Genomic DNA, 141,073 nt, shown 5'->3' with positions numbered 1-141,073 from the left:
AACCATCTCATCTTCTGGCACCCACTTCTCCTCCTGCCTTCAATCTTTCCCAGTATCAGGGTCTTTTTCAATGAGTCAGATCTTAGCATCAGGCGGCCAAAGTATTAGAGCTTCAGCTTCAGCATCAGTCCTTCCAATGAATATTCAGGATTGATTTCCTTTAGGATTGACTGGTTTGATCTCCTCGCTGTCCAAGGGACTCTCAAGAGTCTTCTCCAAAATCACAGTTCAAAAAGGATCAATTCTTCAGTACTCAGCCTTCTTTATGGTCCAACTCTCATATCAGTACATGACCACTGGAAAAACCATAGCTTTGACTATACAAAGCTTTGTTCCCAAACTGATGTCTCTGCTTTTGAATATGCTATCTAGGTTTGTCATAGCTTTTCTTCCAAGGAGCAAGCATTTTTTAATTTCATGGCTGCAGTCACCATCCGCAGTGATTTTGGAGCACAGGAAAATAAAATCTGTCACTGTTTCTACTTTTCCCCCATCTATTTCTCAAGAAGTGATGGGGCCAGATGCCATGATCTTAGTTTTTTGATGTTGAGTTTTAAGCCTGCTTTTTCACTCTCCTCTTTCACCCTTAGCAAGAGGCTCTTTAGTTCCTTTTCGATTTGTGCTGTTAGAGTGCACACGTCATATGCATATGTGAGGTTGTTGATATTTCTCAAGACAATCTTGATGCCAGCTTGTAACTCATCCAGCCCGGCATTTCACATGATGTACTCTGCATATAAGTTAAATCAGCAGGGTGACAATATACAGCCTTGATGTTTTCCTTTCTCAGTTTTGAACCAGTCTGTTGTTTCATGTCTAACTGTTGCTTCTTATCCTGCATACAGGTTTCTCAGGAGACAGGTAAGGTGGTCTGGTATTTCCATCTCTTTAAGAATTTTCCTCAGTTTGTTGTGATCCACACAGTTAAAGGCTTTAACGTAATCAATGAAACACATGTTTTTTTGGAATTCCCTTGCTTTTTCTATGATCCAGAGAATGTTGGCAAGTTGATTTCTGGTTCCTCTGCCTTTTCTAAATCCACCTTGTACACCTGGAAATTCTTGGTTCACGTACTATTGAAACTTTGCTTGAAGGATTTTGAGCATAACCTTACTAACAGGTGGAATGAGAGCAACTGTATGATAGTTTGAACATTCTTTGGCATTGCCTTTCTTTGGAACTGGAATGAAAACCGACCTTTTTCAGACCTGTGGCCACTACTGAGTTTTCCAAATTTGCTGGCATATTGAGTGCAGCATTTTAACAGCATCATCTTTTAGGATTTTAAATAGCTCAGCTGGAATTCCATCACCTCCACTAGCTTTGTTTAAACTAATGCTTCTTAAGCTCCAGTTGACTTCACATTTCCAGGATGTCTGGCTCTAGGTGAGTGACCACACCAACATGGTCCTTTGGGTCATTAAGACCTTTTTTGTCCAGTTCTTCTGTGTATTCTTGCCACCTCTTCTTAACCTCTTCTGTTTCTGTTAGGTCCTTGCTGTTTCTGTCCTTTAGTGGGCCATCTTTGCATAAAATGCTTCCTTGATATCTCTTAATTTTCTTGAAGAGATCTCTGGTTTTCCCCATTCTATCGTTTTCCTCTGTTTCTTTTCATTGTTCACTTAAGAAGGCTTGCTTATCTCTCCTTGCTATCCTCTGTGGCCCAGCATTTCCACTGACTATGTATGTGCAGTAAGTCCTCTTACACGTTCACAAGTCCAATTTGTTCTAAGTCCAACAAAGTTAGCCCAGGTACACAACTAACACAATCAGCTGTATAATACTATACTGTAATAGGTTTATAATATTTTTTACACAAATAATACGTAAAAAACAACCCCCCAAAATAATGCATTTTTAACCTTATAGTACACTACTTTGAAGCGTACAGTAGTACCAGCTATATTACCACTGCTTTTGTGTTTGCTTCCAGACATCCTAGGCTTGAAATAAAAATACTGTAGTCTACACAGCACTGTATAGCGAAATACACAAAAGCACAACCACTTATAGAGGATGTAAGCATGTGACAATGTATGCCAGATACAAGAACTAACATATGATTGGACATGCGAACAAAGGTTCACACCTTTGAAAGTTCCCAACTTAAAGGTTCAAATGTAGGGAACTTAACTGCACGTGCATATATAGATACGCCAAGCTTTTAGAAAGTTTGCTTTATACTCCTTCAGTTTAATGAAAGGCTTACATTAGCACCTGTGTTTGCTAACTGAAAAAAATCTAAAAAGGAGTTTTGCTTTTGAAAAACAGAAGAAAAGCAAAAACAATGTTCAGTGTTGGTTTTACAGGGATCCATTCTAGAGGCAGGGCTCACCTGAGCAGCCAGACAGGCACCACCAAGCTCCTTCCCTGGCAACTACACTCTGCATCTCAGCATTAAGCTGCCAGAGCTCTGAACTATGTGTGTGGGCATCTGTGCTTTATTTCATCAAGAGCCTCTTGATGAAAGTGAAAAAGGAGACTGAAAAAGCTGGCTTAAAATTCAACATTCAAAAAACTAAGATCATGGCATGCCGTCCCATCACTTCATGGAAAATAGATGGGGAAACAGTGGAAACACTGACAGACTGCTTTCTTAGGCTCCAAAATCACTGCAGAGGGTGACTGCAGCCATGAAATTAAAAGATGCCTGCTCCTTGGAAGAAAAGCTATGACAAACCTAGACAGTGTATTAAAAAGCAGAGACATTATTTTGCCAACAAAGGTTCATATACTCAAAGCTATGGTTTTTCCAATAGTCATGTAAGGATGTGAGAGTTGGAAAGCTGAGCACCCAAGAATTGATGCTTTTGAACTGTGGCGTTAAAGAAGACTCTTGAGAGTCCCGTGGATTGTAAGATCAAACCAGTCAACCCTAAAGGAAATCAGTCCTAAATATTCATTGGAAGGACTGATGCTGATGCTGAAGCTCCAATACTTTGGCTACCTGATGTGAAGAACATCAGAAAAGATCTGATGGCTTTGGCTACCTGATGTGAAGAACATTAGAAAAGATCCTGATGCTGGGAAAGACTGAAGGCAGGAGGAGAAGGGGGTGACAGAGGATGAGATGTTGGATGGCATCACCGACTCAATGGACATGAGTTTGAGCAAGGTCCAGAAGTTGGTGAACAGGGAAGCCTGGTGTGGTGCAGTCCTTGGGGGTCACAAAGAGTGGACACAACTGAGAGATTGAACTAACTGACTGTGCTTTATTTCCATTTGTCCTGTGCACCCATTAGCAAGATGTGTCCTAAGGTAATTGGTCCTTCATTTTAGCTTATGAAATATTTCATAAGAATGCTCTGCTTTCAGATAGCAAGGGAAAACTGTATATAGGTTCATATCACATATTCACATTATATACCATATATATTATATATATATTATTGTTGTTCAGTCACTAAGTTGTGTCCAACTCTTTGTGACCCTATGGTCTGCAGCCTTCCAGGCTTCCCTGTCCTTCACTATCTCCCAGAGCTTACTCAGATTCATGTCCATTGAGTTGGTGATGCTATCTGTCGTATCCTCTGCCACCCACTTCTCTTTTTGCCTTCAGTCTTTCCCTGCATCAGGTCTTTTCCAGTGAGTCAGATCTTCTCATCAGGTGGCCAAAGTATTGGAGTTTCCACTTCAGCATCAGTCCTTCCAATGAATATTCAGGATTGATTTCCTTTAGGACAGACTGGTTTGATCTCCTTGCAGTCCAAGAGACTTTCAAGAATCTTCTCCAGTGCCACAATTTGAAAGCATTAATTATTCAGCACTCAGCCTTCTTTATGGTCCAACTCTCACATCCGTGCATGACTACTGGAAAAACCACAGCTTTGACTATACCAACCTTTGTCAGCAAAGTGATGTCTCTGCTTTTTTAATACACTGAGTTTGTTACAGCTTTCTTTCCAAGGAGCAAGCATCTTTTAATTTCATGGCTGCAGTCACCATTCATAGTGATTTTGGAGCCCAAGAAAATAAAATCTGTCGCTGCTTTCAGTTTTTTTCCCTCCTATTTGCCATGAAGTGATGGGATCAGATACCATGATCTTAGTTTTTTGAATCATGCAATGAAAGCAATGAAATTCCCAGTCTTTGGCTAGCTCTCAGGTACAGGCTAGATCAGAACAGCACATAGATTTCAACCCAATGTGATCAGATTGTTTAATGTTAGCTGCTTCCAGAGTTTGTTGAATTGTTGAAGATGATTCCGAGGCCCCATCTGGACTCAGCAGAGACAGAAATGTCATTAAAAAAAAAAAAATACTGGTGTGGGATTTCCCTGGTGGTCCAGTGGTTAAAAATCCACCTTCCAATGCAGGGTATATGAGTTAGATCCCTGGTCTAGGAACTAAGATCCCACATGCCTTGGGGCAGTTAAGCCTGTACTCTTAACAGGTTGGCCACTTCTGGATGGAGCAGTATGTGAGATGACCATGGATCTCATGGTCTTGGCCCCTGCCATCCCTACCTGATTGGATGCTATATTATGTAGGACTCCAAGACTATGGATTAGGTGCTCCCTAGCCATACCCTCCAAATATGACTCATTATTGGGCTCACAGACTCTTAGGATGAAGAAGACTCAGAAGTCATCTGTTAGTTCAGGTTCAGAGTACTCCTAGGCAGTACTCTGCAAGGACCGGGTACCATCCTCCAGGATGCAGTGCACACACTGAATCAGACACCCATTGGTTCCGTGTTCTCAGTAGGAAGAATCCATGGATCCAGGAACCAAGCAGGGGTGACCCGACTTAGCATCACTAGCAAGATCCATCAGGAGACTTTGTGTTTTCTGTCTAACAACTCTGGGCTCTGCAGGATTCTAGATCCTGATTCCAAAAGGGAACATATCCTTGCAATGGGACACAGCAAGGTTTCCGCTGATCTCACAACTGCCATGTGGGCATTCTGGTCTCTTTATACTTAGGACCAGGAGGCAAGAACAGGAGTTCCTGCCTTTACAGGGGTCGTTGAGCATGAGCATGAGGAGGTGAGGCTGCTGTGACACAATTAGGACAGGGAGGAATATTCGTGGAACTCAGGTGACCCACCTGGGTACTTCCAGTTATTTCCTTGTCCAATCATAATAGTAAATGGACAAGTACTGCTGGATGAGAAGAGTATGGTTCCCAAGGATTCAGTATTCTCAGAATTAGCACATGGGTTGAACCAACAGATGAAGCCACTAAGAACAGACAGTGGTTAAAGGAGGGAGAGGGGAATTCAGAACGGATATTGGAAGGGAATAGACACTGAAAAATAGTGTCTGTTATTCAGACACTTTTTATTTGCTGTTCGTTGTTCAGTTGCTAAGGGGTGTCTGACTCTTTGCGACGCCATGAACTGCAGCATGCCAGGCTTCTCTGTCCATCACTATCTCCCTGAGTTTGCTCAAACTCATATCCAGTGAGTCAGTGATGCCATCCAACCATCTCATCCTCTGTCACCCCCTTCTCCTCCTGCCCTCAGTCTTTCCCAGCACCAAGGTCTTTTCCAGTGAATCAGTTCTTCGCATCAGGTGGCCAAAGTATTAGAGCTTCAGCTTCAGCATCAGTCCTTCCAATGAATATTCAGGGTTGACTTCCTTTCAGGATTGACTGGTTTGAATAATAGTAGGAGCCCATAACTTCAGCAGTAGGAAGAGAGGTTCACTGAAACCCTGGAGAAGCTGCTGCTCTGCAGCACAAGGGGTGGATGTGGAAGTCACAGAGGCTGACCACTCAGAACTCCCTTCAAAAAGAACTTCTGGTAGCCTGTCTATTCATGCTTGGGAATCTGCCTTAACTTTCAAGCTAAAGCCACTCTTTCCAAGGATCCCCCAGCCAATGACAGCACAGCAGGGACACCAGGGCCTGGTCATTTCTGCTCTAAGAACAATCTTTGCTCTGGAGCTCCACATCAGGTTGGTTGAGGTCTTGTCACCTCTGCCCCTCAGTCTGAGGCTCTCCATTCCCCATCCTACTTCCTTCTTGTCTCCCTTCCCAGGCATCATCACAGTCTGAAGACTCTCCGTGCCAAACACCACTTTTTTTCCCTTTTGTTTTTCACAGATATTACCTCCCAATAAACCTCTTGCATTCCCAACTTTGTCTCAGGGTCTGCTTACTCCAGAACCCCAACTAATACAAATGATTTGAAGCATAAGCTCCAAGTTTTAACACCACAAAGCCCAACATTGCAAACTACAAGGGCTCATTCGAAAAAAATTTATTTATTACTTCAGCAACTTTACACAGTGGGCTCCAGGATGAATGGCAGCATGGATTTATTTAATGAGCATTATGATTCTTTCGAGAAATGAAAGGAAGGCCAGCTAGAAACAAAATTGTAGTTAAAATCTATGGCATCGTTACCATGTACCAAATCTTCAAATGCAATTCTCCACTTGTTGCTCGAAATGCCTTATGAAGGGTGTAGTATTTTTAAGCATTCCCTCTGGTAGAGGGCAAATGGAGATTAGTTTGATTACCAAGTGACATAATTAGTAAGTTAAAGTATCAGAATTTGTGCCCAGGAAAGCCTAAGCTATTAACCAGTACACCATTCCAGTTATATAGCGTTGATTTATGTTGTTTACAACTGAAGAATCCTAACAGATAGTGAAAATTGGTTCCAGGGAGCAAGATGTAGGGTACAGACCATTTAGGGAATTGTCACCCAGAGAAACAGATTAGCGCCATCTGAAAGTATCAGCTGTTTCTGAGCCAAGTAGCCTCAACATCTATTAGTAAAAAGGGGTTTGTTTGTTTGTTTGTTTGTTTTTGCTGATAAAAAATTAACCAATTCCTGCAATGTTTTCAGAACATAAACTTTCTTTTAAAATGTCTGGTTTTGCATAAGACCCCAGGGAAAAATGGGCTTCCCTAGTGGCTCAGATGGTAAAGAATGTGCCAGCAATGCAGGAGACCTGGGTTCAATCCCTGGATTGGGAAGATGCCCTGGAGAAGGAAATGGCTACCCACTCCAGTATTCTTGCCTGGAGAATCCCATGGGCTATAGTCCATGGGGTCGCAAACAGACATGACTGAGCATCACACACCACCACCAGGGAAAAAAGGGACCTGGTCCCAGTCCCTGGCCTGCTGACAGTAGCTGTAGCCGAGGGGGGAATATTGGCTTCCTCCTGGAAGAGGGCTCTCTGGATGGCAAAAAAAAAAAAAAAAAGTTGCTACAGACAACGAAGGTGGAACTGCTTCCTTATGCAGTGAAATTTCAATGGTGGGGCTTCCCAAGCGGCACTAGTGGTAAAGAACTCACCTGCTAATGCAGGAGACATAAAAGACTTGGGTTTGATCCCTTGGTCAGGAAGATCCCCTGGAAAAGGAAATGGCAATCCACTCCAGTATTCTTGCCCAGAGAATCCCATGGACAGAGGAGTCTGGTAGGCTGCAGTCCATGGGGTCACAAAGAGTAGGACACGACTGAAGCGACTTCACACACATGGGTTTTTAAGAGAAACTGAAAAGTTGGAAATCTATGATTCCTGTTCAATTCTTATCACAATCTCAGCCTTGAAGCTATACAAGTTAAGGATTCTTGTCACATACCGGTCATATAAAACTGAGGAATTTCAGTTTATGACTTCCTGAAAATCAAACTCTGAGGCTGATTTTCTAAACTGTAGGTTGAATTTGAGGGTTTCCCTTCCCTGAGGGAAGCTGACTCAGCTGGTAAAGAATCCGCCTGCAATTCAGGAGACTTGGGTTCGATCCTTGGGTTGGGAAGATCCCCTGGAGAAGGGAACAGCTAACCACTCCAGTATTCTAACCTGGAAAATTCCATGGACCGTATAATCCATGGGGTCGCAAAGAGTCGGACACAACTGAGGGAGTTTCACTTTCAGGTTGAATTTGAAGTCTTTTCAAGTATCTTATACAAAACTCTGGATATTCTCAGTAGAGAATTCACTTACCAGAAACTCTTTATTTGATAAACCATCTGGAGAAACGTCATTCTAAGAGTTCCTGGTATACTGGGAATTCATGTAAAGTGCCCCTGGACTTCAAATACCTCCAAAAGCAGATGTTGAAAAGTATAAATAAATAAAATGTGGGGAACTCCCTGGCGGTCCAGTGGTTAGGACTCTGTGCTTTCACTACAGAGGGCACCAGTTTGATCCCTGATCAGGGAACTAAGACCCCACATGTGACATAATGCGTCCAAAAAACAGTAGAATGTATCTTGTTTAGGACCAACCCCATGAGGTCTAATGGGCTTAGATATTTCTCATACGGGTATGGATATTGTCAGGGAAGCCATCTCAGCTGTGCCTCATTCGTGAGGCGAGTACGTAGAGTAGCTGAAGAAGTTGGTAGGCATCCTCAGATCTACAGATTCTTTATGCCAGTGATACCAGAATCCATCACCCAGGATGTCTGTGGGGTCAGGGAAGCCACACTACACTAACGTTAAGCGTGGTTACTTCCTAATAAGCCTTTCTAGACTCTCTCACTGTCATCTACCAGGTAAATGCTTTTTGAGCGAATTATGGCTGTGAGCTTGATCACCAGCATGCAATCCAAGAGATTATCACCTCACGTCCATTATAATAGTAGCAGTGGAGGGATCATAATTATGTACTCTGGAAGTGGGGCAAGGTACACAGGAAGAAGTAACTCGTTACACCCAAGATTCACGGTGGTATTTCATCAGTTAACCTGAAGACTACAAAGATCACAGAGGTATACTTGAGCTGCAGTTTCTGTTTACCTTCAGCTAATGTATCATTCATGGGTCAGTTTTAGAAAAACAGAAACCACTTTAGCTATTTTAAGCAGGAAGGGATTTAAGAAATGCAAAGGATTGGAGAAGGCAATGGCACCCCACTCCAGTACTCTTGCCTGGAAAATCCCATGGACGGAGGAGCCTGGTAGGCTGCAGTCCATGGGGTCGCTAAGAGTCAGACTCGACTGAGTGACTTCACTTTCACTTTTCACTTTCATGCATTGGAGAAGGAAATGGCAACCCACTCCAGTGTTCTTGCCTGGAGAATCCCAGGGATGGGGAAGCCTGGTGGGCTGTGGTCTACGGGGTTGCAGAGTCAGACACGACTGAAGCGACTTAGCAGCAGCAGCAGGGTAAATAGAAAACACTGGAAAACTCGAATTCTAAAAGATATATGGAACCCAATGTTCACAACAGCATTTATGGACAATAGCCAAGACATTAAACAACCTAAATCAACAGATGAATGGATAAATATGGTGTGGCACACATTATACCTGTGTGTGTGCGTATGCATATATATATATATATATATATCTATCTCCATACACTGTTTATGTAGACCTATCTTTAGACTTGCAGTTTCTACTCATTGCCAAAGTTACTTAGGTCAGCTTTTGTTCCCCCTGTACTCTTCAGTGAGCTTTATCATTCATTCTATTTCTTTAAAATTGAAGTATAGTTGGTTTACAATGTTGTGCTAGTTTCTGGTGAACGGCAAAGTGATTCAGCCATATGTATTATATATGTGTGTGTGTGTATAATATATATAACATTATATATGTGTATATATATGTAATATTACTCCATCATTTAAAAAATGAATGAAATAATGCCATTTGCAGCAACATGGATGACCTAGAGATCATCACACTAAGTGCAAACAGAGAAAGACAAACACCATCTGATTTCACTTATATGTGGAACCTAAAAAATGATATGAATGAACTTATTCAGAAAACAGAAACAGACTCACAGACAGCAAAACTAAACTTATGGTTACCACAGGGGAAAGGCTGAGAGGAATAAATTGGGAGTTTGGGATTAACAGATACATACTACTATATAGAAATTAGATAAACAGCAAGGACCTACTGTATAACACAAGAAACTATATTCAATAACCTGTAATGGAAAAGAATCTGAAAAAGAATACACACACACACACACATATATATACACACACATATATATAACACATATGGCTGAATCACTATACCGTACACCAGAAACTCACACAACATCGTAAACCAACTATACTTCAATTTCAAATAAATAAAATGAATGATAAAGCTCACTGAAGAGCACAGGGCAAAAGAAAGCTGACCTAAGTAACTCTGGCAGTGAGTAGAAACTGCAAGTCTAAAGCCAGGTGTACATAAACAGTGCATGCATAGACAATTCTGAGACTACTACATGTATACAGGTGTTAAACAAAAAATGGATGAAAGAAAAAATGCTGGAAGATCTGGAGAAGCATATTTGAGGCAGGGCCTCCAGAAATGGCTCCCAGATGACAGAATGGTCCTGCCAAGGAACCACATAAAATCAAGAAGCTACAATTAGAAACCACCCTGGAACTGTTAGCTGTAGAAACTTAGAGCCTAATCAGCAGTCTGGGTATCACAACGGCCCGCCGCTGCTGCTGTCACCTTCGGTCACACTGCTAGACTGGCATCAGCAACACGCTGCATGTTCAGACCTCACAAGGCAACCCCCATGAAGCTAGTAACTAGACATGGTGATGCTACCCCAGGAAGCCCAGCCTCTCCGCACCATGATCACCTGCAGCTAACAGGCAACAGCAGTGCCTCTCTACATACACACCTGTCTCCCAAATGCCCCACAGGAGCGTCTGATTGGACAAACTTAAATGACATTTGGAATCTTAACTCTAAGCGAATTGGAAGATAGGGGTTTTGGCATTCCAGGCTGTGTGGTACAGACCAACATCCCCAAAGGAGGGGGAAGGGGATACTGAGCACTAATCCACTATAAACCCCGGCCAGCTAGCTGTGTTCCTTGAGGAAGAGGGCGGTGGGCAGTGAAAGCCACAGGGAAAGGCATTTCCTGGCTTGAAAACAGAAGTGGAACCAGAAAAGAAGGGAGAAAAACCTAGCCCAACGGAGCATTGAGGCGGGTTTGACGTGGAGCTTTGGATCTTTCTGAAATCCCTATCAAATGCTGCCCTCTAGTGTTTGTGAAATAAACTACGTTTAAGAAACGCTGAAACAGAACTTGAAACAATGCACCTAGCCAGCGTGAACAGCTGTGGCGATCCGAAGTTTATGGAACCTGGGGAAAATTCACTGAACTGGACGCTAAGACTACTTACAAATGATTAGGCCAATTGACATGCAGATCAAGTTTTGCCAAGATACTACTCAGACCTCTGGATATGGGTTATTGTTCCCTCCGTAACAGAGTGAGGGTAAGTATTCTTGGAGGTTCATGTAATGATCAGGAAAGCAGATGATCAATTAAATTATAAATCATTTACACTGGGACTTCCCTGGCAGTTTAGTGGTTGGGACTCCAGACTTCTAATGCAGAGACATGGGTTCTATCACTGGTCAGGGAACTAAGATCCCACACCAGCATAGCCAAAAAAATAATAATAAAGAAAACTACTATAAATCTCACACATTCACAAAAAAGAAAGCAAAAAACTAAATCATTTACATAAATTATAGATCCAAGAGACGACTTCCAATAAAGCATTAATTTATTGCCATTATTGTTCATTTTATTTTCTTGGTTATCTTTCTTTGCAAGGTCTGCCCCAAACATACCACCACCACAGTTGGTTAGGAGAAAAATGACATCACTGATGTTCAGAATTTCGTATGTCAGGAGAAATAAGTGTATCAGCAAAACAAAATTCTTATATAAAACTCTTGGTCAGTACAACCAAAAAGTGAAAGCTACTATGTTTAAAATTATTAAATCCACAGCTCTCAACCCAAAACACCTGCCAGAATCATGGATTAAATAATCAAATCCAAGAATTAGAGGCTGTCCCTTGGTCACATCAAGGATATTGTGCCTCGGTACCCTTAGCTTCTCCCTGCTTGGAACAGGCTTTTCCCCAGCAGTGCATCCCTATATAGAAGTATGGCTCTTTAAAAAAAAAAAAAAAGTGGGCTCTTAGTTACCCAGTTGGGATGGAAGCCATGCCCCCTGCACTGGGAGTGCAGAGTCTTAACCACTGGACCACCAGGGAAGTCTCTTTTGTCTTCCTTCCAAGCTGCTAAAGTGGTAAGGTGCAGGGTCCATGCTCACCAGAAAGTAACCTGTAGTCATTTCCTTTCTTTCCCTCTTCTTTCCTATGGTCATTTCGAGGTACACCAAAACTATGGCTTGGGATCTTTGGATGGGTTCATTGGTGGGAGCAAGCCTCCTCTCTATAGTCAACTTCATGTGAGTTGTCTGCATTGGGATTAGGGATCAAAAGCAAATTCATCAACCAAGTGTTACTGTTTTCCTTTGCTAACCTTGCTTGACTATATGACTTTCTTGGTTATTCTTTAGCTGTTGTTATTCAGTCGCTAAGTGGTGTCTGACTCTGCAACCACACGGACTGCAGCATACCAGGCTTCCCTGTCCTTCATTATCTCCCTGAGTTTGCGCAAAATCATGTCCATTAAGTCGGACATCCAACCATCTCATACTCGTCGTTCCTTTTTCTGCCTGCCCTCAATCATTCCCAGCATCAGGGTCATTTCCAATAAGTTGGCTCTTTGTATCAGGTGGCCAAAGTATTTGAGCTTCAGCTTCAGCGTCAGTTCTTCCAATTAATCTTCAGGACCGATTTCCTTTAGGGTTGATTGGTTTGATATCCTTAATGTCTAAGGGACTCTCAAGAGTTTTCTCCAACACCACAGTTCAAAAGCATCATTTCTTCAGTGTTCAGCCTTCTTTATGGTCCAGCTCTCAAATCTGTACATGACTACTGGATAAACCATAGCTTTGACTAGATAGACCTTTGTCAGCAAAGTGATGTCTCTGCTTTTTAATATGCTGTCTAGGTTTGTCATAGCTTTCCTTCCAAGGATCAAGCTTCTTTTAATTTCATGGCTGCAGTCATCCACAGTGATTTTGGAGCCCAGGAAAATAAAATTTGTCACTGTTTCCACATTTCCCCCATCTATTTGCTATGAAGTGATGGAACTGGATGCCATTAAGTTTTTTTTAATGCTGTTTTTAAGCCAGCTTTTTCACTCTTCTCTTTCACCCTCATCAAGAAGCTCTTTAGTTCTTTGCTTTCTGCCGTTAGAGTGGTATCATCTGCTAATTCGTGTGTGTCTGGCCAAAATAATTCCTAATAGCATTTTGATTTCACTCTGATTTCTAAGCAAATATAAGATAGAGAAAACAAGGAGATTAATGAGAAAAGGCCATCATGGTTGGAACTGTAGCACTCTTTTCTAAGAACTGTCTCCACCCCAAGACCACCATCTCTGAGAACCGCTAAATATTTGGGAACTCTTTCACAAACAGTATGAAACCATCCAAGTGTGAGGCTAGAGCAGTACCAAAACACTACAGCTGGAGATGCTCAGCAGAAACCACTTCATGTATTGCTTCATGCAATCAAATCATCAGTTTTCAGGTGCCAGGGCTGTCCCCGTTCTCACTTCTCTCTTGGATCCTCTGGGATGAAGAGAAAGGTATTTGCAAACAAGTCACTGCAGAGATCAGAGTGTTCCCCTAGGCATAGCCCAGGGGACATGCATCATCGCTCTATCCACCCCACTATTTTTGCTCTCCCACTGGGCAGGAGATGGACTCATCTTCAGGTTGCAGGGATGAAAGGCTGTAGAAAACAACAAGATCAAGGCTGTGTGGGGTCAGAGCTGTGTGTAATCAGTCATTAGGGGGCCCTGCTCTGCTGATTTGCTTCAAAGCTTTGGAATTTGACTTACAGGATCTCATCCTGCTGGGTTCACAGAAGAAAATTCCCAGAGGCTAGAGGTGAGGTCTAGCCACAGAAGTGAGCTCATAGATGGAGACACACTTAGAAAAAGAGAATGTGTAGGCCTGTTGTTATGATAATCAAAACAATAATAAGTCAACCACAAGGATCCTCCCAAGATGGCCAAATCCCTCATGCTGGGTAGTTAAGTCATAGGACAGTCAAACAGTGTGGCTTTGAGAGCAAAAGAAATGTGGGGCAGAGAAACAATTTCAGTGTTCACAAACAGCAGACAGATTAAACAAATGATGGTAATTCCTCCAACAGAATAACATGCAGCCATTAAAAAATAACGTAGGACACTCGCTGTTCACCTGAAACTGTCACAACTTTGTTAATCGGCTATACCCCAATTCAAAATAAAATGTTAAAAAAAAACAAAGTAGGAAAACACATATCACTCATGGGTATGTAATGGGTACTGCCCTCAAGAGGGCAACTTGGGCCCACAGATGGAAAACGCAAATGCATAAACCTCTATCTAATCCAGCATGTTCCACTTGGATGAGTTCATCCTCTAGACATATTCAGAGGTGCAAAACGATGTATGTACATACGTGCCTGTACAAGATTACTTATGGCAGCACTTTTTGTAATGGCAAATGTTTAGGAACCAGGAACGCATTTTAAAAGTTATGGTACAGCCATATAGTGAAATACAGTATGCTCTTTTAATTTTTACATTTGGCTGCGCTGGGTCTTTGTTGCCAGGTGAGGGCTTTCTGTAGTTTTGGCAAGCAGGAGCTCCTCTTTGTTGCAGTGCCCGGGCTGCTCATGGCACATTGCAGTGGCTTCTCTTGTGGAGCACAAGCTTTACAGTGTGGGCTCAGTAGTTGTGCAGACAGGCTTAGCTGCCCTACAGCATGTGGGTTCTTCCTGGACCAGGGATCAGATCTGTGTCCCCTGCAACAGCAGGTGGATTCTTAACCACTGGACCACCAGGGAAGTCTTAAAAAAAAAAAGTTGTCTATGTCTGGCTATATTGCTAAATGCAAAACAACAACAAAAAAATCAAGCTGCAGAACAACATGTGTATTACACCACCATTCAAGGCTAATGTAAGGGAGACAGGAAGAGCATTTGCTAGAAGGAAGGATTTGTTGTCCACGTCCGATGCCTTTGGCCTCTTGGCCAGCTGGGGACTGAGCTTTCCTGAACTGGACAGCCTCAGTGGAGGAAGCTGCACATCAGTGTTCTCTAGTGAAGCAGATTACATATTAAGTGGGAATACGAGTCATCGGTTACTTGGTGAAAATGAAAATTTAAGGGATCTTCCCTTAAAAATTGTGACTCAATAGATATGGAGTTGAACCCGGAATTAGTAGAAATTTTTGTTTTTTAAATAGACTTTCTATTTTAGAACAGTTTTAGGTTCATTGCAAATTCGAGAGGCAGGTATGGGAATTTCCTATATACTTCCTGCTCTGGGCTTCCCTGGTAACTCAGTGGTAAAGAATCTTCCTGCAATGCAGAAGTAGCATCTGGGATGAACTAAAGGCTTCAGAGTTGAATCCATGAGGATCTATGAGAGGGCAATCCAGACACATCAACTGGTCTCAAGCTCAAGCTCAAAAGAGCCCTAAAATGTGGCTACCATTCACTGAAAAACTTGCTCATGGAAGCAAGCCCTTCCACAACTGTTCATATTTTTGTTCTTTTGAGCTTGAGGTTATCTATATCATTTTATAGTAATTGTAATGGAAATGCAACAGAGGTAACTGCTGGTCATCCAGAGTTATTCACAGATAGCAAGTTGGATCTGTGAGTACAAAAGAATTGGTTTACCAGTTTATGGCCAAAGGATGTTTTGCCTACTTCTATTTAGATGGTGGGGCTTCCCTGGTGGCTCAGTGGTAGAGTCTGCCTGCAATGCAGGAGACCATCTGCTATGCAGGAAAATGATGATTTGATCCCTGGATTCGGAAGATCCCGTGGAGAAGTACATAGCAACTCAATCCAGTATTCTTGCCTGGAAAATCCCATGGAGAGGAGCCTGGCGGGCTACAGTCCATGGGGTCGCAAGAGTCAAACACAACTTAATGACTAAACAACAATAATTTAGATGGTGACAGTTTTTTTCTCAGTGAACCCATGAGATAGATACTCCCTTAAATGATCATTTATACACTTCTATGTATTATATATACTGTAGTTCATGTATATAACATGAGTATTGTAGCTTCATTATTGTCAATTATCTTCTTTTCTTGAAGGCTATTTCATCATTAGTTGTCTTTCGCCATTTGTTTTTGACTTAAAAAAAGCCTTTTGTTATCTTTAGATACAATTTCTTTCACTATCCTTAGATGTGATTCAGATAAAATAGAAGTGTAAATACATATGTAACATGTATACATTTTTCTCATACTACTATTCATCATTCTCTTCATCAGCTCTATAATATTTTTCAATTTATTTATTTCTGTTTGGCCATGCCTTGTGGCTTTCAAGATCTTAGTTCCTTGACCAGGGATCAAACCTTTGCCCTCAGCAGTAAGGAAAGTGTGCAGTCCTAACCACTGGACTGCCAGGAAATTTCTTGTAATATTTTTCAAAACCATCAATATTCCTGGACTCAACCACAATTAAAAAGTTAGTGCTCAGTTGTGTCCAACTCTTTTCGACCCCATGGACTGTAGCCCGCCAGGCTCCTCTGTTCATGGAATTCTTCAGGCAAGAATACTGGAGTGGGTAGCCATTCCCTTCTCCAGGGGATCTACCTGACCTAGGAATCAAACCTGTGTCTCCTGAATTGCAGGCAGATTATTCACCATCTGAACTTGCTAAATTTATATTTTATTCAGGAAAATATAATATTAAATACTAAATGAGAACATAGGCATTGCATTTTCAAAAATTCTATTATAAGACACTATGTCTGATAAGTTAGCACTCACGATGTAAAGTACTGTTCTAAATGCTTTATAACTAATTTAATCTTCAAATAAGACTATAAGGTAAGTGCTAGTCTCACAATGCCATGATGACTCTCAATATTGTTGTAAAAGTTAGACTTCTGACCCTAAATGAAATCCATCTTGAATTCAAATCTCCCCATACTATCTAATTTTAAGAGTAAATGATCTGAAAATATGAACACTCAGTGGCCACCCCAGTGCTCTCAGAATTTTCCCTACATATTGGAGGGCTCCAAGACAGCCCCTGCAACTACAGTGTCTTTTTTTGGGGGGGAGGGGAGGACATGGAGGGGCAACTGCTTTACAGTATTGTGTTAAGTTTCTGCTATACAATGAAGTAAATCAGCTGTATCTGTACACATATCCCCTCCTTCTTGGACCTCTCTCCCACCTCTCCCTACTGCCCACCCCACTCCTCTAGGTCATGAAAGAACACCAAGCTGAGCTCCCTGTGCTACACATCAGGTTCCCACTAGCGCTCCGTTCTACACATGGTAGTGTAGTTATGTCAACCCTACTCTTCCAGTTTGTCCCACTCTCCCCTTCCCGCCTCCCCTGATGGTGTACACAACTCTGTTCTCTACATCTTGGTCTCATTCCTGCCCTTGAAATGGGCTTCTCTGTACCATTTTTCTAGAGTCCATATTTATGTGTTAATATGCAATATCTGTTTCTCTTTCTGACTTACCTCACTCTGTATGACAGATTCGAGGTCCACCCACATCTCCACAATGACCCAATTTCATTCCTTTTTATGGCTGAGTAATATTCCATCAGAGTGTCTTGATAGCTGCTGCTGGAACTGGGAGTCCTTGCTATCACTCCACCCTTCTTGACACACTGCCCAGTCTTTGCCCTCAATATCTAGGAAATGGCTTCCCGTGGCATTACTGTTGCGTCTACCTGTCTCTGAGTATTGCCTGCTATCTCCATTGCCTCAGAATACTGTATATTTCACCTGCACCCCACCCTTAATTGGGCTATTGGGTTTGACTTCCTAGAGACTATTGTCTACTTGATCTATTCCAGAGTTCACTAGGCCCTTTAAATGCTGACAATAACCCCATAGCTGGGACAGTTTCTCCCGACCCATTATTGACATCATGTCCATTTATAGGGCTTCAGTGCTTAGCATATGTAGTCTATAAATCTACCTAAGCTATGACACTTTTGTGTCAAAGGTGGAGGTTTCTTTGGTTTGGGAAATTAATAAAGGCTCTGAGAAAGTAGGTTTCAGTATCTTGACTGAAAGCACAAAGCTCTCGTGTTATACAAGGAAGGAGCTGGAATGTGACAGAAGCCCCACAGGAAGTTCAATATCCTTGGCCCCACCCCTTCTACTGCAGAGATGTCCCCTATTCTGCTTCACACCTGGTCTGCTCTTTCAGTTGGTTGTTGTTTTGTTTTGTTTCATTTTTTTGGCACAGCATGTAGGATCTTAGTTCTCTGATCAGGGATCAGACCCATGCCCCTTGCATTAGAAGCCTGGACTCTTCATCACTGGACCCCCAGGGAAGTCCCTGCTCTTTCGGTTTATATGAAGAACCATCTATTTAGAGCTTCTGGGAATTTTGTTCCCCCAGATAATGGTATTTAACTTCAGGTTGGGCAACTCAACATATGTATTCAACCATCCTAAACTTATTTTCCCTCAAATTTACTTTTCCTCCTAAGTCTGGTACTCTCATTGTGAGGAAGAAGAGTCAGTGCTGAGTTTTAGGGAATTCCACTTCATATCCAAGACCCTGTATTGGTTCATCAGATGTTTATACTGAGTACTCCTAAAAAACAAAACAAAACAAAAATATATAAAAAAAATACACCTAGTACTCCTGAATTCCACGGTATTTATAACCTGCTTGTTTTATCTCAAAAGCACCGAGTTGACCTCTTTGAACTGAAGGTTGTTTGGGTTTTTTGTTTGTTTGTTTCAGACAGGGTACCCTCATAGAAACCCCAATAAGGGTTTAAAATGTTTATAAGCAGGGATTCTATTGACCCAAATATATACTAATTTGAAAGCCTTCAGTTTTATAATTTCTTTTCTAGTTCTTAATCTTTTTTCTTTTTGTGTTATAATTTACATAGCATACAATTCACTTACTATTCTTGTGCAATTCAATGATTTTTGGTATACTGGCAGAGTTGCCTATCACCACAAGCACAGAGGTGCTTTTTTTACAGAGGTGCTTTTTTTGGCCTCATGGCATATAGGATCTTAGTTTCCCAACCAGAGATCGAACCAGTGCCCCCTGCATTGCAAGCACGGAGTCTTAACCACTGGACTACCAGGCAAGTCCCCAGTCTTCAGTTTTAAGTCTACTTTAATTCATTCTTTTATTCAACACTTTTGGGGGACTGAGCAAGAGCCAGGCACAACTCTAGGGACAACAGAGAACAAAAGAAAGACTGCTGCCTTCCTGGAGTTTATATGGCAATAAATACTAAACATAATGAGTAAATTATATAGTTTTTCAAAGGAGTTAATGTCTACAGAATAAAGAAAAATAAAAAGCGATAAAAGAGATGGGAGTGTGGGGATGGAAACTGCCAGTTTAGAAGGTGTTCAGGATGGGTATCATTGAAGAGATGACATTTGAGAAAAGACTCAGAGAAGAGAAGCATGCTCCAGAAGTAGACATATTGCCTGGTGGGTGCAACATGAGTAAAATGAGAAGAGTTGAGTACAATAGGAAATGAGATCAGAAAATGAAATGGGGGAGGAGAAGAGGTGAATCTACCTATTAAAAGTAGCCTATTAACTTTGGTTCAAAAAATAAGAGACTTTTACTACTTTGAGAAGGGATTTATTCCTCTGGGAACGATATACCCATTTGAACGCAGAGTTCCAAAGAACAGCAAGGAGAGATATAAAAGCCTTCAGTGATCGATGCAAAGAAATAGAGGAAAATAACAGAATGGAAAAGACTAGAGATCTCTTTAAGAAAATCAAAGATAGCAAGGGAAGATTTCATGCAAAGATGGGCTCAATAAAAGACAGAAATGGTATGGACCTAACAGAAGCAGAAGATATTAAAAGGAGGCAAGAAAACACAGAGGAACTATACAAAAAAGATCTTCAGGACCCAGATAACCACGATGGTGTGATCACTGACCTAGAGCCAGACATTCTGGAATGTGAAGTCAGGTGGGACTTAGGAAGCATCACTACAAACAAAGCTAGTGGAGGTGATGGAATTCCAGTTGAGCTATTTCAAATCCTAAAAGATAATGCTGTGAAAGTGCTGCACTCAATATGCCAGCAAATTTGGAAAACTCAGCAGTGGCCACAGGACTGGGAAAGGTCAGTTTTCATTCCAATCCCAAAGAAGGGCAATGCCAAAGAATGTTCAAACTACCTCACAATTGCACTCATCTCACATACTAGCAAAGTAATGCTCAAAATTCTCCAAGCAAGGCTTCAACAGTACGTGAACCATGAACTTCCATATGTTCAAGCTGGATTTAGAAAAGGCAGAGGAACCAGAGATCAAATTGCCAACATATGTTGGATTATATAAAAAGCAAGAGAATTCCACAAAAATATCTACTTCTGCTTTATTGACTATGCCAAAATCTTTGACTGCATAGACTACAACAAACTGTGGAAAATTCTTCAAGAGATGGGAATACCAGACCACCGGACCTGCCTCCTGAGAAATCTGTATGCAGGTCAAGAAGCAACAGTAGAACTGGACATGGAACAACAAACTGGTTCCAAATTGGGAAAGGAGTATGTCAAGGTTGTATATTGTCACCCTGCTTATTTAACATATATTCAGAGTACATCGTGTAAAATGCTAGCTTAGATGAAGTGCAAGCTGAAATCAAGAATTCCCAGAGAAATATCAATAACCTCATATATGCAGATAACACCACCCTAATGGCAAAAAGTGAAGAGAATCTAAAGAGCCTCTTGATGAAAATGAAAGAGGAGAGTGAAAAAGCTGGCTTAAAACTCAACATTCAAAAAACAAAGATCATGGCATCCAGTCCCATCACTTCATGGCAAATAGATGGGGAAACAGTGGAAACAGTGACAGACTTTATTTTTGGGGGCTCCAAAATCACTGCAGATGGTGACTGCAGCCATGAAATTAAAAGATACTTGCTCTTTGTAAGAAAAGCTATGACCAACCTAGTGAGTGAGTGAAGTCGCTCAGTCGTGTCTGACTCTGCGACCCCATGGACTGTAGCCCACCAGGCTCCTCCATCCATGGGATTCTCCAGGCAAGAACACTGGAGTGGGTTGCCATTTTCTTTTCCAGGGGATCTTCCCAACCCAGGGATTGAACCTGGGTCTCCCAAGTTGTAGGCAGATGCTTTACCATCTAAGCCACCAGGGAAGTCCAACCTAGACAGTATATTAAAAAGCAGAGAGACATTACTTTGCCAACAAAAGTCCATCTAGTCAAAGCCACGGTTTTTCCAGTAGTCATGTATGGATGTGAGAGTTGGACTATAAAGAAAGCTGAACACTGAAGAATTGATGCTTTAGAACTGTAATACTGGAGAAGACTCTTGAGAGTACCATGGATTGCAAGGAGATCCAACCGATCAATCCTAAAGGAAATCAGTCCTGAATATTCATTGGAAGGACTGATGCTGAAGCTGAAACTGCAATACTTTGGCCATCTGATATGAAGAACTGACTCATTGGCAAAGACCCTGATGCTGGGAAAGATTGAAGGCAGGAGGAGAAGGGGACGACAGAGGATGAGACAATTGGATGGCATCACCAACTCGATAGACAGGAGTTTGAGCAAGCTCCAGGAGTTGGTGATGGACAGGGAAGCCTGGCTGCTGCAGACCATGGGGTTGCAAAGAGTCAGACACAACTGAGCAACTGAACTTATTCTTCTGCATATTCCCAATAAAGCTGTACATTTCACTACTTATAAAAACTTGGAATATATTCTTGTCGACCTTATTGATGTATAATTTAAACTGTACAATTCAATGAATTTTGATAAATGATGACACCTGTGACCTCACTACTACACTCAAGTTCCAGAACATTTCCATCATCCTGTAAGCACCCACCCTTTTTTGGCCACACTGTACAGCATGTGGGATCTTAATTCTCCAACCAGGAATCGAACCCATACCCCCTGCATTGGAAGCTTGGAGTCTTAACCACTGGAACACCAGGGAAGTCTATGTCCCATTCCTTTGCAGTCCATGCCTCCCTCCACTGCTAGTCCCAAGCAACTATCAGCCTGCTTTTTGTCACCAGAGAGTTGGTTTGCATTTTCTAGGATTTTAAAATAAACAGAATCATAGAGTATATACTATTTTATGTCTGGCTTCTTTCAATCAGGATGATGCTTTTGAAGTTCATAAGTACTTCTTTTTTATTGATGTGCATTCCATTGTATAAACATACCATATTTAGTTTATCATCTCACCTATTGATGGAAATTTAGGTTTTGTGGGCTTAAAGCTTTAATATATGTACACTGCTTGTATTAACTGTGTTTTAACAAGTACTATAAAGATCCCACAATCCAGAAATTTTAAGTACTTAAAGCCTATGGACAGAGGAAATCTTAAAAGTTTAATCCAAATTTATATACATATTTTTGCTCCAGAGAATTATAAAGTACAAAGTACAAAATGAAGTTGCTCAGTCATGTCCAATTCTGCAATCCCATGGACTCTAGCCTACTAGGCTCCTCCATCCATGGAATTTCCCAAGCAAAACTACTGGAGTGGGCTGCCATTTCCTTCTCAAAGGGTGATAAAGACATTAAAGCATGTATATTAGTGGGATAAAATTATATGGAGAGTAGAACAGAAAAGAATGATGAGAAACGTCCCAATGATAAGAAGTTTATCACATATTACACTAAGGTTATTACAACTTATTATTTGCATTTAAAGAAGTGAGGTGACTTTTATCTTTTAAGTCAATATTTACAAATACCAGAAATTAGATATTTCAAAATTCTTTAAATTTATAAAATTTTAGATATTAATTTTAAAATATGAATGTGAAAATTAAAAAATAGAAGTAAGAAACCTGGAGTACCCCTTCTTTCGGTCCTGTTTGTAAAGGTTGCTCTTTAATTGGTTTGGGATGAGCAGAAACATCATCATTTTTAAAGTTCCCCAGGTAGGGACTTCCTTGGTGGCCCAGTGGCTAAGCCTGCTGCTGCTGCTAAGTTGCTTCAGTCGTGTCCAACTCTGTGCGACCCCACAGACAGCAGCCCACCAGGCACCCCCGTCCCTGGGATTCTCCAGGCAAGAACAGTGGAGTGGGGTGCCATTTCCTTCTCCAATGCATGAAAGTGAAAAGTGAAAGTGAAGTCGCTCAGTCGTGTCGGACTCTTAGAGACCCCATGGACTGAAGCCTATCAGGCTCCTGCGTCCATGGGATTTTCCAGGCAAGAGTACTGGAGTGGGGTGCCATTGCCTTCTCTGAGTGGCTAAGCCAGTGCACTCCTAATGCAGGGGGCCTGGGTTCAATTCCTAGTCAAGGAACTAGATCCCACATACTAAAGATACAGCACACCGAAAGCTACAACTAAGATCTGGTGTGACCAAACAAACTAATTAATAAAAAAAAAAAAAAAGTTTCCTAGGTGATTCTAAAGTATACCCAAAGTTTCTCTGAAAACAGCGTTCTCTCTCAGTAGACAAGGAATATAAAAAATGAAAGCTACAGAGTTTACTGTTGAACTGAGAGTATTAGTCATCTGATAAGTAACTATCTGCAAGGTTTATAAAAATATCACATCAGCAGTCCTCATAGAACTAAAGCACAAATACATTAACTGATAACCATGGCCAGTACCTATGATGCCTTCCAATGGAGAAGTGCTATTATTTGCAAGGCACTGAGCCAACTGTTTTAAGTAAATGGTATTATCTCCACCGTAGATAGTTCCAGGCCTAGAATACTAACCCACAAGTGTGGTAACAAAAAAGAAAAAAACAGGGGAATAGTTATTTATTAACAACAATTGCCCCTGGGCTCATCTGCCTTTTTTCACAGTAGTATTTCTTTTAGCTTACTGTCCCAAATCTCAAGTCTGCTAAAAACTTAATTTTGTTTTCTACTTCTCTATTACCCTTCTATTCTCTTTTTGTGCCTTAGCTATTATTTCTCTCACTCTTGTCTCTTGTTATGATTTATAGTATAGTGATAAAAAATGGGATTAGGATTTGGGCTCAAAGCCAAATTCCACAATTAATTAAACATGTGACTTAGTAATTTAAAATGGAGGTCGCTGGTGCCCTGTGTAGTGCACTGAATATAGCACTAATGTTTAGCACTAATATACATAGCTTGTGTATAATGCTTATGAAGCACTTGCATATTCCTTAGCCGTGGAAGGTGTGTGCATGCACGCTAAGCCACTTCAGCTGTGCCTGATTCTTTGAGACCCTATGAACTGTAGCCCGCCAGGTTCCTCTGTCCATAGAATTCTCCAGGGAAGAATACTAGCATGTGTTGCCGTATCTTCCTCGAGGGGATCTTCCTGACCCAGAGATTGAACCCACATCTCTTGTGCCTCCTGCATTGGCAGGTGGACCCTTTACCACTAGCACCACCTTAATCCTTCTCTTGACACAACAGCTTAGTATTTGTTTTGGTATTGGTGTGGGTATTGCTAATGGTAGTTACTCCCTCTGCAAAATGATTTAGAATGCAGAGTTCCAAAGAATAGCAAGAAGAGATAAGAAAGCCTTCCTCAGCAATCAATGCAAAGAAATAGAGGAAAACAACAGAATGGGAAAGACTAGAGATCTCTTCAAGAAAATCAGAGATACCAAAGGAACATTTCATGCAAAGATGGGCTCAATAAAGGACAGAAATGGTATGGACCTAACAGAAGCAAAGATATTAAGAAGAGATGGCAAGAATACACAGAAGAACTGTACAAAAAAGATCTTCACGACCCAGATAATCACGATGGTGTGATCACTGACCTAGAGCCAGACATCCTGGAATGTGAAGTCAAGTGGGCCTTAGAAAGCATCACTACGAACAAAGCTAGTGGAGGTGATGGAATTCCAGTGGAGCTATTCCAAATCCTGAAAGATGACGCTGTGAAAGTGCTGCACTCAATATGCCAACAAATTTGGAAAACTCAGCAGTGGCCACAGGACTGGGAAAGGTCAGTTTTCATTCCAATCCCAAAGAAGGGCAATGCCAAAGAATGTTCAAACTACCACACAATTGCACTCATCTCACATGCTAGTAAAGTAATGCTCAAAATTCTCCAAGCCAGGCTTCAGCAATATGTGAACCATGAACTTCCTGATGTTCAAGCTGGTTTTAGAAAAGGCAGAGGAACCAGAGATCAAATTGCCAACATCCGCTGGATCATGAAAAAAGCAAGAGAGTTCCAGAAAAACATCTAGTTCTGCTTTATTGACTATGCCAAAGCCTTGGACTGTGTGGATCACAATAAACTGTGGAAAATTCTTCAAGAGATGGGAATACCAGATGACCTGATCTGCCTCTTGAGAAATTTGTATGCAGGTCAGGAAGCAACAGTTAGAACTGGACATGGAACAACAAACTGGTTCCAAATAGGAAAAGGAGTTTGTCAAGGCCGTATATTGTCACCCTGCTTATTTAACTTATATGCAGATTACATCATGAGAAATGCTGGACTGGAAGAAACACAAGCTGGAGTCAAGATTGCTGGGAGAAATATCAATAACCTCAGATACGCAGATGACACCACCCTTATGGCAGAAAGTGAAGAGGAACTAAAAAGCCTCTTGATGAAAGTGAAAGTGAAGAGTGAAAAAGTTGGCTTAAAGCTCAACATTCAGAAAACTAAGATCATGGCATCTGGTCCCATCACTTTATGGGAAATAGATGGGCAAACAGTGGAAACAGTGTCAGACTTTATTTTTCTGGGCTCCAAAATCACTACAGATGCTGACTGCAGCCATGAAATTAAAAGACGCTTACTCCTTGGAAGGAAAATTAAGACCAACATAGATAGCATATTCAAAAGCAGAGACATTACTTTGCCAACAAAGGTTCGTCTAGTCAAGGCTATGGTTTTTCCAGTGGTCATGTATGGATGTGAGAGTTGGACTGTGAAGAAGGCTGAGCGCCGAAGAATTGATGGTTTTGAACTGTGGTGTTGGAGAAGACTCTTGAGAGCCCCTTGGACTGCAAGGAGATCCAACCAGTCCATTCTGAAGGAGATCAGCCCTGGGATTTCTTTGGAGGGAATGATGCTAAAGCTGAAACTCCAGTACTTTGGCCACCTCATGTGAAGAGTTGACTCATTGGAAAAGACTCTGATGCTGGGAGGGATTGGGGGCAGGAGGAGAAGGGGACAACAGAGGATGAGATGGCTGGATGGCATCACTGACTCGTTGGACGTGAGTCTGAGTGAACTCCGGGAGTTGGTGATGGACAGGGAGGCCTGACGTGCTGCGATTCGTGGGGTCGCAAAGAGTCGGACACAACTGAGTGACTGACCTGATCTGATCTGATCTAGGGAGTGAAAGTCACTCAGTCATGTCCCACTATTTGCGACCCCCACAGACTATACAGTCCATGGAATTCTCCAGGCCAGAATACTAGAGTGGGTAGCCATTCCCTTCTCCAGGGGATCTTCCCAACCCAGGGACTGAACCCAGGACTCCCGCATGGCAGGCGGATTCTTTACCGACTGAGCCACCAGGGAAGCCCAGAACTACTTTGACTCTCTCTTAAGTCTTGCCAGCAATTACTCTTCTCTTTATTTCAAGATCTTTTTTTAGTCCAGTTGTAAGCAAATTGGGTAGGGAGTCTCAGGAGAAAGAGAACTAGGCAGGACTTTATTAACATAAGACAAGCAGTTTTTTGGCCGAAGCCATTTTGGAATCTAAGCCTGGTCACAATGCTTGCCCTTCATCAGGTCTCAGTAATAATAATCCTAAGGGAACAAAAGAACAAACTGTTATCAGGCCAGAGAGATAACAATAGCAAAGACAGTAAATCAGTTGTAAAGTGAAATTCTTAGTCACTCAGTCCGACTCTTTGTGACCCCATAGACTAGCCTGCCAGACTCCTCCGTCCATGGGGATTCTTCAGGCAAGAATATTGGAGTGGGTTGCCATTTCCTTCTCCAAGGGACCTTCCTGACACAGAGATCAAACCCAGGTCTCCTGCATTGCAGGGAGACTACATACTGTTTGAGCCACCCAGGGAAGTCAGTTGTAAAGACTCCCAGTTCTCTTTCAATGATAAAGATTAGCCTGAGGCACTTTCTTTAACTGTTTTGCATAATTTAACCCCTCCTCAAGGTCTCAACCTCTAAATCAACTGGAACCAAAGGAATGATGATATTGACCTTTTCTAACCCTCACAACTTCAAAGTTTGGACTCTATCAACCTCTGCCCCTATTCTATGCTGAATTCACTTGTTCAAATCACTTCATGAATATTCATGTATCCTTAGCTTAAAACTTCCCCAATTTTGCTGTTCAGGGAGACACTGCTTTGAGAAAGGTTCCCTGTGTTCTCCACACCTGCTGCAAGTAATAAATCCCTCCTTCTCCTGATCTTTGGCTTGGATGTGTCTTTTGGCTCGACACCCCTCAAGAGGCAAACCCCGTTTTCAGGTAACACAGGATTTAAGCTTCTCAACAGCAGCATAATTGACATTTGGGACCAGATAATTTTTTTGGTTTGGTAACTATCCTACAAAATGTACATTTAGCAGGATTCTTGTCCTCCGTCCACTGAATACCAGTAGTACTGCCCCTAGTCATGACAATCAAAATGTCTACAAAGGCCAAATGGTCTAAGGGATAAATCTGTCAAAAACCACTTACTTAGTCATGTCTGGCTACAGATCTACCTAGTATTGGCTCTACTCCTGGTAGATAATCCCAATCTCCATTCATGTATTAAGAAGTGTCTTAAACCTAAAAAGAGAATATGTCTTCTACGAGCCTACTGATGCTTCATTAAGTTGCTTTTTTTTTAACTTACTCATTTATTTGTTTTTTGGCTGTGGTGGGTCTTCGTTGCTGCATATGGGCTTTCTGTAGTTGCAGCAAGTGGGGGCTATTCTCTAGTTGCAGTGCGCGGTGGCTTCTCTTGTTGCAGAGCACAGGCTCTAGGCACATGGGCTTCAGCAGTTGGCAGCAAGTGGGCTCAGTAGCTGTGAAACAGAAGGGAAGGGGGCAGGGCACAACCTTTGAAAGAATGACATAGCCTAGAGGATACAACATAAACTGATTAGAATCAAATGAGTTCAAGATGGCAGACAAGTCAACTTTGATGACTAGACCATGATCCTCAATCAGCAAGCTAAAGACACACCCAGAGGTACCATGACAATTCCAAGGTCAGCTGTCAAAAGACCAAAAACTGGGCGGCGGCCCAATTCCTGGAAATCTTCACCCCGTCCCAAAAATAGTTGGAACAATCCTCCCACTCACTAGCTTATGAAATTACCCAGGCCATAAAAGCTAACCACACATTTCAAGGCCACTGCACTCACCCTCTGCAATGACCCACACTCTGTGGAGTGTGTTTCTCTGAATAAATCCACTTCTTACCTATCACTATGTCTCTCACTGAATTTTTTCTGTGATGAGACATCAAGAACCGTAGCTTCATTATGACCTGAAACCAAGTCTGTGATCTCAGTTGGAAGACTATGGGTTCTGCATGGGTTCGAGTCCCAAGCAGGGTTTTGGCCGGGTTTTTGAGTTTGAGTCCATATGCTGAACTCAAGCATGCAGATCCCAGACTGGTTGGAACCAGAAGATTGATGTTGCTGACTTCTACTTACCTCACCAATAAACAGTCAGAAGAATGTCCACATGCTGATCATTAGTATAAAAACTCCTCACTACCTCCTCTAGGTTGGGACATAGTTTCAAGGGCATTTGCCTACTGTGGCCCCCTTTGCCTGGCAAAACAACATAGTTATTCATGGCTGCATGTATGTGTGCTCAGTCATGTCTAACTTTTTGTGATCCACTGGACTACAGCCTGCCAGGCTCCTCTGTACATGGGATTTTTCAAACAAGAATACTGGAGTGGGTTGCCATGCCCTCCTCCAGGGGATCTTCTTAACCCAGGGACTGAAACTGCATCTCCTGTGGCTCCTGCATTGGCAGGTGGATTCTTTACCACTAGGGCCACCTGGGAACCCTATAGCTATTCATACTTCACCCAAAACTCCACCTCCAAGATGCAATTTTGTACCAGTGTACAGGGGCTGAATTTTGGTTACACTAGCTCACCATCAACCTATCAAAAGGAAGTCATACACCCGAAGCCTTCATCTCAAATTTAGCTTATAAAAACTTCTCAGGCTTCCCTGGTGCTCTAATGGTTAAGAATCCACCTGCCAATGAGGGGACATGGGTTCGACCCCCGGTCTGGGAAGCAGCATGCCATGGAGCAACTAAGCCTGTGTACTGCAACTACTGAACCAGAGCACTAGAGCCCTCAAGCCACAACTACTGAGCCCACACACCACAACTACTGAAGCACACGCAACTACAGCCTGTGCTCCACAAGAGAGGCCACTACAGTAAGAAGCCCACACAACGAAGAGCAGCCACCGCTCACCACAACTAGAGAAAGCCTGAGCAGCAACAGACACCCAGAGCAGCAAAAAATTTTAATAAATAAAAATAAACAAATTTAAGCAAAACTTCTCCACCAAAACAATGGAGGAAGGGGATTTTGAGCATGAGCGACAAGTTCTCTTTGCTTTGCCCTGCAATAAACCTTCTCTACTCCAAACACCACCATTTTGGTTTGTTTGGCCTCACTGTCCATAAGACACACAAACTTTGCTCAGTAACAAAATGATGGCCTAAAACTTTCCACACTTAAAAAAACACTATAAGGTTCCAAGAAACTCAATGAATCCTAAACTAAAGAAACATAAAGGAAATGACACCAAATAACATCAGAATCAAATTGCTCAAAATAAGGGATTTTTTAAAAAATCTTAATCATTTCTCGGCCTTTTGGCTCAGATCAAGTGTATTTAGTCTTAAATCAGCCAGAAAGACATGTTAAGTAAAGAACATATAAAGGATAACATCAGATTTCTCACAGGAGACAATACATAAGAGAACACTGTGGAATGACATCTTTAAAGTCCTAAAAGAAAAAATTGTCAAATAATTTCAAAGAGAGCAAAAATACCTTTCAAAAATAAAGGCAAAACTTCCAGTTCAGGATAAGATAAAGAAGATATCTTCATATTCCTCCCATTAAATATGGCTAAACATACTGAAATTATAGAGATAAACTTAACAAAACTGAAAGGTGAAGAGAAACTAGACCAGGAAATTATCTTGGGACTCAAGAAATGACATGACATAGGGTTCCTGAGTTTTCTTTTTGCCTCATATATTCTACATTGGGTGTCTGAGAAGCCAGCCATCTGAAAATGTCAGTGGGTACTAAGAGAAGCTTGCTCTTCTGAGCCAAAGGATAAAGAAAGGGGTAGCCTTGCAAGACAAAACTTGCAGGCAATAACCACCCTACTTCAGCCAAGCTCCACAGAAAATAAGTGTGCCACCCCCGCCACCCATATCAGTCAAGGCCTAACAGGAAGCTCAGACTTCCCCTCACCAGGCTGCAACACATACATCTCATTCTTGCAGCCAAGCCACTGTCACTGAAGGTCCGGTAGGGAACCGGACAGCTACCCCAGTCCACTAGAATGAGGTACCTCTCCCATTCCCCAGCCCCAGTTAGTCAACAGAAGCCTAGTGGGCAACCTAGACTTCCACCCTACCTGGCAGTAATAAGGTAGCATCTCCCTTTCCTTAGCCAGTATGGTGTCAGAGAAAAACTGCTAAAAAGAGATTTGGGTAAGAGCCACAGTCTCAAGAAAATGATAAAAATATCCAGGATTAAAAAAAAATAATCATCATACCAATACCAGGAAAATTCCCACTTAAATAAGAAAAGAAGACCAGAAGAAATTCCCTGGTGGTCCAATGCTTAGGACTCCACATTTTCACTGCCAAGGGCTCTGGTCTGATTCCTGCTCAGGGAACTAAGATCCCAAAAGCCCCATGGTGTGGCAAAAAAAAAAAAAACCCAAAAACTAAAAGACAGAAACACCAATATTTGGAATATCTGACAAGGAATTTAGAGCAGCCATCACAAAAATGCTTCAGTGAGCAATTATGAACATGTTTTAAGTAAGTGGAAAAGTACAACTTAGCAAAGAAACAGAAGATTTAAAGAACCAGGGAGAAATTCTAGAACTGAAAAATATAACTACCAAAATTAAAAACTCACTAGATGGGCTCAAAAGCAGAATGGACCCAGTAGATGGGGGAAAGTCAGAAAACTTGAATAAAGAATACTATAAGTTATCCAATCTGAAGGAATGAAAACAGAGCATCAAAAAATTAAAAATGCCTCCAGAACCTGTGGGAATATAACAAAAGATCTAATGATCACATCATGGGAGTCTCAGAAGGGAAAGAGAAAGAATGTGAGACTGGAAAGTATTCGAAGAAATAATGACTGAAAATATTTCAATTTTGGCAAAATAACCTCAAAGGTTGTTTTATGAGAACACTATAAAGAACTCTACTCACGTAAATTTGTCAACTTAGATCAAATTCCTCAAAAAGTTACTATCACAGCTCCTCTAGTATGAAATAATTTGAACAGTTCTATAACTATCAAAAAATTGAATTCATAATTTTAAAACTTTCCCCCAAATCTCCAGACCAGATGGTTTCACTGGAAAAGCTATATCAGATATTTAGAGAAGAATTAAAACCAAGTTTAAACAATCTCTCTCAGAAAATGGAAGAGGAGGAAACATTGCCCCAGACCAGAAAATAGGTACTAATTCAAAGCATCACTGTTTATAATACAGAAAACTGAAAACAATCTATAACTCCTTTAACAGAATAGTGGGGAAATAAGTTGTTGCCCACTTACTAAATGGAACGCTATAAAACAGCAAAAAATACTATAGCTTTATGCTTGGTCTTCATAATACTGTGAAGACAACAGACAAGGCCGATTAACCGAAGAAAGGCATAGAAGAAAATGGAGTATGGAAACAACAGATATAGAATCCAAAGACATGCAAAACTATTAAATACATTTTTCTATGGGATACAATTTTAGTCAAATTATAAAGAAAAGCAAGCAATTGACAAACATAAAATTCAAGATAGTGATGGGGGAGCTGGGAAGACTGGGATCACACGAAGTGTCTTAAGATAAATGTGGCGTTCTCGTTCTTTCTTTTTTACATCCAGGCATCTTCTACTGGTTACTGATATGCTAGGTACCAACATTAGCAAACAAAACAAAAGAATCTACTATCTCTTAGTTCTCCTCTTCCTATAGAAGATCCTCTGTATGTCCACAATAACGGACAAATACATTTTTACTGGTAACATATTTTAGACTAAAGGATCACTCTCAATCAAGAGGCAAGAGAACTTATGAGAAATCTCTCCCAAATACAGAAATATTAATCAGCAATCACTGTATCAACAAGCTGGAATCTAGATTGCGGGGAGAAATAGCAATAATTATGCAGATGACACCACCCTTATGGCAGAAAGCTAAGAGGAACGAGTCTCTTGATGAAAGTGAAAGAGAGTGAAAAAGCTGGCTTAAAACTCAACAGTCAGAAAACTAAGATAATGGCATCTGGTCCCATCACTTCATGGCAAATAGATGGGGAAACAATGGAAACAGGGAGAGACTTTATTTTCTTGGGCTAAAAAAATCACTGCAGATGGTAACTGCAGCCACAAAATTAAGACGCTTGCTCCTTGGAATAAAAGCTACGGCAAATCTAGAGAGCATATTAAAAAGCAGAGACATTACTTTGCCAACAAAGCTCTATGTAATCAAAGCTACGGTTTTTCCAGTAGACACGTCTGGATGTGAGAGTTGGACTATAAAGAAGGCTAAGCGCCAAAGAATTGGTGCTTTTGAACTGTGGTGTTGGAGAAGACTCTTTCGAGTCCCTTGGACTGCAAGGAGATCCAACCAGTCAATCCTAAAGGAAATCAATCCTAAATGTTCATTAAAAGGACTGATGCTGAAACTGAAGCTCCAGTACTTTGGCCACCTAATGGGAAGAGCTGACTTGTTAGAAAACATTCTGATACTGTGAAAGATAGAAGGCAGGAGGAGAAGGGGACAGCAGTAGATGAGATGGTTGGATGGCATCACCAACTCAATGGAAATGAGATGGGAGATGGCAATGGACAGAGAAGGCTGGAATGCTGCAGTCCATGGGATCACAAAGAGAACAACACGACTGAGCAACTGAACAACAAAGCTTCACCTACTGTTGGGCTTCCCTGGTGGCCCAGACAGTAAAGCATCTGCCTGACTGCAACAAAGGAGAGCCAGGTTCCATCCCTGGGTTAGGAAGATCCCCTGGAGAAGAAAATGGCAACCCACTCCAGTACCCTTGCCTGGAAAATCCCTTGGACGGAGGGACCTGGTAAGCTACACCCCTTGGGATAGCAAAGAGTAGGGCATAACTGGGCAATTTCACTTTTAAGCCTGAGATTATGCCATTGTACGGGGGAGGAGGAAACAAGTTCTAAAAGAATTTAACCTTGTTTGAAAGAAGCCCACAGGCCATACAGCAGACTCCAAGCACTATGAGGAGAGTCTCATTACTACTACTTTATGACCTTTATGACCGCCAAGACCAGTGCTCAGATCTGATGAGAAAGAGAACCACGCTGAGTTCTATTTCTTAAAATTTGGATTGAGTAGTATTCTTTATACCGTTGAGGTATGTTTTACAAAAGATCTCTTACATGTCATATTTTTAAAGTGGGGAAAAAAATAAACTACACGCAAATCTTGATAATAAAGAAAAGTATGAGAGCCTTGGACCCACTCCCACAATCTGCTGAATTCAAACTCACTCCAAGATGAGCCGTCAAAAATGGAACCAGTGCAAAATATAGTCAAGGATACGTCTAGAAAAAGAAAGAAAAGCAAACAGCTGCCTATACACATGCTGCAGAAAAGTGTGACCAGGAGGCAAAGGAGATCAATCAGGAAATATTTCAGACTTAAGTATTCAAATTTAGCGAAGCTGATGAACGAAATACACAAAGAGATGCAGATACAAAAGGAATAAAACTAATGGGGAAGAAAATTCAAAAGTTTGAAATTATTTCCTCAGGGAACAGGAAATGGGTAGGAGAAAAGTTGAGTAGCAAAGCCTGCAGTCCATGGGGTCGCTAGGAGTCGGACACGACTGAATGACTTCACTTTCACTTTTCACTCTCATGCATTGGAGAAGGAAATGGCAACCCACTCCAGTGTTCTTGCCTGGAGAATCCCAGGGACGGGGGAGCCTGGTGGGCTTCCGACTATGGGGTCGCACAGAGTCGGACATGACTGAAGCGACTTAGCAGCAGCAGCAAGATATAAAATAAAGTAACAAGAGCTTTTTCCCAACCACGTCTACACACCTGATCCCTACAGGCTAGCGCAGACCTCTCGTACCCTTGGGTCCTAGGATTTGGACCACTCAACGACTCCCCTAAATCTCTACCCTAAAAAAGGTATTCTCCCCAAACACGACCCATTTCTGGCCCCCTTGACTCCGTCTCCCTAGATGGGCTGGCGACTCCTCCATTGGAACCAAGGATACTCCACAGTCTCTAACCCCAGGGGTTCCAGGTCCCAGTCTGTTCCGAGTGTGCAGGTCTCGAACAGGCCGCCCGCCCCACCCTTCGCTTAAGGCTCCGAGTCTCCCTGTTCCCGCTCTTCTTCACATCCCACACCTCGGCCGTCCTTGTTCCCTGAACACCCTGCTGCTGCTGCTGCTAAGTCGCTTCAGTCGTGTCCGACTCTGTGCGACCCCATAGATGGAAGCCCACCAGGCTCCCCCGTCCCTGGGATTCTCCAGGCAAGAATACTGGAGTGGGTTGCCATTTCCTTCTCCAATGCATGAAAATGAAAAGTGAAAGTGAAGTCAGTCATGTCCCACTCTTCGAGACCCCATTGACTGCAGCCTACCAGGCTCCTCCGCCCATGGGATTTGCCAGGCAAGAGTAATGGAGTGGGTTGCCAGAACGAAACGCCGGGGACTGTGAAGTTCTAGTTAACTCAAGGGAGGCTTGTTTACCATCGCCAAGAAAATCCCTGGGGCGGACTACGGAGGGGCGTGGTCAGAAGCGCTGTGGGCGGGAGTCAAACAACTCCCGCCGCCCTTGGCACACGCGGTACCTTCACGAGCCCTTCGGTTCTCGGTGTGCCCTGCCCCCTGTCGGTCATGTGCCCGAGCAGCCGGGAACAACAGCCCACAAGCCCGCGCCCCCGCCCCGCTTCCGGATTATTGTCAAACCCCACCTTCTTCCCCCGGAAGACGGCGCAATCCTACGTCTAAAAGCGAGCCGGAAGGACAACACGGGGGCGGGGTCTCCGAGACGGGCGTCCGGGGGCGGGGCCACCAGGACGCCATTGTGACGCACACGGATTGGCCGTCCAGGCGCAGGGCAGGGCCGGGGCATGCTTAGCGACCCGCTGCAGGGAGGGGTGCTGCGGGACGTGGGCGAGCCCTTGGGAGAGAAGAGGCCTTTTGTGGCAAGTTTGAGGCTTTAGTGGTACTGACTGGGAGGGTCTCCCAGTGAGCTCAAAGAATGTCGAGACAGAAGACTAGCGTGGTAGAAGGAAATGAGAGTCATTTCCTGGCGAGAAAGAAGGAGGGAACCAGGAACATCGGAGACCGATGAAGGCGGATCGAGCGACCGCAGCCGCAAGGTGTGCTCTCTAGGGTCTACTCTGCACTGTCACGTGACATCGGCTAGCTCTGTTAACTGGTTCCTTCAGAGGGCAGGGCAGGCCTGGGGCAGAGGAAGTCACCGCGGAACCCTTCACTTCTGGAGGAAACGCGGTCCAGGCCAGTGTCGTTTGGTTTCCTGCTACATCCAGGCCAGCTGTTTCTGCTCTAAACAAGACACATTGACCTTTCCAGCCCTTGGTAACGAGTTATTTGGGTTAGGTAGTGTCAGGGACCAAGAGTTGTCATATTCTGTTACAAAAGCAGCTGAGTGATCTCCTTTTGTTTTTCATCTTAATTATGCTCAGATTTAGCGTTAAAAAGTAAAGGAGCCCCGACAACCATCGTGGGTAGCTGGCCTGAATCCCCGGATGAACATAAGCGACATCATGGAATTTTGATGTCAAATGAGGTATCTAACGAGACGGAAGGTGAAGAAATTTAAGACTAACTGTGCATGAACAGTAAACAGACATGCAAACACAAAAAGACCAAACATCCCTTCTCTAGCTAACATGAGTGACTATTGCTTTTCCAGTGACAACTCTAGTCCTGCTCCATTCCTCCTGCTTTTCAGATAACAATTAAATCACCATTTCCTTGGGCCCTCCCCCAAATCACCTACATACACCCAAACACTACAATAAGCCCTTTTAATTTTTTTTAAGATTTTTTTTTATGTGGACCATTTTAAAACTCTCTACTGTTACTGTTGTATGCTTTCGGTTTTTGGCTAAGAAGCGTGTAGGATTCTTAGCTCCCCGAGGGGAGGATCCAACTGGCACCCCCATGCTTTGGAAGGTGAAGTCCTAACCACGGGCCTTTGAGTAAGTCCCAGTAAGCCCCTTTTAACATTAACTTCCTAAGATACCCAAGGGTTCCCCATAGTGTCAGATCTCCCTGGCTACAACAGTTAGTCCTATATTGTTGACCATAACTGTGTTTTGGTAGTTGTGGGCATCACATTTATGAATTATACATAACCATACATTTATGGGTATAGATAATTACATTTATGAATTATATATACGGGCTTCTCTGGTGGCTCAGAGGGGTAAAGCATCTGCCTGCAATGCCGGAGACCTGGGCTCAATCCCTGGGTGGGGAAGATCCCCTGGAGAAGGAAACGGCACCCCACTCCAGTATTCTTGCCTGGAAAACCCCATGGACCGAGAAGCTTGGAAGGCTACAGTCCATGGAGTCGCAAAGAGTCAGACACATATGGTTATGTATGCATAACCATACATTTATGGATATAGATAATTACATTTATGAATTATATATAACCATACAAAACCTTAGAGCCTTTATTCTGAAGAGAAATGGAAAAAAAAACATTGTGAATAGTAAAATGAGGCAAGATCTTGGTATATACTGATGTTGAAGCTGAAACTCCAATACTCTGGCCACCTGATGGGAAGAGCTGACTCATTTGAAAAGACCCTGATGCTGGGAAAGATTGAGGGCGGCAGGAGAAGGGGATGACAGAGGATGAGATGGTTGGATGGCATCACCGACTCAATGGACATGGGATTGGGTGGACTCCGGGAGTTGGTGATGGACAGGGAGGCCTGGCATGCTGCAATTCATGGGGTCGCAAAGAGTCCGACAGGACTGAGCAGCTGAACTGAACTGAACTTGGTATATAAAAAACTTGTATGCTAAATGCAATATGGGATTGTAGTTTCGATTCTGAAACAGTGGAAGGACATAAATGGTAAAATCAGATTAAAGTCTGTAGTTTAATTAAGAGTATCATATCAGTGTGAATTTCTTAGTTTTGACAAATATGCCATGGTTATATAGACATTAAATACAGGAGACATAATGCAGTGTATACAGGAACTCCCTATACTAACTTTGCAACTTTTTTTTTTCTTTTTTTAGTATTTATTTGGCTATGATTCGTCTTAGTTCCAGCAAGAGGTCTCTCTGGTTGTGGTACATAAGCTCAGCTATTCTGTGGTATGTGGGAATCTTAGTTCTCCATGTGCTCAGTCCCTCAGTCATGTCTGACTTTTTGTAACCCCATGAACTGTAGCCTGCCAGGCTCCTCTGTCCATAGGGTTATCCCAGCAGGTATACTGGAGTGGGTTACCATTTCCTCCTGCAGAAAATCTTCCTGAGCCAGGAATTGAACCCATGTCTCCTATGTCTGGCATTGACAGGCAGATTCTTTACCTCGGAGCCACCTGGGAAGTCTTTAGTTATCCAGTTCAGTTCAGCTCAGTTGCTCAGTTGTGTCCGACTCTTTGCCACCCCATGGACTGCAGCATGCCAGGCCTCCCTGTTCATCACCAACTCCCAGTGTTTACCCAAACTCATGTCCATTGTCAGTGAGTCAGTGATGCCATCCAACCACCTCATCCTCTGTCATCCCTTTCTCCTCCTGCCCTCAATCTTTCCCAGCATCAGGGTCTTTTCAAATGAGTCAGCTCTTCACATCAGGTGGCTAAAGTATTGCAGTTTCAGCTTCAACATCAGTCCTTCCAATGAACACCCAGGACTGATTTCCTTTAGGTGGACTGGTTGGATCTCCTTCCTGTCCAAGGGACTCTCAAGAGTCTTCTCCAACACCACAGTTCAAAAGCATCAATTCTTTGGCACTCAGCTCTCTTTATAGTCCAACTCTCACATCCATATATGACTACTGGAAAAACCATAGCCTTGACTAGATGGACTTTGTTGGTAAAGTAATGTCTCTGATTTTTAATATGCTATCTGCTGCTGCTGCTAAGTCGCTTCAGTCGTGTCTGACTCTGTGCTACCCCATAGACGGCAGCCCACCAGGCTCCCCCGTCCCTGGGATTCTCCAGGCAAGAACACTGGAGTGGGTTGCCATTTCCTTCTCCAATGCATGAAAGTGAAAAGTGAAAGTGAAGTCATTCAGTCGTGTCCAACCCTCAGCGACCCCATGGACTGCAGCCTTCCAGGCTCCTCTGTCCATGGGATTTTTCCAGGCAAGAGTACTGGAGTGGGGTGCCATTGACATTAAGCAGTGTGAAATAAGCCAGTCACAAAAAGACAAATATTGTATGATTCCACTTACATTAAGTATCAAAAGTAGGTTCACAGAGCCAGAAATTAGAATGGTGATGTTTCCAGAGATTGGGAGGAGGCAGAAAATGGGGAGTTGTTAATACATAGTTTCAAGTTTTCAAGATAAAAATGAGCTGTGAAGATTGGTTGCACAAAACTGAATGTACTTAACACTACCTAACTTAGAAATGGTTAGGTACACAACTTTATGTACTTTATGTTGTGTACCTGACAAAGTTAAGCTTCTCAGTCATATTCACCACATTTCAAGTGCTTAACAAGCCTGTGTGGCTAAATGGCCCCCTTATCACACAGAGCAGCTTGAGACAAAGGATAAAGAGGACTAGAAATCCCTATCTTCAGGTGCCACTCTGAAAGCGCTGCTAAGATATAAAATAAAGTAACAAGAGCTTTTTCCCAACCATGTCTACACACCTGATCCGTACAGGCTAGCGCAGACCTCTCGTACTCTTGGGTCCTAGGATTTGGACCAGTCAACGACTCCCCTAAATCTCTGCCCTATTTTTAGGTATTCTCCCCAAACACGACCCTTTCTGGCCCCCTGCTTAGCAGCTCAGTCTCTGCTCTATGTCATTGCCTTTCTTCACTCAGCCTGGAGGATTCAGTTCAGTCGCTCAGTCGTGTCCAACTCTTTGCGACCCCATGAACCACAGCACACCAGGCCTCCCTGTCCATCACAAACTCCCAGAGTCCACCCAAACGCATGTCCATTGAGTCGGTGATGCCATCCAACCACCTCATCCTCTGTCATCCCTTTCTCCTCCTGCCCTCAATCTTTCCCAGCATCAGGGTCTTTTCAAAGGAGTCAGTTCTTTGCATCAGGTGGCGAAAGTATTGCAGTTTCAGCTTCAACATCAGTCCTTCCAATGAACACCCAGGACTGATCTCCTTTAGGATGGACTGGAGGATTATAAACTGTTACGTAAGTCTTAGGTGTGGTGTGTGTGCTGTGCAAGGGTGCTAAGTTGTTTCAGTTGTGTCCTGCTCTTTGTGAAGCTATGGACCATAGCCCTCCAGGCTTCTCTGTCCATGGGATTTCCCAGGCAAGAATACTGGGGTGGGTGGCCATCCCTGCCTCCAGGAGATCTTCCTAACCCAGGGATTAAACCCAGGTCTCCTGCAAGGCAGGCAGATTCTTTGCCATCTGAGCCACCAGGGAAACCTTACGTGTGGTGAAAGTGAAAGTTGCACAGTTGCATCCGACTCTCTGCGACCCTACGGACTGTACGTCCGTGGAATTCTCCAGGCCAGAATCCTGGAGTGGGTAGCCTTTCCCTTCTCCAGGGGATCTTCCCAACCCAGGGACTGAACCTGGGTCTCCCTCATTGCAGGCAGATTCTTTACCAATTGAGATATCAGGGAAGCCCCTAGGTATGGTACTCAGACTAATTAAAGTGATTAGTGTTAAATGCTTAGTCGTGTCTGACTCTGCAACCCCATGGACTGTAGCCCTCCAGGTTCCTTTGTCCATGGGATTCTCCAGGCAAGAATACTGGAGTGGGTTGCCATTTCCTTCTCCAGGATATCTTCCCAACCCAGGGATCGAACCCGAGTCTCCCACATTTCAGGCAGATTCTTTACCATTTGAGCCACCAGGGAAGTACTACTTACCTCAGAAGAAAAGCTTGTTTCCTTGAGGAAGTTTCCCTTGTATGCAGAAGGAAATGCAGTTTTCTGGGGTGCTAGTCATTCACTGTAACTCTGTGGATGTGATATCTCTCAGAAGGAAGTCACCAGAGACTTCTTCTAACTCCGTTGGTCACCCTGTGAACTTCTATCCCACAGTGGATTCTTTCACACTGGACTTAGTCTAAGCCAGCGTCTAAAATTTAAAAGCAGCTTTTATGAAGTTGTCTCATTTGTGAAAAGCACAAATATTCAAAATCTCAGGGTGAAAGAGGGATGGGCAGCATCAAGGTTTGCTCTTAACTCTCCTTCTTGGGATTAAATGTGATTGGCTTTTATTTACAATTTTTGGTACAATTTAGGATTGCTCACAGGTGCTTGATAATATATTTTAGACAAGTGATGGGAGTTGTATTGTTTTTGTAGTTAATCTTTGTATTTTATTATGATGTTATTTATTCAAAGTTTCAGTTCTCATAGTCTTTTTAGTTACATGTGATTCCTGAGAATTTTTATTCTTTGTATCTTGGTCTTGCCATGAGGCTTGTGGGATCTTAGTTCCTCAATGAGGGACTGAACACAGGCCCTCGGTAGTGAAAGTTCAGAGTCCTAACCACTGGACTGCCAAGGAATTTCCAAGAATTTTTATTTATAATTTTTTAAACTTTTATTCTTAAGAATAAAAATCCCTGAGCTTTGTGGTATGCTCTCTAAAGGCAAGCACAAACAATTTAATTCTCTTTATCATCTGTATACTTTCTCTAACTTCTTCCCTATGGGTTATGCTCTAACAGTGACCTGGAATTTATGGTCTTGAGATGGATCTATTTATTTTCTACTACTATGTGGATCCCTTCAAACCCATGAGTGGGAGTTTCAAGGACTGGGTGGTATGGGATGGGAGCCCTGATCAGTGATGTCTCCATCCTTTGGAAACTGCAGATTGACGATAATGGGACATACACCTGCCAGGTGAAGGACCCACCTGATGTTGATTTGGCAGCAGGGAACAGGGGAGCTCTGGCTCACTGTTGGGTACACTGTTCACCTCTCTGACCTCCACTTCCTGGCTCTGGCCACTGGCTTTGCCTGTGCATCAATGGTCATAATGATAATTGTGATTCTCTTCCAGCATTTCCAGAAAAAGTGATGGGGTCATAAAGGGATGTATTTAAAATCAAAAGAAAGAAAGCTCAACCAAGAAAAAAGGTCTCTATTGAGGAAAAACAGACGAACATTCTTAGATGAAAACTGAAAATTTGTTAGAACAAGAACCCTAAGATAAGTTAAAGTTAATGAGACCTTCTCTTTGGCTTTTCCAGCTGTGATCTGTCTTCTAATCATCTCTGCAGTGTACAACCAGGCCTCCCTGTCCATCACCAACTCCCGGAGTTCACTCAGACTCACGTCCAATGAGTCAGTGATGCCATCCAGCCATCTCATCCTTGGTTGTCCCCTTCTCCTCCTGCCCCCAATCCCTCCCAGCATCAGAGTCTTTTCCAATGAGTCAAGTCTTCACATGAGGTGGCCAAAGTACTGGAGTTTCAGCTTTAGCATCATTCCTTCCAAAGAAATCCCAGGGCTGATCTCCTTCAAAATGGACTGGTTGGATCTCCTTGCAGTCCAAGGGACTCTCAAGAGTCTTCTCCAACACCACAGTTCAAAAGCATCAATTCTTCGGTGCTCAGCCTTCTTCACAGTCCAACTCTCACATCCATACATGACCACTGGAAAAACCATAGCCTTGACTAGACGGACCTTTGTTGGCAAAGTAATGTCTCTGCTTTTGAATATGCTATCTAGGTTGGTCTTAACTTTCCTTCCAAGGAGTAAGCGTCTTTTAATTTCATGGCTGCAGTCAGCATCTGCAGTGATTTTGGAGCCCAAAAAAATAAAGTCTGACACTTTCCACTGTTTTCCCATCTATTTCCCATGAAGTGATGGGACCGGATGCCATGATCTTCGTTTTCTGAATGTTGAGCTTTAAGCCAACTTTTTCACTCTCCACTTTCACTTTCATCAAGAGGCTTTTGAGTTCCTCTTCACTTTCTGCCATAAGGGTGGTGTCATCTGCATATCTGAGGTTATTTATATTTCCCTGGCAATCTTGACTCCAGGTTGTGTTTCTTCCAGTCCAGCGTTTCTCATGATGTACTCTGCATATAAGTTAAATAAGCAGGGTGACAATATACAGCCTTGATGAACTCCTTTTCCTATTTGGAACCAGTCTTTTGTTCCATGTCCAGTTCTAACTTGCTTCTTGACCTGCATACAGATTTCTCAAGAGGCAGGTCAGGTGGTCTGGTATTCCCATCTCAGAATTTTCCGCAGTTTATTGTGATCCACACAGTCCAAGGCTTTGGCATAGTCAATAAAGCAGAAATAGATGTTTTTCTGGAACTCTCTTGCTTTTTCCATGATCCAGCGGATGTTGGCAATTTGATCTCTTGTTCCTCTGCCTTTTCTAAAACCAGCTTGAACATCAGGAAGTTCACGGTTCACATATTGCTGAAGCCTGGCTTGGAGAATTTTGAGCATTACTTTACTAGCGTGTGAGATGAGTGTAATTGTGCAGTAGTTTGAGCATTCTTTAGCATTGCCTTTCTTTGAGATTGGAATGAAAACTGACCTTTTCCAGTCCTGTGGCCACTGCTGAGTTTTCCAAATTTGTTGGCATATTGAGTGCAGCACTTTCACAGCATCAGAAACTGATAAAAATAATTTTTAGAATATTGTACAAATTATTAAATGTTACTATCTCAATAAAAGACCACTAAAAGTTGAAAGTTTAAGCCGAAAGCAGATCAAAGGACTATGGCTCGTCAGTGAAATTTGTTGTAGCCAATATGCTTGTTCCCTAATTTTATGTATAGGCATACCTCATTTTATTGCACTTCACTTTATTATGCTTTGTAGATATTGAGGTTTGGGGGGTACTTTTTGTTTTCACTTTTATAAAATGAAGGTTTATGGCAACTCTGAATTGAGCAAGTCTGCTGGCACTATTTTTCTAACAACATTTGCTCCCTTTGTGTCTCTATGTCACATTCTGGTAATTCTCACAATATTTCAAACTCTCCACCAGCAAAAGGATTATGACTTGCCAAAGGCTCAGATGATGGTTGGCATTCTTTTACAATAAAATGTTTTTCAATCAAGGTATGTACATTGGTTTTTCAGTCAGTGTGTAGCTAATATACTACAGCATGGTATAAACATAACTTTTACATGCACTGGGAAATCAAAATTTATGAAACTTGTTTTACCATAATATTTATTTTATTGTGGTTGTTGAGAACCAACCCAAAATATATCTGAGGTATACCAGTGGAGTCTCTACTTCTATAGAGGAATTTAATCCATGCACAGTAGGTGGCATTTGCATTCATACAAATGCTAGGTAACCAAGAGCTACTCAATTATCCAAAACTACTTTGGCCAGTGAGTCAAGTAGTTGTTCTTGGGCTGCTATTGTCATAATGGTAGGATTGGCAAGTCTGCCATGAATAAGTGCCCTTCCAATGGAAGCAAATCTAGTCATGTATGTTACCTCCTGGGAATTCCCATTTAAGGTGGCAATGTGGTTTAATGGAGAAGACAAATGACAAGACCAATGGGAGAATTCAGATTTATTGTGAACGTCCATGGGGACAGTTAGAAATCCTAGTAAGCACTGGCCTTCAATCCACCAGCTGTACAAACATTCATAAACTCATCAAGAGGCCCATTCATTACAGATATAAGAACAGGTGGTATACATAAGATTCCTGCTGGGTTTGATTATTATTAGTGCCATTAATTGGGATTATTCTATTGGCCCTTTCAAGCCAAGGGTCAGTGGTGTCTGGTGAACAATTAGGAAGAAACCATCCTGTTCTATGGACTTTGTTCTCAAAGGCCATACAGAAGGGAGTTCTTTTGCCATGACAAGCAGACCTAATCTACTGGTAAGAACTATTAATATATAGGCAGAATAGGTATGATTAGCTGGATTAAGAGTTACAACACAGGAGAGGTCAAAGCAAGGTACAGGAAAATCTGGTTGCAGAAGTTTGACTCGATAAATATCCAAAGGGGTGCAGCTACAACTAGCTGTAACAGTACTGCTGCTGCTGCTAGGTTGCTTCAGTCGTGTCCGACTCTGTGTGACCCCATAGACGGCAGCCCACCAGGCACCCCCGTCCCTGGGATTCTCCAGGCAAGAACACTGGAGTGGGTTGCCATTTCCTTCTCCAATGCATGAAAGTGAAAAGTGAGAGTGAAGTCGCTCAGTCGTGTCTGACTCCTAGTGACCCCATGGACTGCAGCCTTCCAGGCTCCTCTGTCCATGGGATTCTCCAGGCTTAGCAGAGGTCAAACCACTGGGGATCATTCTGGGTTACAGGAAGTCATGGGGATCTGGGTCACAGGGACTTCTAAGGTCTTCAGGAAAGGTGTGGAAATTGTAATGTTCTTTGATATAATGTTGAGGTGTCTTATGTGGTGCATGGATGAGGCAGGAGATCAATTATCAATTATCAGGAGGTCCTCAAAGGGAGGGGGGCTGTTGGGAATGGGCTTCAGGACAAACATTCGGCTATAAGATGCATCAGCCATCCATGGGAAATCCCCAACCCCACCCCAGCTGAGGGGCCTGGACTTTACTGAGCAAGATTGTCTGACCCTCAGCGACCTGACCCCATGGACTGCAGGCCATTAGGCTCCTCCATCCATGGGATTTTCCAGGCAAGAGTACTGGAGTGGGGTGCCACTGCCTTCTCTGAGCTGTCACAATAGAGATGGCTAAAGGGTCATGGCTGTCATAGACAGATTAGGTTTTCTAATGACCGATCCAACAATCAGAAGTATCCAAGTTCCTCTAGACCATGATCCTTTGAGGGCAGCATTTTGTTTGTGGGGGGGAGGGGGAAGGGGGGAATGGGCCTGTGTTGTGTGGCATGTGGGATTTTAGTTCTGCGAACAGGGATCAAACCTTTGCTCCCTGCATTGGGAGTGCAAAGTCTTAACCACTGGAGTGCCAGGGAAGTCCCAAAAGGGTAGCATTTTTTTGTAGAAATATCAACAAGGTAACTTCTTTTAGCTTCTAAAGAGTCGAGCTTAGCATAACCCAGAACTTTAATAGCAAAGTAGCAAGTAAGAATATGGCATTTAATAATTCTTGAACAAAAAGGCTGTTTTTAATTTGATCTCTCCTGGAAGTAAGGAAGCCATGTTGTTTCCATCACATTCCAAAATTGTGAGCCATGCCAAAGACAAAGCTACTGTCACTGTAAATGTTGTCCATTTTGCCCTTGACTAGGCTATAGGCCCACATGAGTACATATATTTGGCTTATTGGGCCAAAGTAGCCCAAGGCAAAATTGTCACTTCAGTTTCTTCTTTTTTTTTTTTTTCACTTCACTTTCTTAAAGAAGAATGGACATTGCATGTCCAGCACAATAGTTACCATGTTCATCTTTCAAAGAAAAACCATCAGTGAACCGTATAAGTTCAATTATCTAAGGGCATTTCCTATAAGCAGTCATGGCGATGTGGGCGGGTGGGTGCATGAGGGGCACATTTCAACTGCGAGAGAAGAGTAGCAGGGTTAAAGTTATTACACTGGGCAAGAGTGATTTGTGGGGCAGTTCGTTAAGGAGAATTTCATAGAAAGTGAGGTGGCTTACTGCAAGATGTTGAGTATGATAAGGGTTAAGAACCTCATCAGCATGTGGCACAAAATGGTTAAAGAAGATCCCATGACTATTCTTCAGTGATTTTTACAAGAAGGGCAGTTTCAGGTACAGCTTTGAGGTAGGGGTTAAGATATCTGTATCCCAGGCTCCAGGTTCTTGTTGACTATAAAACCCTATGGGTCAGTCGTGATCCACATACTCTTGGGTGAGTACCCCAAGGGAATTCCCTTCTTTTTCATGTACAAAAAGAAAAGGAATTGATAATTGGGGTGTTCAAGGGCAGGAGTGGTTATAAAACTTTCCTTTAAGATTGTAAAAGTCATGTCACCTGAATATTCCAAGGTGATAAGAGATTTATTAGTTTTTAACAAGAATGTAAGGGTTGGGCCATTGGGGAAGTTTAAGGGATCTGGTTGAGAAAATAGCCTGCCAATCCAAGAAAACTTGGCAGCTTGCATTTGGTTTGGGGCTTTGGGAAGTTCAAGATGCCGTGAAGTCTGTCTGATCTAGGTGCAGTCCTTGTTCTGAGAACAGATGTGCTAAAGAAACTTGAGTTTGAACAAAGTGCAATTTTTCCTTAAAGACTTTATGCTCCTTTTTGGCTAGGAGTTTGAGTAAATGGAGACTCTCTTCTTGTGAGGAGGCCTAGGAAGCAGAGCAGAGAAGTAAGTCATCCACACATTCTATTAAAGTGGAGCCTCCAGGGATTTCCCTGGTGGTCCACTGGCTAAGACTGTACTCCCCATGTAGGGGGCCTGGGTTTGATCCTTGATCGGGGAACTAAATCCCACATGCCACAACTAAGACTCAGTGCAATCAAATAAATAATTTTTTCAAGGTGGAGCTTCCAGAGAACTGGATGTCTTCTAGATCAGCCTTCAAAGTTTATAAGGGGAATTTCCTAGTTTCCCAGTAATTAGAACCCTGTGCTTCCACTGCAGTGGGTATGGGTTCAATCCCTGGTCAGGGAGCTAAAGTGCCACAAGACGAGAGGCCATAAATAAAGTTTGTGAGAAATAAGAAGGGTGGAGGTGACTGCAGTCATTCAATTAAAAGATGCTTGCTCCTTGGAAGAAAAGCTATGACAAATCTATAGTATAGTATAGTGAAGTCGCTCAGTCGTGTCCAGCTGTTACCCGTGGACTGTAGCCTACCAGGCTTCTCCATCCATGGGCTTCTCCAGGCAAGAATACTAGAGTGGGTTACCATTTCCTTCTCCAGGGGATCTTCCCAACCCAGGGATCAAACCCAGGTCTCCCGCATTGGAGGCAGACACTTTAACCTCTGAGCCACAGCGTATTAAAATACATCACTTTGCTGACAAAGGTCTGTATAGTCAAAGCTATGGTTTTTCTAGTAGTCATATACAGATGTGAGAGCTGGTCCATAAGAAAGGCTGAGCACTGAAGAATCGACACTTTGAATTGTGATGCTGGAGAAGATTCTTGAGAGTCTCTTGGACTGCAAGGAGACCAAACCAACCAATCCTAAAGAAAGTGAACCCTGAATACTCATTGGAAGGACTGATGCTGAAGCTAAAGCTCCAAAACTTTGGCCACCTGATACGAAGAGCTGACACACTGGGAAAGACCCTGATGCTGGGAAAGACTGAAAACAAAAGGAGAAGTGGGTGGCAGAGGATGAGATAGTTAGATAGCATCACCAACTTAATGGACATGAATCTGAGAGATAGTAGAGGACAGAGTAGCCTGGCATGCTGCAATCCGTGGGGTCAGACATGACTGAGCAACTGAGCAACAAAAGAAGAGCTTTCACTGGGGCATTACTATAAAGGAATATTGCTGACCTTCCCCAGTAAAGACAAAAAGATACTATATTGTCTTGCTTTATATTCTGGGAACTTCTAAAACACACATACATACATTAATTCACATCAAAAAACTTGCTTTCAGTTGGGATGGAGGCTAATGAAGTGTAGGGGCTGGGGTAACAGGGTGACAAATTGTTTATGGCTCGAAGGTCCTGGACAAGTCTCCATCCACAACCATTTGGTTTCTTCACAGGTAAAATAGGAGTGTTGCACTAACTGCTGCAGAGGATAATGAGGCCCTGGGCCTTTGTTATTGGCTTAATGCCTTGAAGGCATTATTTGTAGGGTATTGATTAATCCTGAGGGAAGTTTTGAGAGTCATACTTGGATCTTAATAAGGGGTGCACATGGGTACTTCAGAGATCAATTGAGGATTTTGCCCGTAAGGAGAAAGTGAAAGTGTCCGTCGCTCATTCAAGTCTGACTCTTTGCGACTCCCTGGACTGTAGCCTGTCAGGCTTCTCTGCCCATGGGACTCTCCAGGCAAGATTACTGGAGTGGGTTGCTATTCCCTTCTCCGGGGGATCTTCCCGACTCAGGGACTGACCCCGGGTCTCCTGCATTGCAGGCAGATTCTTTACCATCTGAGCCACAGGGAAGAGTGGTAGCTAATCCAATGGAGACAAATGATCAGTGTTCTCAGAATTAGCGCTTGTGCCATTAGAGATGGAGAAATTAGAAGATGCTGAAGGGCCATTTGATTTACCTAATGGGTGATTTTGGTTGCTACTGTCAGGTTCCAGAATTATTTCCCCCTTTTGGGAGAAAGAAATTCCAGTGGTTATTTTTCTAATGTATTTTGGCTCAATAAATAAGTAGAAGTGGAGGAAGTAAGGAGAAAAGGGTAAGTATCTCTTAGAGAGCCTAAGCAAAAGGGGACAGGTTTAGTGATAATCTGTTGAGGTTTACTAGAGATCCCACCACTTGAATCATTTTAGTAGTCTGATGCAAGAGCTTTTTAATGGTAGTGGGGCTGAGCGCCAAGAGTGTAGCTCTTACAAAAAGGACAAAAACAGATTTGTTTCCAGTCTAATGAGTAGTTTCTTCAAGTTGATGAAGAGAAAGGATTGGGGAAATTCTCTGTAATTCCTCAGAGTCCTGGACATTAGGAGGACATTAGTAAGGCTAGTTAGAGGACTAAAGGTGTTTGGAGTACTTAAGCTTATAGAAATTTTCCTTTCAATGTTCCAGCTTTTAGAAATTTTGATGGAGACTAGGAAGGTTTGTTTAAAGGCTTCCTTTTTTGGAGTTGAAAATTAGGAATTTTAGTGGTCTTCATTTTAGTTGCATCATCGAGGGTACGGTTGAGATGGACATAATTTTCCATTATATTCTTTTAACTAGAAGAGAGATCTCAGTTCAGCCTGTTAATGTACATAGATCAAAGGCAACTTGAGTGGATTCAGCATTCAAAGGAAGACCAAAATTTTCCTTAAGGACAATTTGGGGGAATTCCCTAGTGGTCCGGTGTTAAGACTCAGCACTTTCATTTCAAGGGCCCAGGTTCAATCCCTGGTCAGGGAAGAAAGATTCCGCAAGTCTCATGCCATACTAAAAAAAAGAAAACAAGTAAAGACAATTTGGAGCTGTCTACTTGCATGAGCTAATCAGTTTTCTGGATACAGGCATGAATCCTATTCCAATCAACTGACTTTAGAAACCCTTAGGTTTGCCAAATGGGTTACTTGGTGATTCCATTACTCTGAGTGTATAATAAGACAGCAAGGGTTTCTTCATCCCCAGGATGTAATTCCGAAGACTTGTATTGATTGCTTATGGTGAACCATTTTGGATTTGTGATCTCTGAAGAAGATGATTTAGGACCAGACACCTGACTTGATCAGAGCTTTTGTGTGGCAGAAATTTTATTACAGTGAAAACGGACTGAGAAAGCTTCTGACATAGACATCAGAAGTGGGAAGGAGAATGGCCCACTTGCTAGTCTTATCAAGGCCTTATATACTTTTACCAGACCCACTTCCACAACACAAATCTTAAATTAACAAGATTCAGTTCAGTCGCTCAGTCATGTCCAAATCTTTGTGACCCCATGGATTGCATCACGCCAGGCCTCTCTGCCATCACCAACTCCCGGAGTTTACCCAAACTCATGTCCATTGAGTCAGTGATGCCATCTAACCATCTCATCCTCTGTCATCCCCTCTCCTCCTGCCTTCAATCTTTCCCAGAATCAGGGTCTTTTCAAATGAGTCAGTTCTTCGCATCAGGTAGCCCAAGTATTGCAGTTTCAGCTTCAACATCAGTCCTTCCAATGAACACCCAGGACTGATCTCCTTTAGGATGGACTGGTTGGATCTCCTTGCTGTCCAGGGGACTCTCAAGAGTCTTCTCCAACACCACAGTTCAAAAGCATCAATTCTTCAGCGCTCAGCTTTCTTTATAGTCCAACTCTCACATCCATACATGACTACTGGAGAAACCATAGCCTTGACTAGAAGGACCTTTGTTGACAAAGTAATGTCTCTGCTTTTTAATATGCTGTCAGAGAAGGCAATGGCAACCCACTCCAGTATTCTTGCCTGAAAAATCCCATGGACGGAGGAGCCTGGTAGGCTGCAGTCCATGGGGTCGCTAAGAGCCGGACACGACTGAGCAACTTCACTTTCACTTTTCACTTTCATGCATTGGAGGAGGAAATGGCAACCCACTCCAGTGTTCTTGCCTGGAGAATCCCAGGGATGGGGGAGTCTGGTGGGCTGCCGTCTATGGGGTCGCACAAAGTCGGACATGACTGAAGCGACTTAGCAGCAGCAGCAGCAGCAGCAGCAGCTAGGTTGGTCATAACTTTTCTTCCAAGCAGTAAGCGTCTTTTAATTTCATGGCTGCAGTCACCATCTGCAGAGATTTTGGAGCCCCTCAAAATAAAGTCTGCCACTGTTTCTCCATCTATTTGCCATGAAGTGATGGGACCAGATGCCATGATCTTTGTTTTCTGAATGTTGAGCTTTAAGACAACTTTTTTACTCTCCACTTTCACTTTCATCAAGAGGCTCTTTAGTTCTTTGCTTTCTGCCATAAGGGTGGTGTCATCTGCATATCTGAGGTTATTGATATTTCTCCCGGCAATCTTGATTCAAGCTTGTGCTTCATCCAGCCCAGCGTTTCTCATGATGTACTCTGCATATAAGTTAAATAAGCAGGGTGACAATATACAGCCCTGATGTACTCATTTTCCTATTTAGAACCAGTCTGTTGTTCCATGTCCAGTTCTAACTGTTGCTTCCTGACCTGCATACAGATTTCTCAAAAGGCAGGTCAGGTGGTCTTGTATTCCCATCTCTTGAAGAATTTTCCACAGTTTATTGTGATCCACACTGTGATCCACAATGTCAAAGGTTTTGTCATAGTCAATAATGCAGAAATAAATGTTTTTCTGGAACTCTCTTGCTTTTTCAATGATCCAGCAGATGTTGGCAATTTGATTTCTGGTTCCTCTGCCTTTTCTAAAACCAGCTTGAACATCTGGAATTTCACAGTTCACGTATTGTTGAAGCTTGGCTTGGAGAATTTTGAGCATTACTTTACTAGCGTGTGAGATGAGTGCAATTGTGCGGTAGTTTGAGCATTCTTTGGCATTGCCTTTCTTTGGGATTGGAATGAAAACTGACCTTTCCCAGTCCTGTGGCCACTGCTGAGTTTTCCAAATTTGCTGGCATATTGAGTGCAGCACTTTCACAGCATCATCTTTCAGGATTTGAAATAGCTCCACTGGAATTCCATCACCTCCACTAGTTTTGTTCATAGTGATGTTTCCTAAGGCCCACTTGACTTCACATTTCAGGATGTCTGCCTCTAGGTGAGAGATCATACAATCATGATTATCTGGGTCATGAAGATCTTTTTTGTACAGTTCTGTGTATTTTTGCCACCTCTTCTTAATATCTTCTGCTTCTGTTAGGTCCATACCATTTCTGTCCTATACTGTGCCCATCTTTGCATGAAATGTTCCCTTGTTATCTCTAATTTTCTTGAAGAGATCTCTAATCTTTCCCATTCTATTGTTTTTCTCTATTTTCTTTGCATTGATCACTGAGGAAGGCTTTTATATCTCTCCTTGCTATTCTTTGGAACTATGCATTCAAATGGGTATATCTTTCTTTTTCTCCTTTGGTTTTTGCTTGTCTTCTTTTCTCAGCTATTTGTAAGCCCTCCTCAGACAGCCATTTTGCTTTTTTTCATTTCTTTTTCTTGGGGATGGTCTTGCTTCCTGTCTCCTGTACAATGTCACAAACCTTAGAGGGACAGGTTTTAATACATTCAGGAAAGAAGCAGAAATGGAGAGGTTCAGAGAAAAAGGAAAATTCAGTGAAAGGATGAGAATCAGGAAGTTGAGAGAATAGAGGAGATGGGGACAGTGCAGAAGAGAAAGAGGAAGCTGGCTGCAGAGACAGAGTGGGGAAGAGGGAAAAGAAGTCCCAGAAGCTTTTTATGGTCTTCTGTTTTTTTTTCTCCTTGGTTAATTTAGAAATGGTATTTTGTAAAGAGGCAATTTTAGAATCTTGGATACATTTGGAAGTCTCCAGGTACCAATTAAAATAGTTATCCCATCAATCTGTTTAATTTTAATTTAATCAATTAGTTTTTTTAGCCACAGCACTCAGCATGCAGCAAGTCCCTACCCAGGGATTGAACCCATGCTCCCTGCATTGAAAGTGCAGAGTCTTAAGCACTGGACCACCAAGGAAGTCCCACTCTTTTTAATTTTAGAGCTGCAGTCTTTTAATTTGGTTCTGAGAAAAACCTGTTTGGGGAGGTCAGAAATTTCTCTTAATGGCCACTGGAGTTCTAAATTATCTTTGATCTATTAAATTAAGATTGTGCAGAAGGAGGGACCGTAGTTTTTTTTTTTTAACATAAAACAGGCCAGGGGCCCCAGGAGTACCCTCCTGAGAGAATTTAGGGGATTACATCATACATCAAAATCAGAGGCTTGGAAACCAATGAGTGCTCACCAAAAGGAAGATATCTTTAAGAAAACAGATCCCAAGTAAAGTTAGAAAGCTCAACCAAAAGAATGGAACTTGAATCTCAGAGGAGACTTACTGAACCAAAAGGGAGATAATAACCTATTAAATTGAAGGGCACAAGGGGCTTAAGTGAGTACCACATACAGGTCTGGGGGTGTTTCATTACCTTCAGATCCCACTTCTGACACCATGGTATGTCAATTTTTTTCAAAGAAAAAGGTAAGCAGTGTAGCCAGCAAAATCAAGTTAAGTCAGAAATAGCAAAGGAATTACAATTCAGGACAATCAAACTATGGGGAACCAAAGGCAAGTCTGGAGAACAAAAGAGGAGAGTGTTTTTTATAGAAGAAAGGAGGGAACTGGGAGAAGTTGGGGTTATTTTAAATAAAAGTTCATTGGAGGAAAATGAGAGTTCAAAGTGGTGGTGGCTTCTCATTGGCTGCAGGCAATCAGTGTGGTAGCACTGGCTACAGGTGAGGGCAGCTTACTGTTGCTAGGTACCTACAGCTTGCTATTGCAAGGCTGAGAGGAAGTCTTCCTTCTTCTTGCTGTATTATACACACTGAGATGAGTAATGTGTGTGAGAGCTCTCTCTCTGTGGCTTCCCAACTACAGATGTTTCCTTAAAATATTTTCACAGTGTATATATGTCAGTATAGATATATTTGTAAGTCATACGCATTAAAGATTACAAGGTAGATGTAAACTTATAGTCTTTATTAGCATTTCCCCCCACACACCCTCTCCTATGAAATGGTTTTTCAGAAAAAAAATGTAACATTTCCTTTGATGAGATTGCTCCTCAGATTCTGTTTTTAGCCAATGAAATTAGACAGTTGAGACCTGTAAGAGCAAAGAGAGATAACTTGTTTCAGGAGTGCAGCCAGATGCCTGCAAGTGAATTTGCTATAGTGAGGCACCATAAGCTTGGAGAAACCTTAGAGAAAGGATGAAGGGGTAGAATAATAGAAATAGGCAGCTGTCCCAATATTCAGAAGAGAGGGAGAGTGGAGGAAACCATTGTTAACACTTTTAGCTACATCCTTCTGGAACATTTTTTTTTTTTTTGCTGCGCTGGTTCTTCATTGTGGCACAAGGGCTTCTCTAGCTGCTTAGGTGCACTGGGGAATGTGGGATCTTAGTTTCCCAACCAGGGAACAAGCATGCCTTGGAAAGTGGATTCTTAACCACTGGACCACCAAGGAAGTCTCATAGAACTTCTTAATGTATATAAATATATTTTAATCACAACACCAGAATATATCATTTAAGGAAAGTATATACTGGACTCCTTTAAAAAAAAAAAAAGAATCCAAGGTATCTGTCAGGAAGACAGCATAGTTAACTGCCTGTCAGATCAGGTGATTTATATTTCCCACGTATGATAAGAAGGAACATTAAGAACTCAGCCATGTCACTAAGTACCAATATATTGTATGCTGCTGCTGCTGCTGCTAAGTCGCTTCAGTTGTGTCCGACTCTGTGCGACCCCATAGACGGCAGCCCACCAGGCACCCCCGTCCCTGGGATTCTCCAGGCAAGAACACTGGAGTGGGTTGCCATTTCCTCCTCCAATGCATGAAAGTGAAAAGTGAAAGTGAAGTTGCTCAGTCGTGTCCGACTCTTAGCGACCCCATGGACTGCAGCCTTACCAGGCTCCTCTGTCCATGGGACTCTCCAGGCAAGAGTACTGGAGTGGGGTGCCATTGCCTTCTCCAAGTACAACTAAAAATTCCTTTATCTGTCAAGGTTCAAAGAGAAGAACAGAACCATCAGGAAATGTGCATATATAATTTGTTACAGGGATTTGACAGTTATGCCACTGTGGGAGCTGGTTAAGCAGTCTCTGTCAGGAAGGGAAGATGGATGTAAAGAGGGGGATAGCAGGAACAAGCTGGAAGTCACATATCCAAGCTGGAGTTGAAATTCACTTCAGTTCTCTTTATGTTTCCTGCCTTGGAATTGTGGGTGTTCAGTAGAAGACCCTTTACTGCCATGCTAAACTCATACCTGGCCCAGGAGTCAGTGAAGTTAAGGAAGATCTGGTAGGGGGATGGTCTAGTGGCTAAGACTCCTCACTTCCAATGCAGCAGGCCTGGGTTCAATCCCAGGGTTTGAATCCTATCTGCTGCAACTAAGAGCTTGCAAGCCACAACTAAAAAAAAAAAAAAATTCCCACATGCTGCAATGAAGATTGAAGGTCCTGTGTCCACAACTAAGACCTGGCACAGTCAAATAAATATTAAGAGAGAGAAAAAAAAAAGAGGATGCAGGGGAAATGGAGCAGCTGCAAGGCCAGCCACTGCCACCCACTAAGGAAGATAAGCTATGGCAGGTTCTACCCCTAGATCTCACAGAAGAATCTTATAGTCCCTTAGTCATTCAGAAAGACTCAGGGAAGGGAATTCTGAGCAATGTTTTGCTTAGAAGGTTGCTACAGCATGAAGCCACCCCCCTGGTTTCTTTATAGCACCCCACGTGGCCTGCCTCTTGGGATGCTCTGACAAGAGCAAGAGTTTAGGTAGCTTTAATGACTCCTGATATGAGGCTGTCTGTGATGCAGAAAAGTTTTGGTTTCTCCTTACACTTAAGAGGAATAAGTCCTATCCTTTCCTTCTGTGTCCACTCACCCCCCCACCCCTGTCTCTCATTACCATTTACACACTAAACCACTCCAACTGATTCTTAACTTATAAACTCTAATCCCCCTTTTTCATCTGTTGTAGTTCAGAAGCTTTCAAAGTCAACATTGTTAAGCACTCCTATTATGAGGATAAAGATCTCAAATTTATTCCAATTTTCCAGGATAAAACTGGGGACTTATTTTTTATAAATGAAGTGGTCAAAATGAAAATGTTAGGACACATTGTTGCTTAATAAATCCCAAGTGATAGATAGAGAACTTCTGACAAAATCATGGATAATGAAAATGCTTAGGGACATTCCTGGTGGTCCAGTTGCTAAGGTTTTGCACTCCCAATGTAGGGGGCCCAGATTCCATCCCTGGTCAGAGAACTAGATTCCACATGCCACAGCTAAGATCAAGGGCAGCCAAGTAAATAATTATTTTTTTTTTTAAGAGAAAGAAAATTCTTAGCATGTAGTGAGCTCTCAAAAGGAGAACTGCAACCCACATGGCCTGGGCCCACACTTCTGTCTTGTCACTTCTTTGCCATATGAATTGAGGTTCAAAAATCGCTGGCCAACCCTGGCCTCCTAGCTCACTGGCCCATGGGGAGCACAAACTGCTATGAAGAACCAGAGACAGGAGTCTGCACCCAAGATGGAGCTAGTATGGATGCACGGAACTTACTGCCAGACTCTTTTCCACCTATCCAGTCATGATAGTTTTGAACTAGAAGCTGCAGTGGGAAGGAATTGTTTTAACCATATTATCTCGGCTTGGGTATCACCAAGTCTGATGCAGATCAACAGAGAAAAACCGGAAAAAATTTTACAGTGTTTTGTACTCACACCTCTTGGGGGAGAACACAGCATGCCACCCAGGGCTTCTTAGGGGACGCACTAGGTCAGTCACACTGAAGAGCAAAGGGAAGTGTGGGCAAGCACTTTTATTGTGGTTTTGCTGGAGTGAAAGAGAGCAAACGGGTGTGGGGTTGGCTAATTTGAATAATTTCAGCAGGTTCTTCGGCACAGGGACTGTCGCTCGTTGTTTGATATCTGGCCCCAGGGCAATTAGGGTGAGCATATGTTGGTTCCAGAGTGTGAGGGCCTGATAAGAGTGGTGTTTGGTGATATGGACTTAATCATCTAAAGAAGAGAAACTGACCAGCTTCTAGTTAGGACCTCAAAACTGGATCAAGATAGCACACACCTACCCACCCAAACTGGGCTTCCCAGGTGGCTCAGTGGTAAAGAATGTGCCTGCCAATGAAGGAGACAAAAGGAGACTCGGATTTGATCCCTGGGTTGGGAAAATCCCCTGGAGAAGGAAATGGCAATTCACTCCAGTATTCTTGCCTGGAGAATCCAATGGACAGAGGAGCCTGGCTGGCTACAGTCCAGAGAGTCGCAGAGTCAAACAGGTCTGAGCATGCACACCCACATAAACTATATTATAGGAAGCAATAGTCTTAAAAAAATTTTGTTATGCAAATGGAATACATATTTTGTTACCTTTCTGCTTTCAAAGCTTTAATATTCCCCACTGACTTTATGTACATATTATCTTCAATTTTTTTCTCAAATTTTGAAATATATCATCATCCAAAAATTGTATTCTAGTGGTTCCAAATAGGAAAAGGAGTTCGTCAAGGCTGTATATTGTCACCCTGTTTATTTAACTTATATGCAGAGTACATCATGAGAAACGCTGGACTGGAAGAAACACAAGCTGGAATCAAGATTGCCGGGAGAAATATCAATAACCTCAGATATGCAGATGACACCACCCTTATGGCAGAAAGTGAAGAGGAACTCAAAAGCCTCTTGATGAAAGTGAAAGTGGAGAGTGAAAAAGTTGGCTTAAAGCTCAACATTCAGAAAACGAAGATCATGACATCTGGTCCCACCACTTTATGGGAAATAGATGGGCAAACAGTGGAAACAGTGTCAGACTTTATTTTGGGGGGCTCCAAAATCACTACAGATGGTGACTTCAGCCATAAAATTAAAAGACGCTTACTCCTTGGAAGGAAAGTTAAGACCAACCTAGATAGCATATTCAAAAGCAGAGACATTACTTTGCCAACAAAGGTCCGTCTAGTCAAGGCTATGGTTTTTCCAGTGGTTATGTATGGATGTGAGAGTTGGACTGTGAAGAAGGCTGAGCACCGAAGAATTGATGCTTTTGAACTGTGGTGTTGGAGAAGACTCTTGAGAGTCCCTTGGACTGCAAGGAGATCCAACCAGTCCATTCTGAAGGAGATCAGCCCTGGGATTTCTTTGGAGGGAATGATGCTAAGGCTGAAACTCCAGTACTTTGGCCACCTCACGCGAAGAGCTGACTCATTGGAAAAGACTCTGATGCTGGGAGGGATTGGGGGCAGGAGGAGAAGGGGACGACAGAGGATGAGATGGCTGGATGGCATCACTGACTCGATGGACATGAGTCTGAGTGAACTCCGGGGAGTTGGTGATGAACAGGGAGGCCTGGCGTGCTGTGATTCATGGGGTCGCAAAGAGTCGGACACGACTGAGCGACTGATCTGATCTGATCTGATCTGAATTGCTTTTTAGAGTAATTACTTTTTGAAAAGCATCTCAGACACTGGTTTATCTGTAATTTTTGGTGCAAAAAACAATGAAAGGAAGTAGTATGTCAAAATCTCTTACATTTTTACAATACCTATAATTTTCTGTATGTTTTAAATATTCCATAATTTCTAAAAAGTGGAGGTTACTGAGAGAGAAAGAGAAAAGCTGCAAGCTGCCCTGTATCCAGCAAATTTTTTTTCTAGTTATATTGAGATCTAATTGGCAGATAATAGCACATCTTGACGAAGATGAAGTTTTCTGACTTCTGAGGCCCCACAGAAGTGAAAGAGTCTAACTGTACATATTTTAGGGTGGGGAAAAGACCATGATGAGGCTAAAGGGGGACAACACAGAATGGTGACAGAACTAGGCCCAGCTTAAGTCAGGCTTTGTTGATGGCCAGGCCTGCTGTGGAAACAAAGGGCAGCCACACAGCACTGCCCAGGACCACACAGCCCCACTGCAGTCTCTGGTGAGACAAAAAAAATCAATTCTAGCAAGTAACCATCAAGCTCATGGGGTGCCATAACCCCAATTTTACTATTTCACACAAAGTACTGTTTGAGATAACTGTAAACTATCCCCAAAGAACTGCAAATAACCTAGGGATCCAGTCTTCTGTGGTGGTACTGCTGCTTCAAAGATGCATTTTTTTCTATGTTGGTCAAAAAAATTAACCAGACAAGGCTGTGACCGCTGAGCCTGCTGGTGTCCCACCTGGGTTATCTTATCCTTCTTCTCTGACTACTACAGCAGCTGGCCTCAATGAGAAACATCCCATTTGGACTGGACCTATACTGTAGCTGGGCAGTTCAATACTTTATTTCATTCTTTCCTTCCTTCACATGGGAAAGGGAGGCAGAGAAGGCACTTGGGAACTAATCCAGAAAGACCTATCTCTCACTGGGCTTGAGAGTGCAGTACTTAAAAGAGTGGAGACTCTGAAACCAGAGTGTCTTAGCGCTGCACTCTGAAACCAGAGTGCATTAGTGCAATGCCCAGACCTGCTATCTACAAGCCGAGTAATTTTAGGAAAGTCACCTAACAATTCTATACCTCAGTTTCCTTCTACTAAGCAGTTATAGTAACATCCTGGTGAGTTGCTATGATGCTTAAATGAGATTAAGTACTCAAAATAGTGGAAAGCACAGTAAGGGTGCAGTACATGCTTGCAAAGACTCTTCAGTCATGTCCGACTGTTTGTGATCCTATGGACTGTAGTCCACCAGCCAGGCTTCTCTGTTCATGGGATTCTCCAGGCAAGAGTAATGGAGTGGGTTGCCATGCCCTCCTCCAGGTGATCTTCCTGATCCAGGGATCAAACCCTTGTCTCAGGCATCTAACTCCATTGACAGGTGGGAAGCCCAAAGATGCAATACAGGTCCACTGTTGTTATCACCACTGCCATTTGACAGGTAATGTGATTGTGAGTAAGAACCTTCTCCGAATCTCCCTGATCCTGCCTATACAAATGCTCTCCTGGGAAAGAAGGGGCGAGAAGGTGTCAAAGCTTAATGGGTAAAGTGTTCTTTCAAGGGGTACCAACTGGAACATTCTAGACAAAACTCTATACTATTTGCTAGTGGTTTCCAGACATGAGCTTATTTTAAACACTCAAAATAAAACTTATTAAAAAGTATTAAATTTGTGATAATAATCCACTTACATAAACATCAGGAAGTAAACAGGCAGGTCAATCTGTAAGAGGATACATCTTGGGGTGATTTTCATTTGTGGTGAATTCAACTGTTTATAAATCAGATGGTAGAGGTGCACTTGTGCAGACACTCTCAAGAATCAAAAAAGATGTCTTTTGACTTCAGAGCCCGGGTGAAACACTTTCGTGGACACAAACGTGAAAAGAAAAGGTGGAGACCTCTAAGGCCCTACAGCTGAGGAGGCAGTCCATGTTAGACTAGCTATGGGCAAGCATCTTCCAGTTAGTGAGATGAGATGTACATCTGTTGAAAAGGTCTGGGATCTGTGGCACCAGTCTGAGCTTTCTGTGGAAGAAAATCCACACATGACTGTGCTGGTGCTCACCTGCAAAAGATATCGTAGTGGACACCTGCGATGACTCCCAAGGAGCAGGGGAGGCTCAGCATCAGGCCAAGGCCCCAGTCTTTCATTTACAGAAGGCCTCAAAGATTACTGCATCATGGATGAATGCTGGAGAACTGTCAAACTTGATGAGGGGATCAAAAAGCCCCCACGGCTCAGAGGCCTGCTTAGTGCTTTGTAGGAACATGTCTTATTGGACCTGATTTCAGTCTCTAAATTCTGAAGCTTTTGTGTGTGTATGTGTGTGTGTGTGTAATTTGAATATTTGCCTCAGATTAGGTATTTGCATTTTCTCTCCGGAGTCGGACTTTTCTATAGCCTGACCTGTGATGGAGTCATTGGATTTCTTACAAATAACTTATTTGATTTTTGAAGAACCTGTTTTCTGTAATTGTGCCTCATCAGTTTTCTCTTAATTTTCAAGTCCTCTTGTTTTTACTTTTCTTTTCCCCTTAGAATCAACTTCTGGTGACAAATTGTGCTCCTTCCTTTTCTATAGTAACTACTCATAATGACAACCCACTACAGTATTCTTGCCTGGAGAATTCCAGGGACAGAAGATCCTGGCGGGCTATGGTCCACAGGGTCGCAGAGTTGGACACGACTGAACAACTAACATTTCACTTTCACTCATAATCTGACCCTATTCCAAGCACCCCCTTATTAAGTGGTGGTTTTTAAAATAATCTTCTACTTAAGCAGTGATGAGTGCCTTCATATCTTCCTCTTTATGGAAGCTCCAAAAATAAAATAGTAATGATTAACCCCAGAACACATTAAAGAATCTGCTCCACTGCCTCAGGCAGGGTAGCCATTTCAGTTACCGTCTTGCCAGTCTGCTCAGGGGCTCTGACTGAAAACTAATTTTCCTCGGGGTCCTGAGGGCCACCTTTAGCAATCTTGGGGCTTCTCAGCCTAAGAGAGAATCAGTTGAGCAACCCTAGGTCAACTTGCTAATCCCTCTCTAAACCCTGCCCTCGGAGCCGCCTTTATAGGTTTCCGGTGTTCTCGGTTCCCTCTTTCTTCATTCTCAGCAAGAAATAACTCTGTTTTCTTCTGTTGCCCTGGCCTTCAATCCAGGGGTCCTTTGGGCTCAATATTTGGGGGACTCTCCCAGTCAGTATCTATTGGGGCTCAAAAGGGCCCCACTAACCATCCTAGAAAGCTCGCCCCCTGCTCGTAGCTCCCCTCCCAGCAGCGCCCCGGCTCCGTACGCCCCTGCCCCGCCCTACTACTAGCTAGCCAATCCCTGGCTCCGCTCCGGGAGCGTCACAATGGCGCCCCCGCGGCTCCGCCCCCCGGACGCCCGCCTTGGAGACCCCGCCCCTCCGCGGTCTTTGCGTCTTTCCGGCTCCGTCTGGGAAGTGAGACCGCGCCGCGTCTTGTTGGGAGAAGCAGGTGGGATTCTGAGGGGAAGCCGGCCAGCGGTTACACCGGGAGCCGGGAGCGGGGCGGGGGCGTGAGTTCCTGGGGCTCTTGTTCCTGGGAGCTTGGGCGTGGGGCCGAGGAGGGGTAGGGCACTCCGAGAGCTTTAGGGCTTCCGGAAGCGCCGAGTGCGCACAACGGGCGGGGGTTGTGGACTCGGGCCTGCCGCGTGCCTGAACCCGCCCCTCGGGGCCCCCTCCCGGGGCGCGCTGCCAGGGGTTTCCATGGTGATGGTAAACAAGCCTCAACTGCCTCAGCCACAACTGCCAAGTCCCTAGCGTTCCACCCTCCTCTAGGTACTTAGAGGGACGACCAAGGTGCCGGATGTGAAGAAAAGCGGGGGCGTGGAGACTCGGAGCCCGAGGTGAGGGGTGGAACAGGCAGCGTCCGAGGCTCGCACACCAGGGACCGGCTGGGGACTGGGCCACTTGGCATTGAGGGCCGAGGAACTGAGATTTGGGGGTCAGCGGAGGCGGGATCTGGGGTGAAGGCCCTCACACCCGGGACCGATTGGGGTCTGGGCCTACGGGGGGAGTTGTGAACCGCGGGGCTGAGGTTTGGAGTCGGAGGAAATGGGCCGTGTATTCGGGGACCGACAGGGTACTGAAAGGGGACCCGGCCCACTGAGGGTGGGGACCGCGGGACTGAGATTTGGGCTTGGGGGAGGTGGATTTGAGGTCAGGGGCCTTATATTCCCGGCACTAGACCGCGGGGCTGAGGTTTGGACTTGGGGAAGTAGAGAGCCTCGTGCGGACTCCAGAGGGAGCAGAGCCCTAGCGCCCCTGGCAGGAGTAGGATGGGAAGACCAGGCAACCGCTCGAGGAGGGTCATTTTAAAATGAAAGCGGTACTTGCACGTGGCTGAACGCGTCCGCGAGTTGAACTAGACGGGTTGGGACCTGACTCCTCCCCCCTCCCACGTTCCCGCTCGCCGAGCCTCGACTTTGGAGCGTTGCCGCCTTTTCTTCCTGTCCGTGCGGCGTGTGTGCCCTAAGCCCCGTCTGCATTCGTCTCCTGCTCTTGAGGTATCCTGCCTGTATTTTGGTTGAAACTCTGGTTCTCGTTGTCTTGGCTTGGTGACCACACTTCTGCTGAGCTATCTTAATTTGGCCGTTTCTTTTTTTTGTTCTGTACTACTTTTCTTTTGAATGTACTTTGTGCCCGTTCTTGCCTGCGCCCGAGAAACTTCTGGACGCAGCTCGCGCTGCGCCTCCACCTCCCTGTTCCCGCGTGGCTCACGGAAGGCGGCGCTGGGCGACCCGGGGCGGGGCTCTGCGAGTCGCGGGGACCCGACCGGCCTTGGACCCCGGTCTTTTACCTGAATGGTTGGAGGGGCCGTGGGCCTCTCACCTTGAATATGTACTCTAAAGGGGCTCTCAGAGGTTCCCAACAAATAACCCCAGGCCCTAGAGAGCCGCCCCACCCCCACTTCGCCGGGCACCAGCGAGTCCCGCGTCCTTTGGGATGCCCTCGGCAGTTTTCTAACCCTGGATGTCCTAAGACGAACCACCATGCTTCACAACTGTTTTCGAGGTTGAGGGGAGAGGGCCTGTCTGCCACTGCGGAGGGTGTTCGGAGGGAGAGCGGCCCGCGAGCGGCCATACTCTGAGGGGGGCGGTGCGGCCGCGGCGGCTTCCGGAAACCGCCGGCTGGGAGGCCGGGGGCGGGGGGGGGGGGGGGGCCTCGGGTGGTCCGACCCTTGTGGAACTCTTAGGGTTGAAGGCGGCAAATCTTTTAGAAACATCTTCGAAACTATTCATTTTACTATAATTGTCAGTATTTCAGTCACGTTTTTAAAAGTTGACTGTTTCTGAATTTCTAGTAAAAATGAAAATAATTTGGGGTTCTCCGGTCAGATAAAAACCTGTTAGGGCCTATCAGTGAAAAGTGATGTTTTCAGTGCTAATTTTTAGGCAATTTTTCTTTTTTCATTTTAATTCCTGCACTTAATGAATATTGAGAGAGATCGTTTTATTACAGGTGTGAAGCAGATTCATCCTTTGCCTTGAGGATCTCATCTTCCTGTGTGCATTCTCTGTAAGTTGATTCGGTTTTTTATTTCCGTTTTACGGTGTCTCTTTTTTAATCTTTTATTTTAGTAACGTTCTTTTTGTATTATTTGCTTTTTGTTGCTTTTCTCTTTAACTGGCAAGTGACTGGTTTTCACTTGAGTACTGTTGTTACAGAGCTCCCTTTAAACATAAAATATCTGAAAAATGTGAGTTGATTTGAGGAGAGTTAGTCCTTGTTGTGACCGAAACTGAGGGAGAGTGTGGAGACAAGGGGTGCGTGCCCTTTGGAGTCGGTGCCTGTAGAGACTACAGAAACGGGAGGGGGCCACCTTCCACAGAGCTGACTTTACCACCAACCTGCCCTCTCCAATCTGAGTTCTGGTTCTCAGATTCTTTGTAGAAACACATTAAGTGACCCTTAACTGGATCCACACACAGAGCTAGGTGTTTTTCCACATTTTCTAATCGCATGCTCATGACCAGTTTGCAGGAAAGTATTACTGTGTTGTCATCATAGAGATGTGTCTTAAGGGATATAGGTGGGACTGGGACGCAGGTCTGCCTGACGGCTTCAGTCTTCTACCAGGGCCCCTGCCCCTAATTAGCTGCCACAAAGGTTCTTGAGGAGGACAGAAAACGGGGCAGAGGAGAGCCAGGCTCATCTAAGACCAGCCTGGCTTATTTTACAACAAATCCCGGGCATAGTAAGATTTTTATTCATAACTTTGTATTTCTAAAGACTTTTAAAATATAACCGCAATACCATTACCACACCTAAAAAAATAATAATTCTTTGATATCATCTAATACTCAGTGTTCACATGTACCTGATTGTGTAATATTTTTATATAGCTGGTTGGTTTGATTTGGAATCCAAACAAGTTCATTATATATTTGTTAGATAACTATCCTTTAAGTTTATGGTTTTTTTTTTTAATTGTTTGGCTGTGCTGGGGTGCTGCATGCAGGATCTAGTTTTCTTACCAGTGATGGAACCTGGTCCCCCTGCATTGGTAGCACCACGTCTTAGCCACTGGACCACTAAGGAAGTTCCCTCTTAAGTTATATTTTAAGCTAGAACAGCACTGTCCAATAGAAATACAATGCAAGTCACATAATTTAACATTTTCTGATGAAAAGAAACATACAGTTCACTTTAGTAATTTAGTTTAATGTGATATATATGTACCTTAAATAGATCCAAAATATCACTTCATCGTGTAATAAATTTTCATGCTTTTTTCCTGAACTAAACTTTCAGAATCCAGTGCGTGCTTATTTTATAGCACATCTCAATTTGCACCAGCCACAGTTCAATTGTGACAAAGAGGCTCCCTTATTAGTGAGGATCTAAAGGTTTTCTATTCTTAAAGTTTCTTCTTATGTAGAAGTCAGGTTTTGTGGCTCATGTAGAATTCTTTTCCCACACTCTGGGTTTTTCTGACTACATTCCCATGGAGTTAGTTGTTTGAGTCTCTGTCCTCTGCATTTCCTTTTAAAATGTTAGTTAACCTCTATACGCTGTTCTGATTCCCTTGAAATTTTTAAAAATATTGCATTGGAGGTGTTTGGTACTCCTGCCAGGGGCACATACTGGTTGGTGTCCCTTGTGATGTTAGCAGCTATTGATTGTTCTCTAGATGCATTGTTAATTATTTCCATATCTGTGATATTTTAATTCAGTATTCCTCATTTATTAGCAGGAGTACTCCTATAAGGAAGAAATTTTCTTTATTATTTGATTACTCTAAGATGTACTTTTATAAAAGGTTAAGGTTTTGATTTCTTGTTTATATTTATCAATACTAGTGTAATGAACTGAATCTTTAGTATGTGCCAAAATCAGTAATTTTTCTGGTATCATTATGAAGTCATGGATTTTATCATAGAGGATGTGTTTTAATCCATTGTAGCTTTTATTCTCTTTGATGCTCACATTATTCAATTTTTGGCTAATGGGAGTGCCCTTAAGATTGGTTCTTGAGTTTCTTGACTCAACTTCATGGTCTTTGGCTTATTGAGTTTAAGATATAATACTTTCTTAAGTGGATCCATCAAAGTTCATTCAACTGGACCTCTGCTACTGCTAAGTCGCTTCAGTCGTGTCAGACTCTGTGCAACCCCATAGACGGCAGCCCACCAGGCTCCCCCGTCCCTGGGATCCTCCAGGCAAGAACACTGGAGTGGATTGCCATTTCCTTCTCCAATGCATGAAAGTGAAAAGTGAAAGTGAAGTCGCTCAGTCGTGTCTGACTTTTCGACACCCCATGGACTGCAGCCTACCAGGCTCCTCCGTCCATGGAATTTTCAGGCAAGAGTACTGGAGTGGGATGCCATTGCCTAGTGATGGGCAATTGGGTTGTTAGTCTTTTCCTATTAGAAATAGTGCTGCAATGCTTCATTTACGATTCTAATTTATCTTACATGGTGATGAGCATCTTTTCATGTTTAAGGGCATTTCTTTTTCTATCAATTGTCAATATATCTAGCCTTTAAAAATTTTTTTGGACTGTTAGACTTGTGTTTCTCTTTTTAGAAGCTCTCTATATGTTTAAAGATATTAACACTCTTGGGAATAAATTGCAGATGTCTTTCCTATTTTATCAGTGATATTTTTGCATAGCTTATGCTATTTTTAGCCATGCATAAGATGTTTAGGTTGGGTTTTTGTTTTTTTTTTTTTTTTTTTGATGTGTGTATATTTGTAACCCTATATGTGAGTCATGATCAGGCATGTTCTCTACTTCCAGTGTGGAGGAATTTTGTAATTTAGGATATTTCTTAGCATTTCTTAGAAATACGAAAAATTCTTAGCTAACTCCTATTTTACCTTCATTAAGATGCTAATGTGACATCATCAGTGATTAACTTGGAAATGATGAATTACAGTGGGATTCTTGGAATAAATCCAAGTTGATCATGACATATTAAGTAGCCTTGTGTATTGTTGGATTTGGTTGTCTTATGTTTATGTAGGAATTTTTCATGTGAGTTCTGGAGTGAAATTAGCCTGTGAAACTGGATAAACTAATTCTAAAACTCTTGAAAAAATCAATTCCAAGTTTATTGTAGATTAAAATGTTTAAAAATGTAGATGAAAACAACAGAGCCTTTAAGTTTAAAAACTGTCCATATGGCCTTGGGCCAAGAGAAAGATTTCTGAAATAACACAAAAATCGATATTCATTTAAGAGAAAAATGACAAGAATGAAAAAATTCTAAACTATTATGTTTCTCTTACAGTATGCCTTTTCAAAAGTCCTGACTATATAAATATTAGAAATTCTTACCACATTCTCTCCTTTTAAGTTTATCTGCATGCAGGGATGATCCACAATTCACATCTCCAGTCTTCATCTTCACCCTAATTGAGGTCTTTTCTGCTTTACTACAAATATTTGGTTAGAATAGTGCTGTCCAATAGAATTATGATATAAATGCTTTTTTTTTTCCATTTTTATATAATTCACATACCATACAGTTCACCTTTGTAAAGAGTACGATTCAGAGGGTGTTTTTTTAATTCGCAAAGTTGTAAAAAGCCATCACCACTAATTCCAGTATATTTTTGTTTGGTTCAAGTATAGTTGATTTCTAATATATTAATTTCAGGTGTAAGCACAGTGATTCAGTTATTCATGTGTATATTCTTTTTCCTTCAAGGTGATTACAAAATACTGAGTATAGTTCCCTCTGCTATGTAGTTAGGTCCTTGTTTATCTATTTCATGTTATGTGTATGTTAATTCCAACCTCCTGATTTACACCCCGTCCTTTTGCTATAAGTTTATTTTCTGTCTGTGAGCCTTCTTTCTGCTTTGTAAGTAAGTGTGTTTTGTTTTTAGCGTCTACCTATAAGCAGTATCACATTTGTCTTTGGTTTCACTTAGTATGATAGTCTCTAGGTCTATCTATGTGGCAGCAAATGGCCCGGTACATATTATGTTGAAACATTCCTAGAGTAAATTCCAGTTCATTATGGTGTATAACCCTTTTTATAGGTTGCTAGATTCATTTTATTAGTATTTTGTTGGAATTTTGCATTTATGCTCTTAGGGGTTATCTTGTGATATCTGTCTGGTTTTGCCATCTACATGTGTATTAATTTGCTAGGGCTGCCATAAGAAAGTCCTGCAGACTTGGTGGCTTAAACAGAAATTTATTGTGCCATAATACTGAAGGCTAGAAGTCCTGCATTATGATATCAGCAGGTTTGGTTCCCTCTTGAGAAGCTTGAGGAATATATGAAGGATATGTTCCAGACCTCTCTGGTTTTTAGGTGGGTGTCTTCCCTCTGCTTTCTGTGTCCAAATTGCCCCTTCTTCATTTTGGAATACAGACGACATTAATTATGTCATTTTTAATTTAGCTATCTCTATAAATATATCCAAGTCTGGTCACATTCTGAGGTACTGGGGGTATCTTTAACATAAGAATTTTGGGGGCATGATGTTCAGCCCATAACAGACATAATTAATACTGGTCTTGTAGAATGAATTGAGAAATTTTTTAATAGTTTATTTTAATATATTGTGATTAGTTCAAAACATCCAAAATATTACTTTAGTACATAATGAAAAAATTGGAAGTGAAGTTGTTCAGTCGTGTCTGACTCATTGTGACCCCATGGACTGTAGCCTGCCAGGCTCCTCTGTCCATGGGATTTTCCAGGCAAGAATACTGGAGTGGATTGCCGTTTGCTTCTCCAGGGGAATCTTCTCAACTCAGGGATCAAACCCGGGTCTCCCACATTGCAGAAATATGTAATAAGTATTTTAATTATTATTTTTTTCTTTTTTGGCTGCACTGCAAGACTTCTGAGATCTTAATTTTCCAATTAGTGATTGAACCCTCAGCAAGTGAGCAAGCAAGTGGGATCCTAACCACTGGACCACCAGGGAATTCCCTGCAATTCTTTGTATATGTACTAAATTTTATCACTTGGGGCACATCTCAATTTGTTCTTGGCACATTTCAAGCTCTACGGGCTACTCTTTTTTTTTTTTTGCTACTCTATTTTTATCCTTTGTACCTAACCTGTTCTTTTTTTCAAAGCAGTTTTCCTTTGTACTTTAAATTTAGTTTACCAACATATGCTTGATTTTTGTGTTTTTAAAGTATCTGTGGGGAACTACACAACAGTGTTTATCTTAAGCCAGGAAGGTTTCCTTCTATTCTTTATCTGTTCTCCTGCCTCCGTTTTGTCTTTTTATTCTCGAATGCCTACCATTCACTTGTTTCTCCTGTCCTGTCTCTTATTATATGAGTCCTCTGAATTTCATCTCTTCCCCCTTGTTTTTTTTTTTTTTTTTTCTCCTTTGTTTTGAGCTTATTTCTTCTACTTGGTTTTCCAAGCCACTAACCTTTCTTTCATTATTAACTACAAATCAAAACTCAGTTTTTAGCACTGGAAAATGTTTCATTCTGTAATCAGGTCTGTTAAAATATTTACTAAAGTTTAGTGCAGTATTTCTTTATCCTAGAAAACTGTTGTGTGCTGTTGTCCGGCTTGTATTACTGTTGCTAGAGCCCCTCTCAAGTACATAGTCCTGTTCCTTTGCTGCTCTTGGTTCTGTTCTCCACTCCCCTGGCATAGTGTGCTTGTGGTCCTGAGCAGTGAACATTGAGCACCAGGAGCTATAACTGCCTCCATTCTTATGGCAGCTGCAGGTGATCTGACAAGGTGTCAGCTCTCCCCCTGGTCCCACGAGGAAGTTCCAGGCCTCCTGAATGGACTGGGCATTTGTTAATACAGGTGACAGATACTTCCCTCTGTTGAGAACAGATTTTAGCACTAGAGATCTAGTGTTTCTATTTTATGAACTGCCACACCTGATATTTTTTCTGTTCTAACTTTAGACATTGATTCTTGAGTCACCAACAAAATGCAGTCAATATCATGGAACGACTTCTTGTTTTATGTTGGCTAAAAAATTGTTCCGTGTGTTCATTTCAAAACAGACATTATAGATATGATTATTTCAACACAAACTTTATAGATATGATTTACCTAACAGTACATTACAGTTTTTGCTTTTTAGTTAACACAGCTTTTGAGAAATGAACACTGGGGAAAACAGTGTATTATTCCCCCAGGCTTAGCCACAGTAAGGTAAAGAGCCTAATAGTCTAAAGATAATGGAAAACAGCCTTCCTGTTGCTTTCAGATTATGACATATCTTCTTTGACATATGAAAATATAATGGCAAACATTTAAAGTGTCAATGTATTTTAATCCTTCATCTATAGCTTTTCTCTTTTTTAATTGAAGTTAATTTACAATATTGTGTTAGTTTCTGGTGTATAGAAAAGTGATTCAGCTGTCTATATATACCTTTTCATATTCCTTCCCATTATAATTTATTACAGAATATTGAGTGTACTTCCTTGTGCTGTACAGTAGGACCTTATTATTTCATATTAGTTTGTATCTTAAACATTTTTCTTCTTATTTTTGAATTTAGTAAGAACTAAATATAGTGATTAAAAGGATTCACTACAAATTAAAAATATTTTTACAAAGCATATCCTAACAAATGACTACATTTTAAAGTCTTACCTGTATACCAGGGTAAAAACGTTTTAACATTTCCACCCCTGTTCATGCATGCTTCTGATCTGTTTAAATGTCACTTCCTCAGAATCCCTATATGAGTTAGCCCCCATTTTCTAATTTGGGGTTATTTCAGAATTTGTCATCACATGTTTATTCTTTATTGATTCCTAGTCCACTGTTCTGTGGACTTAGCACAGTACCTGCATTTTGTTAGTGCACAATATTTCTGGGTTAATGAATGACTTGAGATTGAGTAAATTTTATCCTGCTGCATATCACTGAAATCCTTTGACACGCTTGAGTTTCCACCACAATGTTTTTGTTGCAGAGTATCATCAGTTCTTCCAAAATTTGACTTATTTCTTCCCATCTAGTTTCCATGCATCTGTTCCCATCATTCATCTTCCAGAGAGCAGCTAGACTGTTCTGTTGGAAAGTAAAACTCGTTTCCATTGGTCTTAGAATAAATAAAGTCTAAAATACGGTATCAGGCCTTCAGGGCCTTGGGGGAATCTTGCTCTGCTTCCCTCATTGATCTCAGTCCTGGCTGCAGGTGTTTTTGGGTGTTTTCTGTCCCAATACTTCCCCCTGTGTATTCTGTACATGTTGTTCCTTCACTGGGCAGGAACCCTATCGTGACTGATCAATTATTAACACTAAGCTAGCCAGTGTCATCAACCAGTTAAGCCAAGAAAGCATATATAACGTTACTAAACTGAAACAAATACATTGAAAAAAGTGAGGAAACGGATGTCAGTCGTGTAGATTACCAAGAATATGTTTTGACAAGGTTTTTAGGAAGTGAGAAAAGTGAAATAAATGCTCAGGAAGCAGTCAGGGTACTCATTTCTGTAGATAACTGTTTCCCAAAACAAGCCAATTTCATGGCTTAATTTTTCTTCAGAATATTCTTTCTTGAATGTATGAGTTTTTAGTGTCTTTGTCATTTCCGTGGGATAGCTGCATTTTAAATCCTATCACCCAGCTTCAATAGCTACCAGTTGTGGACAGTTTTTCTTTACATCCCCCATTTTTTGAGGCAGATCCCATCCCATCCATCACACCATTTCACCCACAAATATTTAAAAATGTATCTCTAAAAGCTATAATGCCTTTCGTTTTAGGATAACTAATTTCGTTACTTAAGTAAATATAATACTTTAATATCAAATTTCTAGTCGATGTTCAGGTATTTCCTAAATTGTCCTATAAATGTTTACCAATTTGTTTGAATCAAGATCCATATATTTCCCATATATCGTGAATCCCTGATAATTCTTGTTATTTTTATTCATTAAGTGCTCCTTTGAAGCTATTTTGTTGAAGGACCGGCTATTGTGCTTGTCTAGTTTCCCAGGGTCTTTGCAGACTGCATTATTACATTCTCACTTAGTATGGTTCCTTTTCCCTATAAATTCTGTAATTAAGTAGATTCTTACAGACTTTTCAAGATAAAAACTTTATTACTAAAAGTATTAAACATACACAAAAGTAAAGACAACAGTATAAAACTCCATGTACCCATCCCTCAGCTTCAATAATTACTGAATCATGGCCCATGTACTGACTCCCACCACTCAAGATTATTTAGAAACAGATTCTAGATAATCATACGAATCTCTAACGACTTAAACACAGCAACAAAGCTACAACTAAAATTTTATAGTTTCTTCATCTAAATTCAAGTCACTGCTAACATTACTGCAATTGCCTTATAATTGTTTTCCAGTTCATTTGAATTAATATTCAGGTGTTCATAAAATGTAATTGCTTGCTAGGTTGTAGAGTTAAAGAATTGCGAGTTTTAAAATTAATCCTTTTAAACTGAAAAAAGTTGTATGACTGCTCAAACCTACAAAACAAGGTACTGTATATACAAAGAGGATTCTGCCTTTTGTACATTAGTTTTCATTCGGAATTCTTTCCTGCCTTAAAGAGTTTGTTTGTTGTTGGTTTTTTTTTTTTTATTTTACGGTTTCTCCTTCCTTAAGAGTGGTGACGGCTAACTCCTCCCCTCCTCTCCGCCTGTACTCTGGACTTTTCTCTACCCTGGCACCTCTCCTGAGAGCTCACTCAGAACGGTCTTCCTCGTTGCTTTCCTTCCCTCCTCCCACTTCCTGCCTTGGCCGACCGCGCGGGCCGCACCTGCAGGGCGCGTTTCCATTGGTGACATCTTGGCGGGCCCGCCAGTGGCACTTCCTCCTTTACACCCCGTGACCCACGTCCGGCTCGCCGCCCTCCCAGTCACGCGGCCTCTGCCTCCGGGACGCAGCCCCGTGCGCCGGCCTTCCGCACTCCAGGCCCCGGACCCGTCGTGGTGAGCCGCCGCGAGCGGACGACCCCCGCCCGCACTTCCCCCAGCCCCCGTGGGTCCCTGGAACTCCCCTACCTCCTCCCGCGCAGCCGCCCCCTACCCCCAGGAACTCTTTCTGCCCCCTCTCGCTGCCCCAGGAACTCCCCCTCCCCCACCTACCCTGCGTCCCCAGGAAGTCCCCCCGACCCGACCCGACCCGAGAGCTCCGCCCCCAACCCCGGGAGCCGCCCGCCCCCCTCGGGTACCGGGAACTCTTCCTCACGGCTCCACGGAGCCCCTGGGATTCGGGAGCTCCGCCTTCCCTCCCCCGCGGCTCCGGGAAGCCCGGGCCTGAGAACTCTTGCCCACTTCGCTGCGAACACTTTCGCCTCTATCCGCGGCCTGAAAACTCTGCCACCCTAGTGAGTCCCCGCTGTCCTGGGAGCTCCCCCCCCCCCCGCCCCACCTCGGGCCCCGGGAGCCTACGTCTCGTGACCTTCCCCTCCCCCCAGCTCGCGCGGCCCGGGAAGCCTCTCCCTCCCCCACCCGTAGTTCGCCCCGCCCCGGAAGCTCCCGCTGACCCCGCCCAGGCCCGTGGATGGGGCCCCCTGTCGTCGGGCCTTCCTGTAGGGCTTTGCCGACCGAAGGCTGTCGGATCGGCGGTTGGAGGCCGAGCGAACCCCTTCACGTCCCAGTGCCCCCGCCAGGAGCCTAGCGTCCGGGACTGATACCGCGCTTCCCGCCGAAATCGCTCAGACGCGCCCCTGGCGGCCCGCGGCCGCGAGCTTGAGAGCGCACTTTGAAGCCTGGTACGAAGCGTTTTCCCCCAGCCAGTTGAGTTTCAATTTCAGGTTGATAACAAAAGGAGGTGCACCTGGCCTTTCCGCGGAATCTTCTGCGTTTTTAAGCTTCGGGTGGAGTTGGGGGTCCTTTGGCTGTAAACTGCGCTTGCTGGTTGAAAATAGAAATCGGTCCTGCTCTCTTCAGCGGTAAGTTTTAGGGCAGAGTCAACTGCGTAATCCTGAGGCGGCGTCTCCCGTGGACTGTGATTTAAGAGGTAGAACTTTCTGATTAATTAAGACAACCTACCAGTCTGTGCGTGCTGCCAGCTGTAGGTTAAAATTCATTTACAAGTAAGGGCGAAAATGCTTTTCAGGCCCTATTGGGACGCGGATAAAGCAGGGTGAAGCCAGGGAGCTGCTGAGTTCCAGTCCCTGAATAGAAACGGTGGGGGCGCAGTTTGAGCCGCCCTGTGTACTTCGTAGATAAACCTAATCAGTCGGGCGCTGGAGGTGCGCCCTTTTTATCTCGAGGGGTCTACCTGGATCTCAACTAAATCTTGTCTAACCAGTATAGTAGAGTGAGGTCGAACTCGTTCTGGAATACCTCCTGGGAGCAGTTAGATATGTTGAATCTCGGCCCCGGCCCAGATCTATTGTTTTAGAATCTGCCTTTTAACAAGATCCTTGGGTGGTCCGTGTGCTCACTTACGTAATAGACCACTTGCGGGCAGGGGGGTGGAGTTGTGCAAAATGAGTCTCCAGGTGCTGGACCCAAGAGGAGTGTTTTGTAACACTTGGCCCCAGTGGTTACACTGTCGGGCTGTCGGGGAGCCGGGTGGGAGACCAGTGTATATCCTTAACGCTTGAACATGTGTGCGCCATAGTTCAGCCACGTGGGAATCGGTTTCCTCATGTCTGACCGCCCCTGGGTTTGCGTGTCCGAGCAGGGGCTTTTGGTCTGCGGACCACACTGGAATGAGCATGTAGCAGGGTGATAAACCCAGGCAAAGAATTCGGACCACTAAGATGACCGGGCTCTCTACCCTTTAGATTCTACTCTTTTCTGAGGGTAGAGGAGAGGGACAGTTGAAGCTTCTTGAAAACCCTCGTCTAGAGAATTTGAAACTGTTAACTTCTTAAATTGTAGTACTTTATGTAGATTTTCCTCCCCAGAGTAGTATCTCATGTAAGAGAGGGTGCTAATAAGGCAAGACAGGTACTGTGTCTATGGCAACAGGCTCAGAGAAACTGACTTTTCTCAATTCTGTGGTTCTAAAACTAAGAATGTTCTTTAGTTCTCAGACGAATTCGCTGGACATACCAAAGTTTTCTGCTACAGCTTTATTCTGTGGCTGTGGCTGATGGTAGATTGATGTTTTTCCTATTTTAAAACATTTCAACACTACCTCCCCTCATTCTCAGTTAAAAGAGCAATGTTATATAAATACAAGTCTCAAGAAATGAAATTATTAAAAACAGGGAAGGAAAATCTTTTTAATATCTCCACCCAGACCTCCAGGGATGTTTGCAAATTGTAAATACTGTTAGGCCAGTTTATAGCAAACTACTTTTGCCTGGAGCACGTCTCTGTGAATACGGCCTGGTCTCCAGTGCCGATCAGCGGTGCAACTCCTCTCCCCCCTGCTCGGCCTGCCTTCTGCTTCCGGGAACCGCTCCTCGACCCAGCCCCGCCCAAAAGGTGCGCCTCCCACTCTAGGTATTTAAATTTTCTTAACCACGGTTAGGGGTTTCTGTACAGAACGCGCCTTCTGAGTAAATCTTTCAGGGCAAGTGGGATGGTTCCAGGCTGTTATTCTCTGTATTACCCTATGAAAAAGGTAAACCTTTCCAAAGCTGTTGGGGTGGGACGGGCGTGTACTTTCTTTAAGGCAACCCGGTGCTTGCCACGGCTCCGGAGAGGAGCTCAGAGCCGGTCCCAGTCAGGGGATTGCTGCCTCTTCTCGCTCCGGGAGTGCTGGGACATTAAGGTAAAATTTCCTTGTCGCTTTTTTTTAGGACGATTCGTTACCTACCTGGAGTGTCTTTGACTGTGGGCATCCCCCGGTGTTCTTTAAGGTGAGCTATTTTAAGAAAATTAATTTCTCAGTTTATAATTGATTTCTTGATACAGATAACTTCCTGAGTGAAAACTTTTTTTCACTAGCTGTAAATCTAACGTTGAGCAGAAAGCCAGCTTATTTTCACAAGTTTTAGTTAACGTACTGAAAGTCTGCGAAGAATCCAAATGTAGAGGATTCTGAGGTCAACAGAAAGGATATTGCTCTGTGTTTTAGAAGTACATGTGTGTTTTGGGAAAGTGCTTTTTTCGCTTTATAATTTCTGTTTCGGGCACTTTAATTCTTACATGACATATTTGTTTTTTTATGCTTCCTGTGTGGTCCCCCCCCCCCCCCCCCCCCGCGCCCTGCCTTCTGCTTGTCTTTTTTAACCTAACCAGAAGGTGGTGTTGGCCCCACGTGACTGTCAGTTAATCTCTTGCTAATCTTGGGCCTGCTGTGCTGGGGGTGGGACTACAGTGACCTACAGAACAGATAAGTCTGTTGCCACTAGCCTTTCAATGCAGTTGCAAAGAGTTTTAAACAAATTATGGATTGTTTCCGTAGAATGCTCTGGGATCATAGAAGTATAGATTTAATTTGTGGGGGGGGAGAAAGTCTTGTGGAAAAGTTGGTAAATTTAAGCTGAGACCGTAAGGATTAGTGGGATTTAGCTAGACAGATTGGGTGGGCTATCTTCAGACAGATAATTACTACGTGTGTCAATTCCAGTGGAACAGAGAGCCTGCCACATTTCGGCACAGAGAAATACGGGAATAAAGGTTTGTTTGCTTTCTAATGCAAGTGTGTTTCAGGTCAAAGTTTCAAGGCCTGAGCACCCCCTTGGCCCTATGATTTGTGTTCCAGACAGTGGGGAGCCACTGAGGTGTTGAAACAAAGTGACATAAAATTGCTCTTAAAACAGCTACAGGTTGGGCTGGTAGCAAGGATTGGAAAAGTTGTAGATGTGAATGTCTTGGAAAGGGCTTGTTGGTATTGGAAGTAGAAAGGGATGAAGGCGATGCACAAAGATGATGATGATGATTTGATATTCAAATCATAACGTCAAGCAGGTCTAAGGACCAAAGTAAGATATGAGAAACCTCTATACTTGTTGGAATCAAGAGTTGCTGAATAGAATTTAGGCATGGATTAGGAATAGGATTAGGGTGGAGAATGGGATCACCCCCCAAAGAAATGATGAGCTCATTAGATTTAAGGGCTTATAAGTTGTTCAAAGATTGCTTCAGTTTCATTCTAGAGCCTTTGGATGACAGGTAAGGCCATTTAAGCCGCACCCAGGGTACTAAGCAGTGTAACCTGTGGAATGGAGTGTGTCTAGGCCAGTCTTGCCCTCGGGGAGTCTAAGTCTAGGAACCTGTGTGTCCTGAACCCAGAATTGGCCCTGGACATACAAGGATCAGGTAAGGTTGCCTGAAAAAAGGGGGCCAGTGATTATGTATTGTTAAACCTTGGGGAAGGACTTAAAGAGGCAGAGTACCTAAGGAATTAACAGGAAAACCAAGAGCCAAGAGGAGAAAGGATTTCCAGAGAGAATGGTTAAATCCTGAGGGCACAAAAGAGATGGAGATAAGAAAATGTTTCTTTTCTTGCCATAGAGATCCTTGGCAGAGTGAGATGTGCCCTAGTTTAATGGTGGGGTAGGGTAGGGCATGTAAGAAGTCTTTTTGAAGATGAGATTTCACTGAAAGGGAAAACAAAACCAAGTAGCTGGAGGCAAAGTTGGTATCAGAAAAGATACCTTAGGGGATACCTTATATCTTATAAAGATATCTTAGGGGATAATTAGAAATGAGAAAATCTCCTTAATTGATGGGGAAAAGTGTTCAGTGAAGTTTGTGTGAAGATGAAGATTGCTTGGGGTGGGTGGAGTTGACCAGGGCAGAGCCACAGATAAGAGCTCAGCTACAGAAGAAGCAACTCCCTTGTTTATAAAGTTCTAAAACTTGCTCTGATTTGCTTCACCAGGTCTCTGTTAAACCGATTTACTTTACTTTTCTTACCATTCATGCTTTCTAGTTTTAATCGTGGGGTTTTTAGAAATCTGTCCATGTTTTGCTCTAATCGTGTAAATATGCCATGCCATTTTAGATAGTTTTAGGATTCATCTGAGGTAAGATTCTGTTTTATCTTTTTCTATGTGATAACGTGCCTAAATTTTTTTGAAAAGGCAGCTTTTACCACTGACTTAATAGCTACATCTGTTACACTTGTTATCAAATGACAATTCCATAAAACTTGTATATACTTGTGCCTGTTCTGAATATATTTTTGGCCTTATCTGTATTTTTATTGTCCGTGTTATTCATGTATTGCTATCTGACTCAGCTCCCGCTCTTCAGAATGCTGCCCTTCGACATGGATTTAACCTTTACTCTTTTTTAGCTTGGACTCTAGGTGTCAGATGCCACTTGCACTTCATGGCACTTTGTCAGGAGGGGCACCTGTCATGCCTCTTGTACAATGAAGAGTCCATTCCATTTCTAGTCCCTCAGTGAAACACAGTGATGTGTGTGTTACGTTGAACAACGTAATGTGTTTTATTTTGTTTTTTTGGGGGGGGGGGGAGGGGGGTCATGCTGTGCTGCTTATGGGACTAGGGATTGAACCCAAGCCATGGCAGTGTGAAACTGAGAGGCATATAATTTGATTTCTATGTTTGCATCTCATATAACTGATACTCTGCTGATGTACTTATCTGTTTGTTTAGATATGTCTTAATTTGACCTTGCACTTGATTGGGGTTTTGAATAGACAGTAGGACTTGCCACCTACTCTCTTGCGTTTTAGTGATGCAGTAATACAATCTGTTTTCCTTTAGTTTCATATTCTTGTTATACATATTAAATGAAAATTTATGTAAAGTAGTTTTTGCTTTCTTTTCAGCCACAAAAGCTGCACCCAAGCTTGTTTGACGTCTGCTCTGTCGAGTGTCCATGATGTTGGGCCCTGAGGGAGGTGAAGGCTTTGTGGTCAAGCTCCGTGGCCTGCCCTGGTCCTGCTCTGTTGAGGATGTGCAGAATTTCCTCTCCGACTGCACGATCCATGACGGGGTCGCAGGTGTTCACTTTATCTACACTAGAGAAGGCAGGCAGAGTGGTGAGGCTTTTGTCGAACTTGAATCAGAAGATGACGTAAAATTGGCCCTTAAAAAAGACAGGGAAAGCATGGGACATCGGTACATTGAAGTGTTCAAGTCCCACAGAACCGAGATGGATTGGGTGTTGAAGCACAGTGGTCCAAACAGTGCTGACACTGCCAATGATGGTTTCGTGCGACTTCGAGGACTCCCGTTTGGATGCACCAAGGAAGAGATCATTCAGTTTTTCTCAGGGTTGGAAATCGTGCCAAACGGGATCACATTGCCTGTGGACCCCGAGGGCAAGATTACAGGGGAAGCCTTTGTGCAGTTTGCCTCACAGGAGTTAGCAGAGAAGGCTCTAGGGAAGCACAAGGAGAGAATAGGGCACAGGTATATTGAGGTGTTCAAGAGCAGTCAGGAAGAAGTTAGGTCATACTCGGATCCCCCACTGAAGTTCATGTCAGTGCAGCGGCCAGGGCCCTATGACCGCCCTGGCACAGCCAGGAGGTATATTGGCATCGTCAAGCAGGCAGGTCTGGAGAGGATGAGGTCTGGTGCCTACAGTGCAGGCTATGGGGGGTATGAGGAGTACAGCGGCCTCAGTGATGGCTACGGCTTCACCACCGACCTGTTTGGGAGAGACCTCAGTTACTGTCTCTCTGGAATGTACGACCACAGGTATGGAGATGGTGAGTTCACTGTCCAGAGCACCACTGGACACTGTGTCCACATGAGAGGTCTGCCCTACAAAGCCACAGAGAACGACATTTACAACTTCTTCTCCCCGCTCAACCCTGTGAGAGTCCACATTGAGATCGGCCCTGATGGAAGAGTGACCGGCGAAGCTGATGTTGAGTTTGCCACTCATGAAGAAGCCGTGGCGGCCATGTCCAAAGACAGGGCCAATATGCAACATCGATACATAGAACTTTTCTTAAATTCCACAACAGGGGCCAGCAACGGGGCATATAGCAGCCAGATGATGCAAGGCATGGGGGTGTCAACCCAGTCCACTTACAGTGGCCTTGAGAGCCAGTCTGTGAGCGGCTGTTACGGGGCTGGCTATGGTGGCCAGAACAGCATGGGTGGATATGACTAGTTTTGTTAGTAGCTTTTGAGTTATTTCAAATTTTCACAGGCAGCCAACAAGCAGTGAAAAGCAGTTATTACTCTAGAGGAAGCTATGGGACCCAATTTGCACCATGAGTTTGTGAAATCTGGATTAAAAAATTACCTCTTCAGTGTTTTCTCATGCAAACTTTCTTCTAGCATGTGATATTGAGTAAACTAAAACTTTTCAGCTTTTCTCAATTAACATTTTGGTAGTGTACTTCTGGAGTGATGTTATCTGAGTTTAAAGTAGTTTTAAGTATGTTAAATGTGGATCTTTTACACCACATCATCGTGAATACATTGGGGAGGCGTGCTTTTTTGGAAAACTCAAGGTGCTAGATCCCTAATTCAAAGAGGACATTTCTCATGTTTGTTCATTCTAGTTTATTTTCATTTAAAATCTCTTAGGTTAAGTTTAAGCTTTTTAAAAGTTAGTTTTGAAAATTGAGACACATTACTAATACTGTAGGAATTGGTGAGGCCTTGACTTAAAAACTTTCTTTGTACTGTGATTTCCTTTCGGGTGTATTTTGCTAAGTGAAACTTGTTAAATTTTTTTGTTAACTAAATTTTTTTCTTAAAATAAAAAGACTTTTTCACAATGACTGGCACAGACTATATACTCACCAACAAATAGCAAAATGACTTGGGTGGTTGAATTTAATACTGCTGTGTTAAACAGTGTGAATTTTAAATTTAGCACTATGATTTCCCTTGTGTTCTTAAAACAAGGCTAAATTAAAAACTTTAAAAACATTAAACACACGAGTGGAAATGGTGACTAGAAACTAGAATAGAAACATAGAGTTCCAGTTTTCCTGTGACTTTTTTTCTGTTCATCAGCCATTTGTAATATCCTGATGTTTCCTTTATACCAGGGTGGCACCTATTCATAGCTAGAGGTCTTTAGTTTTTGGTGCTACATACATTGAGTCATTAACCACAGTTTATGGTTTTATATAAGATGTGCTGTTTGGAACAGTCTCCCATATTTATTATTTTGATAGGACACACTCAGGTTACAGTTATTGGTTATTGCAGGATATGCATATTCTGAAGTTTGAGACCTACATCCAAATTGTTGGTAGAAAATTGTTGATCTAGCAGTGGGAACAGCATTACAATCACATTAAACACTATCAAGACTTTAACATGAGAGAATTTCACTTCGTGGGTGTTCATTTTCCCACTTTAGAGTCCAATCAGTGTAGCCCAGATCTAATAAGTCTGTAGGTCGACGAGAGGGAGTCTTGGGTCTTTCCTGTGTTGGACTTCATGGCCCCACCCTGTCATTCTTCCCACCAGTGGTCTGCTGACTCAGATGGCAAAGATACAGTGGCAGCATCACCCAGGAATGCCAGAGCTAGGATGCAATGAAAAGGCTAAGATTTAATTAGAGCAGTGAAGTTTCAGGGAGTATATTTATTCCCTGTCGATCTTGGCAAATTTAAAAGTTCAAATACGGAAGGAGTGGGCTTCCCTGGTGGCTCAGATGGTAAAGAATCCACCTGCAATGTGGAAGACCTGGGTTTGATCTCTGGGTTGGGAAGGCCCCATAGAGGAGGGCATGGCAACTCACTTGAAGAATTCCCATGGACGGAGTCTGGTGGGCTCCAGGCCATGGGGTCACAAAGAGACACAACTGACTTAATAAGCACAGCACATGGAGTGGGCTCTAAGAACCTGGGGTAGGAAATCAGGAATGTGCTGGATGACTAAATCCCACTGCAGCTGCAGTGGTTACCTGCCTCTTCCTAGACTTGGTCACCTCACCTGAGGTGTGGTTGATACAAAGGAAATTTGTGTATCAAAGTCTGCGCCAGGAATGAGGTAAAATGCTGGTAAGCCAAATCCAGCCTGCCCTGAAAATGGTTTCCATTTTGATGAATCAGTTTGATGGCAGGGGACCCAAGTTATGTCTCAAAATCTATTCCTAATAGACCTGCAGTACAAAATACTGCACTTGTTTTCTAGTTTTGTCAAAAATTGTGAAAACTTCAAATGGGCCTTGGCCTTCAAATTTTTATTACACAACCTCGTGAAGGAAACTACACAAGTATTAGGACTGAGTGTGTAAGTTGTAAGCACTTCTGGAGCCCTTTTAATACAGAATTCAATTCTGACTGACTTATAAGACTGACCTATAGGAGGGAGAGATCCTGAGTGTTGAGAAGGATGGATATGCAATTCCAGAAGAGGAGAGAAAGTGGAAGCAATTGTATGAATGGGCAGCAAAGCCTGAAAGGCAGTTAAGGAGCCTGGACCCTGCTATATCTGTGGTGAGGCTAACACCTATGTGTCAGGGTCCTGCAGGTGCAGTTCTGAGGTGTCTGTCAGCTTTTGCTCCCAGCATTTGCTTCTCTTTGATTATGTGAGCAAAAAGCAGATTGAAAAATCAGAGTCTTCTATTTTCAGAACAGAGCCAGGTCTCAGGCCCAGAGACCATCAAATGAAGTGGGGGAAGGGCCTGGCAGCATTGCGACAATGTGTGTGTAGTAAAGATTAAATCTCTTAACATGATGTTGCATTGATAGTCTGAGTTAATACTGATCCCAGGCATCCAAAATGCCAACTTCTCTTATAGTGGGAGCATAAGAAGGCCAGGTGATATGGATTCACAGGCCCAAGTTCATGTCACTGGATTAAACAGGTGAAGACACCTCAGGTTATCTCCATGAGTGAGTAGGAAGGGGTATCTTTGGCAACTAATAGGTTTTCCCCCACCTGGAAACACGCTTGGGTCCTTGTAAGTCTTGGTGGTAGGTAAGGCCAAGAGGAACCTCTCAGAAAGCACTCCCCATCCAAGACAGTGAACAGAGATTCTGTGATGTCTGCAACGTGTGGGGTTAGAGCCATACTCCAAGGCTTGAAGGGGTTAAGCCTAGCCCTTTTTATTTGCATGTCTGGTCCCCAGAAAGCAGATGGATTCTGGCAGATGAAAGCAAACACAGAACTGAACCATACATTAGCAAACAACCAGGAACTTAACCACACGGTTGCCCCAGTTGCAGCTCAGTGCTTAATGTGATGTTTGCTGGAAAGGTAAAGCCTCTGGAACTTGGGAAGCCCCTGACCCTAGTGAATACATTCTGAGTTAGCATCAAGCAAAAGATTTTTTTCTAATGACCTTGTAACCTGGACATTCTTGTCTGTCGTCTTCTGGCTGGTAACTCCTGCCCTCTGGAGACTGATCACCTTGCCACATCCACTGTATTGATGATATGCTCATTGGTCTTGGCAAGGAGGAAGCAGTGAGTACTTGGGATGCCTTAGAAAGACACCTGTGTGCTAGCGAGTGGAAGAGTTCAGGGCTCTGCTGTGTCAAGGACGTTTTTAGGGTCTAGTATAATAGTCCTGGGCAGCAACTGGCAAACTAGGGCCCATGACCCAAATCTGGACCTGTTTTGTAAATAGTTGTTTTACTGGTACACAGCCATCTGCATTCATTTATTTTGTATAGGCTGCTCTTATGTTACCTCTGCCAAGAGATGAGTAGTTTCATCAGACCATGTGGCCCACAAAGCCTAGCACATTTTACTCTGAGCCTTTATAGGAAGTATTTGCTGACTTCAGGCCTTGGGCAAAATGGACATTTCCTCCAATGGAAAAGTAAAGACACTGCCTCACCAAGAAGCATAGTTTTTGGCAGGACCTTTTGGATTTTGAAGAAATCCTACTTGACTTGAAAACAATGCTGCTACCCAACTACCAGGTGACTAGCAGGCTGCAGGGACAGCCTTTGCCCTGCTGCAAAGGACAGAGCAGGCTTCACCATCCAGGAATCACTGTTCTAGATGGTTTTGTGTGCTATCTCTGATGTCTCACTACATGGTGACTGCTCAGCCACCTGCGTGATGGGAATGAACACTTCCTCTGTAGCAGGGAGCCGTTTACCATTCAAAAAACTACTGGAGCTACTGTGCTCACCCTGCACTAAGATCCCTCTCTTGCTGAGTGTTGGCATATGCATCTAATCCTGAGGCTTTTTTAATGGTTTTTAGACTGTGTAAAAATTCTTGGACATATTTTGTTAGACATTTCTAGGTATTTTATATTTTAAATGGTGCCTTTTTCTTTTGCTGAAAGTTTTGTTCCTGGGACTAGAAATAGCAGGATTAAAAAAATACATATATATATTTTTTTTTAATGTTGACTTTTGTGATCTTGCTAAAATCACTTATGCTGATTTAAATGTAGATTCTTTGGATTTTCTTCTTTTCTTTATTTGGTTGTGAAGGGTCTTAGTTGCAGCATGTGGGATCTAGTTCTCTGACCAGGGATCCAGCCCAGGCCCTTGCATTGTTAGTGCAGAGTCTTTGCCACTGGATCATTACAGAGGTCCTGATTCTTTGAATTTTCTATGTACAAAGTCCTGCCATTTACAAATAATGGCAGTTTGAATAATTTCTTTCTAATCCTTAGGTACTTTTTTTCTTTTCTTAGCCTTGTTGCTTACTTAGGTACGTTCATTTTTTATCATTAGAAAACATGGTGATGAACAAAGTTGGGATCAGGGGGCATCTTACTCCCAATTTCAGAGAAAGCTTTCAATAATATTTCTCTATTAAAAGATTGATTTTTGTTGTTGTTGGATACTATTAGAATTTGCAGTTACTTCAGGTTTAGTATTTATTTTTTAATCACTGGTAAATTGGATTTTATTTAATACTCTTTCCTTATATGTCTTTATTCCTTTTATCTATCTTCCAGTCATTCTCTTTAGCTAAGTCTAATTGGCTGTTAAACATCAGTTACTGTGAGTTGTAAAGTTGCCATGTAACTTTTTTACATAATGTAGAAAAATTAATTTTTTCACAGTTTTGGTGGTGAGAAGTAGGAATTAAGGCGTTGGCAAAGCCCTTCTCACTCTGAGGAAGAATCCTTGCCTCTTCCAGCCTAGGCGACTGCTGGCAGTTCTTGGTGTTCCTTGGCCTCTTTGTTCTTCCCTGTCTCCGTGTCCAAATTTTCCTCAAACTCATGTCTGTCGCATCGGTGATGCCATCTAACTATCTCATCCTCTGTCATTCCCATCTCCTGCCTTCAATCTTTCCCAGCATCAGAGTCTTTTCCAGTGACTCAGTTCTTTGCATCAGGTGGCCAAAGTATTGGAGCTTCAGCTTCAGCTGAAGGGGTTTTTTGTAAGATAATACTCCTTTGATGGCTGGGTTGAGACTTGAGTGATAAACCCCTTTATAGGATCTGGCAGAGGATCTAACCATTGGCCAACCAAGATAACGGGATCATGCTCCCTCATGTTAGCTGTTAGCCCTCACTTCTTACCCTGAGCTTTATAGTATTTACATGTAGCTCAGATGGTAAAGAATCTTCCTGCAATGGAAGAGACACAGGTTCAATCCCTGGATTGGGAAGATCCCCTAGAGAACGGAATAGCAACCCGCTCCAGTATTCTTACCTGGAAAATTCCACGGGCAGAGGAGCCTTTTGGGCTACAGTCCATGGAGTCGCAGATTCAGACACAACTGAAGGACTAACACACACAGAAATTGAGGGTAAAAGACTGCTACCTTCTGTGGAGCAGAAATACCAATGTTTTCAAATGACTAGTCTTAGAATAAACCGTATTAATTCTCTTTAAGTTAGTAGGCCCTCCCTTATTTTAAGAGGACTGCCTGGGACTACTCAGCAATACAAAGTAATGACCTACTGGTTCATGCAACAACCTGGAGCTCCAGAGAATTAGAGAATACTGTCATTATATATCAAAACATACCCTTTATTATTTCTGAGTGCTGAGTAAGAAATTGGTTTCTCTTCTGAGGTATCTCTGTACTATTCACTTTTTTGGATAATCATGAAAAATGCTTGCAATCAGAAAATCAGATTGTTTAAATAAAGTGTGTGTGTATATGTATAATATATATAGTCCCCCGGCAGGTACAGAACCTGGATTCTCTTTCAGATAGTGAATACCATAAAGGCAGTGTAACCTAGTCCTTCAGAAACGGCTCAGTGAGTAAGATGACCTGTGAGAACCTTGGTGTCCTCTTAAGAACAGAGGGCGTAATATGAAATCCCCATCACATAGGTTGTTAGGAAGTGTTTATAACGGTGCCCATAACGACCCAAGTGTTCAGTTAAGTGGAAATGACCCTTCGCTTTCTCTGGTTCTTTCCTGGGCAGCCCTCATCTAGGAGATGACAAAAGGCAGGAATGGTGACATAAACCCAGCCTCCTCCCAATCCCCAACCTCCTGTTGCCTCGGTCGGTGGGGGGGGTTGGGGGGGGGGTGTGTGGAAGGGGCTTGAGGGAGAGGTCTCTAAGGCACAGCGAGTAATTCCACACAGTGAAGCCTGGGCAGAGACTCCTCCCGTCCTATGACTGACTGACCTTCGCCACTTGCTACTCCCTCCTTCCTACTGGGAGGGAAAAAGGAGAGCTAGCTTCTCTTGGGAATCAGCACCAGGCGCCAGCCACACCAGGCTAACATCAACTCTGTCCTGCATGGCCCTCTCCCCCAACCTTCTCATCGCAGTCAGTGACTTTTCCCACCCACTATCAACCCAGGCTCCCAGATGTTCTCCATGAACCCTGTGCCTTGGACAGGTAGAATCAACCTAAACCACCAGGTGGGACCCTGTAATTGGTCAAAGCCAGGTTCACTGACTAGGCCATGAGGGAGCTGCACAGCAAGGGTGTATGGGGATATAGTGCCTTTCAGTGGATTATGGGGCGTGAGAAAAACTGGAGTTTGTTTAGGTGAAATTAGGCTGTTTGGCGGGGTGAAAGCAGATTAAAACTGTGTAACTGGTCTCCACCGCGAATCGGAGCTGGGGAATCAAAACGTTAAGATGGTAGGGAACACTGCGTCCAGAAACGCCTCTTCCGGAGCTGGGCGCCCCGGTGGCAATCGAGGTTGAATCTCTTGCCAGAGTGACTCAGGTTCCCCTGGCAGCGATGGGCTTTCCTTCATAATGACTGAATTTCAGACAGAAGAACACCTCACCCTTTGCGATGGTAGAGACCTAATTTTCTCAGAGAACGGTTGCCGGTCACCCAGAAGAGGGCGTTCTGACAATACTGCGTCCGCGTCTGCCACTCTAGCCCCGTGTGAGGCCACAGACTTGCTTTTTTTTTTTTTTTTTTAGGCGGAGCTAATTTTACTCTCCAATGCAGTTATTCACATCAGCAGCCTCCCGTGTTCAGGGAGCAGCCCCCTCCCCAAGACGGAAAGGCGGGGCCGGAAACCGCCTTTGGGCAGATGATGCTTCGTGTTGCGTCAGGGCTTCGCCCTCCCCTGGGCGCGCCTGTTCCCTGCCTTCTTCCTGGTCTCAGCTCCCTGCGCAGCTGCCGGTCTCTTATAATTCCTACTCAGGATTTGGCGGGGGTTCTCGCCTATGTACCAGTCACGGTGACTTTCCTCTGGCCCTCAAAAAAGCAAAAGGCCAAAGTTCCTTCTACCAGGAAAGATGTTTGCGCGACTGGCCCCTCTCCACTTTGACCTTTGAGGATTCATCTCAGATATTATGTCACTTCATGACTTGACCATATCACCCATCGCTAACCAGGCACTCGCGCCGCTGCAGCACACTCATTTTACTTTTTTCATGATATCTATCCGACTCCTAATGGCATAGCCGTCCACGCCCATAGCACCCTGCTAGGGCTCCCCTACTCACCTTGGACAGTGAATGGCTCCAATTTCAGCCAGGTATTCCGAGTTCCACTCAGGTTCTTGGAGTAATGGCTGTAGCTCTGGGCCAGCCTTCGAACCATCCTCTCACCCTGCTTATATATCCTGATCAAGGGCCCTAAACAGATCTATGACCCTCATTTTTAGACCTCACGACCTGGGAGGACTGAAGACCAGAAGGCAGGCTCCTCAGCCTCTAGAATCTCTTGTGCTGGCCTCCTAACCCCAGCCCACAGGTCTTGGACACAGTATACTTTCCAGAGGATCTGGTACCAACACCCTGGAAATGGATGGAAGGTTTGGAGCAGGACACCAGTAGAGGTGGGGCTTCCCAGGTGGTTCAGTGCCTGCCAAAGCAAAAGCCACAAGAGACTTGGGTTGGATCACTGGGTTGGCAAGATCCCCAGGAGGAGGAAATGGTAACCCACTCCAGATATTCTTGCCCGAAAAATCCCTTGGACAGAGGAGCCTGGCGGGCTACAGTCCACTTCAGACACAATAGCATATGCTCCACGCTGCCAGTAGAGGTGGCTTGAAGCAACATTAAGGCAGGTGGCTGCCCCGTCAGCCCAGATTCAGACCCAGGTTGTGAGCCACTGCCTGGCAGGGACAGGGCAGACCACTGCTGCCCTGACCTGTCTCCACCCCAGGGTCTCTGCCAGGAGCAGGGGCTGGGCAGGGTAGGCCTCAGCTCCTTCCACCTTAGGGTATGGAGGTCGGCAAGAGGGGTGAGGCTCCAGACGAACAGGCTGCCAAGTGGAAGAGCCATTTCCACAGACCTATGCCATGCATGCTGGGGCCTCTCAATGAGGTATTCCAGGAATGGACTTAGGACATCCTGAGACCCAGAGTGGCATGTATGGTTTTGGGTTCTGAAATGCACTCTGCAGGGCTGCTTGGGATGTTGCTCATAGTAGGGTCTCACAGGACATTACCCGGAGTAAGAGGAAGGGTCCATGGATTGCTCTAAGGGTTACAATAGTTTTACTGGGCTGAGTCTGTGAAGGAAGAACTGCATTTCCTGGATTGTGTGAACACTCACTGGGTGAGCTGGGGTCTTAGCAGAGGGCAAACCACTGAGGATCATTCTGGGTTACAGGAAGTCATGGGGATCTGGGTCACAGGGACTTCAAGGTCTTCAGGAAAGGTGTGGAAATTGTAATGTTCTTTGATATAATGTTGAGGTGTCTTGTGTGGTGCATGGATGAGGCAGGAGATCAATTATCAATTATCAGGAGGCCCTCAAAGGGAGGGGGGTGCTGGGAATGGGCTTCAGGACAAACATGCGGCCACAAGGTGCATCAGCCATCCATGGGACATCCCCCGCCCCACCCCGGCTGAGGAGCCTGGACTTTCCTGAGCAAGACTTTATCGTCTCGTCCCAAACTACCCATCCCCAACCAGACCCACAGAAGGTCATAAGTCCATCAGAGGGGGAGATAAATTTAATTTAGAAATAATCTCTGGACAGCCTTTTGATCAGAAGAGAGCCTCAGGGCCCACCAACAGAGAGAAAAGCCATCCTGAGGGGTAAGGCCCCCAAGGGGAAGGGGACAGCATGGGAGCCAGTGCAGGGAGGGTCATGAAACCAATCCTGTGCTCAGCAGGTACTGGCAGAGCCTGTGGAGAGAATGTGGGGTCAGGTCCTCACAAACTCCATATACACATCCTCAGCCTCAGGCATCCCCAAGGCTGACTGGTTCAGGACAGTCCTGCCTTAACACACAGCACAACATGTATTAATCCTCAAATTATACGGCTCTACTGCCTGAGTGCCAGGAAGGCTCTCAAGTCCATCTCACCTGGAGTGAGGAGTGGTACAGCTTTCTCAGGTAAGGAGCTGCGAAAGGAACATACCAGATTAGCATCCTCGAACTTTCTGTCCTTTTCCCCCACCAAGATTCCTGGTACCAATTTAAACAGTACAAAGGGTCAGAGGTTTCTCTGACAGAGGCCCCCTCAGGGTTGATTATCTGTGAATAACAAATTCTACTGCAAACCCAGGGACAGCCAGGACTCTGTCCTCCTTTTCCAAATTGTAGGACATTATGCCCAAATTGCTCTGCTCAGCTCAAAGGACACACAATAGGAGTCTCACCCGTGCTTCTGCTTGTTCTTGCATTTGCATTTGCCACCTGTGAAGGAAGACACAGCCAGTGCAAAGAGCCCGGAAAGCCTGGGCCACCCTCCTCCCATCCGCTCCCCGCCTCCACCCGACCCTGCTAGTCCCACTGCTCACTCAGGGCAAACAAGAGTCCAGCGATGCACATGAGGCCCGCACAGATCATCCCGCCCAGCTGCAGGCCTTCCCAGTCTAAAGGAATGGAGAGTGGGCTAGCATCAGCCTGGCTCCACCCCACTCATTCAACAGATAGTTATGCGCACCTGCTTATACAGACGCACTTACATTCCAGGCAACAAGCAGGACAAACTCATAAATACATCATGTTATATCTGGTGGGAACAAGTACTAGGAAGAAAAATCAAGCAGAAATGCACAGAAAAAGAAGAGGCTTTGAAGAATGATCAAGGAAGGCTTTGCTGAAAGGTGACATTTGAGCTGAGACCCAGGGAAGATGAGGGTGTGTGGGGGACAGTGGCAGGCAGAAGGAGAGGACACCTCCTTGCAGGGGTTGTAGGGCAGCAAGGAGCTGGTCCTGGGGAAGGCAAGAGAAGAGAGAGTGAATGGAAGAAAGGAGATCAGCCAGCTGCCTCCAGCCACTTTCCCAGGAGTCTTCCTAAACATTCTGCAGGCCCCTTACCTCCTTGCTGGTGGGAAGTTCTCCCAAAGACGACGTTACATGTTGGCCTGTCGTTCTTTTGATCCACCATGCTGATTCTTTAATTCCCAGTCTCATCCTCATTCTGCCCCTCCTTGCCCACTCCCTCAAGCCCCCGTCTGTCTACACTGGGCTCCACATCACCCCTTACCAACTCTAGCAAAGGGGTCTAGCATAGGCAAGGGTAGGGGTCAGGGGCAAGGGACATCAGCTCTTACCATAGTAGAAGGGACTGTCTTTATCTGCAGGAAAGGAAAAAAAAATTAACAGCCGGAACCAGGAGGCAAGATGTGGGGTCTTAGAGAGAAAACTTGGGGGCAGGGCCAGCAGAGCAGTTTAGGGCCTCACTCACCAATCACGTCATTGGCTTCCAAGACAGGCAGTCCTGGGTGAGAGAAGCAGAGGGACTGTGTGTTAATTCATGATACTGGTCTCAAAATGAATCAGCAGGCAGGACATCAGCCCAGAGGCAAAAGATCAACCAGCCCTGCTTGGGGCACCAGAGTGGGGGGTGGAGGGGGACCCTGAGGTCACTGGTTCCCCTCCTCATACCTTTTCAACCCAAACAGACCTAGGATTTTGTCTCCTATTTTCTGGCCTTTGTGCCCCGCTCCCCCATTCCAGCCCGTCCTGCTATTTCTCAGGCTTCTTGTTATTCTTTCTTATATTCAAAATGGGATGGTGTGTTGGTATCTTTACCCTCTCCTGAAAAGCTTCCTACCCAGATCCTGGCTAATGGTCTGCCTCCTAAAGAAGCTGGGAACACTGGTCTCTTCTTGCTAACAGGTGATTACAGTTTCCCAAAATTCCATGATTCAGGATAATGTTGGGAACATCTACCTCACTGTAATCAGGTTGGCCAAAAAGTTCGTTCGGGTTATAAGATCTACGGAAAATCCAAACAAACCTTTTGGCCAACTCAACACTTCCTTTATGTTTATCTTTAAGTTAGCAGTCTAAATGAAAACCCATTTATTTAACATCAGGCGCTCTTTATGAGATGCTGTCCTGGTTTTCACAGCCTTGGTAGGTGAGTGAGTGGCAGCAGGGTCACCTCTGGGAGGACTCACCGGCCAACAGGAGGAGAAGGGCCCGGGTCACTCCCTCCATGACACAGCGGCACGCAGGACTGGTCTGCAGGAGAAGAGGGCAGGCTGGGGTCAGACAGTCCCGACCAGCTCCACACCCACAGAGGCCAGTGGCACAAATCTCAGGGCTGCTTGTGGGGTAGACATGAGAAAGTTACTAATTTCTGTGTCCTTTCTAGAGTTAATAATAGTAGTACCTCTAATACTTACAGCGATGCCTGCACATATTGGGTTGCCCAAGAAATTTGTTCAGGTTTTTCTGTATCAGCTGATGGAAAAACTCGAACAAACTTTCTGGCCAACCCAATAGTAAGCGCCATATGAGGTTCTGTTAAAATCTGGTAATCAGATGCCTGACACACCTTCAGGAGGAGGGCTACTGCTCTAAATCAGGCTTTGGTGCCTGCCTTCCTGACCCCCAGCTCAAAGGACTTGAGGTATTGTTTTCAAAGATCTGGGCCTGGGGCACTACCAGGCTGAAGTCCAAGACAGCCTCCAGCTAGGGCATGCCCAGACTTCCCAGGGAGTGCAGTGGTAAAGAACCCTCCTGCCAATGCAGAAGATGTGGATTTGATCCCTTGGTTGGGAAGATCTCCTGGAGAAGGAAATGGCAATCCACTCCAGTATTCTTGCCTGGGAAATCCCATGGACTGAGGAACCTGGGAAGCTACAGTCCATGTGGTCGCAAAGAGTCAGACACGACTGAGTGCGCACACACAGGGCAAGCCCAGAACTCCTCTGAGTGAGCAGTGGGACAGGGTAAGTGGAAGAGTTGGGGGCAGATGCTGGGTGCAGGCAAATGCCTCCCACTCCAGCCCCGGCCAAGGACCATGCTCCAGGTAGCCTCGAATTCCACTCTCAGAGTACAGACTGCTGTTAGCAGAAAAGTGCCTGGTGGCTGGGACATGGCCCATTCTTTCTCCTTAGGGTGGGAACTATTTCTGTCTTCATTTATTAGTCCCTAGGGTGGCTGTGTCCTTGAGATAAGACGCTCCCAGCTTTCTGCCTATTATTAGCCTCAGGCAGGCATAGGGATTGTCAGTGTTCCAAATTGCAACCCCAGTTATTACATGTTGGGCCCAGCTAGCCGGAGAATTCCTCTCTCAGCACTTAATAGCTGTGTGAGTCAGCTAGGTTACTTAACCTGTCTGTGCTTCAGTGCCCCATAAAAATGAGGATAATAAGAACAGCCTCCTAAGGTTGTGTTTGAATTGAATGAGTTACTATATGTTGAGCCTAAGAATAGTGCCAAGCACATAATAAGTACTGAAACATGTTACAGTAAGTAAATACACAAGTACATGGATCCTTTTGCAGTAGGAAGTCAGAACTATTAAGCTGCTCCTTCAGAACATGGGGGTCTTTTGGCTTTGAGCAATTTGTAAACCGGGCCCTCCATTGGCCTCTGTTTCTCCCTGCCCCTTCTATCACCCTGGAACTCCTGGATCATGAGGGGCGCAACTCCCCATTATTCTTTAGCCAAAGACTGCTTCCTGTTTCCTCCAGCCCCCAGTCCACCTTCCGCATGATGGTGCTCACAGGGCAGGCAGCTTCCAGTCCTCCAAACCCCCAAACACATCTGTTACTGGGAATACTTAGGCAGGTACCATACCCTTCCTCAGACTGGTACCCCAGACCACCGCTCCACCTCTACCCCTCTGCCTAGGAGTCCTGAAGTCCTAGCAGAAACCTGCTCACCTGAGAGGCTTCTCCTGAGCTCACCCGAGAGCCGGCTGGGTGCAGAGAGCTGGTTTGAGGAGGCTTCTAGGGCTGCGTCCAGCCCAGGTGGGTTCCGGTTTTTTAAGCCCGCGGCCCCGCCTGCCCAGGGCAACAATACTATCAGGCAGAAGGAACTGGTCAGATTCCTTGAGAATCTGGAAGGATTCCTGCAGCTCCCTCTCCCCAGTGTGCTCTTAAAGGAGACTGCCACACCCGGCGGACAGTGGAGTGAGAGACCTAGGCCCGCTCAGAGTCTAAGGCAATGGTGGGGAGCGGGCTGGGCCCCAGACCCTTCTCATGAGGAGAAGGTGGGCTTTCTGCTTCTTTAGTTCACCTGGACCCTAAAAGAGAGGTCCAGAAAGGTGCTGGAGGGAACCAGGATGTTTCTGGGTACTTATACCAAAAGTAGGGGTTCCAGGACTTCTGTAGGGGAGTGTCCCAGAAACATGGTGTCAACGAGAGTCAGGGTCTGGCCTTGAGGCTCCATTTGCTCAGTGGTCTCATTGCTTTTCCTTGGACTGGTTTCATCGAGGTGAAGAAATGGGGCTGATGGGCACCCCTTAAGATGGCCCACCCTCTGACCAGCCCTGAGAACCACTTAGCTGTGGGTGGAGGCAGGCAGAAGCTGGAATCAGAACCACCCCCCAGGTCCTCAGTTCCTGCCTACTGCCTGGGGGCAGGGGTGTAAGATAGGGTGGTGGGGCCAGGTAGGGGGCAGGAGGAGGACCACCAGCCCCAATATGAGGAATGGGCCACCTCCCTCTGTGGACCCTATGCCTGGCCAAATTCTCTTCCTGTCCCTCACCCCCCACGTGCCTTCTACCTGTGCTCTTGACCTTGGATGACTCCAGGCCTATCTATTATCCTGTCCCCCCTCCCTAATTCCTCTCTCTTCACCCTCTTCTCCAATGCATGGTGACCAACTGAAACAGGACTGTTGCCTCCCTATTCCCTCCCAATGCCCAGTCATGGATACTGATAGATTTTGATTGAATTGTTGAGTCATTGAGGACAGGAAGCCATCAGTGGATCACAGTGCTAAGGGTCAGAGGGCAGGAGAGAGCCCTGAAAGACAGGGATGGGAAGGATTCCGAGAGGATCTTCCTAGTGCAAACATGTGGCACCTCCTCATGAAAACCTTCCATGGTGCTTCCTATTCTTGATTCAGTTTGTACAGAGTTTAAATTAGGGCCTCTGGGGCCAGAAAGAGCTGGCCCCAGCTTGCCAGTAGCTCACTGAGTGATCTCAATCAGCTCCTTCATTCCAAGCCTCAGTTCCCTCTCCTCTAAACTGCAGAAACAACAGGACTTACCTGAGGTTTGGGGTGGAGATGTTGCAGGGGCAAGGGGCTGACCCATGGCTGGTCCTCAATTTGTGGAATGAATGCCTCCCAGGCCCCATGTAAGGAGAGTCTGTGAAACTCAAGATTCAGAAAAATCATTAATAGTGCATGCCTTGAAGTCAACCCCAGGCTCTGTTAGTTACTTGCTATATGCACTTGAACAACTTACCTCTTCCAGCCTGTTTGCTCATCCATGAAGTGGGAACTATGACCGAGCTGACTCTGAGTATGTGCTGTGATGATGACATCTGATTATGCTGCTCAGTTCACAGGAGCTATTTGTGTAGCTGGGAATGGCCCTTGTATACACACAGTGAGCCCTGCAGCATGAGAGAAACTGTGGTCCAGAGAAGATAAAAGTCTTGCTCAAGGTCACATTGCATGCCATGGTAGCAGAGTGGAAACTCAGCTCAAGTTTTCCCACTCCACATGTGAGAAATAAACAGCAAGAAAGCAAGCATTTGTAGGAAGAGGACTGTTTAAGTCCCAAGTGCTTGGAAAGATCTCCAGGAAGTATGAGAAAGGCCTCAGATCCACTTCTCCAGAAGGTTCTAGCACTTTTACTCCATCCTGAAGCTGCTGCCCACTTGAAGGATCCTCCATTCCCATCCCTATCACCTTTAACAGGTAGAAGGAAAACTTCACCTGTGTCAGGTGTTACTGCCACTGGTTGAAGGTAGAGGACAGGTTGAGCCCAGGACAGAACCAGGGAGAGGGAGCCCAGCTACCTGTGTGTAACTTCTGTGAGCACACAGTGAGTTACCACCTCATCTCCCGCTTTTGCCAGAGTTCAGTGTAGGTGCATTAAGACTGAGTGTTGCTTCTGTCCCCTCCGAGAGGCCCCAAAGGCTGGCCACACACTCAGTGGTGGGCAACAATGCTTTCCACACTGGAAGCAGCATAAATCAGTTCCCAAGCTAATGAATTTAGCTTCTTAGATATATTAAACTCAGTGCTTATAAGTGATCACGAAGGTGCATGTAGAAAACTTTACAAGCTTTGTATATTAAGAATTGTCCCTGGTGGTCCACTGGCTAAGATTCCAAGCTCCCAATGTAAGGGGCCCAGGTTCGATCCCTGGTTGGGGAACTAAGATCTCCCAGTTCAGTTCAGTTCAGTTCAGTCACTCAGTCATGTCCGATTCTTTGTAACCCCATGAATTGCAGCACGCCAGGCCTACCTGTCCGTCACCAACTCCCGGAGTTCACTCAGACTCATGTCCATCGAGTCAGTGATGCCATCCAGCCATCTCATCCTCTGTCGTCCCCTTCTCCTCCTGCCCCCAATCCCTCCCAGCATCAGAGTCTTTTCCAATGAGTCAACTGTTCGCATGAGGTGGCCAAAGTACTGGAGTTTCAGCTTTAGCATCACTCCTTCCAAAGAACACCCAGGGCTGATCTCCTTCAGAGTGGACTGGTTGGATCTCCTTGCAGTCCAATGGACTCTCAAGAGTCTTCTCCAACACCACAGTTCAAAAGCATCAATTCTTCGGTGCTCAGCCTTCTTCACAGTCCAACTCTCACATCCATACATGACCACTGGAAAAACCATAGCCTTGACTAGACGGACCTTTGTTGGCAAAGTAATGTCTCTGCTTTTGAATATGCTATCTAGGTTGGTCATAACTTTCTTTCCAAGGAGTAAACATCTTTTAATTTCATGGCTGCAATCACCATCTGCAGTGATTTTGGAGCCCCCAAAAATAAAGTCTGACACTGTTTCCCCATCTATTTCCCATGAAGTGATGGGACCAGATGCCATTATCTTCGTTTTCTGAATGTTGAGCTTTAAGCCAACTTTTTCACTCTCCTCTTTCACTTTCATCAAGAAGCTTTTTAGTTCCTCTTCACTTTCTGCCATAAGGGTGGTGTCATCTGTATATCTGAGGTTATTGCTATTTCTCCCGGAAATCTTGACTCCAGCTTGTGCTTCTTCCAGTCCAGCGTTTCTCATGATGTACTCTGCATATAAGTTAAATAAGCAGGGTGACAATATACAGGCTTGATGTACTCCTTTTCCTATTTGGAACCAGTCTGTTGTTTCATGTCCAGTTCTAACTGCTGCTTCCTGACCTGCATATAGGTTTCTCAAGAGGCAGGTCAGGTGGTCTGGTATTCCCATCTCTTGAAGAATTTTCTACAGTTTATTGTGATCCACACAGTCAAAGGCTTTGGCATAGTCAATAAAGCAGAAATAGATGTTTTTCTGGAACTCTCTTGCTTTTTCCATGATCCAGCGGATGTTGGCAATTTGATCTCTGGTTCCTCTGCCTTTTCTAAAACCAGCTTGAACATCTGGAAGTTCACGGTTCACATATTGCTGAAGCCTGGCTTGGAGAATTTTGAGCATTACTTTACTAGCGTGTGAGATGAGTGCAATTGTGCGGTAGTTTGAGCATTCTTTTGCATTGCCTTTCTTTGGGATTGGAATGAAAACTGACCTTTTCCAGTCCTGTGGCCAGGTCCAAACAAATGAGACACTTTTTTTTTTTTTTTTTTTTTATGAGGTTTGGGAGAAATTTGGAAAAGATCTACCAAACCTCATGCAAAAAAAAAAAAAAAAAAGGTGCCTCATTTGTTTGTAGTATTTAGGATGAACAGTTGCTCTCTCAAGATGTGATTCCTGAGGGGCTGGAAGTCAGCTGGAAGTCAGGAAGTCATTTTCAAGGAGATCTGGCCACTTGCCCAGCTTCTTGGGCATGCATTCCTTATCAGAATTTCTGGAATCATCCATTTGGGCCTGATTTCTTATCTACCAGATGGGGAGCTTGGTGAGAGGAACTGACACCTACAGGGAAATCAAATCTCTGATGATGAAAGGTTCAGAGGAGTGGGTGATGGAGAGCCAGCCTCAGTCAGATGGATGCAGATGAGAGCCTAGAGGTATCAGAAGTCAAAAGAGAGAATGTAGCAAGATCCAGCTCTGAACTCTCCCTTCCCCTTCAGGACTTCAGTGCTGCAAATGATACAAAGGACCTTGTGTGAAACAAGGGAAGTCTGTTGCCAAGAGTGGCCACCTGAAAATCAGCACTCACACCAGGACTCTCTCTTCTACTCATGTCAATCACTGCCAAAGCTCTTCATACTCCCAACTTATACTTTTCCCCTTCCCAAAGCATTACCAGTTAGTTACTCTGTGGAGAACATAGATGCATCCTCAAAGTCATTAATTTTTCTGAAGAAAGATACTAAAACAGGAATTAGCTAAGGTTGGCCAGAGATAAAAGGGAAGTGGCTAGTATTAATGCCTGGCGCAGAGTGGAAGTGTTTTTTTCCTGCCTTCGAAGATAGACTGAATGTCACAGGCGTCAGTAGAAAGCTGAGATTGTCTATTTTGATGAATCTGGTAGAGGAGAGAAAAAACCTCATTCATGACAGAACAAGGACAAAGGAAATCTCTGAGGCTTCTCCTGGTTGTCAGAAATACTGTACTCCCACCTGGACCCCTTCTGTGCTGTCTCCCTCAGGAGACCCCTGTTCTTATTCCCGTCTCTTTAGCATCTGGGTATGTATTTAACTTCATTGGCTGATATGTTCCGCAGGTCCCTTTCTGTGTGCTCAGGATGCTGGGCTCCTTGCCCACAGACCTGGGTCTCACTTTGAGGACCGTGTGGAGGGAGGAAGCCTGACTTCGCTCGCCTGCCTACCAGTGCGAGAGCAGGAGGCGAATGGGTGTAAGACAAGGAGGTGAATGAGTGCAGGGAAAGCCATTTGAAGGGAAGCGGCAGTTTGAGGGCTTTTCCCTGGATCTAGGTCTAGGCTGACTCCTGCGCATTTGGGAGGCGGCAGGATGGGCCCGTCACGTTGCGCGATCTAAGAGCCTTCCAGACGAGGGGATACTGAAACGATGTGGGGGAGTGTCTCAAGAATGGGGATATGGAGGTCTCTGCGACAGTCAGTGACTGCCTGGCTCTCTTCGGGCAACTTCGGCCAAAAAGACGTCATTGACTTTTAGGATGTCCTTCCAAGAAGCCATCCGTACCCACTACACCTCGTGCAGGGGGCCGAGAAAAGAGCCAAGCGGAGCGGGACTATGATGACTTCCAGCCAATCGGCACCAAGGAAAGGGAGTTGAGGCGGGGCCTTGGGCAAGCCGCTTGTGAGGCGCAGGCGCGGGCCCAGGCCGTGTGGGCGGGGCTTTTCTGGCGTGGAAGCAGTCCCGCTCATCCCGGTGCGGATTGGCCCTACGTGGGTTCTCGCGAGTGGCTGTCAAGCAGCCGTCCTATTACGCATGCGCAGTTTTCCTTTCACCGCTGCGTCAGCCTGTAACGGTCGGGGTTCTGGTTGTTTCTGGGGCCTTTGTTCACCCGTTTATCCGTTTCTGCCGCGAGATGGCCGTAGTCTTCCGGACTTGGGTCCTTAGAGGCTGTGAGGGATAGCTGAGGTGAAGAGACAGAGCATCGGATGAGCTCAGGAGGCCAAGGAGGAGGGGGAAGAGCCGTGGAGGCGGACCGCAGGGAGTGAGGCCAGAAAGCCGGCAGTGGACCTTGGGAGGGAGGACTTAAAGCAGGGGAGAGATATTGTTAGATTTGCATTTGAGAAGGCCCTTCGAAGAGTGAGGATGAAAACCTGTGCGAGAGGAGAGAAGCGCAAGGGTTCCCAAAACAGATACCGGGAGATGTCATTTCTCATCGACCCTTCATTCCGCTTCTGTTAGAGCTCCTCCAGGGGTCTCTCGTCCAACTGCTGCTCATGTCTCTCAACCGTACTCCTCAGCCCTCGACCGTATTATTGAAGTACCTCCTGGACACACTGCCCAGTCAACCACTTCTGAAATAAACCTTTCCATTGTGTCACCTGCCCCATAGCCAACCCTGTCTCATTTCAGAATTCCCTGAAAAGTCACTCCTTTATCCACCTGGTCACACAGGCCACCACTGAGCACATCATAATGGGGATTATCTATTGATATGTGTCACCCCCTCAGATGATGACCTTCGTAAGGGTAAGGGAACTAGCACCCCTCACTCTGGGTGTATCCACAGTGGCAGCCTTGGTGAGTGCTTGCTACCTGGCAGGCTGCTTTCCTCATGTTAATTCATGTCATCATCGCAACCTTTCCAGAGAAGGCTCTCACCTTGTTTCAGGATGAGGAAACTAGGTGAAGAGAGATTAAGAGAAGCATGCTGGGAAGTTGCTGTATAACACAGAGACCTCAGCGCTCTGACAACCTAGAGGGGTGGGCTGGGGTCAGGGGTGGGAGAGAAGTTCACAGGGGAGGGGACGTATGTATACGTATGGCTGATTGAAGTTGTTTATGGCAGAAGCCAACACAATATTATAAAGCAATTATTTTCCAATTAAAAATAAATTTAAAAAAAATAAAAAAGAAGCATCCAACCTCACAACTGGAAATGACAGCTCCAGAACCAGTTCTTTTAACCACCACTCTCCACGTTAAACTGCATGTGATTTTATTTTGAATGTGATTTTAAAAACAGCTTTGATTTCACATACCAAACAATTCTCCCATTTAAATTGTACAATTTCAGTGTTTTTTAGATTGTATATTGGAGATATATATATGTGTGTGTGAGTGTGTGTATTTCTCTTTGGTGTGCATGCATATGTGAATTTTAGGCTGATGCCTATCTGTTTAGATATTTTGTGTCCATAAATATGTATTTTCACTAACATGCCAATTGTGGGAAAGTTGGTATTACTATATATGTACTGGGCTTCCCAGGTGTCACTAGTGGTAAAGAATCTGCTTGCCAGTGCAGGAGATGTGGGTTAGATCCCTGGACTGGGAAAATCCCCTGGAGGAGGGCATGGCAACCGCCCCAGTATTCTTGCCTGGAGAATCCCGTGGACAGAGTAGTCTGCCGAGCTATAGTCCATAGGGTCACAAAGAGTTTCAGACATGACTGAAGCAACTTAGCATGCATGTACATACATGTACTATGTGTATTGTGCTTTTTTTTAAAAAAACTGAAGTATGTACTTATTTATGTATTTATTTTTGGCCTCGCCACACAGCATGTGGGATCTTAGTTCCCCAACCAAGGATTGATCCAGTGTCCCTTGCATTGGAAAGGTAGTCTTAACCACACTGGATAACCAGGGAAGTCCCTACGATGTTTTTTAAATTTAAGGTTATAATTTGATCTTACATCTTTCAAAGTATTTTCATTCTAATATAATTACTTGATATGTATTCACTGATTCAATGTCTGTCTTGAATTTTACTACTGTTCTGGCACTTTTTCCAGGAACTGAGGGTTCCAACTGGGTAATGCAAAGCTTCTGCCTTGAACAGCTGACATGATGAGGATGAGTAGGAAAGAGAAAAAAGCTGGTATAATATTTCAAGTATTGATTGACATTGATGAGTGTGGTGAAGACACATAAAGCAGCTGAGTTATATAGTGATGGAGGAGAGAGACTGCCTTCTTAGAAGGTTAGAGTTGGCCAGTGTTCGAAATACAGGTTTAAAAATATTTGTGTTGACATAGTCGTAAATTTCCCTTGGCCCATTTCACCCTTGTTAAACTGGGCCAATGAGGTCAAATACATACCCAGATTGCAGATTAGAGCATAATTTATGAAAAGGGTCTCTTATCTAGATCAAGTTGCTCTCATTCCAAAAAATGTCTCTCCTTCAAACTTGTTTATCCACATCTTTGTATAAGTTAGTTATAATAAGATTAAGTGTCTGATAAAGAGCATTACTTACTTATTTGGCAATAATAGAATAAAAGAATGTTTTTACTGGCATTGAATGTTACTGTTGAAAAGCTGAAAACATTAGCTCAACAGACCAAAGACACTAGGCTTGGAAGGGGTTTTAACTCTGTGTTTGTTAGCATTGAATATGACTGTGAATGTCAGTAGTTTCTAGAACCTTGCCTGGAGGATAAAGAATGCATTGAATTTGTGGCCACCTGAAATCTGGATTCAAAAGCAATCAAAGCTTGACAAAGTCTTTGTTGTCTCCACTACAGTAGCTTATCTAAAAGTCCCCTAATGTTCTGCAGTTATATGTTAGGCAGTGTTACCAATAAACAAAGAGAGCTACTGTTCTGTTCTACTCCAGTCAGACGACATAACAGGATGACAAGTTCCTCCCAGAAATGTTTACCAAATTAAAATGACTACTGAAGTTGAAGATTAGTAAACAATAGGAAATCATATTTTAAAAGTTGTGTAGCACTTTTTCTTCCTGTAGAAAGTCTTGTAGTTTCATGGATAAAGTCTTTAAGTTCTTAATATACTAGTAAAATATTCATATATTAACTTCTAATGATCAACAGTGGCATTTTCCATAGTGAGGGTCTGAAGCCATCCCTGCTCCCTGGTCCGCGCTTTCATTGCACGCAGCACTTGGAGAATCAGTTTTGCCACTAGAACTGGGTGGAGTTTGCTGTATTCTACTTTTTCATCCATGGTGACTAAGACCTTCAAAGCTCCTAGGCTTGGGCAGAGTGGGGTGCACAGGATCTCAGTTTGATTTCTAAATTGGCATACCTGCCTTGGGAAACAAGAGTCATTGCTTCTGAGAACTGGAATAGTGCAAACGTGGTGCCCAGCAGCAATGCCCCACGTAAGGCCCTCAGAGCACAAACATACCAGCCCCAGAAGAGAGGCAAGGGCAGATCTTGGAAGTGGGAGCTGAAACCAGCTCAGTGCTGAAAGTTCTAGGAAAAAGAACACAAAGTATGAACATAATATGTTTGTGTGAAAGTTCATATGTATTTAGAATAACAGAACAATTGCTTTTTTTTTTTTTTTTTACTGCATGGCTGTGGGATCTTATTTCTTGGACTAGGGATTGAACCTGGGCCCAGGGCAGTGAAAGCACTGAGTCTTAACCACTGGACTTCCAGGGTTAATATTGCAAAGTGTGTGCCCAATTTACAGATTAGAAATGGAAGTTTGGAAGGATTAAATGAATTCTCCAAGGCCAGACTGACTCCAAAGTCCCAAGTTTTAACTCTGTTCAGTGCCACACTTTGCAGTATTAACTGAATCCTCACGACAATGTTATAAAGTGGATCCTATTAGTATTCTGTCTTATATTTGGAGAAGTGGAAGCAAGGAGAGCCAGATGGTAAGTGGTAGGATCAGAATTAGAATCCAGGGGACTTCCCTGGCAGTCCTGTGGTTAAGACTCTGCACTTTCATTGCAGGGGGGTGCAAGTTCCACCCCTGACTGAGAAACTAAAATCCTGTGTGCTGTGTGGCGTGGCCAAAAAAGTTAAAAAGAAAGAATTAGAATCCAGAAGGTCATAATCTAGGCCTCTAGGCCACAGACAGTGGCCTCAGGGTGAGACTAGTTGGGGAAGGTGAGAAGAGAATGCAGGAGAACTGAAGTTGGAGTTGACATTTCCTACCTTCCCAAGTCCCTCCGCTGTTAACTCACCCCACATTCTCCAGGAGCTTGCTAAGTGCCAGCAAGGAGGTGGTCCTGGAACACAACACAAAAATAAGCAGACTGCATGGGGCAGATGAAGCCATGAGGTCTCCACGGTGGGTTAAAACAGATCCTGTTTTCCATCAGCCAGTCAGGGATCTTTAGCAAGCCAGGAGAGATCCCTGGACCCTCCAAATTCACAGCTGTTTATGCCTCAGCAAAACAGAGTCAGTTGGGAAGAAACCCATAGTCAGTTTTGTTTTCTCCAGGCAAAGTGCTACAGAATTTTTTTTTTTAACTTTTCAGCCCAACCACACAACTTGTGGAATCTTAGTTTCCTGACCGAGGATGGAACCTGTGCCCCCTGCAGTGGAAGCACAGATCCTTAACCACTGGACTGCCAGGGAAGTCCCTACTGGCATTTTAAAAATATTTATTTATTTATTTGGCTGTTCTGGGTCTTGGTTGTGGCATGCGGAACCTTCAGTTGTAGCATATGGGATTTAGTTCCCTGGTCCCCAGGCCCCCTGTGCTGGGAGCATGGAGTTTTAGCCACTGGACCATCAGGGAAGTCCCTACAGAGATTTTTATGTATAAGAAAATATACATTATGTATATGAAGGAGACCTGGGAAATACACTCACCAGGAGAAAGAGAAGGGCAAAGAGACAATGGCTGCCGGGTTTCTGAAGCTGTGAATCTGGACCTGCCACAGCAGAGGTGGCACCTCAGCCTGTCCCAGGGAAAGCCCTGAAATAAGCTAATTTGTACCAACGAGTCTCAGAAAGGACTAGGAATTAGAGTGCCAGGACCTTCTGAAAGGTGTATTTGGATGGGGCTGGAGGACTACCTGGAAGTCTGTGGGAACAACGGGGCTTTTCCTGTTTGGCAGGCCCTCCCACCTGCCGGCAGCCTTCTGTGAGTCCGCGTCTCCTAATGTTGCTTGGTGTTGCTTTCTGAATTTGTCTGAGACTTTCTTTCTGTCTCTCTCTCTCATCCCTCTGGGTCTCTTAAGTTGTTGGCATGTTTATTTCCATATCTTTGCTATATCCACGTATCTCTCAACGCCTCCCTGCCTTAGTTTCTCTGTGACATTACTGTCCCTCCAGGCCAGGCCCAGAAACTGCCCCCTCAGGCCAAAGCCCCACCAGGCATGAAGCCAGTGGTCAGGTCCTCATTTCACTTACCCAGGGCCTTTTCTGTGGCCTGGCCTCTGAGTCAGGCAAGAAAGGGTGTGGGATCCCAAGGTGGTTTTCATTTGGGGAGACAGGGAGGAGTCCACCCCCAATAGCCACTAGATGGCAGTCAAGGACTGCTTCAGCATTGGTTCTTCCTCTATGGGTCAATGCTCCCACTGGTACTCTTGATACAGGACTTGACAGGACTGTCCTTGGCTTGACCTGGCTGAAGTTTTTAGTGGGAAAAGCTTGTCTTCATAACATTCAGGTGCCTTAACAACTAAACTTAACTAACCATTAAGTATCTGATTATATGTTTATTGAATCACTCTATACACCTTGTTTATCAAGAAATGTGAAAAATATATTTTCCTATGTATATAGTGTCAACTTAGACATATTTATCTAACTACTGGATATGCAAATGGCTATCTTTACCAGTCTACAGAGATAAATCTGTATATTGACTATGCATGGGCCTCCCTGGTGGCACAGTGGTAAAGAATCCACCTGTCAATGCAGGAGACATAAGGGATGTGGGTTCAATCCCTGGGTTGGGAAAATCCCCTGGAGGAGGAAATAGCAACCCACTTCAGTATACTTGCCTAGGAAATACCATGGACAGAGGAGCCTGGCGGGCTAGTCCATGGGGTTGCAAAGAGTCGAACACGACTGAATGACTGAGCGTGCACATACTGTGCATATGTATACCATTTCTCCACTTAGAATTAATTTAAGCACTATTCTACATCTCTTCATTTTTAAAAATATTTATGTAACCACTATATTTGTCTAACCACATAATTTTTATTACAGTAGTCTTCATTTCTGTCCATAGGGAGATAGATGTAATACATTTCTTATATAGATGGCAGATTCTTTCTCTGTTTTATGAAATGTTTTATATACTGCATGCTTCATATCGCTGACATGTGTGTGCATTTCCAGTGCTGTTCATGAGAACCTATTCCGTCCAGGCTGTTGTTGTTGATCATTATGAACCTGCGTCTTTGAGGCCTTCAAAGCCCTGGCAGTCTAGTGGCTAAGACTCCGCACTCCCAATGCAGCCTAAATTATCATCCTATATCACATGTCTTTATTTAGCACTTATGTATGCATGTCCCCATTGTGTTCCATGTTCTTACCAAAGGTCCCTGTCCTCCCTGCCCTTCTTATGCAGGATAGACTCTTAGATGATGTGGCCTTTGGTGGCAGCAGCTCAGCAGGCCAGCGTATCATCCGCATGGCTCATGGCAGCTCCAAGGACACCACATGCAGTCGAATAACACCCCTTCCAAAGCTTACCTGTACTTCTCACTTTTCACTGCCCTATCCTTTTCTTTGGGAAGGTTTTCTCTCATGGTGGGAGGAGGAGCGGTGTCCCAAGGCAGGTTACAAAGGTCACACATCATCTGGGGGCTGTCGGAGAACATAATTCACCACTCCAAAACGTCTCTCTGGTATGTGGATTGTTTCCAGCTGAAAATAGTCAAGGACCGAAAGACTCCAGAAGAAACTTTGGCCCTGCCCTTCACCTCCCCAGTCCACGTTCAGCCTGTTCTAGCATGAACAGGAATTCAGGGTGAGGTAGACCAACAGAAATGAGAGTTCATGGGGAACAGGTCAATAACCATCTCAGGACTTTCCTGGCGGTCCAGTGGCTAAGACTCCACACTCCCAATGCAGGGAGCCTGGGTTAGATTCCTGCTTATGGAACTACATCCCACATGCTGCAACTAAAGATCCTGCGTGCCTGTATTCGCCTCACAGTTATGGGGGTCAGGAGTCCAGGTGTGCCAGGCAGGGTTCTCTGGCAGGGTCCCAGGGGCCAAGTCAAGGTGTGGGCCAGCTAGTTTCTTATCTGGAGGCTCTGAGCAGGAATATTTCTAAGCCCAGTTGAGTTATTGGCAGAATCCAGTTCTTTGGGTTTATAGGACTTGCAACGCAGGGGCAGGGAGAGGTCTTTGAGGGTAGTGGTCAGTGGAGCCCCAGAGCCCATCTCTCTCCCAGGGGCCTCAGTCCCTAAGCCCCACCCACACATAGCAGACCACCGTGGTCTCCATGGTAAACAAACCCCAGCTTTCATCTGGCTACCCTTTTCATCTCTCAAGTATAACCCAGGGAGATGGAATTGGAGGTGAGATGAGGTCTGGTGCCCAGGGCAGCAGGCACTGGGAGGACAGGGTGGGGCTAAGAGCCTAGACGGAAATGGAGGGATATGGGGAGGGGGCCTTGAGGGTCTGGGTCCCAGAGCAGAGTTTAGAGCTCAGATCAGTACACCCTGGTCCTTCACTGATGTCACTGCCTGCATCCACCTTGGCCTCCTTCCTTCTCTGGGTCTTTGATCGTTACGTTCTGCCCCCTAGTATTCCACGCCTGTCCATGGATTAATAGCCCAGGGAGAGGGACCTCCACAACCACCCTGATGATTTACACATGACTGAGCTTGGAACTGACCTTGGCACTGCCGTTCATGCTCCTACTCCATGTGTGTTAGTTGTTCAGTCGTGTCCAACTCTTCTGGACCCCGTGGACCGTAGCCTGCCAAGCCCTCCAGACTCCCCTGGCCATGGAACTTTTCAGGCAAGAATACTGGAGTGGGTTGCCATTTCTGCTGTTGGCCAATTCACTCTCCCAAGACATCTTCCTTGCCCTGACTCTCCGAGAAAACTTGGTTTCATTTTGACTAACTTGACAGAAGCAGTCAGGAGGGAACCTCTGGGCTGCCCTCCAGGGTGAACTCTTCTGCTCTTCCAAGTGACCTCATTGCCTTTCCTTGCTCAAGGACATGTTCCTCCACTTCTGCACTTCCTCTGTCCTCTGCTGAAACATTCCCATCAGTAGGAAAGCATGACCCCACTGGTCTTTCTTGACCTAGCAGATATTTCATGAAGGATAATTTCTTTCTCTTTGAAGTATTCATAGTTTTTTCCTTGGCCTCCAGCACCACTGTCCCATGGTTCTCTTACCCGACTGGCTGGTCCTTCTTGGACTCCTTTGCTGGTTGCTGCTCACCATCCTGACCTTTTAAAGTTGAAATGCCCAGGGATCAGTCTTTGGAATTCTTCTCTAAAACATCCAGTACCTGGGGGTCCTTATCCTTCCTCACTGAAAGATCATGATTTCAAATTTCTCTTTTTGGACCAAGGATAAAATCCATGTTCCCTGCATTGGCAGGCAGATTCTTATCCAGTGGGCCACCAGGGAAGTCCCACACACAGCTCTTTGCAGAGCTCATTGCCCCCTCTTCCCCTCCAGCCTCCACTAGCCTCTTCAGCATGGCCTCTCTCCCAGCTCCTGTAACAGAGTCTATTAGATACTGCCAGGCCCTCAAGCTGTGACTGGGATTCTTCTTCCCTTTCTGAAAAATGTCCTAGGCATGTCTGTTCCCATCACACCACTCCCTTTCTGTCCGCCCCCAGCCCCAGCGTTCCTGGGAGCCACTTTGTCAAGGCTGTTCCTGGCAGCGTGTGGGATTTAGTTCCTTGTTCAGTCGCCAAGTTGTGTTCGATTCTTTACAACCCCGTGAACTGCAGTACACCAGGCTTCCCTGTCTTTTCACTGTCACCCAGAGTTTGCTCACATTCATGTCCATTCAGTTGGTGATGCCAATCCAAACATCTCGTCCTGTGTTGTCGCCTTCTCCTCCTGCCCTCAATCTTTCCCAGCATGAGGGGCTTTTACAATGAGTCTGCTTTTCCTATCAGGTGGCCAAAGTATTGGAGCTTCAGCTTCAGCATCAGTCCTTCCAGTGAATATTCAGGTTCTTTGACTAGGGATTGAACCTGGGTTCCCTGCATTTAGAATGCAGAGTCTTAGCCACTGGACTACCAGGGAAGTCCCCAGTAGGAGCTATTTTTGTACCTTTGCTCAGACAGTAAAGAAACCGCCTGCAATGCACGAGCCGCAGGACACAGGGGTTCGATCCGTGGGTAAGGAAGATCCCCTGGTGGAGAGCATGGCAACCCATTCCATTATTCTTGCCTGGAGAATTCCAGGAACAGAGGAGCCCAGCAGGCTACAGTCCATGGGGTTGCAAAGAGTCGTGTATGACTGAAGTGATTAACATTAATACACTGATCAGTGGAGGCACTGAGAGCCCTGGGCCATGGCCAGGGCCACACAGCTTGATTTCAGATACACACAGCAGTAGGTGGCAGCTTGCGGCAAGCAGCATGAGCAGTAGCAGGGAGCAAGATCTTAGTTCCCAGCCTGGGAACTAAAAGCCTTTTACAACTACTAGACCACCGGACCAGTGACAAGGGCCTAGACCCCTAGTTCTTGCCTGCCTTGTCAAGAAAGAATTCAGGCAAGGAGGCAGAAAGTAAAGAGAAAAGTAAGTTTATTAGAAAAGAAAAGTATACATGCAACAATGCATGGGCAAACTCAGAGAGAGAGTTGCACCTTTGGGAAGTTTAAATTCTTTATAAGAGAGAAGTTTTTCAGGTCTTTGTCTTCCTTCAGGCCAATCATTTCATTTTGCTCCCCCTGACTAGTTAATCTCAGGAACCTCCCCTTAGCTGTGCATGCACCCCCTCAGCCAAGATGGATCTTGATGTGAAGGCATCCGGGAAAAGTAAGACTCATTATGGCCTGACATTGTCCCCTGACCCTTGACCTTCAAGGACCCTTTCTTCGAATTTGTAGTGTCTCCCTTGTCTTGAGAGGGTAGGGAGGGGAGATCCTTTAATCCGTTACTCAAACAGGGTTTTGTTCTTCATTCTTACCATGACTGTTTATCTTAAGGTGTTTGCAAGAGACAAAGCTTGGCTATTTACCCTGTTTCTACTGTTACTTCCATTTCAGAGGGCAAATAGAAGGTTGATTGTAAATGCCTTACCTGGAATCCACCTATCTCCTATCTCAGGAAATGCAAACAGGAGGCCAGTTGTAAATGTCTAACCTGAAGCCTGTCTCCTGCCTCAAGCTGACAGCAGTAGATCTTATATCAAAAACTGACCCCTTGATTCAAGGGCACCACTTCTCTGCTCTGCTTCTGACTCAATCCAGGTACACAGCCCTCTCTCTAGCCCTCATTTAGCATCCAGGAGCTGTGTAGACATAGCCCGGGCTCCACCCTGCCCCTGGGTCTGGGCCTTCAGGACACATTCGTCCAAAGCCCTGTGGGTGCCCTCCACCAGCCCTGCCTTGGCCTCCCCAGGTGCTGCTCCTCTCACATTCCTTTCTCCCTTGTGCATTCCAGCTTCCTCATTCTGATGCTCCTGGAGGTTGTGAAAGCAGTCCTTTGGGCACCTTGCACAGCCCCAGGAAATTTGTGCTTCTACCCACCTCTGATCCACCTCCTGCCCTTGCTCTTCTGGTCTTTCTGGCTGAACTGGGTGCAAAACTGTACTGCTGCCTCACCCCCACTCTCCATCCAGTTTCCAGGCTGGCTGCCACCAGTTGTCTCTCAGATCCCTCTGTCCCCTCATTGCCCTGGGGACTTACCCTCCTCCCACACCTTATCCTTTCCCAGACTTGCTTGGCCGCTCTCCCCTCCACATCAGATGGAGTTTTCTCAAGCGTTGCTCTAACCATGCCTGGTCTCTGCTGGAAACCTCCCGGGGCTTCCTCCTTCCTCCTCAATCACGCCCAGCTCCTCAGCTCCAGCTTCAGCATCTCCCTGCCGGCTTGATCACTCCCTGCCTATTCCACCCCTTCTCCAGCTTCTCCCCAACCCCCAGCGTTTGCTCCAGGCTGTCAGATGCCTCTTCAGACTCACCGTATGCTCAGGCCGACTGTCTGTCCCCTTCCGTCGTCCACATCTCCATTGCTGGCAATCAGCCTGGCCCTCCTGGCATTGGGAATTGGAGGTGGAGGTGGGTCCACCTCCAATTGTGCAGTCCAGGGTGGAATGTGCTGGAAGGGACATTCACAGGCATGTGGTATGCTGGACCATGGAGCACTGCAGGGCAGGATTGAGGCAGGAGATAGATGGGCTCCAGGCTGGGTATTTACAACTAGCCTCCTGGTTACATTTCCAGGGATAAGAGGCAAGTGGGCTCCAAGGTAGATATTTATGACCAGGCTTCTGCCTACACTTAGAGATAAAACTAGCTAGAACAGGGTAAATAGCTGGATTTTGTTTCCTGTGGATTCTTTAAGTAAACAGGGAGGGACGTGCGTGTGTGCTCAGTTACTCAGTCGTGTCCTACTCTGGGAACGCATGGACTGTAGCCTGTCAGTCTCCTCTGTCCATGGTATTTTCCAGGTGAGAATCCTGGAGTGGGTTGCCATTTCCTACTCTAGGGATCTTCCTGACCCAGGGATTGAACCCATGTCTGACAGAGAGGGGCTAAACCCTGTTTGACTAAAAGATCAGGAGGTTACATATTCCCTGTCACTGGGGCAAGAGATACACTACACATGTGCGGAAAAGTCTCCTGCAGGGGTGTGTCAAAAGGCAGAGGGCGACAGACCATAATGAGTCATGTCAACCTCCTCCTCCCCCAAGCCCTTGGGCTAAAATCCATCTTGGCTGAAAGGTGTGCGTTCACATAGGAGAGGGTCCTGAGGCAAATCAGCCATGGGGTCAAAGCAAGACAACTGGTCAGAAGGAAAGCAAAGATTTGGAAAATTGCCCCTTTTTATTTAAACCTCCCAACGTCTCAACTCTCACGCTGACTCATCAGTGCGTCTGTGTGTACTCTGCTTTTCTACTAAACACTTAACTTGCACACTGCAGCACGCTTTCCTCTCTATCTTCCATCTCCTTGTCAGAATTTTTTCTTTTCAAGGCAGACAAGAACCAGGACCCAAACTCTAGCAACTGGCTCTCACGGTCTAGTGGTTAGAATTTGATACTCTCACCACCACAACTAGGGTTTTGTTTTTTTTTTAACTATTTATTTTTGGCTATGCTGGATCTTCATTGCTGTGCGTGGCCTTTCTCTTGTTGCAGTGAGCAGGGGCTACTCTCTCGTTGTGGTGCGTGGGTTTCTCATTGAGGCGGCTTCCCTTGTTGTGGAGCACGGGCTCTAGCGTGCAGGCCTCAGTAGCTCTGGCTCCCGAGCTCTAGAATACACACTCAGTAGTGGTGGTACATGCACTTAGTTACTCTGGGGCATGTGGGATCTTCCCAGACTAGCCGTCAAAACTGTCCCCTGCATTGGCAGGTAGATTCCTAACCACTGCACCGCCTGGGAAGCCCTGCAACCAGGGTTTGATCCTTGGTCAGGGAACTAAGATCTCTCTTCAAGTTGCTGCTCACTGCTAGCTACCATTCAAGTAGTGGCTGCTGTTGACTCCCAACTGAGTCCTGCTCCAGGAACTGCCTTTGGCCCAAGGCCACATCCCCTCCCTGGGGGCAGTCCACCTCCAGTGACAGGCAAGGCAATGCACAGGCAAAAAAGCTCCCCTGCCTCAAGGCAGGACATCCCTGACCAGCCAGCCAGGCTCCAGAGCTTCTCTGTGGGCTTGAATGAGGCCTCTGGTGTCCTGGGTCACTCCTCCTCTGCCCATCCTGCTTTAAGCCATGTCTCATGGGTATTGTTCCCAAGAACATTTGCCAATAAACTTCCTGCATGCACATGGCCAGATCAGTCTGCTGGCCAGTTCAGTCTTCTGGCCAGGGATCGTGACCTAAGGCAGTTGGTTCCAGGGTGGGTCAAGGTAGGTGGGACCCTAAATGGGATTATGGAGTTTCATTGCTGAGTGGTTGCCTAGTGAAAACCTCCTGCCCCGATCACTGATGGTGGGTATGTGTTGATGCCATGGCATGCTGAGAATAGGTGAAATTGTTAACACTTTTGCTACTGGTAAATTGGAATGGGAAAAAAAAAAAAAATGCACTGGGGACACAGTATCTCAGGCTTCTGAGAGGTAACAGGGCAGGACTAATTATAAGGTCTGGAACTGGATGGCTGCTATTGAGACCACTGACTAGGAAAAGACAGTGAGAAACTAAGTATGACTCATCACCAACAGGTAGTGAAATGTCAGAGTCAGAGGCTTTCCACGCTGTGTTTAAACAGACACTTTTTCCCTGCTGCTAGAGCACTGAAAACGCTGAGAATTGGGCCCAGGGCTTAATTAGACCTAGAGCAAATGAGGAACTCTCAGCCTTAGCAAGTTTCCCTTCCCGCGGTGGGACAGAAGTTCCCTGAGGCTTAGCACGGGGACATCTGAGCAGACAGTTGTACTGTCAGATTTCCAGGAACCCTCTGCACCTGCAGAAGTGCCTTCCCTCCCTCTCAGGATCCCCCCTCCTCTAACCTGGTAATAACACCAAGTACTTGGGCTTCTCTGATAGCTCAGTTGGTAAAGAATCTGCCTGCAATGCAGAAGACCCTGGTTCAATTCCTGGGTCAGGAAGATCTGCTGGAGAAGGGGTAGGCAACCCACTCCAGAATTCTTGGGCTTCCCTTGTGGCTCAGCTGGTAAAGAATCCACCTGCAATATGGGAGATCTGGGTTTGATCCCTGGGTTGGGAAGATCCCCTGGAGAAAGGAAAGGCTACCCACTCAAGTTTTCTGGCCTGGAGAATTTCATGGACTGTATAGTCCATGGGGTCACAAAGAGGTGAACATGACTGAGTGACTTTCACTTTTGGGCAGTGAAAATGCTGAGTTCTAACCACTGGATTACCAGGGAATTCCAAGAAAATGTGGACACTTTTCTTGCTCCATGAGTGTGTGCACTGGGGTTACTCAGTTTTCAGCTAGTGACTGGGGTGATCTGGGGCCCATGATGGCTTCATTCATGTGCCTGGTACTTTTGTTATGACCGGAAACTAGGCTCAGCAAGTTCTCTCTCTATGCAGTTTCATGGGCTCTCAATATGGTATCTTTAGAAAGGTAGCAGAAATTCTTACCTTGCAGCTAAGAACTCCAAGGCTGAGTGTTCTGAGAGACATAAAGTGGAAGCTTCTAAAATCCTGAGCTCCAAATTGGCCTAGCATCACTTCCTCTATATTTTGTTGCTCAAACCAGCTGAAGAGCCTGCCAGATTTAATGTTAGGGGACATAGACCCCACTTCAGTATGGCAGAAGATCCAAAAAATTCATGGCCATCTTTGAACTACCACCGTGGCACAGCAAGAACCCTCTTAGAAAGGAGAGTCCATACTCAGACTAAGTGTCTATTCCAGTAAGATCAAAGTGATTTTTCTTCCATGATGTAAGCTGTCCAGCAGAATCAACTTGGCACTGTGGCCACTTTGCTCATGATCCCATTGGGTGATGACGGGGTGGCTGAGGAAAAAGGCTGAATAGTAACCACAGAAGGGATCATCCTATCCTCTTGATTATTAAAATTCTCCTCTGCTGCAATCACACTTGGGTGAGCATTCACACAAGACACAAATGGTTTGGTTTTTGTTTTGCCTATTCAGAGAAGCAGATCCACGTACTTCTTCCCCAAACTTCACTGTCACCAATATTGCAATTGTGTTCCTTGTTATATTCCTAAACACAGGTTCACTGTCATTCTCCAAGACCTACCTGTCTTTCACATATGCCAAAAGAGTGAGTTGAATGGGTTTGTGGGTGGGAATCACTGCCACTCCAGTATCCTTCAGATCCTTGATGGTGACACTAATCTGAATGGTGATCTTCAGAAATTACTTCAGAACCAATGTGCAGTAGTTTCTGAAAAGTATGATTATCTTTACCCATTGCACCGTAATGACGCTGGCAAACAGCTTTTAGTCTTTTGGGGGAAGGCTGAGAGAAAGATTAACAATATCCGTGGTTGTTTTTGGCTCTCTGCTTCTGAGTTTCACGTGTCCTACAGAAAAAAGTTGCGGGGGTGTGGGGCATCAGGAGCGGCCAGCACGAAGAAATGAGGTTGCTGCTGCTGCTGCTAAGCCACTTCAGTTGTGTCCGACTCTGTGTGACCCCATAGACAGCAGCCCACCAGGCTGCCCCGTCCCTGGGATTCTCCAGGCAAGAACACTGGAGTGGGTTGCCATTTCCTTCTCCAATGCATGAAAGTGAAAAGTGAAAGTGAAGTCGCTCAGTCGTGTCCGACTCTTAGCGACCCCATGGACTGCAGCCTACCAGGCTCCTCTGTCCATGGGATTCTCCAGGCAAGAGTACTGGAGTGGGGTGCCATTGCCTTCTCCAGAAATGAGGTTTCTACCTGTTAAATCCACGGCCCGTCCCTGCCACTACCCACCTGGCGCCTCCAGGCTCTCAGCTCATCCCCAGCCGGCCCCGCCCCGCACCCTACCGACCAATCCAAGGCTCCGATCCGGGAGCGTCACAATGACGGCTTCGCAGCCCCGCCCATGGTGTTCCCATGGTGACAGTAGGTAGCTAGAGTGTATAGAGAAGCTCACTTCCTTAGAGCAAGCAACCTCAGGCAGGGAGACCCGCACAGGTACCTTAGGAGCAGGTGAACGGCTGAGACCGCGGGGAAAACAGTTTCTTCAGAGGGCCCCTCACCTCCCCCGCAGCCCTCCTTGTTGGTTAGTGAAAATTTTGGATTCACCTAGCGTGTGTTCTGGTTCCCTCATCTTCTCACGGGTACTCTGGCCTCTTCTTGTCTCCGAAACCAAAGCTGTAGTAACATTCGTGGGGTGCTCTGAGCAAAGTGCGCGGAGCCTCCTGAGGACCGGTCTTTTGTGTCAGGGACGGGGCAGCCTGCCTCAGTGTTGACCATATCCGGAGATTTGGGACAGGGGGCGGGGAGAGGGGGCGGGTGTGTGGTTTCGGCGAGTTTTGTTCTGGGTAAATGGTGTATGGAACTGTGGTGCTGCCTGTGACCATGAAGGGCAGGAAGAGCTTCTTGGGAAGCGGACTTAGTTACGGTGGGTAAGAGGCTGAACTAACGAAGCCCAGCACCGGTAATACCCATTTCAGCTTCTCACTCCAACCTTTCTTCCAGTTTACGTTACCTTCGCTCTTCTTTGAAGCCCTTGTCCACTAAAGAAATTATTCACCACCTTAAAGTTGAGGGTTTACTACAGGAGCCTAGGAAGGGATCCCCCTATTGCTGCTCTGGATCCCAATCTACTCTCCCCACATATTGGAGCATGTCACCTTGAACTTTCCCCCCACCCCATCCCTGCTCCTGAACTTCCCTGACCTCCTCACTCTGGCCCCTTGCAGTTCTCCTGGCTTTGAAAACTGTTCCTTCTGCATGACTCACCTTCGCTGATCATTATATCTAAACCTGCCCCCTAGTCCAAGAAACTCCCAAATAGGTAATACTACAAAGTGAGGAATACCACTAATAAGCATGTAAGGTAGTGTTCAGCTTCACAGTTCTGGTGGAATTACTAGTCTGGATGTTTCACTTTCCTGCAGTAAGGACCATCAGCCACCATGACATCATGGTGAGAGGCATGGACTTCCTGTCCCTTGACACTGGGCTTGGCAGGGACTTGTTTTGAAACTCTTGTGGCTATGATGTGAGCAGAGACTTTTTCTCCTGTGTTTCTGAAGCACACAGGATGTATGCTGTTTCTGCAGCAGAAGAATGTATGTGAGTTGTCATTGGTCCCAGGAGAATTAGAGACCCAGGGAGCAGACCTGAGCATACCGTGTTGGCTGAAGTCCAGCCACCCCATGGGTGCATAAATGTGGAACAAAGTCTTTTATGTCATGGAAACTTTGTGGCTGTTTGTACACAGTATTCTGGCAATAACCAACCAATATACTTTTACAGGAACTTTTATACTTCAGAGAATTTTTCATCTATGAAACTAGCAGTGATATATAGAGATACAGACTATGTAATGTGTTTGGGGACTTCCCTTGCAGTCCAGTGGTTAAGACTCCATGCGCTTCCAATTCAGGGGGTGTGCATTCAATCCCTGGTTGGGGAACTAAGATCCCACATGCCTCTTGGTGTGGCCAAAAAATAAAATTTAAAAAACCCCAAAACTATGAAATGTGTTTTTGGTAAGGGCTCAGGAAACAGGAATGCCAATTTGTGGCCGTATGTGTTAAAATTATTACACTAACCCATTACTTCTATTAGTAAAAACGTATTTTAAGAAACACTTAAGGGCCTTCCTGGTAGTCCAGTGGTTAAGAGTCTGCTAATGTAGGAGACATAGGTTCAATCCCTGGTCTGGGAAAACTCCACATGCCTCAAGGCAACTAAGCCCATGCACCATGACTACTGAGCCTGCGCGCTAGGGCCTGCATGCTCTAACTACAGACTGTCTGTGCCACAACAACTGAAGCCCAAGTGCCCTAGAGCCCGTGCTCTGCGACAAGAGAAGCTGCTGCAATGAGAAGCACACACACTGCAACTAGAGAAAACACACGCACAGCAACCAAGACCCAGTACAGCCAAGAAAAGGGGGGGGCATGCACAGAGAATTATCATTATTATTGGCAAGGATATTCACTGAAATGTTATTTCAAATGGTGCATGTGTACTAAGTCGCTTCAGTTGTGTACAACTCTTTGCAACCTATGGACAGGGTTGATAAATATTCCCCTGACAGCCTGACAGGCTCCTCTGTCCATGGAAATCCCAGGCAAGAACACTGGAGTGGGTTGCCATCTCTTATATCTTCTGCATTAGGAGGCAGGTTCTTTACCACCTGTGCTACCCGGAAAGCCCATAAGTGAAAGTGTTAGTCGTTCTGTCTTATCCAACCCTTTGCAATCCCATGAACTGTAGCCCACCAGGCTCCTCTGTCCATGGAATTCTCCATGCAAGAATACTGGAGTGGGGATTCCCTTCCCCAGGAGATCTTCCCAACCCAAGGATTGAACCTGAGTCTCTTGCACTGCAGGTGGCTTACTGTCTGAGCCACCAGGGAAGCCCATTTCAAAGGGTAGTAAATGTAAATGTTAGTAGGGGAAATTGTTGTTTTATAACCCTCCAGTGATAAGCACTGGAGCACTTCTGACATAGGCCTCAGTTATAGGGAATGTTTATCAATGTGCCAGGCAAATATTAATAGCTCTCTGTATGAGGACTGGGACCCACTTTCATCCTATGGCCCAGACCTCACTCTCAGGCCTAACAATATGGAGTGAAGCTTGCCCACAGCCATTTGCTTGCCCACCCTGCTCCTGCGCTAAAGAACTGGAGACAAAAACCGAGATAGGAAAGTCAGGTTCTTCAGCAGGGAGGGGCCCACAGAGGGCTCCAGCAGGAGGCAGGAGCACAGGACTGCAAGGGGAAGGGCACACCATTGTTTTAGGGAAGCTGCAGAAATGTGCCATAGTGACTTCACGAGTCCCTCCTGTATGGTCAAGTGGCCCTGGGTGAAGCACTTGCCTGTGATCTCATTTGGTCTTCAGGTTGGGGCTGAGATGGACAGTGTTCAAGGAACAATCTTCCCTGAGGTCTCTGGATGAAAATGACAGCTAACACCATGGGCACTCATGAGGCTGTTCTAAGTTTTTTTGAAGATATTAATTCATTGAAGGGTCATAACAAGGCAAGGGAAAGAGGCTGTCTCACCATTATTTTATAGAAAGGCAGCAAGGCCACAGCCAGCTTGTGGCAGAGCTGGGTCATGAACTCAGGAGTCGTCACTCAGGTTCCACACACCCGGCCCTCTGGCCTAGATCCCAACTGGCTCCTGGGTCCGCCTCACTGGTTTTCAGCCCGACTCTCAAATGTCTTCTTTGCCTTACTGCCTGGCCCTGGGCAAAGGGCAGGCTGAGGGCTGGAAGTAAGTGAATTGTCCTGGCTGGGCACTCTAGGGCCAAAATGTGTGGTTTCCTCTTTTTTGTTAATATTTTAAAAAATTGAGTTATAATTCTCTTGCTTTACTTGCACAATTCAGTGACTTTGATATATTTACAGAGTTGTGTAACTATCACCACAGACATAGAGATTTTTGGGGGAGCTACACCCAGCACATAGGACCTTAATTCTCCAACCAGGGATTGAACCTGTACTCCCTATATTGGAAGAACTTAGCTTAGTCTTGGCTGTTGGATCACCAGGGAAGTCTCTATAGGATTTCTTCTTGATGCCAAGGCCCACTTTTAGGCAGGAATGAAGCAGAGGAGGATCCTGGAGGAGTGGCAGCTGCCGACCTCTCCCAGGCATGAGCCAGGCATCCGTCATCTTGTGGGGTGGGGGCTGGGGTAGGCACTCTGGGCTCTCCCTGTCTTTGTTTCCTTCCCCTCCATAGCACAGGCACGTCTACTCATGGAGTTCATCAGGCAGAGTGAGGGCCCTTGCCAGAAGATGTGGTTCTGTGCCCCTGCACCCTGAAGACAAGGCAGTGCCAACACATGACCCAACGATGTGTCCATCTCCCTGGATTCCCGGAACACAGACAGGCCAGTGCCCCAGCCACACAGTCATGATTCACTTGCTTCTGTTCTGAACTCAGAGTTCTAGAAGCTCTCACTCGGTTCCCTGGGACAGCTTTACAGGTGATATTAGCTGATGCTAAGAATCATGTACCCATGGGTCTTTCTTGTAGTGTCCTTTGCTGAGTATACAATCCAGTCCTTCCCATCCTGGCTTTGAGAGGATCCTTTGTTGGACATGCAGTTTCTGGCTCTTAGCTTAAAATGGGTCTTCAGGCAAGCCTGGCAGGAAAGCAGAGGCCATCTGCTGAAGACATAACTGCTTGACCTGGTTAAATTATTACAGTAACCAGCAATATCAGAATGAAAAGTAACCTTTCGAGGGGTTTGATACAGAACTACTTCACACATGACCTTTCCCAGAGGCCTCAGCACCATGACATAGCCAGACCTTCTGAGTCACCCTGTAAAGTGTACAGATGCTAAAAGTTTTTTTTTTTAATAAAACATTTTATTTATACTCTGTACATTCTGCATATACAAAATTAACCTCCAAAAGGTTGAACTTCATTTTTAGATTTTAGAGCTTTTCCTACCCTGCAGGCTGGATAAATGGGTCAGCAGGTCAGTTCTTTAATGTTGCTTTAATAGAAAATGTGGAGCTAATTAAATGTAAAGGATAACGCTATGCCTCTTATATCTAGGGTCTCTTACATGTGACTACTGTGACAGGTGGCAAGTGAAGGAGCAAAAATTTCTGGGGCTTTTGTTTATTCGGGAGGCATCAAGATAGATTGGGGGTAAAACCACATTGAGAGCACTGTTTTTTTTTTTTCCCTGGAGTTTAGTGTCTGATCATAAGAAAGGCAACACAAAAAAGGCTTGTCTGGACAGACTGACCTCTTGGTTAAGGCAGAATCCTAAATTTTCTGGGAGGAAGACACAGGCAGAAGGTCATGGACAGAGACTGTCAGGGCATGTGAAGCCAGCCCTTTCGAGATATGGCACAAAGGGAGCAAGACTATGAAGAAAAGCAAGGAAATCGTTAAAATTGAGGATCAAAGTGAACCTCTGGGTGGGTCTCAGGGATATGGCCACATCTGGAACCAATGGTCTGCCTCCTTGAATTGCAGCTCAGGCTCAGGTACATGGAGGATCCCTGAGATGATGGTGTGTCCACTTTGCCCTCTGAGACTTCCTTAGTAATACACTGGCCCTGCTTCCTAGTATTCTTTTTTTTTTTTTTTTTAAGTCTTTATTGAATTGTTACAATGTTGCTTCTGTTGTTTATATTCTGGGTTTTTTGTTTTTTTTTTTTTTGGGGTAGAGGCATGTGGGATCTGACCTCTCCTACCAGCAATCGAACCCACATCTCCCTCATTGGAAGGCAAAGTTTTTAACCCTGGACAACCAGGGAAGTCCCCCTAGTGCTCTTAAGGCCCTACCTTTATAACCTCTCATCTACATAGTGTGACCTTTATTCTTTCAAGATGAGAAAGACGATTACGTATAAAAACTTGAATCACCACACAATCTGTGCAAGCCTAGAACACAGCACTGACACTCACAGCCCTGATTCCCCCTGACACAAATGTCCCATGCAGATCTAATCCAGGAGAAACTCAATTCCAAGATGAGATAAGGAAAAGAAACCAGCAGAGGATCACTTTGGAGGTCACTACAGGAGAGTTCCCTAAGCAAGAATGCTGGAGTGGGTTGCCATGTCCTTCTTCAGGGGATCTTCCTGACTCAGATCAAATTCATATCTCTTGCATCTCCTGCATTGGCAGGCGGATCCTTTACCACCAAGTCACCCAGGAAGCCCCAAAAAGAAGTCCGGGCAACACAAATGGATGAGGAGGGACTGCTGCCATGAGGCACATATTGTGTTGAGTGACAGTGGCTGATAGGATCCCCTCTGCAAACAGGAGACAAATATGGAGACACAGAGCTGAGGGGGAGATGGCAAGACCTCAGAGATGAACTGTGACCTGGAAGAGCTCAGGGATGGAAAAGCCCAGCTCGGGAGTGATTTCCTCTGAGAGCAGGCAGTGGGCAAAGGAGGAGGGAGTCACTATCTTTTGTGATACAGCCTTAGAGAAATATTTGACTTTTCCAACTATGTGATACGTAACTAAGATTTAAAACGTTTACAAAGAGCCTCTTTCCTCACTGGACTCAGTGTCTCAGCCCTCTGGACAGATTGCTTGTAGGAATGATCAGGAGTCTGCCCGCACATCTCCAGGGCCTGGAGGCCTGTTCTAGGACTGCTCTACAATGGAGAAGGCCTTCCTTAGGATGAGCTTTTCTCTCCCTGACCTTGCCTCCCCACTAGCTGGTCCTAGATCTCTGCTTTTTATGGCTCCGTGCACCTCTGGACTCCCTCTCATGGGCATCCCAAGTCTCCTTAAACCCCCAATCCTTGACCTCTCAGACGCTACACAGCCTTGGACCATAGCCTCATAGTTCCTGACCCCAGAGGCCCTCTGCCTCCTGTCAAAAGCACCCTGGCCACTCCTTCCCCAGGACCTCTGTAGCCCCACTTATTTGTATTCTGCCTCATTGCACATAGACATCTGAGCACTGAATTAGGGATGGGGGTGTGAGGACCTGGACATGATGCAGAAACAAGAGTTTAGGGTTGCATATCATCACCATGGAAATACCTGTTTCTGTGATCTGGGTGCAGCTTCAGAGAGGTGGGACCAGAAACAAACCAGAAGAGGCACCAGTCCCCTCCAGTCCACAGTGTTTCTCTTACTGAGCTTCACTCACTCCTAATCTTGCCAGAGTGTTGGGTCCCTGGGAAGCATCAGATTCCTGGGCCTCAGTGAGCAACTGGGGAGCTCTCAAGTTGAGTGGCTGCCCTCTGCAGTGTCAATGTGTGAGGGACGCAGAACAAGTATCGGATAAGGAGCCCATCACAGGACACCTACAGCTGACAAAGAAGCATAAACACCAGCTAAAGGAGATCATCAGAAAACCCTCGGGATTACAGATGTGAGTAAGTGGGGTGAGGACTGTCACTACTCAGCAGAAATGCAAAAAGAGGGCTAGGCGTACCAGAAGACTCCCATGACCCAAGAACTCAACACCTCTGACTCTGGCTTAGTCCTTAAGCTATAGTGAGGGCAGGGCTTTTAATAAAATAACATGTTAAGAAGGACTGAGTGACTTAAATGCTGTTCTGCTTGAAGATCCATGGCCTGGGCCAGTTTCTCGTTGTGCACTGGCAGCCTGTGCCTAACACCATTTTATTCTTGGCGCTCCGCTCTCTTTAAGACATTGAGTGAATCAGCATGAATTGAGCCAGAATTTAGAAATGTCTGCCTAGAAATGTAGCAAGTGCTTGGAAAATGGCCAGATTGTGAACAGAGGGCCAGAGCAAGAGAGTACTCTTGAAAATACCACGTGGCTGGCCTCCAAGAGCCAACTCCCAGAAGATATGTTCATAAAAATCTTTCCAGAAAAGTCACATCTGAGTCAAGAAGGCTCTTCTGGCCAGTGTCCTGAAACTGGAGAAGTCTTTTACAAACCATTGGGTGATGTCCCAAACTGGTTCTCTAGTTTCTAAATGTGTCTGAGAATGAGCCTCAGCCTTAACTAGGGAGTCACCCACAAGTCCTCAAACAGTCAAGTCACATACAGAAGGCCACACATAGAACTGAGAGAGTGCCTGAAAAACTATGGATAGAGGTTCATGACATTGTACAGGAGGCAGTGATCAAGACCATCCCCAAGAAAAAGAAATGCAAAAAGGCAAAATGGTTGTTTGAGGAGGCCTTACAAATAGCTGAGAAAAGAGACGCTAAAGGCAAAGGAAGAAAGGAAAGATATACCCATCTGAATGCAGAGTTCCAAAGAATAGCAAGGAGAGATAGGAAAGCCCTCCTAAGTGATCAATGCAAAGAAATAGAGGAAAACAATAGAATGGGAAAGACTAGAGATCTCTTCAAGAAAATTAGAGATACCAAGGGAACATTTAATGCAAAGATGGACACAATAAAGGACAGAAATGATATGGACCTAACAGAAGCAGAAGATATTAAGAAGAGGTGGAAAGAATACACAGAAAAACTATACAAAAAAGATCTTCAATGACCCAGATAACCACAATGGTGTTATCACTCACCTAGAGCCAGACATCCTGGAGTCCAAAGTCAAGTAGGCCTTAGGAAAAATCACTACAAACAAAGATAGTGGAGGTGATGGAATTCCAGCTGAGCTATTTCAAATCGTAAAAAATGATGCTGTGAAAGTGCTGCACTCAATATGCCAGCAAATTTGGAAAACTCAGCAATGGCCACAGGACTAGAAAAGGTCAGTTTTCATTACAGTCCCAAAGAAAGGCAATGCCAAAGATGTTCAAACTACTGCACAATTGTACTTACCTGACATGTTAGCAAAGTAATGCTCAAAATTCTCCAAGTGAGGCTTTAACAGTACGTGAACTGTGAAATTCCAGATGTTCAAGCTGGATTTAGAAAAGGCAGAGGAACCAGAGATCAAATTGCCAACATCCATTGATCATCGAAAAAGCAAGAGAATTCCAGAAAAACATCTATTTCTGCTTTATTGACTATGCCAAAGCTTTTGACTGTATGGATCCCAATAAACTGTGGAAAATTCTGAAAGAGATGGGAATACCAGACCACCTGACTTGCCTCATGAGAAATCTGTATGCAGGTCAAGAAGCAACAGTTAGAACCCCACCAGGCTCCCACGTCCCTGGGATTCTCCAGGCAAGAACACTGGAGTGGGTTGCCATTTCCTTCTCCAATGCAGGAAAGTGAAAAGTAAAAGTGAAGTCACTCAGTCATGTCCGACTCTTCGAGACCTCATGGACTGCAGCCTACCAGGCTCCTCCATCCATGGGATTTTCCAGGCAAGAGTACTGGAGTGGGGTGCCATTGCCTTCTCTGCCTTGGTACACTAAAGCCCAAGAATACCTCATTCCCTCCCACTAGTGGCCGCACAGAGAACTTTTGGGTGCTCAAAGGGGCCTTTAAGCTCAGGGGAGCTAAAAGAGCCCCTTGATGAATGTGAAAGAGGAAAGTGAAAAATTTGGCTTAAAGCTCAACATTTCAGAAAACTAAGATCATGGCATCTGGTCCCATCACTTCATGGCAAATAGATGGGGAAACAGTGGAAACAGTGGCTGACTTTATTTTTCTGGGCTCCAAAATCACTGCAGATGGTGACTTCAGCCATGAAATTAAAAGACACTTACTCCTTGGAAAGAAAGTTATGACCAACCTAGACAGCATATTAAAAAGCAGAGACATTACTCTGCTGACGAAGGTCTGTCTAGTCAAGGCTATGGTTTTTCCAGTAGTCATGTATGGATGTGAGAGTTGGACTATAAAGAAAGCTGAGCGCCAAAGAACTGATGCTTTTGAACTGTGGTATTGGAGAAGACTCTTGAGAGTCCCTTGGACTGCAAGCAGATCCAACCTGTCCATCCTAAAGGAGATCAGTCCTGGGTGTTCATTGGAAGGACTGATGTTGAAGCTGAAACTGCAATGTTTTGGCCACCTGATGTGAAGAGCTGACTCATTTGAAAAGACCCTGATGTTGGGAAAGATTGAAGGCAGGAGGAGAAGGGGATGACAGAGGATGAGATGGTTAGATGGCATCACTGACTCAATGGACATGAGTTTGGGTAAACTCTGGGAGTTGGTGATGGACAGGGAGGCCTGATGTGCTGTGGTCCGTGGGGTCGCAAAGAGTCGGACACAACTGAGCAACTAAACTGAACTGAACTGAAAAATCTTTGTGGCTGGCCTTCCACTGAGCAGGAACCTGGCAGGCAGTGGGCCAGGGAGCAGATGGTGCTTATTTGGAGACGGTCTCACTTTCACAAATCTCATAACACACTTCTTTTGCTTTATACCTTGCTAATGACCTATATGCTGTAAATGTCTTTGCTTGACACCTATTTTCTTGACAAATGGTGCCAAAATATCACAGTGCTATTTGACTATTCCATAGGAATGTTTTGGTTAAAAAAGCAGACCATCAAGTGGTTCCCAGTGACTGGTACTGGATTGTGGCACAGAAGCCTTTTTTTGACTGTGCCTCAAGTCTTGCGAGATCTTAATTCCCTGACCAAGGATTGGATCTGGGCTTTGGTAGTGCAAGTACTGAGTCTCAACCACTGGATCACCAGGGGAGTCCCATGAAAGCCCTCTTGTTCATCCCCACAAACTGGTTGGGAACACGCCGCTTGCTTCCAGGATTATTCCTGACCTTGCTCAGTGCCATTTTGGTCCATCAGTTTCTCCTCTAGGAAAAAAGATTAGATAATTCAAGTGGGGAAAAAAACTGGGCCTCGAGTTACAAACAGGAACCCCAAACACCCAAGGGGAATTCTGGATTGCTTTCTTCTTTACTCAGTCTTCTTCATTTCATGCTTTACAACAGTCCCAGAAAATGGGGGACTCAGAGACCAGCAGGCAACTCAGACCAAGCGCTCCAGTGCTGTAGATCTCATTATAGAGGTTTCTGAATTGGGTGCGGACGAGGGTGAGGCAGGTGTGGACATAACATTTAAAGGACTGCCCCAGATGCCTGTAATCCAGATAATATTTTAATATAGCCTTTTAAAAAATAAAAATTAATGCAAAAATTTCACAATGAATAAAAATATCAACGTTTGAAATAAAGAAGGATCAGTCCCATGCTAAGCCAAATTGGAAGCCAAAGAAAAAATCAATAATGCTGATTTTCTTTTTATTTAAAAGGTTGATATTTTTCTCATCATGATTTTTTTTTTTTTTTTGCATTGGTTTGTCACATTCACCTTACTCTAGTTCTGCATAAAATTGGACAGGGGATGGTTCAACACAGAGTGGCCTTAGCTACTCTGTGATCTCTCGAGGGGACCATGTGATGTTTGGGAGGAAAAGGCAGTGCTTACATTCCTGTGCACCTGTCTGGTATCCTTAATATTAATATTACTAAAAAGATGCAGGAAAAAAAAAAGAAGGCAGAGACGAAGGAGGAGGAGGCAGAGGAGGATGAGAAAATTTCAGCATTGGGTGATTTTAGGCAACTTCCATTTTTTTCTACTGCTTAACTTTTCCATTTTTACTGATTTTCTACAATCAACAGTATTACATAATAGAGATTAAAAAAGGAAAATAGAAACAAAAATGATCAAGGGCAGATAAGACCAGAAATGTACTTTTAGCCTTCAAGGTCAACTTCTTGAGTTATTAAGTGAAAACCAAAATTCTGTTACTCTTTTTCAGTTCTCGTATAAACAGATTAAAAACTCTAGGATACAAAAGAGAGAGGTACTTCCAGGGTGGTCCAGTGGCTAAGACTCTGCTTTCCCAATGCTGGGGGCCTGGGTTTGATCCCTGGTCAGGGAACTAGATCCCACATGCTGCAACTAAGAGTTGGTGCAGCCAAATAAGTATTGAAAAAAAAAAGAGAGAGAGTGAGAGAGGGAGACAGCTGATAGACAGATAGAAATGAAAGAAAAGAATAAAAAGAGAGATAGGAACTTCCCTGGTGGTCCAGTGGTTAAGACTCCACATTCCCATCACAGTGAATGTTGGGTTGATCCCTTGTTGAGGAACTAAGAACCTGCATGCTTCGAGGCGCAGACAAAAAGAAAATAAAAAGAGAGGTAATAACATTGACATAGTTCACAGGCAATGTGGCCATCTATTAAGAATACCCACCAAATCAAACAACTATTTCTATGTTTTGTCCCAAGCATCATGAGGCTCCTCCTTAATCTGGGTGTCTTCTCCCTGTGGACATGACTTTAGGGAAGGAGGCAATGCCAGACAATGGTAGTTCCCACAGTAGGAGTGCCAGTTTCTGACTCTGGCATCCTAGGGTAGCATGAGAGGAGAAAAGACTTGGGATTTACCCTAGCTGCAAAAGTAAATTTTACTATTTTTACCATTGCTAGTGGTAAAGAATCCACTTGCCAATGCAGAAGACTTAAGAGATCCCAGGGTCGGGAAGACCCCCTGGAGGAGGGCATGGCAACCCACTCCAGTATTCTTCCCTGCAGAATTACATGGACAGAGGAACCTTTAGGGTCACAGTCCATGGGGTGGCAAAGAGTCAGACACGACTGAAGCGACTTAGCACGCAAGCAATACCCTTTCTACCAGTTCAAAAATATTATATGTGCTCACTCTCTCTCTCTCTACACAAACATACATCCCACCTTGACCAAAGTAGTGTAAACTGGAATCAGACAAGTATTTACTAAGTGACATTTCATGTTGTGGGCCATTGACTGTCTCCTAGGTTTACATCAGAAAGAAAGGTAGGACTTCCCTGGTGGTCCAGTGGTTAAGAATCCACCTTCCAGTGTAGGTGACACAGGTTCAGTTCCTGGCCCAGAAAGGTTCCATATGCCGCTGAGCAACTAAGCCCATGTACCACAGCTACTGAACCCATGTTCCGCAACAAAATACGCCACCACAACGAGAAACTCACGCACGGCAATGAACAGTAGCACTGGCTTACCACAACCAAGACCCAGCACGGCCAAAAATGAATGAATAGAGAAATAAAATTAATTTTAAAAGTAGAATATATATATATACGAAGCAAAGATAGGTAAGTGTATAGTTGAGTGTCCATCCCAGAGAAGAAAAAATCAAGTGTATATATGGTTGACCCTCCATATCCTTGGGTCCTGAATTAGTAGATTTAACCAGTCGTAATCAATTGGGTGAATCCTCAGAGGCAGAGCTCTCGGATGCAACTGGCTGGCTTACTGCACCATTTTATAAAAGGAACTTGAGCCGCTACACGTTTTGTTATTTGTGGGGTCCTGGGATTGATCCATCGAGGATATCAGGAGACTACTGTTTTTCATAAGAAACAAAGCCAAAAGCCAACAACAGTCAAAGGAAACTCCAATTTACCTCCTCTGGAGTCACTTTCAGGATTTGTTTTGTTGTAACTGGAAATTCAAAGATCCTGGTGATTGTTTCCAGGAACTGAGCCCAGAGAAAGTGAAGGCATTGATACTTAAAGAAATGTTTACATCTTTAGGGATGTATTTCCTTTGATAGGCACTTCTTGCCTTTCTAGGAGGAATTAGAGATAAACTGATGCGACACCAAAAGTTAAGCACTTAGTCCTATGCCTGACACAGGCTGAGATTTCAGTTCTCACAAACTCAGATAGTTCAGCCACGGGTTCACAGGACCAGCCTCTCCAGTACACAAGGATGGGAAACCAAGATGGTGCCAGGCAGCCACTGGACTTTAGTATTTCATTTCAGAGGCTTTCCTGGTGGCTCAGTGGTAAAGAATCAGCCTGCCAATGCAGGAGACACGGGTTCAATCCCTGATCCAAGAGGATCCCACATGTCTCAGAGCAACTTAAGCCCGTGTGCCACAGCTGTTGAGCCTGCCTGTGCTCTAGAACCCGTGAGCTGCAACTACTGAAGCCCTCGTGTGCCCTAGAGCCTGGATTCGGCAACAAGAGAAGCCCATGGACCACAAGAGAGTAGCCCCAGATCGCCACAACTAGGAAAAAAAGCCCGTGCAGCAGCAAAGATCCAGCACAGCCAAAAATAAATAAAATTTAAAAAAATTTTCATTCCATCCTCTGGGTAAGCAAACCAACATGTGGAAGACTCCCCTGTTGCCAGGAAACGAATGTGACAAAGAAGCCAAGTCATTAACAAGCTAATTTATAATGGAAGCCTAATCATTTGAGTAAATAAGATTGAATGTTTATCTCTCAGGCCAAATACAGATCAAGAAGCAAGAATTATTAAATAAGAGACAAGTTTCATATAAAAGGAAAAAAGAAATTTGGGAATGTCTTAACAGATTAGTTCTTGTAAAAGATGACTGGTTCTCAAGTAAAAAATTATAGGAAGAATAAGACTTAGGTAGAAAGTCTTTTCTGTGTCAAATCTCTGAATGTGACTTTCTACTTAAATCACCTGGAGGGATTTTTTTTTTTTTTTTTGCATCACTTTATTATTATTATTTGGCCACACAGCTTGTGGGATCTTAGTTCCCCAATCAGGGATTGAACCTATGCCCTCATCAGAGAAAGCACAGAGTCGTAACCACTAGATTGCCAAGGAATCTCACCTGGAGATTTTTAAACATACAGATACTCAGGGTCTCATCTGGAAGTACCTAGTGCAGGGGACCTAGGACTGGTCTGAGAAACTGGTGCTTTTAAGAGTTTTGGAGGGACTTCTCTGGTGGTGCAGTGGTTACGAATCCACCTGCCAATGCAGGGGACACAGGTTGGATCCCTGGTCTGGGAAGATTTCACACGCCACGACTACTGAAACCTGTGGCTCCGGAACAAGAGAAGCCACCATGATGAGAAGCCCGTGCACTGCAATGAAGAGTAGCCCTCACTCACTGCAACTAGAGAAAGCCCGTGCGCAGCAACAAAGACACAGCATAGTCAAAAAAAAAAAGCAAAAACCCAAAAAACAGTGTCTTGGAGTCTTTCCATTTAATAATAGTGACTCTAAGTTGGCATTTTCTTTTCTTTCCAAAACCAGATAAGAACAAATATGGTCTTCAACTAAACTAGGGAGAACTGAAGTGCTGAACGAATCAAGTAGGAGAGGAGCCATCCACAGAGCTAGGAGAGGGAACGGAATGGGCTGCAGAAGGAGTGGACATCCTGCAGTGCAAAATGCAGACACCTCTCGTGAGATCAGGAATGAAATGCAGCCACCTTCTCTGCAGGGAAAAAAATGAGTGGGTCCGAATAAGGAACCACACGCTCAAGTCACATAGAAGATAGTTTGGTGGAGAAAAGGAGTGTGGAGAGTTTCCCCCATGTCTCCCACTGTCCACTCCCTGTTGGTGACAATGACAAAAATATGAAAGATGTGAAGGACATAGAACAGTGAGCCATCTCTGAGGGTTGGAGCATTGTCAGCACAGTCACTTTGGAAACCTGTGTGCAGGGTGGGGCAGACTTGGGGCCTGTCCCAAGTCCCAGCAGTTCTTCTCCAAGAAGCATAGCCCTGTGGGACTCTTGGAAAGGAGTCCCAGGGACCAGATGATTTTGTTCTAGGCAGTCTAGATGGATAACATGGCAGAGCCTGGGACAACACAAACGTCCTTCAACAGAGGAATGGAGAAATCAGTTGTGTACAGTCAGCAGAGTGGAATGCCATTCTGAAGGGAGTGTAACAGTCTCACCACCACCTCCAACGTGGAGCCATCTCTCAAGTATGATGTTGACTAAGAAAAGCATATCAGGGACTTGCCTGGTGGGCCAGTGGTTAAGATTCTGCCCTTCAAGGGGCATGGGTTCTATCCCTTCCAATGGTTAGAAGGTATCATTCAAAAAAGGACAGACACATCATTCAAAAAAAAAAAAAAATCACAGAAGATGATATAAAGCATAAAACTGTGTCTTTGAAAGTCCAAGTATATATGATACTATTTAATATAATGTGTAGACATAAAACAGGACACTGAAAATCTATAAAGAATAACAGGGATTAGTAAGCACACATTTAGGGTTATGTTGCTTTAGGGTGGGCACCCTGCAAGGGCCCCAAAGATGGAGATAGCACCTGATTTTGTTACCTGAGCTCCAGATACACTGATCTTTGTTCTATTTTCTTTCTTTAATCTTACATATACATTTTATATTTCATATATTCTCTCAATTTAATTTTTCAAAATGCAAAAGAAATAACTACACATTAAAGCCTTGACTAGCCCTGGGCCCTCCTCCACGTGAACCTTCTGCAAAGTGCTGGTTCAGAAAACACCTCAAGGGAGATGAGTTATCAAAAATGAACCAGAAAAAGATCTATACAAAGATATTACAAGGGAAAGGGAAGGAAGAGGATAAAACAGTTGACCAACTCGCAGAAAAACACTGCTACAAGATGAACAGAAAGGAAGCCCAGCACTTCCCATGAACATTTACTGAGGTATGTGTGTGTGAAAGTTGCTTGGTCGGGTCCGACTCTTTGCGACCCCATGACTATAGCTCCCCGGGTTCCTCTGTCCATGGAATTCTCCAGGCAAGAAAATTAGAATGGGTAGCCATTCCCATCCCCAGGGGATCTTCCCAATCCAGGGATCGAACTGGGGTCTCCCGCATTGCAGGCAGATTCTTTACAATCTGAGCCACCAGGGAAGCCGTTACTGAAGTGATCACCTCTGAAAAATAAGACAGATTCTTGTAGAAATACAAGAGTTCAAGACTAGATGGCAGTCTATTTCAAATAACTCAGCAAAACTGAGCATGGAACTGCAACGTGGTCCTGCCCTCTGCCTGAGTGTCAGGGAGAATGAGTATGTTCCCAGGGACTAAAACTGACTTGGGGAACTTCCCTGGTGCTTTAGTGGTTAAGAATCCGCCTTGCAATGCAAGGGACAAGGGTTTGATCCCTGGTCAGGGAACAAAGATCCCAAATGCCATGGAGCTACTGAATCCCTCTGGCTCTGGAGCTCTGGAACCACAACGAGAGATTCCCTGCATCTCAGAGATAGATCCCGCAATGATACAACGAAGATCGCGCGTGCTGTGACTAAGCTGACGCTGCCAAATAAATATGAAAAAGATAAAATAAAACTAACTTGGGAGAGTTTTTTAAGGATCTCTCCAGTCTCCCATATATCCTAACTGAACCACTTAAGCCATTTCGAATGGTGTCTATTTCATTTTTAACCCCTGTCTTTCAAACATTCCTGCATGTCAGGTGCTGTGCTAGATGAGTTGTATTCTAGAGCCCTTGGTGCCTGGAAGTGGAGATGTCAATTAGATGGTGCCACAGGAGGGGGTATCTAGGGCCTCTCTATGCAGAAGCATCTAACTGGTCTAGGGGTCTGGGAAAATTTGCCAGAGGAAATAGCATCCCAGATGGGGCCTGAAGGAGGAGTAAGAGTCAGCCAGGGAAGATAAAGGGTGGCGGGTGGGAAGAATGTTCCAGATAGGGAAATAGAATATGCAAAGGCCTAAAGGAGGCAGAAGGTGTGGAATCCTAAAGGAGAGGCTTGAGTGGGATGCCAGGCCCAAATAGGGATGCCTTGTAGGCCAAGTTAGGGAATTATTTGCTGTCTTATAGGAATTGGAAAACACCATTTTAAGCAAGGGAGTTATATATCAGACTGGTATTTTAGATCCCACATGTGGCATGGGGCAGCCAAAAAAAAGAAGTATTATCTTACAGTTATAGAGGTCAGAAGTCCACCATGGGTTTCACTGGTTGTATTTGCTAGGACGCAAGTCTCCTGTGGCTCCTGCATTGCAGGAGGATTCTTTACCAGCTGAGCGCTCAGGGAAGTCCATCTCAAACTTAATACATCCCAGATAGAACATGTGATTTCCCCACAACCTGTTATCCCAGCTTCTCTATTCCAAGAAATGCACTCTCTCCACTCATTTGCTCAAGACAAAGACCTGTGAGTCTTTGCCCAACCCCGCCGCCAGTGCTGTGGAATTTACCCTACAGGTGCGTCCATGTCCATGTCATAACATTATTGTCAGAGCAGTGCTGTCCAACAGAACTGTCTGAGATGATGGGAATACCCTGTCTCTGCACTGTCTAATTTGGTGGCTACTAGTCTCATGCGGCTGTCAAGCATTTGAAATGTGGCTAGTGTCCCCAAGGAGTGAATTTTTAAGTTAATTAGCCACATGTGGCTAGTGCTACCATATTGGAAAGCACAGGTCTGCCGTGACTCATTTCATATCCTTTTCTGTTCTCAACCCAGTCTACTTATACTTTCTCCCCACTTCTCTACCAGGATTTCTTTTCTCAAGGCCGCCAATGGTTACGCATTGTCAAGTCTGGTCATCATTGTTCTGTCCTTTTTTATCTTACTTCTCAATTGCTATTGGCCTAGTTGACCAGACCTTCATTTTTTATTTTTGGTTGTGCAGCATGTGGGATTTAATTCCCTGACCAGTACTTGAACCCATGTCCCTGCATTGGGAGCATGGAGTCTTAATCACTGAATGGCCAGGGAAGTCCTGACGAGACCTTCATTATGACGTGTTCTCTGCCTGGGCTCCGTGACTCTTCTGTCTTCATCCGTTTGTACCATTGTCCTACTCCATCCCTGTGGCTGGCCTCTTCCTCTGCTTCAGCTGGAAGTGTCTGCCCCAGATATCTATCCTGTACCCTTCGCCATCTATCCACCTCTTTGCAGGTGCTCTCACCCAGTTACCTAGCATTAGACACAGTCTATGTACTGATCAGAACCAACTCTGTGTCTCCAGCCCGTCTTCCCCACTGAGCTCTGAACACTCATATCCAATTGCCTACTTCACATATCCACGGAGATTTTTGATAAGCATCTCAAACTTGAGCTGCCATCTTTGCCCCTGAATTATGGCAAAAACCTCACCATTGTTTCCTCTGTTGCCACCCTCCCCACACCACCACTGCATACAGTGTCTGCACAGCAGCCAGAAAGAACTTTCAAAGTTGCAAACACTTTAGAAAATGTTTTGAAAATACTCCAGTAGCTTTCTCTTGCGCTTAAAATATGGGATCAGTGAGTCTCTCTGTCAACGCACTTGGGAATTTCCCCACCTCTGAGTTTCATATGACATGAGGTCCTGCACTATCCTTATTGTTTAAACCTTTCATTTGGATTTACTGTTACTTGAAGCCAAACACATCCTAACTGATCCAGCGCTCAGTGGGTCCTCTCTGAGCGTGTGTGCTCAGTCACTTCAGTCGTGTCCAACTGTTTGTGACCCTCTGAACTGTAGCCCACCAGGCTTCTCTGTCCATGGGGCTCTCCAGGCAAGAATACTGGAGTGGGTTGTCATGCCCTCCTGCGAGGGATCTTCTCAACCAGGGATCGAACTTGTGTCACCTGCATTGCAGGTGGATTCTTTACCTGCTGAGCCACCGGGGAAACCCAGAGAACTGCTTATTAGTAAATAAAAGTCCTCTAAGATGGCAGGCTAGGGTCCTAGAGAACCGTCTTGCTGGGGTCTGGATGGAGGGGGAGGTGAGGAGGCAAAGTAAGAAGACTTGTAAAAGTTGTTGCAAAAATGTCCCGATTTTGGCCTGACTGGGGAGGAGGTGTGTTAATTTCTTCTTTCCTGCAGCCATTCACAGGTGGGCTAGATCAGGATGTTTCCTTTGAGCCGTACAAAGGTATTTTAGTTTAACCTTCAGGCATGGGGATCTTCTCAGAGATGGGCCATCATGTAAATTTTAAAATAGACAACATCCCTTTAGTGATTAACTTGTAGCAAAAGCAATAGAAAACAAAGGTTAAAGTAAAAGAAACAGATCTAATATGGAGTCAGATTTGTTATTCCCTATCCTTATCCCAACCTAATTCAATTAATGAATTTTTAATTAGGTGAAGGTAAACCTGCAGGCCTGGATCTGAATGACAATTAGTTCAGAATCATGTCAGAAAGTGAGTGAATTACCAAAATATCTTGGAGCTTTTCTTGCTGTATCAGAGCAGCTAAAAGAAGGCAGTTCTTTTTTTTTTTTTTTTTAATTACTATTTATTTTTGGCTGCTTTGGGTCTTAGTTGTGGCACACGGGCTCCAGAGCGCATGGGCTCAGTTGCTCTATGGCATGTGGGATCATCCCTGACCAAGGATTGAACCTGTGTCCCCTGCATTGGAAAGTGGGCTCCCAACCACTGGACCACAGGGAAGTCCCAGAATGGCAGGTCTGATCAGGCCAAAAATAAAACTGGAAAAATCATTATCCTATAGAAGATGACTACAGGGTAACCATAGATGAACTTGTTTTAAATGATTTAAGAACAGCAAGCTGGTAAAGCATTCTGGTAGAGAGGAGTGTTGTAATCGATGAAGGTAAATTCTAGCTCCTAGGAAGGAAGGGTCTGTCCAGAGTCCCTCAAGACAGTCTCTGCAGAACTTGAACCAAAATGATTTTCAAAAGTCCACAGATCAAGTATTTGTACTCTATTTATTTTTGTCAATTCATGCTTCTATTCAACTAACATTTCTGAAGCCCTACTATGTGTCAGTTACCATTCTAAGCACTGTGCATGTAGCAGTGAAAAAAGTCCCTGTTTTCGTTCCTTCTAATGGAGGGAGACAGACATCAAAAACTAATTTAGGACTTCCTTCGTGCTACAGTGGATAAGAGTCTGCTTACCAGTGCAGGGGACATGGGTTCAGTCCTTGATCTGGGAAGATCCAGCATGCTGTGGAGCAACTAAAGCCCATGCACCGCAACTACTGAAGCCGTGCTCCTCAGCAAGAAAAGCCACTGCAATGAGAAGCCAATGGAAAAGTAGCCCCGGCTCGCTGCCACTACGGAAGACCCACGCAGAGCAACAGAGACCCAGCACAGCCAAAAATAAAATAAAGAAATTAAAAAATAATTTACCAGGGCAAAACTGGCCAGGTAGACGGAGAGCAGGTGTGATGAGGGTGGGACTCATGAAGGAATGGTTGACTCTCGAGCTCAGATCTGCAAGGGAAGGAGGGGCGAGGAGATCTGAGGAAAGATGGCTCTAGACACAGGAAAGAGCAAGTGCGAGTCTCCAAGGATGGGCTGCCTGATCTGTTTGAGAAACTCAGGGAGGTCAGGGTGGCCAGAGCCTGAGGAGCAAGGGGGAGGTTAGCAGGTGGCAAGAAGGAGCCAGAGTGCTGAGGCCTTGGGCTGTTTTAGGAACTAGACTTGGCCTGTGGGTGAGCCAGGTGCCACACCCGTAAAGACTTTGAGCTGTGTCAGAATCTGACTTGTACCTGAAAATTCTCAGCCTGGCTGCTGTCTTGATGGTAGGCATCAGAGTTCAGGGTGAAAAAAAGGGGGCTGGTTAGAGGTTCCCCTTGGATTCAGGTGAGGGGTCCTAGGGGCTTTGACCAGAGCAGTGGTGGGGGATGGGGTGAGGGGAGCTCAGATTCTGAGGACATGGAGCAGAGGGGAGTCACTGACAGGCTGCAGGTGGAGGTGGAAGAATGAGGAGGATTAACAGTGACTCCAAGGCTTTTGCCTTGGGAACTGGAAGAATGAGGTTCCCATTTTCTGAAATAGGAAGACTCCAGTTCAGGTTTTCTCTTTTCATTTAAAGCTCTCTCTTTCTTTCTTTTATTTATTCATTTGACTGTGTTGGGTCTTAGTTGGATCATGTGGGATCCTTCACTGTGGCACAGGAACTCTCTAGTTGTGGTGGGTGGGCTCAGTGGTTGCAGCATGCAGGCTTAGTTACTCCATGGCATGTGGGATCTTATTTCCCTGACCAGGGATTGAACCTGAATCCCCTGCATTGCAAGGGGAATTCTTAACCACTGGACTGCCGGAGAAGTCCCTGTCAGTCTCTTTCTGTCTCTCTTTCCTTGTAATGTATTGCTTACCTGTTGAAAAACTAGGTTATATGATGTACATGGTTTTCCACAGCACAGATCTTGTTGACTGTTTCCCTTTGGTTCATTTTGAACTGTTCCCCTTCCCCCTGTATTTTCTAGCAGTTGGCAGGTAGGACTATTCATTCCTGTGTGCTCAGCTGCATCTGATTCTTTGGGACCCCACAGACTGTAGCCCTCCAATCTCCTCTGTCCATGAGATTATCTCAGAATTTGTACGTGAGCTGGTTGCCATTTCCTCCTCCAGGGGATCTTCCTGATCCAGGGCTTGAACCCTTGTTTCTTGCATCTTGTGCGTTGGCCGGCAGGTACTTTACCTATCCTTTAGCTAGGACTATAAGCTTGGTGAAATCCATGTCTGATTTGTGTCTGCACTGCTTCACTGTAGAGCGGGTACCGGCTCTCCTGTCCCAAACCCCTGGGACACACCTTTTCTCGTTTCACCTGTGGGTGTGGTTAGCAGACATGAGTAACCCTCCTCGTGTGGGAGCATGCTCAATCACTTCAGTTGTTTCCGATTCTTTGCGGCCCTATGGACTGTAGCCTGCCAGGCTTCTCTGTCCGTGGAATTTTCCAGGCAAGAATACTGACGTGTGTTGCCATCCCCTCCTCCAGGGGATTCTCCCCACCCAAGGATCGAACCTGCGTCTCTTGCTTGGCAGTCGGATTCTTTACTGCTGAGTCACCGGGGAAGCCCAATTCTCCTTAAATTCTACTAACTTTTTACAAGTTACAAAATGATAACACTCTAATTTATCATTTAGCCTTTATTTATAAGCTGAAATATTTTTTTTTAATTTTTCCCCCTCCCCACCCCTTATAAGCTGAAATATTTTTATAAAGGGAGTATCTAGTTATACTAAACGTTTAGTTATATTACACTTCGTGTAGGTAACTTGGACTTAATGCTGTATTTTTTTGCCTTCATATACTATATTCATATATTTAAAATAATGTGTTAGTTACCTAGCATCTTTCAAAATGTTTTATTTTTAGTGAACTCATAGAATTAAATATCCTTGATGTATTTTAATTCATTGCAGGAAAATCTGATTCATGTTAATGAAAATCTTTCTTCTTTGACCCTGGGGATTTTTGAATGGTCGTCTGTCTCCAGTAATTTATTTGTTTTTAATATGACAGTATGTTACAGACACCTTTTACCATTTCCAGCCCTGGAATCAGCCATTTCTCCAGGAGCATAGTTTTCTCTTCATAGAAAATGATATTGAGTGGTGATAATCTGGGGCCAGAGGCTGGTCCTTGTTTGGGGACTTTGTCAGTGGACAGAGTTAGAACATATATCTACATTTAAAAAAAAAGATAACATCATCATGGGTTTATAATCACACTTAAAAAAGCTTTTTAAAAAGTAATTTTATTTATTTATTGGCTGCCCTGGGTCTTTGTTGCTGGTTGGGCTTTTCTCTAGTTCCAGTCAGCAGGGACTGCTTCCGTTGCAGTGGCTTTTCTTGCTTTGGAGCACAGGTTGTAGGGCGCTCAGGCTTCAATAATCTCGGCACGTGGGCTCAGTAGTTGCGATTCCGGGGCTCTAGAGCACAGGCTCCAGAGAAGGCGATGGCACCCCACTCCAGTACTCTTGCCTAGAAAATTCCATGGACGGAGGAGCCTGGTAGGCTGCAGTCCATGGGGTCTCGAAAAGTCGGACACGACTGAGCGACTTCACTTTCACTGTTCACTTTTCACTTTCATGCATTGGAGAAGGAAATGGCAACCCACTCCAGTGTTCTTGCCTGGGGAATCCCAGGGACGCGGGGGAGCCTGGTGGGCTGCCGTCTATGTGGTCGCACAGAGTCGGACACGACTGAAGTGACTTAGCAGCACCAGAAGCAGCAGAGCACAGGCTCAACGGTTCTGGTGTACAGGCTGAGTTGCTCTGTGGCATGTGGAGTCTTCCTGGTCGGGGATTCTTTACCATCTGAGCCACTAGGGAAGCCCATGAGAAGAGAGTAGGGGTAGGTTAAGGCTTACTGTCCTTAACTGTTCTATAGCAGTTCAGGGAAAACACTGTAAAGATGAAAGTGTAGCTCACTTATTTTCTGACATTTGAAGATGCCTTTGCATACTAAAAAGCCATCCTTGTGGCATTTTTCTCCCCACAGAGCACCAAATATGGATCAGTGTCTCACTATGAACCGTGGAGGGTTACAACCCAGGGACCAGCGCATTTACAATGCCGCCTCCGTGTGAGCAGCATGTCATTATTCCGGCAAGCTGTCGACGTGGTTGAGCACCTCAGGCAGGCTGAGAAGGACTGTTACTTTTCATCACTGTATTAGCTGGTGATTGGAATGACCAAAACAATCCAACAGGTGTGGTTTATTCTCTGAACAGCCCAGTCTTCAAAGGGCTGGCAGCTGTGAAACTGAAATAGAATCTCTTGGTCTGTTTTCTGGGTAAGGAAGCTAAGAACGTATGATAAAAATTTCATTGTCGTTATAGATTTTTTTCAATTTTTTATGCATATATGTGTATGTGAATGCTTCCGGTGTTTAATGGTCAGTAATTGCTTTGGGCAAAAGTTTATGTGAGCTCCTTGTGAACTTTCAAGTAGTTCTCTTTGAGTTCCTCAGTTGTCTTTAGGCTGTCTGCAGGTTAACAGCATAGAGAATAGTGATAGAATGTAGAGCTTTTTGCTGTCTGTAGTCATTTAACAGTATCTGTTGGTCTCAAAAAATCCTCTCTCAATTTCTTTTTTCACAATGGCTTACTTTTAGGATGTGTATGTGTATACATTAGGAGTGTAGAAAATAGAGAGTTACAAACAGTATACTGGAAGTATCTTCATTGCAAGACCCATACATTCTGGGGTTCTTGGCAGTAAGTTGAACACGATGACAGAACACCAAATCTCTCTGTCTCTAGTATAACATAGTGGCGATAACGCGCATGCTTTGAGTCGGAGAAACATAGGTTCGCACTTTTCAGGCTTGCTGCTCCTTGGGTATGTGGCTTTGGGAGAGTTCCTTGAACTCCTCTGCCTTGGTTTCCAATGTCTTTCTTCAGTCAAATAAAGATCCTAATGCCCATTTCAGAATGATTGTGAGAATTTAATGTGGTAATGTACTTAGTGCTTATTATAGGACTTGGCACACTTAAGGAGTTAATAAATAGCAAATGATATATCGATTATTTTTTGTAATATTAAGCAACTTTGGAAGTAGCATTCTGTTAGAGATCAGTGGGCTGTTTGGAGTCAGTGTTGTTCTGAAGTCAGTGTTGTAGGGATTTGGTTACAGAGAAGAGTTATAAGCAAAACAATATTTTGAAGATTTAAGTATGTTTTCTGTGCAAGTTCAGTTCAGTTTAGTTTAGTCACTCAGTTGTCTTCAACTCTTTGAGACCCCAATGGACTGCAGCATGCCAGGCCTCCCTGTCCATCACCAACTCCCGGAGTTTACGCAGACTCTTGTCCATTGAGTTGGTGATGCCATCCAACCATCTCATCCTCTGTCGTCCCCTTCTCCTCCCACCTTCAATCTCTCCCAGCATCAGGGTCTTTTCCAATGAGTCAGTGCTTTGCATCAGGTGGCCAAAATATTGCAGTTTCAGCATCAGTCCTTCCAAAGAATATTCAGGACTGATTTCCTTTAGGATTGCCTGGTTGGATCTCCTTGCAGTCCAAGGGACTCTCAAGGGTCTTCTCCAACACCACAGTTCAAAAGCATCAATTCTTTGGCACTCAGCTTTCTTTTTAGTCCAACTCTCACATCCATACATGACTACTGGAAAAACCATAGCCATGACTAGATGGACCTTTGTTGGCAAAGTAATGTCTCTGCTTTTTAGCATGCTGTCTAGGTTGGTCATAACTTTTCTTCCAAGGAACAAGTGTCTTTTATTTATTTTTTTTTTAATTTTTTTTCTAATTTTATTTTTAAACTTTACGTAATTGTATTAGTTTTGCCAAATATCAAAATGAATCCGCCACAGGTATACATGTGTTCCCCATCCTGAACCCTCCTCCTTCCTCCCTCCCCATACCATTTCATGGCTGCAGTCACCATCTGTAGTAATTTTAGTGAAAGTGAAGTCGCTCAGTCGTGTCCGACTCTTTGCGACCCCATTGACTGTAGCCTACCAGGCTCCTCTGTCCGTGGGATTTTCCAGGCAATAGTCCTGGAGTGGATTGCCATTTCCTTCTCCAGGGGAACTTCCCAACCCAGGGATTGAACCCGGGTCTCCTGCATTGTAGATAGACGCTTTACTGTCTGAGCCACCAAAGTCTGTCACTGTTTCCATTGTTTTTGCATCTATTTGCCATGAATAGATGGCATATAGATGACCAGATGCCATGATCTTTGTTTTCTGAATGCTGAGTTTTAAGCCAGCTTTTCACTCTCCTCTTTCACCTTTATCAAGAGGCTGTTTAGTTCTTCTTCACTTTCTGCCATAAGGGTGTCATCTGCATATCTGAGGTTATTGATATTTCTCCTGGCAGTCTTCATTCCAGCTTGTGCTTCATCCAGCCCAGTGTTTCTCATGATGTACTCTGCATATAAGTTAAATAAGCAGGGTGACAATATACAGCCTTAACATACTTCTTTCCTAATTTGGAACCAGTCTGTTGTTCCATGTCCAGTTCTAATTGTTGCTTCCTGACCTGCATACAGATTTTTCAAGAGGCAGGTCAGGTGGTCTGGTATTCCCATCTCTTTCAGAATTTTCCACAGTTTGTTGTGATCCACACAGTCAAAGGCTTTGGCATAGTCAATAAAGCAAAAGTAGATGTTTTTCTGGAACTCTCTTGCTTTTTCGATGATCCAACGGATGTTGGCAATTTGATCTCTGGTTCCTCTGCCTTTTCTAAAACCAGCTTGAATATCTGGAAGCTCATGGTTCATGTACTGTTGAAGCCTGGCTTGGAGAATTTTGAACATTATTTTATCAGAGTGTGAGATGAGTGCAATTGTGTGGTAGTTTGAGCATTTTTTTTGGCATTGCCTTTCTTTGGGATTGGAATGAAAACTGACCTTTTCCAGTCCTGTGGCCATTGCTGAGTTTTCCAAATTTGCTGGCATACTGAGTGCAGCACTTTCACAGCATCATCTTTTAGAATTTGAAATAGCTCAGCTGGAATTCCATCACCTCCACTAGTGTTGTTCATAGTGATGCTTCCTAAGGCCTACTTGCCTTCTCACTCCAGGATGTCTGGCTCTAGGTGAGTGATCACACCATCGTGATTATCTGGGTCGTGAAGATGTTTTTTGTGTAGTTCTTCTGTGTATTCTTGCCACCTCTTCTTAATATCCTCTGCTTCTGTTAGGTCCATACCATTTCTGTCCTTTATTGAGCCCATCTTTGCATGAAATGTTCCCTTGGTATCTCTAATTTTCTTGAAGAGATCTCTAGTCTTTCCTATTCTATTGTTTTCCTTTATTTCTTTGCACTGACCACTGAGGAAGGCTTTCTTATCTCTCCTTGCTATTCTTTGGAACCCTGCATTTAAATGGGTATATCTTTCCTTTTCTTCTTTGCCTTTCGCAGGAGACCTGGATTTGATCATTAGGTCGGGAAGATCCCCTGGAGAAGAAAATGGCAACCCACTCCAGTGTTCTTGCCTGGAGAATCCCAGGGACAGAGGAGCCTGGTGAACTGTCGTCTATGGGGTCGCAGAGAATCGGACACGACTGAAGCGACTTAGCAGCAGCAGCAGCCAGGTATTTCTTGACTTCCTACTTTTACATTCCAGTCCCCTATAATGAAAAAGACATCTTTTTTGGGTGTTAGTTCTAGAAGGTCTTGTAGGTCTTCATAGAACCATTCAACTTTAGCTTCTTCAGCATTACTGGTTGGGGCACAGACTTGGATTACTGTGATATTGAATGGTTTGCCTTGGAAATGAACAGAGATCATTCTGTTGTTTTTCCAATTGCATCCAAGTACTGCATTTCAACTATAACTCTTTTGTTGACCATGATGGCTACTCCATTTCTTCTAAGGGATTCTTGCCCACAGTAGTGGATATAATGGTCATCTGAGTTAAATTCACCCATTCCATCCATTTTAGTTCGCAGATTCCTAAAATGTTGATGTTCACTCTTGCCATCTCCCGTTTGACCACTTTCAATTTGCCTTGATTCATGGATCTAACATTCCAGGTTCCTACGCAATATTGCTCTTTACAACATCGGACTTTACTTCCATCACCAGTCACATCCACAACTGAGTGTTGTTTTTGCTTTGGCTCAGTCTCTTCATTCTTTCTGGAGTTATTTCTCCACTGATCTTCAGTAGCATATTAGACTTCTACCGACCTGGAGAGGTCATCTTTAAGTGTTTGCTTTTCTGTGCAAAGCCTTGT

The 141,073-nt window shown here is 44.4% G+C and overlaps 2 protein-coding genes and 3 long non-coding RNA genes across 19 annotated transcripts; 3 read left to right on the top strand and 2 right to left on the bottom strand.

The window, feature by feature from the left end:
• Positions 1-10,203: 10,203 nt before the first annotated feature.
• Positions 10,204-34,890, bottom strand: LOC139180442 (uncharacterized). 3 transcript variants are annotated; one of them, XR_011564714.1, is made up of 4 exons: positions 30,351-33,860; positions 28,377-28,496; positions 27,569-27,740; positions 10,204-18,395 (listed from the first exon to the last, which is right to left on the bottom strand). It is a non-coding gene; the product is annotated as an uncharacterized lncRNA (long non-coding RNA). The 3 variants fall into 3 exon arrangements; XR_011564712.1 differs by lacking the exon at positions 30,351-33,860 and adding an exon at positions 34,704-34,890 and having other exon boundaries at positions 10,205-18,395; XR_011564713.1 differs by lacking the exons at positions 10,204-18,395; positions 30,351-33,860 and adding exons at positions 26,309-26,507; positions 34,704-34,890.
• Positions 34,891-35,057: 167 nt separating this feature from the next.
• On the top strand, positions 35,058-43,201 carry LOC139180306 (uncharacterized). The gene is made up of 2 exons (XR_011564602.1): positions 35,058-35,338; positions 41,366-43,201. It is a non-coding gene; the product is annotated as an uncharacterized lncRNA (long non-coding RNA).
• A 17,920-nt stretch (positions 43,202-61,121) lies between these two features.
• On the top strand, positions 61,122-79,756 carry HNRNPF (heterogeneous nuclear ribonucleoprotein F). Of its 10 annotated transcripts, none has more exons than XM_019953857.2 (4): positions 61,122-61,213; positions 63,220-63,276; positions 74,898-74,957; positions 77,846-79,756. In XM_019953857.2, the coding sequence occupies exon 4, from the start codon at positions 77,896-77,898 to the stop codon at positions 79,138-79,140; it is 1,245 nt and encodes a 414-aa protein (XP_019809416.1). In that variant the 5' UTR covers positions 61,122-61,213; positions 63,220-63,276; positions 74,898-74,957; positions 77,846-77,895; the 3' UTR covers positions 79,141-79,756. The 10 variants fall into 10 exon arrangements, with proteins under 10 accessions (XP_019809416.1, XP_019809425.1, XP_019809420.1 ...); XM_019953861.2 differs by lacking the exon at positions 61,122-61,213 and adding an exon at positions 61,531-61,604; XM_019953862.2 differs by lacking the exon at positions 61,122-61,213 and adding an exon at positions 62,240-62,264.
• A 174-nt stretch (positions 79,757-79,930) lies between these two features.
• FXYD4 (FXYD domain containing ion transport regulator 4) lies at positions 79,931-94,107 on the bottom strand. 4 transcript variants are annotated; one of them, XM_070781947.1, is made up of 10 exons: positions 93,904-94,107; positions 93,705-93,812; positions 90,656-90,801; positions 89,938-89,970; positions 89,804-89,827; positions 89,045-89,119; positions 88,904-88,940; positions 88,608-88,645; positions 84,568-84,642; positions 79,931-80,517 (listed from the first exon to the last, which is right to left on the bottom strand). In XM_070781947.1, exons 1-9 carry the CDS (start codon positions 93,927-93,929, stop codon positions 84,602-84,604), a joined length of 528 nt encoding a protein of 175 aa, XP_070638048.1. In that variant the 5' UTR covers positions 93,930-94,107; the 3' UTR covers positions 79,931-80,517; positions 84,568-84,601. The 4 variants fall into 4 exon arrangements, with proteins under 4 accessions (XP_070638048.1, XP_070638051.1, XP_070638050.1 ...); XM_070781950.1 differs by having other exon boundaries at positions 79,933-80,517; positions 90,656-90,719; positions 93,705-93,804; positions 93,904-94,089; XM_070781949.1 differs by lacking the exon at positions 93,904-94,107 and having other exon boundaries at positions 79,933-80,517; positions 90,656-90,719; positions 93,705-93,848.
• A 15,457-nt stretch (positions 94,108-109,564) lies between these two features.
• On the top strand, positions 109,565-140,429 carry LOC139180443 (uncharacterized). The gene is made up of 3 exons (XR_011564715.1): positions 109,565-113,672; positions 136,872-137,081; positions 140,257-140,429. It is a non-coding gene; the product is annotated as an uncharacterized lncRNA (long non-coding RNA).
• The last annotated feature ends 644 nt before the right edge of the window (positions 140,430-141,073 follow it).

This window comes from Bos indicus, chromosome 28 (assembly GCF_029378745.1).
Source record: "Bos indicus isolate NIAB-ARS_2022 breed Sahiwal x Tharparkar chromosome 28, NIAB-ARS_B.indTharparkar_mat_pri_1.0, whole genome shotgun sequence".
In the NCBI taxonomy this organism is placed as follows: Eukaryota; Metazoa; Chordata; class Mammalia; order Artiodactyla; family Bovidae; genus Bos; species Bos indicus.
Note: the sequence above shows the minus strand (reverse complement) of the source record. Positions and strands in the feature narration are given on the sequence as shown.

Excerpts from the sequence above, each read along its gene's own strand:
- HNRNPF (XM_019953857.2), top strand. The coding sequence starts at position 77,896 with ATGATGTTGGGCCCTGAGGGAGGTGAAGGCTTTGTGGTCAAGCTCCGT.
- FXYD4 (XM_070781947.1), bottom strand. The coding sequence starts at position 93,929 with ATGGATGAGCAAACAGGCTGGAAGAG. Across the intron at positions 89,120-89,803 it reads AGACAGTCCCTTCTACTATG|ACTGGGAAGGCCTGCAGCTG; the intron begins GTAAGAGCTGAT and ends CCATTCCTTTAG. Across the intron at positions 88,646-88,903 it reads AAGAACAAGCAGAAGCACGG|CTCCTTACCTGAGAAAGCTG; the intron begins GTGAGACTCCTA and ends TTCCTTTCGCAG.